The sequence below is a fragment of the Martes martes genome (assembly GCF_963455335.1).
Source record: "Martes martes genome assembly, chromosome: 5".
In the NCBI taxonomy this organism is placed as follows: domain Eukaryota; kingdom Metazoa; phylum Chordata; class Mammalia; order Carnivora; family Mustelidae; genus Martes; species Martes martes.
The window spans coordinates 70,158,158-70,302,336 of NC_137892.1; the positions used below are offsets into that span (position 1 = coordinate 70,158,158).

Below are 144,179 nucleotides of genomic sequence, written 5' to 3' on the forward strand. Positions count from 1 at the left end.
AATTGTGAACCATTGTGTTTTCAGTTTTATTTGTCTCCATGTATTTTTTGAGGTCTTCTATGATTTCTTGATTGACCAGTTTAGGGTTTGTGTAGCATGTTATTTAAACCTGTATGTATTTGCAATCTTTCCAGATTTCTTCTCATGGTTGACTTCTGATTTCATGGTGTTGTCAAAACAGATGCATGGTCTGACTTCATTTTTTTTTTTTTTAAGTTTCAGAGGTAGAATTTAGTGATATATCAGTAGCATATAACACCTAGCACTCATTACATCAGGTGCTGTCCTTAATACCCATCATCCAGTTATCCCTTTGCCTCACCCTCCTCCCCTCCAGCAACCCTCAGTTTGTTTCCTACATTTTAGAGTCTCTTATGGTTTGCCTCCTTCTCAACTTTCATTTTTTTCTTTCTTCCCTTCCCCTTTGTTCATCTGTTTTGTTTCTTTAATTCCACCTATGATTTTATCCTTTTGATTTTGTTGACATTTGAAATTTGTCATCTATTCTGGAGAATGTTTTGTGTGTACTTGAAAAGATTGTGTTTTCTGCCATTTTAGAATGGAATGTTCTGAATACCTGTTAGATCCACCTGGTCCAATGTGTCATTCAAAACCACTGTTTCCTTGTTGATTTTCTGATTGGACAGTCTATCCATTGATGTAAGTGAAGTGTTAATATCCCCTGCTATTACTATATCACTATCAATTACTTTCTTCGTGTGTATTTTTAGCTGCTTTATGTATTTGGATACTCCCATGTTGGTTGCATAAATATTTACAATTGTTAAATCTTTTTTCTCATCTATTTATTCCCTTTATGTTATATATTGTCGTCCTTTGTCTCTTCTGGCCCGCAGAGTTCCTGCTGAAAAATCCAATGACAGTGTTATGGAGTTTCCCTTCTATGTAATTGTTTTCTTTCCCCCGCTCTTTAAAAAATTCTCTTTTTGCCATATTAATTACTATGCGTTTTGGTGTGGACCTCCCTGGGTTCATTTTGTTATGTGTTTTCTGTGCTCCTAGATCTGTATTTCTGTTTCCTTCTCCAAATTTGGAAAGTTTTCAGCTATTATTTCTTCAAATAATTTTTCTGCTCCCCTTTGTTCCTCTTCTTCTTTTGGGATCCCTATAATGAGAATGGTATTACACTTGAGGGTGTTGTTGAGTTCCCTTAGTCTATTTTCATTTTTTATTATTTTTTTCTCTCCCCTGTTCAGGTTGATTGCTTTCCATTACTGTGCCCTCCAGGTGACTGATCCATTCTTGTGCTTTTGCTAGTTTACTACTTATTCTGCCTGGTGTATTTTTAATTTCACTTACTTCATTCTTCATCTCTGATTGGTTCTTTATGTTTTCTGTGTCTTTGTTGAGGTTCTCCACTCTATCTTCTCAAGTCAAGTGAGTATCTTTATGACCATTATTGTAAATTCTCAATCAGGCATACCACTTATCTGTTTCATTTAGCTCTTTTGCTGTGATTTTTGTCCTGTTTTATTTGGGAGATACTCCTTTGTTTCCTTTTTTTGTCTAAGCTGCTTTTTGAAAGTAATGGCCTTATTATAAGAAGAGTTCCTGTAGAGGCCTGCTGTGCAGTGTCCCTGTTCACCTGAAACTGGCACTTCAGGAATGTCTCCTGTGTGTGTTGCATGTGCCCCATTGTTGTGGCCGAGCTACCTTCTCCTTCAGTCCAGTCTTCTGCAATAGCTCACTCTGTCTGTTGTGGGCAGGGTTTAGTTCCTGTGTTGTTAGTGGGCTAGTCTGGGGCCACACTGGCCCTGAGTTGTCAGATCAGGCGTTCGGCCAGAGATGCGATAGCATGGACCTGCGGGGCATTTTCCCTGTGTTAGCTCTTGAGATGCTTTCACTACTAGGCAGGCCCTGTGGTTAGAGGAGATGCCTGCCACCAGCCCACTGTGGGGGCCACATTTGGATTGGTGTGCGTGCTTATCTTGCCTTCTCCCCAGGCTAGGAGTCAATTCCTAGTGGTGCTCGCCCCTGGTGGGGCTGCTTATGCTGCCAGGCTTATGACATTGGTTTAGATGGGCTCCCGCTAAGGGCACATTGGACCGGGCAAGTTTGCAGGAAAACTCAGGAGCAGGGTGGCAGTGTTACCAAGGTATTCACAGGTCTGCTGTGGGAGGGGACCTGGGGACCTGGACCAAAGGCCTGGCTACAGGGGTCATGTCGGCTGGAGAATGCAGGGGCAGGGCACTGTTAGCACAAGCTAAGGGGAGAGTGTTGGTGCTGCCTTGGTTCCTCTAGGTGTCCATGTATCTAAGCTGAGAAGCAGGGGAGGAAAACCTCTGTTGTTCTTGGAGAAGTGTCTGGACAATCCCTGCCCACCCCCCACCAGCACATGATCCTGAGAGCTAGGGCCTCTATGTCATATTTCAGCAGGCCTGTCTGCTGTGCTGTCTCTGGAAGAGCAGGGACTCAGACTCCGTTTCCGCTTACCCTTTGGGTCTCCAAGAGCCAAGACTGCAGATTTTTAAAGTTCCATTGTTAAGCTTGCTCACTGTAAAAACTCCAGAATTTTGGCCCCTCTAGTTTTCAAAGCTTCAAATATCACTGAGGCTTGTCTTCTCTGTGTAGGTTCCCCATGCCTAGAGGGCCTGGTGTGAGGGTCTGTTTCTTTCACCTTCCTGTGCCTGTGGTGTCCTTTCCTCCTGTGGACAATCCCATGGGCCTCTTTAGCTCCTGATGGTGTCTCTGCCCTTCCTATGCACTTTGATGTGGCCTTTTCTCTACATTTAGCTGTGGGGAATCTGTTCTGCCAGTTTTTGCTGTTTTTTTCTAGGTTATATACACTGATGTGGGTGTGGTCTAGTTGAATCCATGGGAAGAGGTGAGCATAGGATCTTCATACAATGCCATTTTCCCTGGGAGTTTCTTGTGAAATTACTTCAGATTTTTCCCAAGTTACCATGAGTTATTCATAAAACATCTCAAAAAACTACAGTGCCTTATTTTAAACCAATAACTTCAATAGAATTCCTAACCTTTACATTATTATTTCTCCTTTTCCTCAGGTTTTAGATTAGCAATGTTACAGTTTGTGTATCATTTTATTCTGTTTAATAACAGAAAGCTGTATTTGGATTATTGTATTTTTTTTACTTTTAAACTAGAATTGTAAGTGAATTACAACCATTGCCATATTATGGAATCCACTTTTGACTGTGGTTTTACCATTACTATTGAGTTTGACAGTGCCGCCTTAAGTTTTTATGATGTTAAATAGTGTCCTTTTAGTTTCGCTCAAAAAACTCCCTTCAGTGTTTCTTGTAAGGAAAGTCTAGTGGTGATGAATTACCTCAGCTTTTGTTTGTTTTGGAAAGTCTTATCCCTCCTCCATTTCTGAAGGACAGCTAGGCTAGGTATAGTGTTCTTTGTTAACAGGTTTTTTTTCCCAATATTTTGGATATATCATTATGTTATCTCCTGGCCTGGAAGTTTGTGTTTAGAAAACTGCTGATATAATTTATTGTAGTTGGGGCGCCTGGGTGGCTCAGTGGGTTCAAGCCTCTGCCTTTGGCTCGGGTCATGATCCCAGGGTCCTGGGATTGAGCCCCGCATTGGGCTCTTTGCTCTGCAGGGAGCCTGCTTCCTCTTCTCTCTCTGCCTGCCTCTCTGCCTACTTGTGATCTCTGTCAAATAAATAAATAAATAAACCTTTTAAAAAAATTATTGCAGTTAACTTTTCTCTTGCTGCTTTTAAAATTCTTTGTCTTTTGACAATTTAATTATAATGTATCTTAATGTAGCCCTATTTGGCTTCAGCCTTTTTATGGTCCTTTTGCCTCTTGGATCTTAATGTTTATTTCTCTTCCCATTTTGGGGGCGTTTTCAACCATTATTCCTTTAAATATCCCTTTTGTCATTCCCTTGTCTTGTCCCTCTGGGATTCCCATAATGATAATAATGTTTCTTTGTGTTTTATACATTCTGTAGGCTTTCTTCACTCTTCTTGGTTCTTCTTTCTCTTTGCTCCTCTGACTGAACAATTTGAAATATAAGACATTTGAAATTAACTATCTTTCTTCTGCATGGTTTAGTCTGCTTTTGAAGCTCCTTATTGAATACTTCACTTATATTTTTCTTTTTCTTTTTTTTTTTAGATTTTATTTTTTTTATTTGACAGAGAGAGAGATCACAAGTATGCAGAGAGAGAGGGAGAAGCAGGTTCCTCGCTGAGCAGAGAGCCCAATGCGGGGCTCGATCCCAGGACCCCGAGACCATGACCTGAGCTGAAGGCAGAGGCTTTAACCCACTGAGCCACCCAGGTGCCCCTTCACTTATATTTTTCCATTGTAGAATTTCTATTTTTTTTTAATGGTTTCTCTTTTGTTGTTGACTTTCATGTTGTCCATGCATTTCATTTAGTTGTGCATTCTTCTAATTCCTTAAAATTCTTTAAGAGGGTTATTTTGAATTTTTTGTCTGACACTACATAGATCTCCATTTCTTTAGGGTCAGTTATTAAGAGTTTTATTAGTTCCCTTTGGTGGGGTCGTATTTACCTGATGTTTCATGACTGTTGACTTCTTACACCAGTATCTGCACATTTGAGTGACTGGTTTCATTTTCCAGAATGTAATGGTTCGCTTTGGCAGAGACAGGTTTTCATGAGTCAGTTCAGCTCAGATTTTGGGACATGTCTGCCGGTAACGTTCTTGGGCAGATGGGGCCTGGTATTAGCGTCTATTTTGGGGTGAGGCAACTGTTCAAGCTCCGAGGTCATCAGGAGGAGTGGGAGGGATGGTATGACACTGACTGAGAACAGCTGGATAGGACTGCTGTTGTGTTCCCTGGCCAAGTCGGGCTGTAGGATGGGCTCCGCAGTTGCCTGGATTTTCTGGTCAGGCTTACTAGACGGTGGGATTGGGTCCCATACTCAGCAGTACGTGGGGCTGTGAATTAATTTCCCTGCCCTGGCAGGGCAGCCAGATGGGTCTCAGGGCCTGCTTGGCTCATTGTTTTGGGACCCAAATTAAGCAAGGGTGTATGCTGAATGTCTTGGTCAGGTGAGGCTGCTTGTTTTATTGTGCAGTCAGGGAAAGCCTTGACCTGTGCCCTCTATGCAAGTCCACCTGTAAGCAAGGCTATTGGATGGGCTCTGTAGCTTCCTGTGAGTTTTGGTAAAGTTCCCTTGTCAGGAGGGCTGAAGATTATATTCAGCAGTAAGACGGTACATGAATTAGTTTCTCTGCCTAGTGTACTGGGTGAAGTAGTTCCAAGGCCATTAATTTTTTTTGTGGTCTTGACTTAAGCAGACCTGTGCACCAGGTTCCCTGACCAAACAGGGCCACTGGCTCTGCTCTGAGGGAGATCAGCTTGGTCTGCAGTATTCTCAGCCCTTCCTGTCAGATGGGCCTGTGGACCATGCTCTGTAGTGGAAGGGACTGTGACTCAGTCTTTCTCTGCGGGTGGGGGCAGACCAGACTTTAGGGCTGGCAAAGCCTTTTGTTTGAAGTCACTAATAATCAGGTGTCTCTGCACCCTGCCAAGTACCCTGGTCAGACAGCACCCCTGACATGGTTCTGCAGATAAGCAGAACTCCTGGGTGGGAGCTACTGCTTGCACTCTACAGGTAGGAGTTTGGTCTGCCAACATCCAAGTGTTAGTTGAGGGAAACCCCTCCTCCTTTCTGTGTTACAGTTCGTTTGCCAGTGGCTGAGTCCTATAGAATCCCCTGTGATCTCTGTGAGACAAAACCAGAAAGAGGCTCTCCAGAAATGACCGACCCCCCAGTGCTGTGAGGGGTAAATGTCACCCATGGCCTCCTTTTCTGCGCTGGAGGAACTGTAGGGTCAGGGGAGATCTCTTGGTCTGGCGTCACACTGGCCTGCGTTGGTCCTCTCACCCATGCAGGGCAGTCTGCCTGGTTCTCTGTGGGGGCACTGAGTACTTCAGCCCAACTCCCAGGTTCTAGAATTCTTTCAGTGGTATGTTGTTCGTGAATGGTTGTTACGTCATTCCTTCCCCTCCCAAGAACAACCATGACCCTGTCTCGGTTATGTCACTTGCTATTAATAACCATTCTAACAGGTGTGAAGTGCTATCGCATTGTGGTTTTGACTTGTATTTCCCTAGTGGTTAGTGACATAGGCCACCTTCTCATGCATCTTCAGCTATTTGTTTTTTAAGGAAAAATTTCTGTTCAGGTCCTCTGCCTATATTTAACTTGGATTCTTTTTTTTTTTTTTTTTCAATTTATTTGACAGAGAGAGATCACAAGTAGGCAGAGAGGCAAGCAGTGTGAGAGGGGGGAAGCAGGCTCCCCGCTGAGCAGAGAGCCCAATGTGGGGCTCGATCCCAGGACCCTGGGATCATGACCCAAGCCGAAGGTAGAGGCTCTAACCCACTGAGCCACCCAGGCACCCCTTAACTTAGATTCTTTAGGTTCTTTTTGCCATTGAGTGAAATGAGTTCTTTATGTATTTTGGACATTAACCCCGTATCTGATCTATAGTTAGCAAACATTTTCTCCCATTCCATAGATTGCCTTTTCATTTTGTTGATAGTTTCCTTTGCTTTGAAGAAGCTCTTTAGTTGATAGAGTCCCACGTTTATTATTTACTTAGTTGCTTGTGCTTTAGGGGTCATAGCCAAAAAATGTTTGTCAAGACCTATGTCCAAGAGCTTTTTTCCTATGTTTTCTTCTAGAAGTTTCATGGTTTCTAGTCTTACATTTAAGTCTTTTCAAAATTCTTAATTTGTAGTCAGACTTTTTAAGGGGGAAGTTGAGAAGAAAAAGTTTTTAATGGGTTGATATGGTATCTGTTCTTAACATGCCACACTTGCTTGCCTCCTGCCATGCCCCACAGGATTCTGTGGGCTACGTCCTCTGACTCAGTGCCTCATGCTTTAGATAGATAGACAAATGTCATTTCCAAGTATACTCTTCTTCACATTATCAGGAATGTGACTTCCATTTTGACTCACCTGAAGTGTGGCTTTAAGACATCAGCTAGTGAAATGGGCCCTAATTCTGCTAATGCATTCTTGGCCATGGTCACTGATGACACAAGGGACCAGTTCTTAATTACAGTGCTCTGCAGTCACCAGTTATGTTGTGGGTTGTCACTGTGGAGAACCAGGGGATTGAGTAGTCTCACTCATTCCACTAAATCACATCACAGTGTCTGCCGCTATTTAGACTCACAATTTTATTTTTACAGATAGGGAGATAGAGGCCTAGATAGGTAAATTGAGTTGGCCAAGTTCTCAGGGCTGGTTAAAGACAGAGCTAAGACCAACCTAGGCCTAACTGAAAATCATTCTATTTTCTATATAGAGTCAATGCTGTGAATGTAAATTATATAATAAAATAAAATATATTTCTATCACTCATTAATGTGGTGACTTTTAATTAAAATACTGGCAGCACTATTTCAACAATTAGGTGATCTTAAGTAGTGATCATCAAACTCTGGTATACATTAAAATCAATCTGAGAGCTTGTTGGAAGAGATTGCTGGCTCCTGCTCTCAGAGCGAGTAGTTGAGGGCCAAGGATCTTGGATTTGCACTTCTGATAGGTTTTCAGGTAGTGCTGGTGCTAATGCTGTTTGTCAGGAACCCACTGGCCTAAAGCCAACCTCTGCCAATTCCTGCCATTTGTTCCTCGCCTCTTGTGCCCCATCTACCAATGGAGAACCATAGATCCCCATCAGGAAGAGTAACCAGTGAACTTTTCTCTGAACCTCCTAGTGTTTCCCACTGGAAGGCTAGTACAGTGTCGGGGTGGAGAGTCTTGGCTTGAGTCAGACCACTTAGGTGTGCTCTAATTGTTGCCTGATCTGAGTAAATCATCTAACATCGAATGGGAATATTTTCTTTAAACTCAAAGCTGTGAAAGGATTAAATGAGATAATGCACGGCAAGTGTTGAAGGGGTACTTACATGTGTTATTAATCAGATCAGCCAGGGAAAAAATTCTAGCTCTTATAGAAGGGATTGACTAACTCAAGAGAATTGGTTACTCATGTGATGAAAGGGCTCAGAGACCAAACAGGTGCTGGTGAGGGAATGCAAAGGATTTGCAACAGCAGATAGCTGCTACCACTCCTTGGGCTGGACTGAAAATGGGAGGAGACATGGATGGTATAGCTCTGAAGCCAGAGGCTTCTACTGTGAGGGAGAGCTTCCAGGGGCGGCTGAAACCTTGGCGAGAGGGTTTGTCTGGCAAGAGGTGGTACCACAGCAAGACTGGACCTAGACGAGGCCAGAGGGCCAGAGATCCTGGGGATTAGTACAGCTCTCTGCGATACAGAACTGGGGGACAAGGGGAGGGGGAGCAGGACGTGAGTTTGGTATTGCCACGCTCTGTATGTTAGTCATTGCTGCCCTGACTCTTTTTTGGTTCCCTGCTCATTTCCATTACTGGACCACGCCTCCCTGTTCGGGACCCTAGCTGTGCTGCCACGTTACATGAGCGCCATATCCTTGCAAAGTAGCCTCACTTTCAATTTCCTCAGCACTGAAAACAAAGAGGCAAGCTATTTCACATTAAGAATGATGTGTAATTATTAACTAGATGCTACTATGAGAAACCTCGATCTTAAGTGTATTTTAGCTCCCCCTCCAAGCCGCATGTCACACCCCAGGTCACACTTGGCCATGGTGAACACGGCCTCATGCTGTCCCTGTACCATGGGTGTTCAGTACATGCCGACCACAGAACAGGGACAGAAACAGCTCCCTTAACAAAACATAGTTTGTCGAGAACAATCCTGAATGTTTGGGGATGTATGGTGGACAAGGGAAAGGAACTGATGGACAGTGGCCATTATAGCAAAAACATGCTTTGAAATGACATCACCTAGAGGTATTTGTTTTTGTCATTAAGGATGTAGTGAAACTTTGCCAGCAACACTAACCCATCGTTCTTGTGACTACTTAGTGTCTTTCTCACTTTACAAAAATGAAATAATGTGATAATAGGATGAAAACAGGTAGGTGGGAGACCATGGGAACAGCAGCAACGTTTGTTAAGCAGAAGAGGAAGAGAGCAGGTTTAGAAATATTTCTTCTGTGATAATGGAAATTTCAAACCACAAGTTTCAAAACAACCTTTATTCTGTTTGAAGACCTAATACAATGCATCAGAGCAACTTAAAACAAGACATGGCTCCACTGAATCTATAGCTTGAACAAAATGTCAAGGAGGCATACTCCCCCCACCCCCCAACCCAGTTGCCTTGTAAAGGCAAAATTACAACTGACCATGACATCCTCCCTCCGTCAAAAGACCAACTTTATTTTAACAATGTCATATAAACAGATTTGTAAAAACATTGAACAAATCATAGCTTTAAAAAATACACACATATAAATGAGTTTTTTTGTTTTGCATTTTTTTTTTTTTTAAATAGCAGCATCCTGGGCAGCTAATGCTATCTCATGGTGACAAGTTTAATGTTAAGTTGGATAGTGTTTCCAATGAACCCAATTCTGTTCCTTTGCTACTCATAATGCTAGTATTTTATACAAGTGGATTTGTAAAAAATAAGAATTTGGCATTTTTGAACTTTGTCCCATGTGAGGCATTGTGCTTTCAACTGCCCCTTTCTTAAAAGACCCTGAACTCAGATTTCAGGGTCTGCTTTCCAACTATTTGGATACCATGCATAGCAAAAGCACAGGTGTTAAAACCAGAATTTTTCTCCCATTAAGGAACATCAGTAGGACTCCCAAACACGTTACTAGCTCATAACCAGCTACATGACAGAGCACTTGGTTCCCCACAGTGACAGCTCACAGAAACACGTTTGACTTGACACACTGAAAATGAGGATTTCCAAGTAAAGCAAGTCATCTAGACCAGCTCACCAAAAGGAGGAACTTTACAAAGCAGAGAAAAGCGAAAGAATTATGAACTTCTCACTTCACTTGCAAACAGTTTTCACCTTTAGAAGACAAAACAAAGCCACTTCAAAGGAAAAAAACAACCCATACACGTACACAAGAATTGTACTAGACATGTGCTTGTTATGTACTTGAACTCAACGACTGTGGATCTGTTTTGGCTGAAAGGTGTACTGGAAACAGTCCATGCACATATACATATATACATAGATCAAGGGCAGTGACCTTGTCAGATGTTGCAAACACATGCTTTTTGCCTTCTTACACGGTTAGGATTTTTCTCTTGTGGGTAGTGGGTAGCATTGGGTCCCCAAGCTCCCACTGTCCAGTCCCCTCATAGCCTTGCTGCAGCTAGCTTAGCTTCTGGCTTTTATCTCCTGAATGCTACAGTGCGTGGGGAAAGTCACTGCATGCATAAAAGCGTGTTATCAGGAGTGCCTCTGCTGTATCCATTCATACTCATGAGCCACTCAGTGTTATGAGGAGATGACCAGTCAAACCCCAAGAGCCCTTCTGGTCACCTGTAGGACAGATGTGGTGGGCCTGCACCAAAATCAAAAAGGCATTTGGCAGAGGCGTGACCTCATAGCTACAGTGTAACTCACTATCAACAGGGAATGATGAATCCTGCCTTCGCTGTTCGGAGAGAAACCTACAGCATCTGTGTCCGTGAGATACAGAAACAAGGCAGGTGCCTGAAGACCAAGCCGCCTTGGGAGAGTGGTGACCCCAAAAACATGAACAAAGCTATCTTTTAATGAAACATTTTCAATCTTAGATCTTGTATTTTCAATGTGAAATGAAAATTATATTTAACAGCATCCATGGGTGTGCTACCAAAAAGACCCCACTGAAACACTAGTGTATCAATCACTATGAAAGCAGCAGCGGGCTCGCGTGGGAAGTGCAAGGATAGTTTTCCAGGCAACACTTACAGGCTACAAGCAGGGCAGTCTTCGGTCATGTGCAGAGGAGAGGGGGACGGTCAGGTCTCAGGGCTGACAGTCTGGCCTTGAGACCAACTCCTTCTCTTGACAGGAATAGCCCCGTGTAAAGAAGAAATAATACATTCTACAGATGATGAAGTCAGCTGCTGGACTGGTTATTACAAAAGAATTTTGAAAACTAAACTGAAAAAACAAAAAGCCCTCCCTGCAGTATCTGAAATAAAGCCATGTTTCAATCAATCCTGGCAAAGGAAAACTGCCAATTGCGAGATGCCACTGGAACCCACCAGGGTTGGGACCGTCACACTGATCCTTTATCACTCCCGACACAGGGACAGTGGCCACCACGCAGAAGGGGATCGGCCTGAGTAAATCTGGGAGAGACTGTCCCTCTCGCCCCAAGTTGGATAGGATGCTCTAGGACCCTTGCCTTTCTCCCACGTTTAAGTAGAACACATGCAATGACTTGGATGAGCCAGAAGGACCATTGGGATCCCTGTGGTGGCCATGACTTTCACGAGCTCTCCACAGCCCAGCACAGGAGCAGTTTGGATCATGGGTCTTGGCCGTGTGGTCTCAACTGAATGGAAAGGTGGGAAAATAACAAATGCAGATAAAAATCTTTTTTCAGGTCCGGCTTTTTCTGAAATGAATGTTTATTGGTTGTAACAGGTAATCTCATGTTAAAAAGACAGATAATCTAAATGCAGCAATTATACCTTGTGATCAGCGTTCCAAACAAAGGTGAACACTGCCCCAGGAGGCCGACTTTCTTCCTACGAATTACATTCTCTGAACCGCCACCACACTGCTTAGAGTTCCAGTAGGTCCGTCCTTGTCACTCATGTCTAATAACAAGCAGACCAGAGTGGGAAAAGACTGAAGTCTAAGTTACTCACTTCTCCGTAATCATGAGAAAGTGCACACCATCTCGTCCCCCCTCCCTCTGCCCCACCTGTACAGCCCTTTGCTACATCCCCCTCCCTAGATTCAAGAAGTTCACAATTCTTTATGAAACATTACCAGGTACCGTATTTTAAGAGTCTGGAAACAACATTGTTGAACTCAGCGATACTTTGTCATATTTATATATCTTTCTCTTTTTTTTATTGAATAAAGCAGCTTTGAAGCTTATCAGGCACTGCCCAACAAAACATTTAGTCCAAAAAATCTGTTAGGAACTTTTTAACCTTGGGCTAATAGCCAAGTACTCTGTACAAGAAAAACTGTAAAATATTTCATAGTTTTAATTCTGAAGCCATTTTTTTTAACTGGCATCCTGTACATTTCTTTTTTAAAAAAGGAAAAGAATCACAAACGAATATTAACAATAACAACAAAAAATCAGGGACAGTATTTTCAGGCAACAGAAACTAGGGTGGGGAAGCTTATTCTGAAGGTACATTTAAAACGGAGATAACAATGACAATTAAAAATTGCATAGCACTGTGAATTTAGCCTTCAGCAAAACAAAACAGAAGCTATTTGGTATTGATACAAATCCATCTAGTTGATAGTTAGTCATCCACTGTTATGTACATATTTTATATAATGAATGTCATTTAAAGTCCTGTTCTCCAAGCTCCGTTTCTCCGTCATTGGTGGGGTCATTTTTTTGTTTTTTAAAGTCTAAACAAAACACTTCTGGCACTCTGCTATGACAGAATTTCTTTCCTCTGACTGTACGTGAGCGAACGTTCCCCTAAAATGTCTCTTGTGAGCCGAAGTGCCTTTCTGCTACATATCGTTCATTTCTTAGGAAATAATCCACAGTGCGACGTGTCTGGGTCCACTGTGCACAGCAAGGCCCAGGCCCAGCCAGCCTGGCGTGAACGTTTGCAGGCCGGGGCTCTAGAGCCCGGCCAACCTCTGGTCTCCAAGGTCCCCACTTTGAGCTGGTAAAGCTTCAGAAAGCATGAACAAGCACCATGGTTAAAGGCCTCTTTGTCCCTGCACGCAGAGATTTTTGCATTTCTTTTTCTCTTTGTGTTGTTGTTGCTTAAATTAAACCAAAAGAAAAAAAAAAAAACCTCCAAAAATGTAAGGAAGGACAAGCGCTCCAGATTAGGGTCACTACTCGGTGCTAGGCTGCGTGTCTTCCCCTGTACTCGTTTGTCGGAAGCTCGAGTCCCATCTGAGGGCAGATGGCTTCGTTTCCGCAGCTCAATGACAGGTCAGGCTGGAGAGGAGCCCTGTGCTTTCCAGAGGCCTCAGGGTGGTTGAACGTCAGGAGCAGGATCCGAGGACAAGTGCTTCATCGCCTCTGCTGTGCATATACCGGGTAGGCTAGTGTGACGTTGAGCGAGTCATTGTGCTGCACGAGGGATGTGTGTTGGTAATGTAGCACCAGTTCTTTCAGGGAGCTGTACAAGTTATAGGGTTCGGCGAAGCCATAGCCGGTGGCCGTTTTGTTGATGACACAATGCTTGACCTCGCCGTCCACCCTGCAGAGGAGAGAGAGAACACATGCCTTTTGAGCTGGTCCTAGACAATTCTTGACTCCACGAAGTGCTGCTCATAAAATCATCATCATGGAAAGTACACTCTGCAGGCCATCCTCCAGAACGGGAAGCCTCCCAGGCTAGCTGTCGACTCGTGGCTCTGTCACTTGGCGAGTGACATGGGCTGGTAATCCTGCCTCCCTGAGCCACTGTATTTGCATCTTTAAAATGGGATAGAGGTAACACGGAGGGTTTGTGTTACAGGGCTCTACTATTACCGGCATTTGTAGGATTCTCTCAGGCTAGGCTTTCGCTTTGCATTTCCCCTATATGCTCCTATTCTCTTGGCCTTAACTCCAAGTAAGAGCAACTTTGAGTTGCTCTTACTTCCTCCTTCCTGTATGACTACTTCTCTGCTGAAGTGGAGGGAGACCACGAATATGTTGTATTTTTGGAACCTTTCTTTCCTAGAGGACACTCTTCTGAAATGATAGGAGGGGGGAATAGTATGAAAAGTAAAAGGAAAAATAGGCCCTGTGACTGAAATGTCATCTCTTGGGTGCCCTGATCTCAAGGGCAGTGACATTTCTCTCGTTGTTCTGACCTGTTCCTGCTGTGGCCCTGACCTGGGGGTGGAGCTCTCACAGGAATTACCTCATATTCTACTGCTATTAGCCTTGGGAAGTTTAAAAAAAAAAAAAAAAAGCGTGGTGGGGGCGGGCAGCAAGTAGTGCTAGTTTCATTGCAAAGATGAAAAGATCTGGACTACTCCTGATTAACCAGCTCATGAATTAGGCCCCAAAGCCCAGTCTCTGAATTCCACAGCAGGTTTCTATACTTCTGCGTGGACTTGAAAAACAGCATGTTTTCTTTCCTGTCCTACCCTTACTGCACCGTGAGGTTCTTCCACATCCTTGCCCCAGCTCGGGTGGCCGCACGGACAAAAGTGAGCACCCCGTTCAGAGCGGCGTGCCCAGCGGTGGGAGCTACGTACACGACAGAGCAGGCATAGCAGCCCTGTTTGCTGCTCTCCCGGACCAGGAAGGTGCCGTCTCGTTTCCCTCGGAGTAGGTTCTCAGCTTTGTTCCTGTTGCTGCTGCCCACATTCCAGGTCTTCTCGTCATGGTGCGGCAAATCCTCATCATCTTCCACCAGCGAATATTGGCTAGAGAGCCAGGAGAGAGAGGGTCTCTGTGAAGCACCCACCGAGGAGGGCCTGCCCTGCCTCCCAAGCCCCATGGGCCAGCAGCTGCAGCTCTGACTCCAGCAGCTTCTCTGGCCTGCCTTTCCTCATCCAGCTTCAGCCTTCAAGGTGCCCCCCCCCCGGCCCCGACCGAGAGCACCGGTAAGTTAAACTCTGCAGTCAGGAGCTCCACTGAGGAACCCGGGCAGAAAGGAAAGGTGTCAACCAATCCTGTTCGTCCAGTTCAGATCAGGAAATGTAATGACTAGGAGGACTGCCAGTTTTCAAATAATTCAAACAAATCAAACAAAACATATACTTAAGCTTTGGGAGATCCACTGAATGGAACTGTGTTGTGTCCCCCCACCCCCAACCGTTTGAGAAACCCATAGGGATTTATCTAGGTCGGCATCCCTCTTCCCTGAACTTTCCTTTAACATTCAGGATAAAGAGACGTCATTTATAGAGGATGTTCCAAATTCAGTAAAATTGCTCGCTGTTCCGCAAACAAAGCAAGTCGTGCATTTTCCTAAAATGAAAAACCTCCTTTGCTGCCTCCCACCTGCAGTAAGTACTTACTCTTCCGTATTTTCATTGCCCAGCCACTCATTCAGCTTCTTCTGCCGAACACCTTTCTGAGTCAACCACCTGGAAAACAGAAAAGGAAAACGCATTAATAACGTAGCCTTAATTTTTGCAACTATCAGCTGGTGGCTTCCAGGGTTTGGCTTTGGGACTTACATCAAGTATTGGTCTCTTGTCTTTCTCAGCTGAATGAGGTCTGGTTTAATGCTGTTCATGCGTTTGTCAATCTCCCGGTACTCAGCTGCCTGCTTCTTCAGGTCTTCCTCCAGTCTCCTTCTACTGTCCACAATTTCACTGATTCGGGACTTTAACTTCTCATAATTATGCATAATCCTACAGGCAAGTGAAAGGCATGGGTCATTACCTGCTTCATCATGGCGGATTCCCAAAGCTTTCCTCAGGTTAAGAATGCTTTCTCGGGCTGTCTTTTTTTTTTTTTTTTCCCCCCCTTCAATTATTCAAAACACAGGAAGCAAGACCATCTTTCGACAGTTCTGGAGGATTCTGCTTATCTTTGTTGCACAAAGACAACCCTCCTGATTCACCAACCTTTGTATTTCTTTCTCATTGCCTTCACGTTTAAATTTTTCTATGTATTCTTTGCTGTACCGTTCCTGGCTTTGGCACTGTTCTTCAAATATTTTTATGGTTTCATTAAATGCTTCAATGGCTGTTCTTTTCATTTGGATTTCCTACAATACAATGTTGAATAAGACAATGTCATACCTTTCATAGAACAGATAACGTGTTACTATGAGACACTGTCAGGACATTTGATGCTATTACTATCTAGCATCTGAGTACTGTTACCAAGCAAGGCCCCTAATTCATAAAACCCATTAAAATAGTATCAGAAGCACCCATTTACTTTGGGAATTTTTCCAGTCTATGCCCGACAATTTCCTATAGTTTTCATCCTTTTAAAAGTCATTCCCCTTTATCAGCAATTTAAGGAATCCATGTTGCCTTCTACTCCCTCTGGTGGTCCTAGATACATCATAGCCTAGAGAAGATTAAGCCTCTAGGAAAATACTGCAGGGAACGGAACTACTTTTTTATGACAGGGTATATAATAGTTAAATCTCCATTTTGGACGTTAGACAAGTTTGTGTGTTGGGGGGGCAGGAGGAGTTCAATCAGGAATTACGTCAAATCCACTTAAAACTCACAGCAACCTCTTCAATTAGCATGAGTACTTATTGTGAAATCTTTAAGAGCTTCATGGGAAAGCTTATGGAGATATGCTATGGTTTAGAGAGCCTATGAATAATAAAGAGTGATTCACAAATATATGATCTTTTCCCCTCATCCGATTAGCAGAAACTGAAAGGACACGTCTTAGACTCTAGCTACTACAAGTTCTGAGCCTACAATGTGACTTTTGCAGAAAACTCACCTGGGAAGTACGGGTATAATCTTCATATAATCTATCATATTCCCGGCTTTTTTCTTGAAATTGAGTGTTATATTCATGTAATTTTTTCCCTACAGCTTCAATATTATCTTCTTTGACAACTTGATCCTGGAAAAATGAGAGAGAGAACTTCAGCTGATGAGGTATTTAGTCAATGTTTTGGCCGATATCAAACTGTAGTAAAAAGTTGTTAAAATCTCATTACATGCAATTCATCTGCTTCACAATGTTTTTGAAACATTGCGAAGTATCTTGTCTAAATACTGTAATGTGAGTATTCCAGTTTGGATTACCTGTTGGTATTTGGACACTGGATAAAGTAATTTCACGTCCAGTTTGGGATTATACTGAGCTAGAGACTCATTCCGGTAGTGGTTTATTAGTTCAACCACGGAGTTGAAGGTCAGTGGGTCAGAGAAGCCATATTTCCCATCTCGGTGAAATATTTTGATTAATTTGTTATTTCCTCCTTTCCTGTAGATACAACACAATGAATGGCATTACAGTCTTCTTTAAAAACATGTGTTTTGACGTCTGCTTGCACAGCTCCATCTTTGCTACGTTCCCTGACTCACCTTAGTGTAAGAGTATAATCCCCATGCATTTTAGTAGATGCGTCTCGTACCAAAAAGGTCCCATCAGCTGTATCTCGAAGTTTTTCATTCACTTCTTCCCTGAAAGGAAAATGATACAAGACAAAGCTCACTTTGAGGATTCAGTGACTGCTTTTGTTTTTGGAGTTTTAACTTCACAGCAAGACTAAGCACACAGTAGGTACAGCTCCCCTACCAGGCCCCTGCTGCCGACAGAGTGCATGTACTGTTTATACAGAAAAGTTATAAAGTTCATCTCCTTACAAACTGGGAGCAACAAGACAAAACAAAACAACATACCCACTTTCAGTACTGGTGTAGCTGTGGTACAAAGTTTTATTTTGTAACCACATACACTGAGCACAAAAAGACATGATCCCCAAAGGGACTCCTTAGACCCCCTTCAAAAAAAGCGACAAATAAAGACGCCTTTGTAAAGTATGTTTCAGATAATAACACAAACCCTGACAGTTTTCCCTAATAGAAAGTGACTTTGGACCCTGTCTTTAGGCAGTGACACTCCACCCGGGTTCTGTCCTGACATTTCTGTCCAGAATAAAACTTGTCGAGTATCTAATTTCCCGTGGCATCCGACACCCACGGTCCCCTAGCACTCAGGGACTTCTCTGGTCTTCTCTGGAAGACAACCAACTATGCTTCGTGCTTATGTTGGAGGACATCCTAAAAATGGAACTTAGCACGCTGGTGCGTTTCTCTCTCTAAAACGAGCTCACTCTCTCTAGTGAAAACTCAGAGCGCTTATATAGCCTTACCTTGAGATATCTCCCCAGTACCACTCAGCATCTTGTAAGGACATATTGTTATTCATACCGTTGTTGGCTACACTAGTGGGTTTTGGTGGTTTAGGAGGCAATGCTGCAGATGAAAGAGAAAGAAAAAGTTGTTTGCAATCTCAACTACAGTTGAACACTTAGGTCTAATTTATGTTGCTTTAGAATACTGTGAAATACAGCAGTAATTCATAATTCTATGAAACAGGATCATTATGTTAAAAAAAAAAAAAAGACATCTTTCAGAATATGGGTCAAAAAGAAAAAGTGGAAAAAGAGAGAACAGCTTAACAAATAAACCCGGCTGGCAATGTGAATGAATCCAGAGTCCCAGCATTTTCTACTTCTAGGCTCTAGTTATATTAAAGTTTCAGGCCTGATCAAATCCAGCTAAAATAGGAAACCGTGAACATATGAGCAGGAGGAATCACATGGGTTGGCTTTAATTTCCTCCTCTTATTTAATTATAAAAGACAAATTTGGTTTCTGTCCTCCACAAATGCTGTTGCTGTAATAAAACTCATCTACAGCAATATGTTTTAAGAGAAGGCACTGGTTTTCTCTAATCTTAGTATTTCAGGCACTATTCTGCCAAAAGCCACTTTAAGAAACTCATCTGTGACCTAAATCTCTTTAGTATTCATGTTAATATTCTTTTGGACAAATTGTGCTCTATATGCCAAGACTGAGGAAAAACCATATCCCTCTTCCTCAATGTCAAATCAGTATTCATACAGCAATTGGTGACAAATAAAAGACTGCAGTGTTTCTGAATTTCTTAATTGGGAGCAGGGCTAATATTGGAATACAGTTTAGGAAGCAAAATAAGGCTAACATTTTAACTGAATTCTAAGTCACAAGTTTTAAAGGACAAGTAGTACTTCATGCAAAAATTTCAGGAGTCTATCAAGAATATTTTGTAAAGCCTAGGACTAAATAAATAATGGGAAGCCAACTCCTTTTCTCATTACAGTATCTTAATATAAGAGCAAGTAAAGTCTCAGCGTTTGATTTAGAATAGTTTCCAGTCGCCTAAGACTGAGTTGCAATCACTGCTAGGTTTTACATGCTTTCTAAAAGTACCAAGTGTTATCACTGCAAAGTACCACACTGTCCTCATCCACTGTCAAAAGAGAAAAGGAGCACAAAGGACGCATCCTTTTAATTAAAGGAACAGTATGAACGATACACGACACTATAACCCAAACAGCAAAGGACCCCGGTTAACAAAAGACACCAGTGAAAAACTGGAATTCGATTCCTATCTGTTCAAGTAAGAAAAAGCATTCACCACATACAGGCTGATCTGCTTGCTTCCACAGGCAAACAATTTCATGTCCAAGCTATGATCAAGCTAATTTTTATTAAATTACAACAAGTTAATAAATAGAAATCTACAGAGGATCAGTTATAGTAGTTGTCAAAAAAAAAAAACCCCAAAAACCCACAAAATAAACTAGCTTTCTAAAAGCATACTGCAGTATTACCTGGTGGATCCATTTCTATATAAAACATCAAGTCTGTGCCACAATTTCTATCTGTCTTAGCATATTCTAAATCCAGGTCTTCCATATTCCAAACAGTGTTGTACATTTGTGCGAAGAGTTTCCTTGGCTGAGCTCAGTTATAAGAAAAGAGTCCGGCTTTCTTTGTAATGGTGTCTTGGAATTCATTTTAAAACCTATAAGGGGCTGCACTGTAACCTATTACATCACACACCCGAGCCAATCAAGTCAGAAAAATGTCACCAGACCACTCCTGCTTCATCATTTCTCTTCAACATCCAGCCCTAACACAATCCCAACCTTGCCGAGAACCTACATTTACTAGACCAGCAATGTATGTACATGCTCATCGTTTCAAAAAGGTGTTTAATTTGACTCTTCTCCACCAACAGTGAGTTTTCTAATTCCTTTTTTATTACTCTTTGCAGCATGGTACGCTCCGCTGTTGGCAGGTTGACAAAAGCTGATATGCTGCAGCACGTAGCTCCCCCCCCACCTCCCCCCGCCGCCAGTGCATCTGGGTTAATAGAGAGCCTGATCATGCCTTGGTTTAAAAATCTTACAAATGCATCAAAATGGTATATTTAAGGTATATTTTACAGTCCTTAAATACCTCCTGTATATATTAAAAGCAGAAGGGATCAACAACTCTGGATATTTCATTTCATTCCTACCGAATTCACTGACAACTCAGAACGTAAACAGTTACAAATGTACACCACATGAGAAAGCACAATTAAAAGAAAAATCTCCTACCAAACATAGTAAAGTTAAAACTAGACCTTAGGGATAACAATGAAAAATCTTAATAGGAATGAAGACATGTATATTCTTAGCAGACATTAAAATGTCACTAACAAGACTAGTCAAGGTAAGTTACATCTCCCAAAAAGAAGCCATATATCTGAATACAGAGGTAGCATGATGTTTGCAAACTATTTCTCACCAGCAGCACCAGAAGTCTGAAGATGGGCTTAATAGTGTTTGAGGGGGGAGAGTGATGTAATCACTTTTGAGATTTTTTTTTTTTCCCCTCCATCTCAAATTCCTCCCTCTGGGGACCCTTAATCCTGGTTAGCAATATGTAATGTAGAGAAGTCAATTCCCCTATAAATCTATTAATTTTAGTTCTCTAGAGCCATTCTACATATAATCCTACTACCCTTTCTAGAGCCTAATGCACATTCCCATTGTAAACCATCTCTTTACGTTTACAATATAAATCAGAGAAAACAGTGGAGCAAAGGCAAGGCATTCTCTGAGCACCATTCACTTGGACCCCATCTAGGTGAATTCATTTGCCCATTAATGAGGAAGGCAGACTCAACCCATACCCTGCAGCCCACTCCCGGGGACACTTTTCTATGCCTAAACTCAAAATCACACACACACATGGTCAAAGTGGGGGTGTGGGATATGTCCTTCAGATAAGGTTCAGAAGAAAATTTTTTAAATACAAATGCATTTCCTCCCCCAAAAGGAGTCCTGCCAGCAGCTGTGGACAGGCTAACAGCCCCAAGGGCCACCCCATGCCTTCGTAGTCGGGAGCACTTGGTGTGAACCAGTCCTGCTGCTGGATCCCCTGTGGCAAACCAACCCAGGGAGGAGGGGAGGGAGACAGGTGATTTTCCACGTCTCTCCCAGGCCTGGCCCGGTCCCAACTTCCAGCCAAGCACGTTGTAATTACCTCCTTCCCCACTTCTAACCAAAACCCCATCTTTTCCTCCCACCGTGCCCCTCCAGGAAAGGGGGGAGTGTCTCCGCTCATCTCTTATCTGCCCTCCCCAGACAGCACTTAATCAGCCTCATTCACACACCCGCAAAGACAAACTACAGAAGTGAACCTTTCACAGAAGTACACAAAGCAAAGCAGGGCAGCGGCGAGCGGGGCACGAGGGAGAGGCAACTTACTTTGCAGGTTATGCATGTCTGCAGCCTCCCGCGGCCAGGCCGGTATCCGACAGTGAGAACAATGCCCCCGGCTAGTCCCGCCGCGCCTGCTCCCAGGCACTGCTCGCACCGGCAGGGCGCAGCGGCGGCGGCGGCGCGGGACCCTCGGGCTCGCGCGGCGCGACGCGGACGCCGGGACCGGACCGCCGCAGCAGCGCCGCTCCCCGCCCGCTCCCCGCCGAGAGAGCCACTGGATGCTGGAGCTGCGGCCGGGAGGGAAAAAGCCTCGGCGCTCGCACGTCTCGCAGATAAAGATCACGGCTTCATGATTAACTTGGGCAGGTTCAAATATTTGCTGAGCTAGGGATTTCGGGTGGGGGAGGGGAGCCCGAGTCAAAGTCAAAGTTGTCATCGGCTAACAAGTGGCCACCGCCAGCCCCGCGCGCTCATGTTCGCTGAGGAAATGAGAAGGCCATTGTGGAGGGACCTAAAATAGTCTCTCTGACTGGCTGCGGCAGCGCGCGGGGCTCAAGTGGCCACAGTGAAGCGAGGCACTATGCGCGGCCAAACACAGGAAGTGGCTGAGCTAGTTCAGCAAAAATAGAATCAAAGCCTTGCTTGTAAAGGCCTGAACCGCTCCGCGCCGCCCAGAACACCGTGCCTCGCTCGGGGGCGCCTCCTCCCACACAGCAGCACGGACAGCCCCGCAGGTGCACCGTGAGACCCCACGGGGGAGCTCGCCAGGGCACAGGTTTGGAAAAGGCCTGCCTGTGGGAGGAGAGGATCCTCCGCTGGGTACTCTACTCCACCACCACGTGAGCAGTGGCCGAAAAACCCCACTGTGCAGCTGCTTCTACGGAGCCGCCTTCAACCCACGCTTCACCAGCCACAGGAGTGTCTGACAATGAAAAGGTGTGTCTGCATGAAGTTCACGTGACCGCTAAACGGCTCAAAGGATAGGGCCAGGAGGACGGTACACCTTCCCAGAGGATCTCTGTCCTCTGAGATAGTGGCAATGAATCACACTAAAACTTGACCTAAGAAAATTTTCACTGGCCTCAGGGTAAGATGGAGGGGTTTCCTGATATCCCCAGAACCCGTAACAATGTAAAGTCACAGAATCACTAACTCTAAAACCAGACAGTAATTCTAAAGAGCACTTCAAGCAAGTCCCTCAAGCTACACTCTGGTAACCCTGGTGCAGAGGGCAGAGGGGTGAAGTGGTTTGCCCGGATCAAGGCGGGAGCACCACAACCTAGCCTGCAGACTTCTGGTCCTAAACTCCTTTTTCCCCACCCACTGGCCCTGGTCTTCACTTCCTTCTTCCAGAGAAAGTTAAAAGTAACACATGAAACGGAGGTTAAATTCTTTTAGGCCACATGTGAAAAATTTCACACCTACAACAAAATTGACTTTTTGTTTTCTATTTTTAGCTTGTTTACAGTTTTAAAAAACTACCTTCTAATTCTCCGTGAAGAAACACGGGTCTAGCCATAGTATTTACCCCCAGACACATGACTGCGTGGTCCCATACGGAGCTAAAGGAAGATCTAGGTGCTGACATCACATGCACGCAGGCAGGCCCCAGCTGCAGGATCATCCGCAGTATCTGAGAAGTGCGCTAACCTCATGATGCAAGTGACTTTATAAACTTTCTGGTGCAACTGATAGAGCATGAAAAACCTACTTTCCAATGGAAAGAAAAAAGTCTTTGAAGTGGATCTTCCAGCTCCTGCCTGCTGATCACTGAGACATATGGTTAGTTCTGAGAACACCCTTGCACCCTGAGCTGCAGAATCTTGCCCTACTTTTAAAAATAGTCTTTCTAAAGCTAGAAAGCCTGGAAACATCAGTCTCTTCAGCATACCTGATTCTACATGATGTTTCATGCCAAAACCTTCCAAGATGATAGTGTCTTCTAGTCCAAAAGTGTATTTTCCATCTCAGAAAACTGTCCCCTGGAAAGCAGTACACTCTTAACACAGAGAAAGCAAGTCTTAGATTTGAGAACTTTGCATCGTTTCTCACAATATGTACAATCCCCTACCATAGAGCTTCTATTCTATTACTGAAAGTGTGAGCTGAGTCTTTTCCCATTCAGTTTCAGTCTTTGAAAAGTGATGGGCAAGACACTCTCTGGTCTTCATTAGCTTAAAAAGGGAGCCCTCTGCTGGTAGAACAGAATCAGTAACTTCCCTGGGAGAAAACGCTCAACCTTCTGTGTATTTCCCAGTATGTCCAAAATTTCACACAAATTGAACGGAAGATTCATTTGCAAATAACCAACAAGTCAAATGTACAGACATCATATCAACTTAGGAAGCGTTTTTCATCATGTGGCTGCTAAGTTCTTTAAAAAACAAAACAAAACAAAACTTGTATTTTAATTTTGGCATGGATCTGAGACCCAAAAAGACTCAGCCACACTAGAGAACTCACACATATATTTGAAAACTGACTTTACCTTCTGGATTCCTCGAAACAGTACACTTTACTACTTTTCCTTTCCTCAAAGTTTTTAAAAACTCATCTTAGAGGCAAAAAACAGACAGCACTTCGTTTCTCAGCAGTTGTTATCTAGTCAGGAAAATACTGTTAAATGTGAAAACATGCTTGAAAGGTACGGACTGCCTGAACACTGTCTCACACGTGCAAATCCCCATCAGAGAGTGAGTGTTCCCTACCCAGCTTCTTTACAAAAAGAAATGCTGTGAGAAGAAAAAAATAAAGGAACCAAAATCTTCAAGGGTTAAATGAATGCCTCCCTTCATTTTAACTTAAGACAAATTAGGACAGAAGGGCCTTTCAGTATGATGCAAATTCTTTACTCCATATCCAGTGCTCTTACGCCGCACTAAGGAAAATGTCCATTTGAATTTATAAATAAACCCAGATTGACACAGGACACATTCTACAAAATGCACGAAAAGGTGTGACAGTTGCTTAGCAGAAGGCAGCACTGCTTCCCTCTCAAACACTGTCCCTGGAGAGAAGGAGTCTGCACAGTGACTACCCCACCAATTTATGCACCCTGAAATATGCTGCTTTTTCAGAGCACAAATAAAACTTCCTATTTTTCGTTATAACCTAGTATGGCTTGCCTCTCTGTTTATTCCGACCCATCTAAATATATACATTTTTTTCAAGGTTTCATTTCTCACCTTTGAAACAACCCTCTAATGTCAGACCACATTTTAAACCCAATAAAAAATAAATCAGAGAAAAGTAAAACTCTTTGAAAGTCATTTCCCTCTACCTTAGTGCTTGCTTTCGTCTTGGTTGAAAACCAAGCCCAGAGCATTTAAAACAAGATTTATGAATCAGGCTCTTCAGGAGGAATGTTTTGCAATGCGCCAGTGGTTAAACATTAACTCTGACAGGTGTAGAAGGGCAGGAGGGAGAAAGAGTCATTTATTTTCCACTCTGGGCTTGAGGGTGCAATATTAGACTTCAATTATGCTGCATTAATATTTCTGGATATACCCATGAAATCTGAAATATGTAAATACACTTATAATGGGTTTCATTCAGAGCTACCCTGTGTTAAATGGTCCTGTTTGTCCCTTAGTGGCCCTATAGAAATCTGCTTTAGCTACCTAAGTATCAATAGGGTAAACATAGCACATAATGAGTCACGAAAATCTGCTGTTCAGCTTTAGGTATTTGTAAGACTTTTAGCAACAAAGGGGACAGTAGACTATCCAAGTGCTGAGAACTCAATGACTCCATATTTAACCTTTCAAACCTTAGTTTCCCTCCAAATGCACGAGATGCCTGCTTCACAAGTTTGCTGCATGCACTAAATGAGTGGGCATGCCAAAGTTCTTTGAAAGTTGCTTAGTCTGTCAAGGAACTTTTGAAAATTCGTGTGGATGATTATTACCCTTTGCTTAGCTCTATGCTAGGAGGAGATCCACAGGAGAAGCAGCCTTTGTCCTTGAGGAATGGAGCTGAGCAGAGGAAAAGAACAGGCAGAACTACAGAACAGTTAAGTTGAAGAGGACAAGGTCTTGAGGGCATAAGCTTATGGAATGGGTTGATCACTGCACATCCAGCATTTCCTGTGAAATGAAGTAGATGGCACTGTTTGGGGCTGCTCTGTACAGTTGTGTGTTTTGTGCACTGCAGAGAGGCACATGGCAGGAGAAGGTGCTACTGAAAACCAGGCCCTCCACTCACCAAGCCACACACACGGGAAGGGGCATGAGACTAAGTAAGGAACGTTCCTCCCTCCAAGCAATGCACCCACCGGGCAGCAACTACCCAGTGAGTGTGTGTTTTGCAGATTAGCCGTGAAGCCCATGCAGGCACCTAAAGGCCTGGCTCCGCAGGCTGGCAGCGTGGGCTCGGTGGAGGGAAGAGCCTGACAGGACTGAGGAGTTGGAGCTGCAGAAGGGGGCCCCCTCTGGTAGGTACTTAAAAAACCAGAGTTGAGCAATGGGTCATGAGTTTCAGTACTTATCACCTCATTGAAATCTCAACCACCCCAGGAGAGAGGCATTGTTCCATTTCACAGACAAGCAAACAGTTTAGAAAGGTTGAGTTATTTGATACGACCTTGGCAAATAAGCAGCCAAGAGCTGATTCAAATCCAGATCCATTTGAGACTCTCTCTTCCTACCAGCACACGATGGATGGAGTGACTCTGAGTTTTATCCACCACAGCTATGGAAATCGCACTGGGGCTCTTTACTGCAAACTTCAGAGGACTTCAGACTGGACACTAAAAGCAGCCCCATTCCTCATGAAGGTTCCCCAAACCCAGGAAGCAGGTGCAGCGCTGAGACCCCAGCAGGAGTCTGGGACTGGGTCCCTTCCGCAGGGGGCCTGCCTGGGGTGACCTGGTTCTGGCACACACTGGTTAGCACCACATGACCGTGCAACCTCTGGGGGCGCTTCTGTCTCCTTATGAGCAAAGTTAGAGCTGGGCAATGCTTTCAACTCTAAAATGATGCTTTTTACAATACTTAAAACATTTACTACTTTTTGTATCAAGCCATTCTTTTTGTATTTTGCAATTTATTGTGAATAAACCTTTGAAACTCCTTGAATTGAAATACCGTTTCCTCTTCCCCTTTTCAAACTACCAATTCTTCAAAGCCCATTCAAGTACCATTTTTTTCTCTAAGCCTTTTCTGTCTACTTAATTGCCCTACAAAGTCACCCATCACATCTAAAATTCTTTTCATATTTAGAGTAAGCACCCTCCCCCAGTACTTAATTAGATACTGTGTGCTAATGGTCTTCTATGAATTGACACATTGCCTCCCAACATCAGTTTTGTCTAGCAGTTCAAGTTCTACCAGGTAAAAACTATAAAAGAGGTCTATCTATCCCATAATAGCCTTGCTTCCCTGTCTCCCCAGCGCCCCCGCCCCCATCATTCAAGTACTCCTTCTATTCACAAGAATAAAGTTATTGCAAATGAATGATTTACGACTGTTCACTGGAGATACCCCAGTGCTGTGCTTCCAGAGCCCTCTGGTAACAGCACGTGCTGGGGCAATGATGAAGGAGTCGAGGAAAATGTCAGATTCCTACCAGGCCTAAGGAATCATTTCTCTAAACAAGAGTGCCCCCGCCAGTCATTGGCACGAAGCCATTCCTGAATACGAAGGGGTTCGGCATGAGGACGTTCTTCCTGAGGTGGTCAGTACGTTTCCACAAGGCAGACACACTGAAGCATTTATTTTATTCCCAAGGGCCTGAACATTCTCCAGAATAGCTAAGAGATACCAAACAAAGGGAAGAATGGCTCAAACTAGCATTTAGGGATGACTCAGATACAATTTTCTTGAAGGGGCTGCATGAATCTTGGGCAGGTCTAGGGAACATTCAATGCATTGCTCACCATTCAGCATGGCTGGCAGGACTAACCCGCCTCTGACACCAGTTTCTTAGTAGAGGAAAGCAGTGGGGTCCATGCCTAGCAGGCAGTCTTAGGTGCACTCAGTGAAAATGGATGAACATGAATTCTTTTTTTTTTTTTTGGATGGAATTAGGCTCAAACTTGTAAGGACATTTAACTGGTTTATACCAGTCAGACTAATTAAACTCCAACTGATTCTCCTTGGTGTGTAGCAGAAATTCTCAAAGATTCCATGATAAATTCGTTGGCGGGTTATCTATCAAACCCTGTCTGGCTTTTAAGCTTCCATGTCAACCTGTCTCCAGAGGGGTGGGCGCTGAGAAGACCGGGACCACCCTCAGCCCTTTACTGCATGCGGAGCTCAGCTGTCCCTAGTCCGAGACAGACCTCCACACCGGCCACCAGAAAGTGGGAGGCAGGGCTCCGCCCTTTGGCCCGGGGACCCGTTTTGTTGTTACTACTCTTCTTTTGTACTCAAAAGAAGTAGTACAGTAGTACTACTAGTACTAGTTGAACTGCTAGTACTAGTACTAGTAGTACTCAAAAACGTAGTACCACTACTACTCTTTTGTTGTTACTACTCTTCTTTCTCTACTCTTGTATTTAGTCTGGGGTGGGGTGTGGGGGGGGCAGTCAATAAAGGACTCAAGTGTCATGTTTCACACCTGCCCCCTGTCCCCTTATCACAGGGTACTTTTATTTTTTTTTTATTTTTAAAGATTTTATTTATTTATTTAAAAGACAGAGATCACAAGTAGACAGAGAGACAGAGAGAGGAGGAAGCAGGCTCCCCACCGAGCAGAGAGCCCGATGCGGGGCTCGATCCCAGGACCCTGGGATAATGACCCGAGCCGAAGGCAGAGGCTTTAACCCACTGAGCCACCCAGGCGCCCCCACAGGGTACTTTTAATCTACCATTGAATCTTTTCTGTTGAGCCCAAAGGCAGCCTGTGCATACCAACACAGAGTTCCCAAATCCATTAACAAATGCGCCAAGCAGTCACAGGACATGAAACTTTTGGGCCGCCCCCTGGACTAAAGTCCTCGGCCACTGTTGACAGACTTCTCTGATGCCATTCACCCACAATTTGGAGTATCCCTGCTGAACATCCTGCTTGCTGTGATCTGCAACATTTGGAACATAACCACTCGTGCCTTATGTACTGCTTCTGCTGCCCCTCCTACCTGTGGATGCTGTATCCCGGTCCTGTCCACAGGAGCCCTTCCAAATATGCACACCGTGAGTGGTTACCTGTCCGGTCGCGCAATCCACACCCCACCGAGCCTCGCTGGGTAACACCTATGAAACCCAACCTAATTCCCCACTGCTCAACACAGGGGGACCCCATGCCTGTTTGTACAGAGATAAACTGGGCAGTCTGCATGAGTTACCGATAATAAAGAATTATTATCTTAACATCTTATTCATGATGTTTTATTTTAATTTTAGGCATAAATTAAGACTATAAGCAACATCTCCACCGGTCCTGAAACTTGACTTCACTGACTGGACCCTACTATTCCCAATGACCAGCTTCTGTTAGCTAACTTTTAACAAGCATACAGGCAAAGTGTTTAGACTTTCCACAGTAGAAGAAAAATACATCAGTTTAAATTAAATCCACTGCTAACGTGGTCTACATTTCCTGCTTTGTTAAATGGCTAACCGAATGCCAGCCTGCTTTCAAAGAAGTGTCTGGCCTGCTCTAACTTGCTCCGGTGAACACCCTGGTTTCACACTGCTTGCATTCTTGAAAATGTTTATTTGGACAGACATTTCTCAGCAGACCTCCTTCCAAAACACACATTCCAAAATATTTCAAATTATATAGTAATTATAAATCCCCTACTTTATAAGTATTAGAAAGAAAAACAAGAATGTCAACAACTAAAATGAGCTCCGTAATTTATGCAACAACTGGAGGCATCAAAGTTGAGGGGACGGGAGAGAGCTCCCCACAGCCAGCGTCTAAAACCAAGACCATCCACAGATACTGAAATCCACAGATACTGAAAAATTCAGATACTGAAATCCAGATAAAATTTCCACACACAATACCACTCAGCCATTCTTTCTGTAAATCGCAAGGTGACATGTTATGGATCGCAATTCTACCAGAGACTTATGTTCCTTCAGAGAGGGTGTAAAGCCACCATTCTAAAAAACAAACCAGGACAGAATTTTAAAAGTTCAAAAAGCCTTACCTGGTGCAGGCTGTCGTTCATTCCACTCAGTTGAGATTAAAATTTCTATAACTTTAATGAGGTGTTCAGTATTCTCAGAGCTACAAAAAAAGAGAGTTTTATTAGAAACTTGTTTTCAAAACAGCAAACTCCTGTTCATTTATACACATTCAAGTCACTGTGTCTGGTAGGAAGGCGCGCGGGCATCTGCGAGCGAGCATCTTCAGAATAAGTTGAATGATCCATCAGCTCAGGACCTCCCCCACCACCCAAAAATACACACTTCTCCTCCTTTCATCATACCTGGCTGCTGGGAATCTGAAAAGCAGAGGGCTGAAAAGTTCAGAGAGTACTCTCGCACTCAGGAGATTCTTGCTGGAGGTCTGACAGAGCTTGAAGAAATGTTTTAGCAAATACTGAAGCGTCAGCCAATACTGATGAGGTATGTTAGGTGCCCTAATGAGCTTCTTCAACAGCTGGATGTAGTCCTCAGAGCTTTGTACTTCTACAGAGTTTAAAAAAAAACAAAACAAAACATTGTTTCTAGTTATCAGTGACTAAACACCTAGAACGTTTCTGTTCTAGCTACAGAAGAACGAGTCCCTTTAAATGAAGTCATTAGAAACAGGACACTTGTTCTTCTCATCAGAAAAGGCATTGTGAGAAAGTAGAGATCTCAAGTCAAATGGAAATGCAAGAAACTCTTGGTGTAAAAAGCCACAAGAGGATCAGGGTGTGCTGGCAGAGATCCGCCCTCTACTGAGCAGCTTCCAGTGTGATTGGCTGACTTAGAGGAGCATCAGATAAGTATCACACGTTTTGACTTTGAAGGTTACCAACCACAGTTTCCTGTCCCCAAAGCACTTGAACTGAGCATTAGCTCCTCAGCATGAGAATCCTCGTCCCTCAGCACATTCTGTAATGGCCCCTCGAGGAAAATGATAAGAATATCCCCAGTCAGTGGGTTCCGGTCCCAGGTTCCCTGAATCCAAAGATGGCACTTGGAGCGCCGTGGCCTTCCCTGACGTAGTGAACTTTGTTAATGCTGATAAAACGTTAACAATTAGCCATTTCAACATGTGGAGAATCTTCCTAAGCAAAAGAGAATCTGGGTCTTCTATTGGATGCCCTGGTAAGGGAGGGAATTGGTGCTAATGGGGAGGGAGGGTGTTGGGGAGAGATGTTTTCTAAAACATCGCTCTTTCTATCTGTGACAGAAACATTTTAAAAAGGATTTCAGACATTGTGTATATTGGTGGGGCCCATTTTTCTGAATATGTGACCTATTTATTATTTATATGCTGATTTAATAGAGTTTACATACATCTGCACATCTCAATACATGCTCATTGAGGTTTTCAGAACAGAAAACAAACCTTGGGCTAAATAAATCATTTCATTGTAAACGGCTACTGGAATGACAGGATTCGGTAAGTCCAAAAGATAGCGTTTGAAAGCGTCTCCCAAAACTTGCACATCAATCATTTCCAAGTCCATGGAGGCGGCATCTGTGACAGAAACATTTTAAAAAGGATTTCAGACACTGTATATATTGGTTGGGCCCATTTTTCTGAATGTTTGATATAAACATGACACAAGAAAGGAAGCAACAGGAGGACAGTTATAAAATTCTTGAGTATTTATGAGCAGTGTTTCTCACAGAGGTTGTTCCTGGCATTGCAAATAGACCACTTTTTCTTTGTGGAAGTCTGTCCCCTAAGTGGTAAGCATTTCACATGATGTCTTCTGCCCGTGCCACGGGCATGTTCCCAGACGGTGGGGCAACAATAAAAAAATCACATCCCCATTTTGAGCTGAATCAGGTCCCCCACAAGTCACAGGTTGAAGCCCTAACTCCCACTGTCTCCGAAGGTGAACATACTTGGAGACAGGGCCTTTTAAGAAGGTGGTTTAGCTAAAATGAGGCCATTAAGGGCCAGGCCTTGGTCCAAGTTGGCTGGTATCCTTTTAAGAAGAGGAAATGTGGACACACAAAGAGACACCAGGAGCAGAAGCACGGAGGGAATGCTTCGTGAGGACACAGTGAGAAGATGGCCATCAGTAAGCCAAGGAGAGAGGCCTCACAGGAAACCAAACCTGCCTGGACCTGGGACTTCTACTCTCAAGAACAGGGAGAAAATAGTTTTGTGTGTGAAGCCAACCAGTCTGTGGAATTTTGTTTATGTCAGCCCTAGCACACTAAAGGAGCCCCCCGAATATTTCCAAATACCTTCTGGAGGGTGTTTCTGCTCTGAGAAGGGCTCTGTCTAGGGATGGCTAATCATTTAGTAAATGCTTCCTAAAACCTCAACAGGAAAACATGAAATGCAAATCCAGAGATTGCCTAAATTTTGAGTTGCTAAATACTGCATCTCAGAAGCCATACAAATTTAGCTCAAGAGAGTGACTGAACAAACAGTAAGATACACAGAATTTTAACAATCTCAAAAATAGCCATAAAAATATTTTTAACATTTTCTCCCTAATTCTGACAGGGTACTCGAATTAGGATATAACTAATCTAACCTGTGGGCACTGAACTAGCTCCTAAGAAAGATGAACACATCTGTCCAGTAAATCCTTCACCCAGAAAAGAGGTCAGGCAATTCAATAATGGGGTGATGCTAACGAACTCAGGGTACAAAAAGGCACAGTGTCCGGCAGAGAGAGGGGATGCCTGGGCAGGAAGGGCCATGGGCATCTCTGCATGAGGAGAAGCATCTCGCTGCTGCTGAAGGACGCACTCCAGTGATGTGAAGGCCAACCTGAAGATTATCTGCAGACTTGTGTACTCGGTGGAGAAGTGAGCTGACGAACGAAACGCTACATTTTCCAACAGCTTTATTCTTTTTAGTGTTAAAAATCAGTTGGAACAGAAAGTTGCTGGAATAAAGCTCAGGGAAGTGCAGCTGGTAGAGAATGCGCATAGGTGAGCTGAAAGAGGAGAATTCTTAAACTCAGAGAGTGGAGGGCACAGAGTTGTACCCCACAGAGCGAATGGCACACATGGCATCCCCAACAAGGCTGGGGGAGGCAGTACTGGGTCTGGGCATAAAGGGCCCACGTGAGAAGTAATGCAACCACCAGTGTGCCTGTCAGCCAAAACTGTGTGCACCGCTCGAGCACTCCACAGCCACTGACCGCCTGACAAGCTGCTGGGCCCGGCCCTTTGCGCCCTGTATGCTTCATTTACGAGATCTCTTCGCCTGGGGGGATTACCATTACCTAATTTGTGTATCGTCAAGAATGGGACAAACTGTTCAGTGATGGTAAAAAACAACAACAACAAACACACATTAAGATGCTCACTACTTCACAGGCCCCTCCCTCAGGCAGGGTTTCTACTGCCTTCTCAGCAGTGCTGACGATCCCCGTCTCTATCATGACATTTCCCAGACAGGACACGGGCTGTGGCTGTTCCCTGTTCTTCCTGCTCCTCTCCGTGCCCAGCACGTAGGATGTGCTTGCTAAACGTTTGTGGACTGAGCCACAGCAGGTCCTCAGGGTAATGTTAATTCACCCAAGCCCTTCTCTAACACAAAAGGTATGTTCCCAAGAGCCTTAAGCCTTTGAACAAAATCATCTCATTTCGAGTCTCGGGATTAGCCTTTGGGTAAGCTCACTTTGTCAAATCCACTAGTGCTGATGACATAGTATATTATTTTTTTAATGTAGCTTCTAAAGCTCCTTAGAGTTCCTGAATTTTGTTCTGTAAGTCTCCTTTTCTTCATTCAAACTATCCTAAAGAGCTCTTCTAAGAGCTGGGGAAATCTGTCATGTGATAACTTCTGAGGTTAGCTAGGCGAGAACGACACAAACTTTAGGTCTAGAATGGAGGAGTTTATACCCTCTAAACCCCAACTTTGCATGGAGTCTGCTCAAGACAGGTCAACTAGTAAGCTCGCCAGCATGCCACCCCTCCTCCCAAAGGAATGGAGTCCCCTCCCCGGTTCACCTCTACCTAAGCCAGCAGTTCTCAGTTAGGGTTTTCCATTTTATTGCCCCACCCTGACCCCAACCCCCACTCCCAGGAGACATGTGGCAATGTCTGGACATTTTTGATTGTTAAAATTCAGGGACCATGCTATTGGCATCTAGTGAGTAAAGGGCAGGTGTGCTGAGGCTGCTAAAAGCCTCATTTTTTAAGGTGAGGTATAACTCACATATAACTCTATCATTATAGCAACAGGATTTGATATTTATATATGTTACAGATGATCACCACAGTCAGTCCAGTTAACATCTATCACCATAGTTACAGAATTTCTCTTCCCTGTAATGAGAACTTTTAAAGAAAAGGCCTGCTTCGGGTCAGAAGAAACCATAAAGAATCAGGAGAAAAATCAAATGAGAACAACAAAGATATAATTTGCTCTAAGTCAATACAGCAGAAAAAAGAGTTAAGGGCTTTTGGAGTGAGACTAATTTGGGTGCAAATCCCAGCTTTGCCATCAGCGGTAAGGAATACTGCTATCACACGGGCAAATATGGAGATGAACAAAATAACTTAGGAGGGTGCTAATAAAAGTGGGATGGTGTCCTCCACATCCACCCTGTTCAGACACTGGTAATTCACAAGCTTGGTTAAAAGCCATGAATTCTCTTCTCTCTCTCTTTTTTTTAAAAGTGTAAGTGGCTTATCCCTGAGCTTCCTCCAAGGTATTACAGTATTTTTATGGACTGAAAAATCCTCAAGCTATTAGAGTCCTGGAGGACCCACTCCTAAATCTATATAATGTTTACTCTTGTTCTGCTCACAAAATTCACTTTTATGACACAGAATCCACAAGAAACCAGTTTTTTACGTATATGTTTTGATCTCAAGTGGTGAAGAAAAGCTATCTATCAAAATACATTGCTGACGTGATTTTTGGTTACTTATTCCATCTCAAAGGTGATGTGAAGGTTTTTTTCTAAAGCTAAAGTGCATCATTTGTATTCAGTCACATTTAAAAGCTTAACCGCTATTTCTCAAATAACTCCCATCTCATCAGTCTCTGATGTCTAAACATTTCCTGTGACTGTTGTTCAGTCTGACCAATTTTCTGACCAAAACATGTATCTCAAGTTCAACTGGCTAAGGACAAAATTCAGTCTCCTTACCACTCTGGTCAGGCTGTGAGAAAGAAAAGACATGTGTTTCACCTTGAGTTTTCTGCCAGTCAGCTCCTCCTGACCTGCTCTAGGGGGAAGGCAGGAGACCAGCCGCCAAGGCCCATGGCCTGCACATGTGAGAGGCTGGCTTCCATGCACAAAATAAAAATGAAAGTTTGAAAAAAATTTTTTTTCAAACTTCAAACATTTGGGTGGTGCATTTCAGGTGAAACTATTTACTGATAGAGATAGAATCTTTTTTTTCCCAGAAACATCTTTTCTAGAAATTGTCATGAGCTGCCTCGACTTCACATTTTCACTTACTGCATTCTTTGCACAAGTACCTTGTCTAAGAGCTTCTTCCCGAACGAGGTTTCATTCTTTTGGTTTCAGAAGTCCAAATTCAATTATAAGAATGTGAGGCAGAGAATTATTTTTCTAAAAGAAAAATTCTGAGAGGCAATGAAGAATCTGAGAGATTCTACAAGTTGCTACAGAAGATGACTGGCTGGAATGATGGCCAGTAAATTTATTCACGTTTGTAGTTTTATTCCATTTGGCAAAGAAGAGAGGAACCAATAATGAAGGCGCCACCAAGTTGAATTAACTGATGTCATTTAACCAGTGGTGCGCTGTAGCTGGCCTGCTCTAAGGGCCACCTGTGCTCAATTCTTTCCAAGTTGGGAGTTTGGTGATAACATGCTGGCAGCCTGAAACTGACCACGGCCGGCGTAGTTACACTGTGGAAATGGGCAAATGCTACGAACCAGGCTTCCCCTACCTCCCTGAGAGTTCAGCACACCACTGAATAGAACAGCATCATGGCGTTACTTAATATAAACATGGCATGAGAAAAGCAAAGAAGCGTGAAAGGAAGGAAGACTGAGACAGTAAAAAAAGGAGAGGAAAATGGAAAGGGTCAGAAGAGACCTCTGTTAAATGACATAGACTTATAAATATTTTTTAAGCTGATCCAGATGAATCAGCTGTAGCCAACTGCACAGTCAGAGAAAGACGGTCGACATGCAGAGCCAGAGAAATCCCAAGGGGGTGTTCCTCTCCTCAGCAACTCCTGCAGGACCCAGAGGCTCTTCGCCACGGGGTCAGACCACACGCCTGCAGGCAGGCAGGCACACACACCCCAACTCAGGAGACAAACATCAAAGGTCCGGGCTGGTTTGCACTGTTACCTTAATAGGGCAGAGGGAACTGGGTGTGATTACTGAGCTTCCTTCAAACTTAGAACACTACATGGTTACGTTCCAGTTTTTGGTGCTTTACCTGAGACTGAAAGGTAAGAGCATGCTTCCCATCTGTCTTTCCAGTTCCATGACACTCACCACAATCAAGAAGCTGTCGCAATTCGGCCGGGTTGCTGGAGCTCTGTGTTCTGTATAGAGTTGAACATTCCAGACCTAAGACACAAAACAGACTGAGCATGCAAAACACAGCTCTCTGGAGAACCTGTGAGCCTGCTGCCAGAAAGACATTCCAGCTTCCATCCTGTATCTATTCTAGATGTGTACCAAATATTCTTGGAAGTGAACTCCTACTATTAATCTTAGCTGGCATGTCAATAACTTTGGCAAAGTCATCTGGCCACTAAAGAGCAAGTTAATTATATTTATTAAATTATGGAGAATTTAATAGTTTCCATACAGTAAGTACATGGTAACATGGGGTTAGGAATCAGACCAAGATTATTTCCCCACTGCACGGCAACAAAGAGCTCATGTGTCTAGCACAAGGAGCGAGAAATGTATTTAATAAACGCCCAACAGACAAATGTAAATCACAACACCCATGAAATAAGAATATAACAAGGTAAGAGAGCCCCTCTACCAGCTGATTACCTTTCTTTTCAATGGCTTCCAGGAGCTTCACGAGAAGAGGCGGAGCAATGTCGGGAGGGGCAAACTGCTCAGCGAGATCTGGAAGAGCCAAAGCTGCAAATAAACAAAATCCTACGATTATACTTAATTGGGGTAATCAAATGCATGAGACAGCAAGGAAGAGAATTTAAATACAAAACAATGTAGTTCTGACACTGGCAAACTCAGGCCTGAGCAAGACGGAGCCGGTGCTGGGCCCTGCACTTAAGAAGGCTTCTCTCTCGAGCCCTCTTCCAGCTGGGCCTCTTTCTGTACCTTAAGGTTTGGGGGCCCAGCAGACAGGCCTGCTTCTTCCCTAGGACACACTCGGAGTACCTAGCTAGAACCCAGGAATTCCCTGCCCAACTGGCCTCTCAGGGCCTCTACCCCAGGTCCATCCTCCCCAGGGCAGAAACTCCCTTGGGGGTTGCCCCTGGGCCTGAGGCACCTGGCTTGGGCCGGTGGGGGGGGGGGAGGGTTTCCACTCCCCGCCCCCCCCCACACTCTGGGGCAGAACCTGGAACCCAAGAAACCTAAATTCGACTCATTATGAAGGAATAACTGTGCAGGTAGGAGGATGGGACAGATTTGACTCAATAGTTCTGAACATGATTTATAACTTTAAAATATTTAGACACAGGGCACTTGCAAATGACCACCGGCCCCCTGATGTTCACGTTAAGCCCCTGTGTACCTGCCACCCAACCCTTTGTTTGCTGACACGTATTTTGGTCAATTAATACCTTAAGAAATGTGACGCTTTCACAACGGTTTTTCCATGCTTTCTCTCCGAGTTTTACCAACTGCAGTGATACAAGAAGAAACTAATTGGATGACACAAATAATGGCCTTCAACTTCACATTTATAACTGTAGTCTCACTCCAAAAATCCATAAAGCCATTGTAAGTAAAAATATTCATCTCGTAATACACCAGAAGAGGGAGCTAAATATATTCACCTTACTTTTCTCACAAGCTGCAAAATACACCTAAAGAAGTGTCTCTCTAAAAATATCTGCAGGTGCAAACTTCTCATTAGCCATCAATACAGAGCGTTTTCGACACTTCAGGTTCATTCCTGTGCAAGCCTATCTAGGAATTAGCAGTTTATATAATTTAAGAAAGATGAAATATTTTAAATTTTGTTTCAGTGAGATCTAAAATTTTTTTTGAATCGTAATTCAAGGCATTTATGATGTCATTAAGATTTCGAATGAAGCCCATCTTCCTAATACTTAGAGTCATCACAGAAGAAGAGTCATGATACAAAAGTCAACCTCAGAGAATGAAGCATGATTTATGTCACTTTACAAACCCTAAACCCTGTGGTTTAAGAGCCCTCTGCACAGCAGTATGCCCTGGGAGAGACAGACGCATGTGATCTTGCCACCTATGTCAACAGGATAAAAGGAGAAGATCTAGAGGAGGGAAGAAAACCCCACAGCAGTACTGTGCACTAGAGCTCTCTGTGAGGACGGAAATGCCGTATTAGCTGTGCTCTCCCAAAAAAGCAGTGACTAGTCAACTAGCCACATGTGGCTACGGAGCACAAGAAATGTAGCCACCGCAGCTTAGCAAAGGAATTCTCTCTTACCACTTTAAACCAAAAAAGCTGTGTGCGCTAGTGGCCGCAGCATCAGAGCGCACAGTCCTGCAGCCTGAGCGAGGCTAGACTCTGTCAAGAACAAACAAGAGAGTCCTGAGCTGGCCCCGGGCTACTAAGACCCCACCATAAAGCCATCCAGGGGGACAGGGCTTTTGGGTGTTGAGCTCATCGACACCTGAGCTCAGGGCACGAAAAGTCTGTCATAGCTTCCCGGTGACTTTGTTCAACTGCAACGTCACCAGAACACGTGATGGACTTCGTAAAAAGGAGGGACAGAAATGCCAGACTTTCCAGACAGCCATGATGCAGAGAGCTGAGTGGAAGCTCCATTTCCCCTGGGCTCCCCGTACCTGCCCGAGCCTATGGAGCACCTGGACAGCTTTCTAGGAAGACAGCCCCAGGTACGACCACCAACCCCTGGAATCAGAAAATCCAGGAATGGAGCCAGTCATTGATTTTGGGTTGGCACTACATTTTAGGACATGCTATTGTGATAAGCAAATTCGGGTGGGTGACCCCCTAAAAAAAGAACCAGTAACGTCATCCCCCAAATCTCTAAATGTCATAATGTGAAGTATATCTGAAAAGCACTGAAAATAAAAATATCTTCCAAGTTTCATGTAGTCTTTTTCATTAAAAGCATTGTAATATAAGAAAGGATCAACTGCAAAATGAAAGAGCATATCATTTCATTTCCCCTGATAAACTGATAAACCTTCTGCCTTAGAGGATTATCAGCTCACAAAAATTGTCCACCCCCATAAATGCCTTCTACACTGAACAAACTGGCATGTATCGTCCCATCAGCAGATGTAACAGAGGAAAATGAGGGTCGAGAAATGGTGTGGAGAAATATTAGTCAGAATTCACAGTAGTGTCTCTTCTCAGCCTTCTCAAACTTAACGGGTCTTAACTTAGCACACGCCAAGACACAAAAAGCTAAAGATTAACCAGTAAATACACACTCCCACAGAGCCACTCAATGCTCGACCAACTAACGTGCCCCGTTTCTCTGTTCCTGCCCTCAGAAACTACGCAGGCCTTTATTTTATTTTATTTTTTTTTAGTTTAAAAAAAAAAAAATCTTTAAAGTTGGCAACTGAAAATGGAATTACTTAATAAAGGTTTATCTCCTTCCAGAATCTTATCAACACCATCATTTCTGCAGGCAAATTTGAAAGTTAAATTAACTGATAATTAAAGATTTCACCTAACTGCGATTGAAATATGCACCCAGCAGTTGTTTTATGACTAGGCTGGCAAATACTACATAGAAAAGGGGTTTCCACCTCTCTATTTGTTCCCTTTGGCTTGAAGAAGAAAAAAGGAAAACCTTCTTTCCCAGTCCTCTCAAATGTTTTTGTAGCAAAAAATGGTAGTTTACCTTCAGTATCCCAAGCTACAAAATATCATGTATTTCACTCAAGAACTCAAGGGGCACCTGGGTGGCTCAGTTGGTTAAGTGATCTCAGGGTTATGAGATCGAGCCCCACACCTCAGGCTCTGCACTAGGCGTGGAGCGTACTTGAGATTCATTCTCTGCCCCCCCTCCCCTCCCCGGGCAGCCCCCCCACCCTGCTCTCTCTAAAAAAAAAAAGAAAAAAGAAAAAGAAAAAATAAACTTACATGTAGTGTTGGAAAAGCACTATGCTAGCCATCAGGTACCTACAACAACACTGGGACTTTTCCCAGAGCACACCAGAATACAAAGAAGCAAGCTAGAGGTACACAGAGAGGGTACAGGTACGCTTCTTGGGATAGGTCTGTGAATTTCCCACTGAGTTTTTAATACAGATAAAAGCTGTATTACTCAAATGTCTGAATCATTATAGCTGATTAAGGTTTTGCAACGGGAGTTTTTTCAAGGAGAAATTTTAAAAGGAAAGACCTTGTTTTTTAAATAACAATTCAGGGATTTCCTATTCTCCAGTACAAAATCTGTGATTCAATCCATTTCCCCTTTCAAATATTTAAACATAGGGACCATGAAGTCCTACCCAAGATGTCTTTAAAGTTCACATTTTCTACTTTAGGCAACAGGATCCACTGAAACTGAAATCTAAAAACTATTCTAAAGCAAAATATTAATTATTTCAACAATCCTAAAATCAACTATTCCTCTAATTTTATTAAGTACAGAAGGCTAATATTTCCTTTTCCATTACATCTCATTTTAAGAAATTCCAACAGGAAATTACAATTGCTAGGCACTACCAAATTTGGCAAGTTGTTCTTTGAAAGGTCCATGATAAAGCACCCACATCATACATGTCAATAAACTAAGACAGTGGAATAAAAAAAAAATACAGAATATACAGATCATATATGGTGGCTATCATACAAAACACAAAATGACACACCATGTTCATCATGAAGTTTATATATACATTCTTACTGGGTTTCGTCTTCCAGACAAATTTTTATACCTGAATGAGGAGAGCTTTTTGGCTTTGAAGCCTGCTGTAGCCAGTGTGTACATCTGGAGAGCCAAGTCCGCTCTTAAGAATCTGGATGAATACACAGATTTGCCTACCATAGTCCAACACCAGTTTCTGTCATTTTTTTTAAAAAAGATTTATTTATTTTAGAGAGAGAGAAGGAGGAGAGAGGAGGGACCCAAGGAGAGGGAGGAGAGAAGCAGACTCCCCACTGAGTGCGGGGTCCAACACGGGGCTCCACCCAAGGCCTGGTCCCACCACCCTGAGATCATGACCTGAGCTGAAATCAAGAGTTGGATGCTTACCCGAATGAGCCACCCAGGCGCCCCTGTCCAAGACCAGTGTTTTTCTTAGTGGGATCAGGTTTCACCAATAGAAATTAGTATTACTTAAGGAGAAAGAAGACAAGAAGAAAAGCAGAAGGGTCTAGAAGTGGGGAAGCCAAGACACGTATTGTTTCAAAAGAGGAACCAGTCTTCAACACTGATAGGAACACCAATGAATTAGGTGTCCCTAGTTGCAGAAAAAATTTCTGATGACACATCAGATGCTGTGTTTTCCATTAGTTCTATTTCTCAACCCTAACCCTGGTGACGACCAACCACATGGAAGAGGAGAGAGCCTTCTCTCCAAACTCAGACCCTTCCCAAACCACGAACACGGACAGGCCCGAACAGTCCTCGGGCCCCGGTGGTGTGTGGGAGACGGTGGCATTCCTCACATGTAACACTGCCAACACCGCTACAGAGTGCAAGACGAAACCAGCACACAGCTGCACCTTTTGGAGGCAGTCTCCATAAAACAAGATATTTCAGAGTCAGTGCCTGGCAGGGACGAATGGAAAGTTTAAGCTGAAATTCTGGGACTCCACAGACGGCCCAAGCCAAGTATTTCATTACCGATGGAAGTAGCTTGGAAGTACATGAAAAACTGCCACTTACCTTTTAAAATGTCCTACAAATACACAGAAAAGAAAGTGTATATGCAAGGCGTGGGTCAATATTAAATCAAGATGTTTGTCGATTAGCTGTTGCTGAATCAGAACTTTATTTCTGTCTGAAACAACCACTCTCATTATTTCAAATGAAAAAAAAAAAAGGTAAAATCTGGTGGGCAAAACCCTAACAAATCCCAGTCCTTGTCTGAGATAAACTGTGTAAGCACATTCATACCTATGTCCATAATGGTTAATATCCTGACATTTAAATGTCTTAAGTTCTCCTGACAAAACCCCAACAAATGCTGGCTAAGATGATATAGCTAAAAAAACTAAAAGCCAAAAACCAGGCTGGGTTCCTTCACTCTGGAACACACCTGCTCAATCAACAGTAGTTGATTATTAAAATTATTAAAAGCAATTATTAAAAGCACACATTTAAAGCCAAAGAGACCTCGGGTTTAACCTTGGCTTTGCTACTTACTGAGTGTATTCCTGGACACGTTAATTAGCTTAATCTTCAGTTTCTTCATCTGTAAAATGGGAATAATTTAGAATGCAATAAGGACTAAATGAGTAATACAGATAAACATGGTAGGCATAGTGTCCAGTATGTAGAATGCACCAACTAATGGGTAGCTGTTATGAATTTATAATTATTTATGTAATCTTTTTCACTATTACAGAATTTTAATTGTAATGGGAAATATTAAGACCAGAAAGTATTATAATGGAGACAGAAAGAATTTTCAGTACATTTTTAAAAGACATTATTTGTTTATTTATTTGAGAGAGAACACAAGCCAGTGGGGAGGGGGACAGGGAGGAACAGAGAGGGAGAGGGAGAAGCAGACTCCGCCACTGAGCAGGGAACCCAGTGCAGGGCTGTATTCTGGATCATGACCTGAGCAGAAGGCAGATGTTTAAGGGACTGAGCCTCCCAGGCACCCCTCAATACAAGCATTCTGAGAGGGTACACATTTCCATCTTGCCTTTCAATGTAACATATAAACACAATTATCTTTTCAGAAGTCATGCCTAAAATATCACATTATTTTCAATATATTGCACTTTTCCCTATAAAAACTAATCTCTTTGAGTTATGATACTTCAGTTTTCTGAATATGAAAGAAAAACGAGGTTGGAATGATACTGAATTTGGTGGAAACAAGGACTTTTGCGGGGGAAAGGAGGAGAAAAAAGTATGGGCAAAAAAGAAAATTGTGGAGTCCATGTGGAAATAAATCTTCAGCCGTAACTACATTATTTTCAGAGATAACTACAGACATAACTAGTCAGCGGGAATTAAAAGACCTGTCAACAGATTTAAATAGGAAGTTTGCAAATCTTTTCAGACACCCTAAACTAATTAGTCTTTAATATCTTTATCTTCTCCCACTTACCCCTTCTGCTCCACAGCTCAAAAACAAAAGAAAGGGATCTGAGATCTCTGCCCATTTAGTTTTATTTCTAGACCACAGCCTAGTACAGGAAACAAACAGCAGGCAAAGATCTTACTAAACATAAGCAGTCATTACAGCTCTGCTTTGGATGGCCTTAGCCAGAACCTCGGAGTTGGAAGATCACCCACGTGCGAGATTGTACTTAATCTTTGACAGGCTAGCCTAATTAATTGTGGTTGTTACCGCCCAAACTGAAGTCTGATTTGAAGATTACAATTTACAGCATACAGCACAAAATTAAAACGCTGGGTAGGAGGTAAGTGAGGAAGAAAGAGACTCCCCCTTCTGCACCCCAGGAAATAATGTAGAGGTGAGTCCCTGGGACTTTGGGGGCTAACGATTTATAAGGGAAGTGGTCTTTTGGTCTGTTGGCTTAGAAAGATTTGCTACGAAGTGTGACGGAAAAGCCCCAAAAGGGAAGGAAAGAAGAGAAAAATCACAGGACACACCACAGTGGGTGTCTGACCATTTGTGGAATGAATATTGCTGAACATCCCTTAGGAGCCACACCCCACAGGAAGACATGCTTTCCATTTTATTATTCCTAGCAGCCCAAGACTTACCGTCCTTATCAACCAGACCCCAGAACTGAGGAAGTTGAGCCTTACAGAAATTAAGTCATTTGGTCACGGTCACAATCCTGAGGTTGGGCTTGTACCTGTTTCCCCCTACCCCAGGAGCTGACAAGTAAGTCCCAGTAAGGAAAGAAACCTGTGAGAAGTTTGCCAGAATTTGCTGCCAAGGCTCCCTAATTTAAAGGGGACCGATGACAATGGTGTTGCATAACACAGAGATATCTGATGCTTGATCCCACCAGTGAGCAGCCACAGTGCTTCTGCCGTATGCAAGTAAAGCTACCCTGATAACACTCATTTTTGCCCTGGCCCCAAATATGCAAGGCAGCACCTAGTCCCTCACTATCAAATCTTCCTCATGCAGACCATTAATGCCGTAAAGAGAAAGCAAGGAGAGCCCCTGCAGTAACCAGAGGGAGGCAGGGGCTCCAGGAGAACCTGTGGGGGCACTGGCTTCTCTCCCACTGCCCTCTGGTAATAGATTTCAGTCAAACATACGAAAATATCACGTTAAAAATGTTTCAAAATAAAATAAAGTAGGGTCTTCCCTTGTAACCTGAGAAGCCCCTGTCTCTCAAGAATTAAAGATCCGCTGATCAGGAGGGCACAAAAGCCGGAGAGAAACTGGGAAGACACTCTTGGTGCAACGAGAAACCCGGAAGAAACATCTTGATCTCGGCTAGACCCTCACTACCTGTGCGACAGCAGGACGCTGGGGGTCCCAGGAGCGAGTGCCAGAAGAGGGAGGAACTGCCTAAGAGGCAGATTCACCCATGGGGGAGGGGGGCAGCTTCTTCACAAAGCCTGGATGGAAATCAGAGAAAAGAACCACCAGATTCCATTCTAATAACTACAGCGAGAGCTGGGTGGTTTCGCTGACATTTTAAAACATACCCGCACACTGAAAGAACTGTACAGTGAATGCCCATACATTCTCATCCTCGAGTCCACAAGCAATGTTTATCTGTTTCATTACCTATCGACCCATCAATCCATCTTTCTTTCGTGATGTGCTTTCAAGGAGGCTGCAGAAATCGGTTGCTGTGAATGGAACTGCTTTGCACACCCTCTCCCCCCCAACCCTACAATGAAACCTTAACTACTGTCAAGACAGTATTTGGAGATGGGATTTTTGAGAGGTAATTAGGCTGAACTGAGGTCATGAGGGTGGGGCCATCACAATGGGATGAGTGTCCTTCTCAGACTCTAGAAACCTTCCCCTTTCTCACTCTGCCATAGGAGCACAGGAAGAGAGGCAACTGGGTGTAAGCCAGGAAAAGGCTGGGACCCAACTGTGCCGGCTCCCGGACCTTGGACGTCCAGCCACCTGAACGAGGGTGAACAAATAAAGTCTGCTGTTTAAGCCACTCAGCCTATGGTATTTTGTCACAGTTGCCCAAGGTGACCGAAACATCAATGCACTCCACCCAAAGAAAGCAAAGGAACTGCAAGTCTAGGGAAAAAAATCAATGTCAAATAGAATTCTACAGGGATTTAGTAAACACCTCCTGTGGGTCAGAATATTCGCAAGGGCAGTGCTTTTTAAACTTTACTGTGCATATCAATAACCTGATTGGGATCCAGGTGGGGCTACAGGATTCTGCAGATCCAACAAGCTCCCAGGTGAGGCCCACGCTGCTGGTCCCTGGAACACACTTCGAGGAGCAAGGGCTGAGGGTGAGCCCACCAATCCCAGGGAGAAAATCCGGATCACTCTGGGAGAGAGAATCCCAACGGTTAACTGGCATACTTCCCACTTGTTGCTGAAATGCCCTGGGCTTCAAGGGCTGGTCTTACACCAGATCCCAGGAGCCTAGCATCTAAACATGTGTTGTGCAGACGACAGGATTGACTCAGAAAGGGTCTAGTTATCAATTCTCATCAGCTCCGGTATCATACCTGATTAGAAATCAAAGGAGTGAGATCAGTGAGATCTGTTCACCTGTGTACTGCTGTGTGTGGGGAGAGGGGTCCCCTGGGTCACAACTCGTAAAGGTCCCAAAGTTAAGTTCAGGATGACGACTAGCACCCAGTTCCCCTGACATCCACAGCAAAGCTTTTCCTGAAGGGCCACACTCAAGAGGACACAGTTACATTGTGTTCGGAGGTTACACTGTGCTCAGAGGAGAGGAACAGAAAATATGACTACCCCGATGGCAAGGACCACCACTACTACCACCGGCACGGCGATGCTACTGCTTCTACTACTGCTAGTTCTCGCGTATTTAACACTTAGTACTGGAAACGGTGCTCAGTGCTTCGTGTGTCTGATCTCATTTAATCTGGGCAACCTTGTAAAATACTCTAATTGTCCCATTTTACAGGTAAGGAAACTGAGGCTAAAAAGAGTTAAGCACATTAGCCGAAGTCGTGCCAGCAGTAAATGGGAAAGGAATGATTTCATAGAACAGACATACTTCAAAGCCAGCAGTAACACTCCATGAATCTTGGGTGCCTCCTCAGGGGGAGGCACCACAGGACTCCACTCTGGGGGGGTGGGGAGTGACCAAGCCATGACAAGAGAATAAAGATCAAAAAGCATATGGCAAGAAGGGGATCCCCAACCCACCTTCCCCACCCCCGGCCAGTGACAACCCTTAGTGACAAGAGATGTATTTGTTTAACATAAGCTCCCGCCCGGAGGCCAGCTTCTCACCATCACCTTATCAGGACTGAACCCCTTGCCAGTCAACTCGGCCAGGCTAAATATTTTAAGGACAGCATTTATTAAATATTTTCTCATAAGGCTAAACTAAGCACATTCTTCCCCAAAGATGTAATGGGTTTTATTCAGCTAAATATAGTTAGCTAGCTTATCACTTTCAGCAAGGTACAGATGGACTATTCTAGTTAATCATCAGGAGAAAAGACCCCAGCAAATGATTGACAAATGCATAGGTGTTTTAACTTGTATTACAAAGGATTCCAAAATGAAATCCTCATAGGATACACTTAAGAGTCATATGAAAGGAGCCGAAGTGCTCATGATCACAAAGGGAGAGAAAAGGAAAAGGATGACCTGTCTGTGGGGCTGAAAGAAAAAGAAAATAAGGACAAAAAAAGACAAGGGGCCAGAAAATAATGAACAGAGAATTCCCCATCAGCTACTGCAGAAAAATTATATAAGAAAGGGGCGCCTGGGTGGCTCAGTAGGTTAAGCCTCTGCTTTTGGCTCAGGTCATGATCTCAGGGTCCTGGGATCGAGTCTTGCAACAGGCTCTCTGCTAGGCAGGGAGCCTGCTTCCCCCTCTCTCCCTGCCTGCCTCTCTGCCTACTTGTGATCTCTCTCTCTGTCAAATAAATTAAAAAATCTTTAAAAAAAATTATATAAGAAAATGTGTATTCAGATTTTTTCAACGGAAAACGTTAAAAAAATCACTGATATATGAAATTAAACTATCCATTTATAATAAAGCAATTATTAGCAACTGCTAGCAATTTTAAGATAAAAGTACACACAACCCTTAATAATTATGTGAGCAATCAGAATACAAAATAAAAATGAAACAATATGCTTTCACCAGCTCAGACAAATGTGATTAATTCTGGGGAGCTATTAAGTCTCCCGACCTCAGAATATATACTATGATCACTGGTGAAGTGAGCAAGAGATTATTCACCTCTCAGCTACAGAAATCCAGGGACTTACACTGGCTGCAATTTTCCATCTGAGGATACCAGTTTTAGAAGGGTCAATTTGGGCAGCAGTTGGACCCTATCATTACACTCTCAAAAAAGCCAGGGTAATACATAGTACTTTGTCACACACACGTATTTTTGTCATATCCATCTACCTTGTTTTAAATATACAGGAGGCCCCACAGATAGAACAAAAGCAAAACATAAAATACGTATCAATTACAGAAAGAAGTCTGACCATGTTCCCACGAAGATTCTCAGAAATAAGCTAAAAAAACCCAACCCATATAGATGGGTGATATCTGAGGAGTGGGTGCATTTGATAATTGCTTCAAAGTCAGCAGGGGAAAAGTGGCTACGTCACATAAGCCAGAGCGAATCGATCAAAGACGAGGAGTAAAGTAAAACATTAAGGGGGACCCAGAAACGGAACTGTTTGGTCAGTGATTGTAACCAACAGGTGGGACTCTTGATGGACAATACTCTGTACCAGTTCGCAGATTTCACACTAAAACTGCCCCGGTCTGAATGGGGAGGGTCAGGACAATGTGAGTCACCTATTATGGATATGACTGTGATGCTGTTCATGAAAAAGTGCCCTGGGGGACACCCCAGAGGGGGAAGCTGCCGACGACCACTGCTGTGCCTATGCCTCTCCATGTTCTGGTCTCAGAGCCACCGCGGTCCTAGCAACTGTGACAGGCTGCGCCCTGCCTCTCCCTCCTGCACCACTTCTGCCTTCGCTTCAAAGGGAAGTGATAGGGCCTGAACCACAGGAGGGAGTTTTGTACATTTTGTTCTATCAGATTAGGCCTCAGTAACTTTATGAATTATGAGCTGTCAACTTCTTTTTCATCTGCTATAGAATATGCTTCTTAGAAATTGGGGCTATAAATAAAACAACAGATGTTTTTTGCTGGCTTCCACAGGAGCCTGGGTCATTTTTTTAAAAAAGGGGCTATAAATTAAGTGAATTAATCCAAAAGGATGTACTAGGTTTCCCCCTGTTGGTCACTTTTTGCATTATTCCAAAAGATTCACAGATTGATTTTACTTCATAAAATACTTTTTGGGGCGATTGTATGTAATCTGCTGAAAAAGCTAGAAAGGGCTTTATAACACACTGCATCCTTTCTGTGACTTCTATTTAAAAAAAAAATACTACTAAATGTCTTACCTATGCTTATCACTGGATGACACCAAAAACAAATGAAAAGCCACTGTTCAGTGGCAGACAAGAGGTGAGGACATGAGTTCTAGATGCTTCTGTCAGTGACAGGTTGGGAACTTTCAGGAAAACATTCCATACCTCTCAGCCTTCACCTAACAGTGATGTGATAAGGTTTAGCTAAATAATTTTAAAATAACTTCTAGTTCTTAAATCTGTAATTGGAAGATAAAAGTCAAGGAAATCACAGGGCCAACATAAAACCACCGAATTACATTTCAACATGAATTACTTTATAAATAATCTTATTCTCTTCAGCCATTATGTTGTTGCATCGCATAGCTGACAAAAATCACAGGCGGGCACCCAGGAGAGGGCTGGAGTTGGTAGCAGGCAAAAAACAGTTACTTCAAATAAGGGTGGGGTGGGTCGGGGGAAAAAAATCAATTAAATGCATTAAAAGAAAGCAAAAATGGCAACATTTAATTATATGTCATTGGGCTACCTTAACCTGTAATTTCTGACAAGGGGTGGGGAAACTTTTCTGAGGTCCGCTTTTTAGGTGAGATACAAACTTTCACTTTGTCAGCATGAACACTTTCACAAGAAGTAAAACATTTCTCCAATTTGTATCCAGATCTAACAGAAGACAACTTACTGTGTGTTCTTAAATGTATTCAAAAGTCATGACTGCTACAAATCAAAGAATGCAATTTCTACTCAGTTTCTATAGGTCACGAGTTGGAGGAATGGGTGTGGAGACCAAGAAATTGAGAGCAACATATGAGTCAGGCCAAGGGAAGGAGGGAGGGCAGTCAGTGGCCTAGATACTGCCCGAGTCACTTGGCTCACTTCCACGAGTCACGCTGACAGCCTTGGAAAGGACATCAGTCTTATTTTGCGTGTGGGAAGGACTGAGAGGTTAGGTGACTACAATAAGATCACTTGCTCAGTGCCTGGCAGAGCAGACACCGACAACCCACGTCCGTCTGAATCTAAGGGCCCTGCTCTTTCCACTTCCCCTCTGATCTCTCCTACAGGTAGTTTTTTCTCCTCTTCTCCTCAGTTTCCGATTTAAGTTGCTTGTAAATGCAGCCCCTTTTAACATTTTGGAATTTTTGACCAACACATGCTGGGTTCGAGGAGATAGGAGGGAGGGTCTGTGCAAAAGGGGCTCTCCATCTACACGGTCAGGGAATACAAATGTCTGTGATTAAACACGTGAAGGGGTTAATGAGAAGTAATGATACTCAGAGGAAAGTGCTCTGTTCCCCAAAACCTAGATCTTTTTAAGTTTATTCATTTCCTTTTGAGGGGACTAGTCTTCAGTCCTTTGGAAGGTGATACATTCTCAAACATGTGGTAGTAAGAGGCGATCCCAAATCAAACACGATTAGAAGAAAGACACCAAAGGCTGCCCTTCACACCCGAGGCTCTCCTTACCAAGATGTTAATAATGGCTAGCGCTTACCACGATGCACTTAGCATATGCCAGGTACTGTACTAAGTTGTTTTAATGAAATTATCCCATTATGGGGCAGGTTCTATCCACAGACTTCATCTCCAATTTACAGAGGGTAACTGAAGCTCAGAGATGCTAAGTGATTTGTCTAGGCTCACACAGCGGTACCCATCAGAGCCAGGACTTAAGTGACAGAGGTGACAGAGGTTTAGACATAAAGGCTGCTCCCCTCTAAGGGATCCTTATTTATTAATGGAGTGTTATCTCACTGGGTTCCTTTAGGGGGCCTAGTTTCCTTAAAGACGTCATCTTTTTTTTTTTTTTGGTACAGCACAGTCCACTACCCTGGCAGGTGGGACCGCCTAGAGCCAGACAACAAAAGTTAGAAAAAGAAGAGTTCTCTAGCTCAAGAACAGATGTGAAAAGTTGAGAGCTCAAGAACAGCACCACTCTGCTCCTTGACTGGCCCATTTGTCTAGTTACTGTCTTTTTCCAATTCTGTGACATTCTACAAGATGTTGAACATACCTGCTAAGGGAGGGCAGAATGTGCCAGTCATGGTGACAACCCACCTCTCAAATCCTTGAAAAACAGTGTGATACCAACCATTTCCATGGTCCTATGTTCTACCAGATGATCATTCATTTTGGAAGAAATGACAGAGAGACACATGAATAAGAAACCCACCAGAACTGAAAGAAATGGTCACCAAGCAGAATGTATACCAGAATTTCAGGGCCAAAGAGTGACTTTAGTACTCTGTAATGATGCGATCCAAATCTAAGCCATACATGTTAATTTAAAATTTTCTAGTAGCCACATAAGGGGTAAAAATAAACAGGAGAAAATTTAATCTTTTATTTAAGCCTATTTATCCAAAATATGATCATTTCTACATATAAGCAATATAGAAGTTATCAATGAGACAGTTTACATTCCCTATTTCCTCTTTAATGCTCCCGGCACATCTCCATTTGGATGAGCCACATTTCAACAGCGTAGTGTGACCGTGACATGTGACTGGGGGGATCTGTACTGGGCAGCGCAGCTCCAGGAGACACAGCCTTCAGCTCTCCCCAGCGTGCGCAGTCTGCTGACCTCAGCTGACAGAAGTGCCATTATCAGGGAAAGGCTGCCACGGTCCAGCTAGTGAGTGAGGCAATCTACGGTCCACTTAGGTTCACATCTTGATGGTATGAACCTCAATAATGTCATTTATAAGACTAGTGATCATTAACATGTTCAACACTGGCTACGAGACAAATGACCATAAAAGGCGCAGAGGGACAGTGATGTCTACAGAGTCTCCTATGGGCAGAAAAAGCAGCCTGAGGCCGCTTTCCTTCTGGTAAGATGGCCCAAGGCTGTGTATTTTTTTAAAGCCCTGTACCTTCAAATTCAAAGTCTTGAATACACCCCTCTTTCCAAAACGTGCCCTTTAACCAATCCATTCTTATGAAAACTTGGAAACTCTTTTTGCTCAACTGTGTTGGTAACAATACTAAGTACATTTTGGGCTTCAAAGCCCCACTACAAAGGAAGCATGACAAAGGGCTGTAGACAAGGCTAGAGCAACGGCAGTGACGTCTTGTTCATTCAATAGCATCTCTCTCCCAACACCGGCCCGTGCTCTTGCTCCCAGGCCTAAAACCTTGACTCTTTCCAAGTACGTGAAATGTGAAGCTTAAACCCAGCTCCCAATTGGTGCTTCTGCGAAAAAAAAAAAAAAATGCATTTCACAGCTCAAATTTCTGCTTCTGCTTTGGACCCAGAACAAAAACTCTTTAATAAGTCAAAGCTGATTATCGTTTCCCCCAAATGTAATGTAATTTTTACAAGTGGTAGAAACTAGAAGTGGGAAGCAGTTCCCAGCTCAGATTATAGGATAACATTATATAAAGCTAAAAGGTACTGAATCAATTATTATTATTTAGGTAAGGCAACAAGAATGTGGATTTATAGCAAGCTCCTCAGACCTCTGGACACTTTCTGGGAGAAGGCCTGAGTCTGAAGGCAGTGGCCGTCACTGTGCCTGAATTTCAAAGGAGACGATTAAAAGAGCCTGCCCTTATCAAACACCTAGCATCTTGAGAGAGTTTATCAAGTTGACGTGGCTTTCAACATGTCAAGTTCAATGGTTTTAGCACTCGGCTATGCAGGTCGAACCTCGGTTTAAGGTGCTACTTGATGACGAGACCCAGGAAACTGGCTCTCAGGAGGAAGTGCATGGTCGGTAAAGTGTGGCCGCCCTGCTTGCACCGAACAGCTAAAGACAGACTAATTTTGGATGTAAACCAGCGTTTCAAGAAAGGGGCTCAAGATGGCCAAGAGAACATAAGCTTTGTAAGTCACTCACAGAATGTGTCCCAAACCCATGTCACCAGGACACAGAGGATGTGATCAATGAATGTTGCTGACTGAATGCCCTGAGGAATGAGTCCATTTCTCCCAAACTGTTCAAGAATTCTTGGGCTAGGAGAACCACCGGAAGATGAGATTTATGACAGACTATGACCCATGTGAGATTCTTAATGAAGAGATCTTAATTAAGTTTAACATAAATGAAAGTACAAATCACTTTATAAGTACTGTGCCCTGAGTTCAAATGATACATCCATTTCTTTTCCCCGCCACAGGGCGGTGTTTCCCGAGCAGGCACCTAGAGCACGGGTATTCGTCCCCGCACCTTGTGCTCTGTGCACTGACACAGGGAAGCTTTTCCATGAACAGGGGCTGGGACTTCTCTAACTTGAGTCTTTCTGGACCTTCTTTTTCTTGGACATATAAACTACATGGACTGGGTTATCATTTCTAAGATCTCAAATGCTCTACGAATATTGTGAATTGAACTTGCTGTCTGAAAATAACTGAGTAAAAGGGACGCCTGGGTAGCTCTATCGGTTAAGCACTGGACTCCTGACTTGGCTCAGGTCATGGTCTCAGGGGTGTGAGATCGAGCCCCAAGTCAGGCTCCGCATCGGAGCCTTCGTAAGATTCTCTTTCTCTCCCTCTACCCCTTCCCTCTCACCTGCACATACTCTCTCTCTCTGAAAATAAATAAATAAATAACTGAGCAATTATATTATATATTTCGGCCAACAATGCTGAATATAAGCCCTGAGGAAATGTATCATTGAGATTTTAACACCCAAAAGGAATAGCCCTTTCCTCGCCTGGTATGTGAATATAATATATGAATACTTCAGAAATTACTGATGAACAAAAAATATTAGGGCATTGGAAATATCAAAACCCGAACAAACAAAAACCCAAACAACAGGACATATACAGTGAGTGTTTGGAAAGGTTAATTAATCTGTTCCACAAAGAACAGAACTCTTTTGCAGGACACAGGAAAAAGCATTAGCAGAACAGAGTATTACAAATGTAGTAGTAGGCACCTTTCCCCGCTCCTTACTGACTGTCATGATAGTATTACTCCTTCTGAAAACGTTCATCAGACAGTAAGCCACAAGCAGAAAGGGACCACTGTAGAATCACTGAAGGTTTTAGCCCTGTGTTAATGAGGGTTACTCTCTCATGGTTCTATCTGCCTTTCACCAGGCTCTTCGATAGACAGGAAGAGGTGAAATCTGAGGGTAGAGGGAAATTTGTGGCTCCTCTCAATGAGGAGTCAGCCTCTATCACCCATTCTGTCTCTATTTCACTGCATTAGGAATCCCTTTACTTCTTCGTTTAATTCAAAATGCTGAAGGGTAAAGAACAGGAAGTGGAGGTGAGCCAGGCCTACCCGGCCATGTGGCTCTCACCTCTTCTGGTTTTCCCACCTCAGACTGTGGCCCACGCAGCACCCTACATCCGCGGTGGTACATCTCACGTTAGTGGCCGAAAAGCCCCCCCACCCCCCCATCAAGCACGCTGCCACTCCCTCCTGTGCCCAGGCCCTGAGGAGAAGGCTCTCAACCACAGCACATGTCGGGGGCGGGGGCACCGCGACCCTGGCTTGGCAGGTCACCTACCTACAGCTGGCTGGGTGAATGCAACGACCTTCGAAAGAGCCAGGCCTAGGCTGCAGTGAGAAACAGAACACTTCTCTCATTTCCATCTTCCTTTCCCAAACCCTTCCCCCAATTTGGCAATATTCTTCTTCCTCTATCTCACTTTCTTGCTAATCCTCCTCCCTGATCCATGAGATTGTTCAGTGCCTGGTGGTCTCTCTGGTCTCCCGCAGGGTCAAACATCAGCCAGTCACAGAAGGGCCTGACCAATGATCACAGTGAAATGGGAATGACCAGGGAAGTTTCACGTATTATCATACAGAAGCACAGGGTTGATCTTGTTTGTTAATTTTACTGTTGTGGTATGACGTTGGTTATTGTTGAAGAGAGAGAGAAGAAGGGAAGCAGGCTCCCTGCTGAGCAGAGAGCCCGACAAGGGGCTCGATCCCAGGACTCTGGGATCATGACCTCGAGTCGAAGGCAGGGGCTTTAACCCACTGAGCCACCCAGGTGCCCCTACAATAGTACAACTTCTCTCTCTCTGCCTGCCTCTCTGACTACTTGTGATCTCTGTCTGTCAAATAAATAATAAATAAAATCTTAAAAAAATAATAAAATAAAAGGATCTCTAGCTACATCTGTCTAATTATAGAATTCCAGGCATAATCTTCTCTGAAGACACACACCCACATATATATGGCTCTTTAGTACTTTGCTGTGAATTAGTCATTAGAATGTGTCTCATTAAGGTCATAAAAAACTCTGGTCAACAGTTGATTTTGCAAAGCTGAGTGAGACCAGATGATCACTGAGGACACCAATCACGCTCACTGTTCGTACTTCAACCACCACCAACGTCATACCACAACAGTAAAATTAACAAACATTACAATAATACCTTATATTTCTGCATTTAGATGACAAAATGCTTTTATACCTTTCCTTTTTTTGATCCTCAAACTAGAGAGAGAGAGAAAAAAAAAAACTAGTTAAAGAGAAAAGCAAGAAAAGGGGGTGGTCAAGGCAGAGAAAGACATGGGTTAATGAATAAATTCTGGCTGTTCACATTAAAGAACAGGAAAACATGTAGTTGGGGTCATCAACATTGCTTTGAAGGATGAGCTATTTTGAATAAACAGATACTTGGTTTTAAAAATTTCTGTGAATACGCCCTTATGAATTCTGTGTCCCTCCCACTTGCAAGCAGGTGCTTCAGCGAAAAGAGAATAAAACCACACCAGAAAGGCACTTGGTTATCAAGCCTGCAAGAAGCCCATGTCTTTGTGGTTTTTAAAGATGCTATCAGCATTTTAACGTGAAATGTCTTGCAGACTAAGGTTCCAAACAATCGCCGCTTTTTGGGAATTGTGCAAAGCGTAAACAATGCTCCCCATGACAAAGGAGCATTCATGATCGTGCATATTATGATCTATTACAAGAACAACTAATGAAAAGAGATACCAATTCTAGACAGAGTCGCTGTTTCACACTCACACTGACAGCCAGTGGGTTGACATCGGCCCTCTGATTCCCTCCCAAGACGAGTAGTGAGAGCTGGGATCTTAAAACAATACTATGAAAGCAGTGAAGCCGCCATTCAAAATAAAGATGCAGTTCACTCTAAGCAAGCTTAGGCGTTTTCCCCAACCGCCCCCTGTCCCCTGTTCTTCATAAAATTACTAACCCATTTCCCCCAAGGACTATTTCACAGAGCATGGCTTTAAATGAATGCTTGGTGCATGAGGCTCCTGAAGAAGTGGCTAACAAGTGACAATTGTTTACCACCCCCCTGCTGAAGTAGATGATGTGGCTGAACCAGAGGCTGAGCAGATAAAGATGCTATTCGCATATAGCTTGGTCAAGAATGAATACAGTTGAAGACCCTGGAGAAGCCCTGAATTCTCCATTTGTTCCCGTACAACACTAACTTTCCTTTATCAGTAAGAGTGGGTTATTTCTTCCACATCTGTCGCATGGTAAATCTTTATCGGACAAAAATTCCACAAGGACTAAAGAGTGAGTACTTTGTAAATTAGGGGATGAAACGATTCTCCTTAGGTAGTTTTAGAAAATTAGATGCTCCTAAATTTTATCACTCACTTAAAAATCTCAGAAGTTAAGTGTTAAGAAGCTTCTGGGGCAACCCAGTGACTAATGTTGCAGGCCATTCCGGAGTCATTTCCCTTGAAGGATTTCTCTCCCCACCAAGTTAGCCACAGAGCAGCATCAGGTCTGTTTGTGGCATGAACCGTGGCCTGATCCGTGTCAACTAGGGACAAAGGCAAGAGAAGGATTTCCAGGTTACCCAGTGGAAAATTTAGGAATAAGATTCCAGAACCTCAGGAAACCCTGATTTAATTCAAGATACTACTTTGCCTTGTTGAAATAAAATACAAAAAAAGCAAGACTTTGTTCATGCAACCCATTCCCCTGATTATATAAAGTTTTAAGACCTAAAATAAACATAATTACGGATACAAACCATACCCTAGCACTTCCAAGGGTGGCTTCTCTTAAATCACATTAAAATTGCAAAACGTAAGTTACAAATGGCAACTAACGAAAACGCTTAATGACCCACTCGGGCCAGCTCCAAGAGAAGGGACTTGACTGTTTAATCCAATGAAACATCTACACATTGACTTTTAGATGTAGGACTCTTGTCAGCAACAAATCTCTCCTGGTCTAGCTTTCAATTAGCTGACAGTGCCACAAGAATGGAAGTTCACAGAGCTATCTTCAGAAGTTTGCTCAAAGACTGGTCGACTGATTCGTATAATGATACTCAAGCATGCAGGCTCACATTTATTTCCCACATTTATGACCAAAATGGCAAACATAAATCACTCAAGACTCTGGAAAGATCGTAAAAATACAAAAACCAAAAAAAAGGGGGGGCGGGGGGTTTCATGGGAAGATACAATGTAGATATTTAATAGCTCCTGGAATGGATATAGATGGGTTTACAGTTCATTGTTTTCAGTAATCCCTCTGACTAAATCAACTTTCCACCTGCTTAGTCCAGTGCTGAGAGAACAGGACAACACTGAAGTATGTACGAAGCATGCATTTCATTTACCATAAAGAGCTCTATTAAGGCAAATGTGTGCAGCTGGAACTAACTTGTACCACATTTCACCAATCTCCCATCTCATGGTAGATATTTGCAAACACCTCTCTAAGTCCCAGCTGTTTTCAGTTAATAGCTAATGTGGAGAGAATCTTGCCTAACTTTCTGGACTATCATTTTATTAAAAAGAGGATTCTGAACCTTTTTTTTTTTTTAAATAAGGACTAGATCCATTTATTTTCAAGTCAAATATATGACCCAAAGATAAATTTAAGGTTAGCTCTTTTAAAAACAGTAATATTTCACATTGAATGTGCTCCTGAGGCCAGAGGAAATGTTCTTTCCTTTCCTAAAATTTCTAGCCAAGTCCTAACAAACCCAGTTTCTTCCCAAGAATATTTGTTTTCTATTTCTCCGAGTCTAGTTTAAAAGGGCTGGAACCTTTCACAAGACAGAATTATTCCATTTGCTGGCTGGCTCTTTCTCTGAGTCCAGCTCCGATCCTACGGGACACATAAATCCTCATCTGAGATGTAGGGTAAGTGTCAAGAAACATAGTTGGAAACTGGGAAACCACAGTTCAAAGCACAAACACAAAGAGAGAAGTGAAGACCCATTTTAAATGAAAGCTCTAACAAGCAGAAATACCGCTGACCATTAATTCTTTAGTCAAAAAAATAAAAAACATTCAAGGAAAAACCATACATATTATTACTAATTTAGGGGGAAAGACAGTAATGCGGATGATAGTTCATACCGCCAGGAAGCAGGGACAAGGTCAGTAAACTCACATTTACCCTGAATGACTTAAGCTAGACATACAGTTCATTTCCCTCATCAAATACTGTGTCAAATGGCATCTGGAAAAAAAAAAAAAAAGACTAGGAGCAGCACAAAGGTAGGAGCTCAGCTGCAAAAAGGTGGACAGCAGGACACGGCCAGTTTCAGCGGCACAGTGCTGCACGGACAGCGGCCACTGGATGGCAGTGGGGTGTCACCCAGGTAAGGTGCTGGGCACAGGGCAGTCCTGCCCCAGGACTCCGTGCTCAGGAGAAATAAAAAGTAGTCCCTCTCTCGAAAAAAAGGCCGGGGACCACTGGCTTAGGGATGTGCAAACCGTCATTCTGATCATCACCCAGTGCCTTTGTCAGAGTATGGACACGGGGACTGAAACAAATTAAAACTTCTAAATGACTTCTAGGATTTTGAAATTCAGGGCGCGCGCGCGCGCACACACACACACACACACACACACACACTCCCTCCCTCCCGTTTACTATTGAAACATTATCATCCCAAGCCCAGTACAGCAAATTGAAACCACATTTTATTCTACTTTTTCTTGTTAACTTGATGGCTTCACCACACTTTTAAATGCTACACTCTCTCCTCCCTCTCCCTTGGCATTTGATGCTTTTTTTTTTTTTTTTTTTGTGAAATCAGTAATCTCACTAGTGACAAGCTTAGCTTTCAGTAAGTGTCTCTGCCAACTCAAACAGCGTCTCCTCAGGCAACAGAATAATGAAAGACACATGTAGGTACTTGCCCATCATTAGATACAAACTCCTCAAGTCAGCCCGAAATTGGGCCTGTAATTCTGGTGATCCCTGGGTTTGGGACAACTGTCCAGAGTGGTCTAGGATTGTCTAGGTCTTAGTCTCAGCACATCAGTCTCGACTCTCAGACAAGAGACACGAGTGGCCGACCTTTCTCATCTGCACTGGGCTCACCCTGCGACGAGTCCAAACTCTTCAGTTCAATGGGGGAGATGTGAAGGATTGCTCAACACTTGGCAAACGGTAAGGTCTCAAGACATCAAATCGTGAATTCTGCCTCATTCCTGCTAGTGAACTTGAGGGAGGGCTTTCCAAGCCTAACCTCATGATCCAACCAGAACATCTCCACGGTCAGCCATTCCTTCTGTACACAGCCAAGGCTCCATCAACTCCCAACCGAGCTGGAGCCTACAGAACTGATCTGAGTCCTTCCATGGATGACACACGATGCACTCCTTTCTCCCTCTCTCTCCACACTGTCAACTGGGTACTCTCCTGTGAACACGAATTCTAAAACCTATGAAGTCTGAAGAATGGACTAATAATAGAAAGTCTCGATGACCTGAAAGACCAGGACAGGAGCTGTAGTTCCAGCTCACAAGCAGTTTCCTCCTTTTTGCAGCTGGGTCTACCCACAGAAATCAGTGGCTGATTAATCTGGCCCTACAGGAACTCCCCTGTTCTGCACAACCCAACCCCGACCTGGAGACTGACTTCAGCACGTTTTTATGCATTTCCCATGAGTGTGAGTCAATGGCTCACAAAGGTCCAGCCCCCTTACTTCTGCCTAACAAGTAAAAACCTGGAGGACTATTAGGCCTCATAAAGACGGCTCATTAGTAAAATTATTATTTTTTTTAATATAACAAAGTACCTTGAAAAACCAACTCAGAAACAGCTGACACCTTTCATCTTCTGAACCAAGAATCTGAGTCATCTGACTGAAGCACAGCACGGAATCAGGGATGTGTTGCAAAGGCTTTATCAAGAATACATTTCCACTCTACTTTATTAGATAGCTATTTTAAAATCAAATCTAAAATCCAGGAATTTTAACTTTCTTAATGACAAACGCAATGTTAGCCAACAGAACCACGGTTATCACCTACAACCCAGCAGCCCCCCACCAAATCCTAAATCCTAGCATAATCGGAATCCTTATCTGAAAGCAATAGAAGTAACCCATTGTGTGCTGATAGGTTTTGAAGATAAATCTTTAATAGCTAAGAGTTGATTACTGTGTCAGGAAATGAATCATTTCCCCACACTTCCCTTCTCCCTTGGAGAATCACAAGGCAACAAGTTGTTGGGGCACCAGATTAATTTAAGTAATATGCATATAAGGCAAACACACACTCATGACTTAAAAAGACCTTTTAGGATATGAATTAGGTTCCCTTTAGCTCAGTGGCTCTGGTAAGCAGGTTTGGAAAATGAATGATTAACTTCAAGAACTCCAGGAGAGTCCATTCAAAATCCCCAAGCAGCACAGAAGTCTGGGGACACCTAAAGAGCTAACAAACCTTTCCTAGCATGGCTACGTATCAGCGCAAGAAGCCAACTTACATGGGGATGATGTTTCCAAAGCTCATTTCTAAGTTGGTTGTGCAAAACTCGGAACGGATTTGCCCCCAGAGATGTTATAAAGGGTGGTCAGGTCCCCAGATTTGACCACCAAAGTCTCTTCCACCCAGGTTACTTTGAATAACTACATGGGTGATGACCACACATGGGCATATCTCAGTGACATTATGGGTAATAAAAATTTTAGTATATAAATATGGAAACCTAACGCACTTGATGATAATTTTTATTATCTAAGTATGTATCTAAGTATGTCAAGATCCAATCCACGACCCTTTGCAAATAACGTCAGAGGTGAGGGTGTGGAGAGAGCAATGGGAATTACAAGGGGCGGGAGGAAGGAGACAGAAGAGGTCTGGTGACGCAGAGAGCAACACTGTGGTGGGTGGGGGTGGGGTCTCGCAGCCTTGGTATCCTGCGCTGGGGCCTGTCAATGAGATCCCAGACCCTGATCCTGCTCTGACAATCTGGGGAGGGGCCAAAGCAGCCCCAGCCTCCCGAGAAAGGGCAGTGACACAACAGTGGATGAAGAGAGTGAAGGAAGTTTCCTTCCCATGTTTCCAGGCACAGTACTGCTCACAGAGCGGGAGAGGCACTCTGCTCATACACCCTGCTTCCCTCCACCAGGTTTTGAGCTTCACAGGAAGCAGTGAAGATACTGTATTTATGATGGTGACCCCAGCATCCTGCCTAGTGCTTGGCATACAGTAAGTGCATAATAAATGACCGTGAACGGGATGCCCAACAAATCGCCTCCAGATCCCCAGGGAAACAACTTAAGGTCAATGGCATATGGACATTCACCCATTGATTCATTTACTCACCAGATAGTCTGTCATCTGCCTTCTGCGTGGAATGTTCAAATAGCCGCCCAACTGAGAAAGTATCTGTGTTAACTTTTTCTCCCAGCAGTTTCCATTTGGAGAGTACTTGAAACGCCTGGTAAGTGCTGCCTATAAACACCTAGTGAAATGCAGCTTTATGGGAGGTTCAGTCGTGACCGAGGAGCACAGCCCCAGGAGCTATACAGGCTAGCAGTACCCTACAGTGGTCTGTTGAGCCAACCAGTGTCAACTGGAGAAAGAAATGATTTCATTACAAAGTCCAACTGCCCAATACAATATTCTAGAACATAACCTTTGAATTTAAAACATTTGATCATATGTGTTTAAGCACAGGATTTTGTGAAAAGAGCACTTAAGTGCTAGAGTAGATAATCTGGACAGCACTGAAAAGGCCCAGTGTATCTGCTTTTATGCAAACAAACTAAAAAAAGACCAAGGAGAGATACCACTACACTCATGTGAAGGTGGAAAGAGGAGAACTTAAAAGGGGATACAAGATGGATAGTTGAAAAAAGCAAAACTGAAGAGAGATCAAAGTTTCACATGTACCTAATTCTACTCTTCTTTAATGTTAAGAATAAAACCAACCAGAACAGGAAAATGACTCTGAATTTTAAATAGTGAGTAAGCACATATTCCTCTTCCTAAAGGAAGGGACAAAAATAGAAGAGAAAGAAGGTATCATTACTGGTAAATGGGCAAGACTTTACAAAAGGAAATTACACAGACTGAGTATAACAATGCACTCTGACTTTCCTTTCCTACATAAAATGCTCATGTCTTAAATTCCCTGACTGTGTTCACAAAGCTATCTTTCCCCCTCTCCCTCAAGTTTTCAGAGTACACCGCAACACTAGGTATGAGCTTACTGCTGACATCCACAGGAAACTGCTGGAAATATATTTTACTTTCTTCAGGAAACATTTCTTGATTTATTATGGACTCACTCCAACGACTCTTCAGTTTGGTTTTTGCTTTTAGCGAGCCTACTAATTTAAATTCACCAATATGTTGCTTTATGACAGTTTATATACATATTTTCACACATATATAGGTGTACTACATAAAAATTAATGCAAATAACATATGGTTCTCCCAGTTTCCCAGTACTAAATTCCCAACGCGAAGTGCAGTAAGGGCTGGTGGTAAATAAACTTTGCCAAAACAATTAACTGAATACGTAATGCCACCAAAGGGTATCAAATTATTATTTGGGAGCATCAAATGGCTTAAAATTACAAATAAGAACAGACATTTGAGCAAAAAAATAAGGACATACTATAGGAAGAGTGGTGGCTTTATTCCTAAGTTTCTCACACACTATCGCAGATGAAACAGTAATTTATGTAGGTTCTAATGTTCTCAAGATCTGAAAAGTATTTAGATATTGGGAACATGGAGGAGAGGTGGATTTAAGATGATCAGCATTAACAGTAAGAAATTTGCTATATCACTGTTTTATATTTAAATCCGAGTATTCTTAATAATTGAATTTATGTAACCATCCTAACATGGAAAGAATTATTACGAGGAACATCTTCCATGTCTGTAGCCACTTGAGACTTTTCAACAAAAACAATGCACCTTTTTTGGCGGGGGGGATTATCAATGTACCTTGATGTTCAATGATTATGGGGAGATGACATCCCTCAGGACAGGGTTCTTTGTATAGTGCTCATGATCTGGAAAAACAGATTCTGGAACCAAGAGGCACAGAAGGCCAATGTCACCAAGCCTGTCCCATTTTGGCTAGACTGGAAATGCTGGACTTTAAAGCTTTGTATAAAGGAAAGCCCAAACTAACAATAAAGTTAGAAAACTGTTTTCAAAATCAAGCCTCCAACATTTGCCTAAGTAAAAATCCATTTATCCACTTAATATTCCATTAAGACAGAATTCTGATGGTCTCAAAGATATGCTTTTAAGAGGAACCATGAGAGCAGTACACCTCCTCTCCTTCAATATCTACTATGATTTAATTAGACGGGCTGTGAAAAAGTGGAAGCACAAAATAAGGGTTCCCCATCAAATCCCACATTTTCAAACACTGCAGCCAAGAGCACCACCAAAATAATTCTGTTCTGATCACAACCACTACCTGTTTGTTTGGCAAACATCTTTCAGTTTTATTTCTTTTTTTAACCAATAGGTGGCAGTCTTTATTGCTAAGATTGTTTAAGCCAAACAGTTGAGAAAGATTGTTTTTCCTTCCTCCTGTCAAGATTCAGAATCTCTTTTACTAATGAGCTATTGGATAAATGATTACTAATCATAAAATCGAAATAGCTGTGATTTATGACGCTACTGTAATTTCGGCTAAGGAAAAAAAAAAAAAAAGACCTGACAATCTCCTCAATAAGAAACACACCAACAGACAAAGCAAAGTGAGTCTTTTTTCCTCAGCAAGACTTTGATGGTGTTATTACTACAAAAGAAGGCAGAGAGTAAGTATAGGATAAGTCTATTCTATTTTCTGCATATGGCATATTAAAGACTGTGGAATGGCTCCCCACCAAATGGTTGAGGGAATGAAGACATACAATGTAAAAAGAATACAGGAGCTGACCAGACTGCATCTTCCAGGGAACAGGACTTATTAAGTGAAGATAAAGACACTGTCTTAAGCATGATACCAGTAGTCTTTTGTTGGAGGGCAACACGCACACAGGTGTTTGGTGAATTCACTGCCCCTTTCACTGAAAATAAAGAAAAGATTCGCTGGAAATAAAGACAAGATTCAAGAATGTGTCTCAGAAAATAGGTCAACGTCACCACAGTGCTAACTTCAGTAATTTAATTAACCTCATTTCTTCTTGGGAGAGCCGCAAAGAAAGTATCAAAGAATTCATTACTATTCTCCATAAAACACTGTCACACACAATTTTCAGATGTTTAAATTGGCTCTAGGTCTTTATTTCCTGTGGCTAAACAATTTCAACCCCTTTCATTTCTTTCAGATCTAAACATATCAATTAAGTTCAAGAACTTCTTTGGTGTGTATGCCAAATGTGTTTTTTAAATTTCTGAATGGTATCAATGAGTTGTTGGTTTTCACCAGACACTTGCTTTTTAATACTCTTAAGTATCTTTTTAGGGGCTTGGTTGTGACCATGATGCCTCACCGAAATCCTTGGCTTGGTAGAGTGTCATTAAATTCTAATTTACAGATAAGAAAACAAAAGTGAAGCATGTTACTGTCTTTAGGACACACAGCAAATTAGTCACAGTAATTAGGACTAACGGTTGGACAAGGGCATTGTTCAAAGCCCAGCCTATTCAGAAGTGTTCTGACATAAGCGAGAACAATGAAAAAGGACGTTGAACAAAAGTGATCCTACATAAGTAAGAAACCCCATCTCCTATATAGCTTCCAAATGCCCTCAAACATCCAAACTTAGCATACTCAAAACTCAGCTAACTTGAAATCAATGAAGAAAGCAAGCACATTTATCAGAATTCCTCAACTTTCCAACAGGTGCAACGACTGTTAAGTATATCCATTTACAGTGCAATAAATAATTATGAAATATAGTAAGAATTTGCTCATGTCTAAAAGTATTTCAAAATCTTCCTCAAACCACAAGGCTTTTTTGAAGAAGGAAAAAAAGAGTAAGACCCATCATAAATTGTGCGCTATGTTCTTTCAGGATGCTAAAATGTCTTTCTCTTCCTTTTGAAGACAGCAGCTGAGTCTCAGAGAACCAACCCCAAGCAGAGTGACTTGGATGTCTGATTTAATCCGGCAATTAACTGTGAGTCACTTCACCCCTGGTTTGTCCCTTCAATGACAAAAATAATTCCTTGGGCCAAAGGCACGCAGGGAAGTTGATCAGACTGTACACTCCTTTGGACTTCTATAGAAATGATCTATAAAACCCATGGGATGTGTTACTCAATAAAATATTACAGAAGTTTAGGTGATGTTCAGTTGAAGCTATTATTTCTTATCTCTAGTCCCACTGACTGCCACATGAGATCTGAGTTCAAAGACGTGCATTTTTTGAAAACCTGCACCTTCTTACAATGATTGTTAGAAAACAAAGGGAGAAAACTAAAAATTACCATGGATCTGACCAGTCAACTATTCAGTGAACGGTGGCATTAATACATTCAGCATGAGCTACAATTACAGTTACAGCAAAAACTCTTCATCGTACCAAGAAATTTAACTTCTTGATATAAAATACACAGTTAGAAGACAAGTTTTCACAAGGACCACTGAGTGAGCTTAATAATCTAATTAAAAGCAATATATCCTAAAGTCTTTAATTAAGACCCATTTAAGTAAGAAACTTTCAACACATGCTGCTAAGTCCCACTGAGTGAGAGAACAAATTTTCCACCACTCACTCCCGCACCCATGCAAATACACTTCTCACAACTGTGTTTTGCGTTCAGATTCTTTTGTTTTTCTTGTACCTAACTAGAAGAAAAAAAAAAAAAATCAAGTCTAATTATTTCAATTTGAAAGGGTTTTTAATGTGTAAGTAAAAGATCACCAAGGATCAGTGATTCACAGAACACTGGTTTGCTCCTGATAAGCTATACTGTGGCTTATATGCCTCTGTCAAATCCACGGGCATGTCATCTTAGTCAAGATATAATTAATGTGGCCATAGAACACTCCAAATTAATGCTTTAATTTAAACTACAGCTGTTTAATCTTCTCATTGTAAGAGACCAGAATACCTAATGCCTCATTCTAGAAGAGTAGGAAGTAAACAAGAAGAAGAGAGGAAACCGAAGTTACTCAATTGTCTATGAAGCTTAAGGAACCATTTCATGTGGTCTCAATTAAGATAGTCACTCATCACTCTGGTCCATGTGATTGTTTAATGGAAGATTATTCAGACTCTGAATCCCAAAGCTAACTCCCATTTCTGCCCAGAGCCACCAAAGTTAACTGAGCACTTGCTTTATGCCTCAAGCGCTGGGCTGGGAGCCAGTCCCCATGCAGCTAGCTTCTTTCTGTCTGATAAACCAAACCATCTCTACAGCCAGAGAAAGACTGCCACTGGATGTGTGTGTCTGCCACGGTTGGTTTATACGGATTCTCTTCAGTGAACATTCTGAGAAGGAAAGAAAAATAGGGCTTTTTTTTTTTTTTTTTAAAGATTTTACTTATTTATTTGACAGACAGATCACAAGTAGGCAGAGAGGCAGGCAGAGAGAGAGGGGAAGGGAAGCATGCTCCCTGCTGAGCAGAGAGCCCGATGTGGGGCTCGATCCCAGGACCCTGGGATCATGACCTGAGCCGAAGGCAGAGGCTTAACCCACTGAGCCACCCAGGCGCACGGACTGTTGATACAAACTCCCAGTGGGGTCCAGGCTACCTCTCTCCTCCGCTGTGAAGGGAAATGAGTGAGGTCTGTGAGCAACAATGGGACCGCCCAGGGTCCAGGCTGAAAAGGGTTTTTTCAGCTATCGCTGTGGTAGAGCAGAACTTCGGGTTTCCTAATTCTGCCCTCTTTTAATTCACTGAAACTTCCCTTCAAAAATCTTCTAGGTTATGACCTTCACAGATGGTTCTTCCCAGAGATGAATTTTCTATGAGGAAAATCCTCTCATCTAGTCAGAGTTTGTAAGACAGGACACTTTTTTTAAAACAGGAAACACAACATCAAAACCTTTCAAAGTTTTATGTGTCTCATCATAGTAGCAAACAAATCTTTTCTTAAAGTTACACTTTAAGAGTTAGAGAGCCCAGGTTTTACATGCCTATGAGAGGTTCAAAAATAACCATTCTCCTGATAGCCAAGAGCAGAAACACAAGCACGTTTCACATAACACAGAGTTTGCAAAGGCCTCAAAATGGGCCTTCCTCTTTCATCATGTCCTTTTTAAAAATTGCGACAGTGGGCCAGTGGGAATTCTGGCAGGAAAAAGTCCCATCAGAGACTGGCTTTTCGTTTAAAAAAAAAAAGAAAGAAAGAAAGAAAAAGGCATGCTTATGCAGAAAATTCTTGCTTTTTCCATTATGTGGTGTCTGGGGGAGGGTGGGAAGAGGAAGGTTTTTTTCTGTATCTATAGAGCACTGTAATTTAAAATGAGTCATGTAAAACATAAATGAAAACGTTAACCTCTGAGACAGGGGTCAGAAAATTTTATTAGTGCTTAAATCCATTTTTCTCTGGCAAGCTTGACTAATCCCAAACCAGGGGCTTTCCCTATAGACACACTCCAACTTACCCAGAAACTGAGGGTTAAGTCTGCAAATGGCCAGCTTGAGGAGGAGGCCTTGAGGATTGAGAAATTCTTGACCACAGCTTAGCCTCGGGCTAAGCCGAGGCTAGCCCATCAGTCCAGCAGACCTCCCATTTCACAGCAGTGAATTTTCCCAAACACAGCTACAGAGGATACCCCAACTCCAATGAGGGGTGGAATTATTTTTCTTAGTGTCAACTACAGCAATATGGTTTACCTCTATCTCCTGTGTCCGGCCTGGGAAAGCTTGTCTGCTTGCTTGTCTACCCACGGAAGAACTCTCTTTCTGGGTACCCCGCTGCCTTAAATCCATCTTGCTGGTTTAAAGGAATCTCCTAGTATCAAGGACTTTTATTCTGCCTTCATCCCTCAGGAGTGTGACAGGAACTGAAGGGTGACTGCTGTGCTCTCTGAACAAGCTCAAAGTGGGGATCACATGGAGACGTCCAGATGTCTCATCTGTAGCCAGCCTCACATGCTCTCCATCAGGGCTGATCTCTTCTCTAAGATTAACCTTTTACTAAACCAAGCAATTAAAACACAGGCATTCTTCTAGATTTTAACTGCTATAAATGGGCCCAATTCCAGGTTCAAACACTGGTAATGTTCTAATAACACAATACTTTCACTTGGACGGAGTAAGGTCACTGCTTTAACTTACGGTATTTCATACAGTCTTCCCTCTTTACTGCTAAGAAAACTTCTAAAGATGGTGATGATTTGGTACAAACTGTCTCATCTAAGTCTCTGGTTCCATGTATGGCTCAAGTACAAACATGATCTTGACAGAAACAAGATACGGGCCAACTGAAGAGACTGTTAATACCTAGATCTTGAAGATTTTTAATATTAGTATGAGAGTAACTGAATATGGCCCAAGATTATAGAGATGTGAGACTCTACTTAAAAGTCTATGACATACAGGCCACCTCTTCCTAATAGTTACTTAATACTTGCCTCCGGCCTTGGTGATTGGTCTAACGTGACATGACCTCTGGGGAAGTTCATACGGCCAGAGGTTCCCTTTCTTCCCGTTTCAGTTTGAGGGTGCGACACAGTGTGATGCGGGAAAGCACACACCCTGAAGTCAGAGCCCGCATGCAAACCCCAGCTCTCTACCCTTTACTAGTATTTGCTTCTGGGCTTCTAGCTCTAAGCCTCAACCTGAAAACAGCAACAAGTGGGATGACCCAGGCAGTGTATGCAGCCAGTGCCCGGCACAAAACAAATGCTCAATGTGTACCAAGCAAACCTTAAGAATCATGAGGAAAACATTTCAAACTCTTCATCCCAGATGTAAAACACCTCATGCTACAACACGTGTTTAAGAAAAAGGTAGCAACCAGATGCAATGCACTAAAAAAGGTAATATAAAAAAAAAAAAATGCCAAGACACCCTTTTTAGCAAATAAAAAATTCAGGTACTCATTCAGTGACATGCCTCTAAGTGAAAGGTCCAGAATAAGGTGGCAAAATGAATGAGAACCTACACTGCCTTTGCCTAAAACATCAAATATCAACTCTGTGAGATGGATTTCGGGGAAAAGGCTAACCCTATCAGTCTTCTTTTCAACTCCTATAAGCAAAACATTTGTGCCTTCATTTTAAGCTTCAATTACTGGAACTGTTAACTCCCAGCCTTCTTCATTTCCTTCTCTTAGCAAATTATACATTAAATGTGAGATAACATAATTTGGAGATTACTAACCACACTTGCTAGGATAGAGAATTTTTTTTAAAAGATTTTATTTATTTATTTGACAGAGAAAAATCACAAGTAGGCAGAAAGGCAGGCAGAGAGAGAGAGGAGGAAGCAGGCTCTCTGCCAAGCAGAGAGCCCGATGCGGAACTCGATCCCAGAACCCTGAGATCGTGACCTGAGCCGAAGGCAGAGGCTCAACCCACTGAGCCACCCAGGCACCCCAGGATAGAGAATTTTAAACATTACAGAATGTGAACTCCACACAGCATGTGATGCTGGCAAAAGATGGTCCCTTAGCGATTCACTGAATCAAGAGATTCTTAAGCAAAAGCCTAGTTGTATTTCAAACACGTTTTATTTAGAAAACGGATTGTGTGGGGGTTGCCTGAGAGGTGGCAGGGACCATGGTTTTGTATTCTAGGAAAAAAGATCATTGTACAACTGTCTCCATCTTTCTCTTTCAGAGTATACGAAAGGCAACTAGTCTCATAGACAGATAACACTACCCTCCCCCATGAAAAAAATATTTTTTTTCACTGATGGCTAAAGAATACGCCAAATACTAAATACTAAAAGGATGTTAACAGCTAGACTGGAATTCATCAACAGCAGTTAAGGGAATAAAATAGTTACGTGATTAGACAAATTCCCTTATTTGACCACAGTGCCATCAGATAGGCGGAGGGCTCAGGGTCCGCTGCACAGACTCCGGAAGCCGGCGAAGACAAGAGTAAAATAAACACTGGGTGCATCTTGTGAAACTTGTCCTGAGTGCGGGCCACAGTTAGCTGACTCCAATCACGTAAGAGCTGGATAGATGTGGTCCGACAGGAAATGGAGTTTCAACCTAAACAACTGTGAATTTTATGCTCCAATGTTTAAACTTCCTCTAAATGTTGAAGCTGACGGGGTTTCTCAAGTTTCCCTTATGGGGAAGATTAGACCACAAATGACAGTTACAATATAACCGTACAAGTAACTACAAGCATCTGATGGCTAGTGGAGTGGCAAGTTACAACTAGCTTTCAATCCTTTAAAGCTGATTTTAGTGAAATTAGCAAACTCAATTACAAAGGTGCATTCCTATCACCAAAGCAACAATGACTTGTCTATATTGCTTTACATACTGTGCTATCAGACATGTTTGTATACGATGTTATGTATGAATTCTATTCTATATATTCAGATGTTATGCCATCTTATAAAGATATAACGTCACATCTACACGTATATACCATTTTAAGAAGCGCTAGCGAGTCCAGTGAGTGCTAACTTGAAGGTTAATATTGTAATCACTTATGCCCCAGAGATTCCAACATGACTTTAAATCACCTCTTCCCGGCCTACTGTTCTGATAAGGTCCTTCTGCTGAAAAGGAGAGTAACTCACACAACTGCCTCATTCTCTGTCATTTTTCTTGGGTCTATTTCCTGAAAGTGGAAAAATCTTAGTATCAGGCCATGTCACAGGCCATGTCACTGCCTAGTATCAGGCCATGTCACAGGTCACTGGCAAGCCAGGGGATCATCTGCCTTTGGCTCAAGGGTGCCCTCCTGGCCAAGGGGCTGTGTCCGGGAATATCGTGTCATCACAGAGCGTGGACACTCCCACCCAAGGCCCATTTGCTGGGCAGTACAGATGCTTAACCGTGCTGGGGTGGCAGACGGTCTGGGGTCAGATCCCAACTTATCCACTAGCTCTGTGAGCCTGGGCTATCATTTAACTAAACTTCAACTTCTTACCCTTTATAACACTTATAAGGCCAATGTCATAGAATTCTTACAAAAAGTAACAAGTTAATGGAGCACAATGTTAGCACAGCCCCTGACCAAGAACTAGCATTTGCTGAAAACACAAATACAGGCAGGTATAAATCCACACCTCTCAACTTGTATACCTATACACACGTACACGTGCATGTTTACATAGGTATTTCTGTAAAATTTTCATACAAGCTAAGGATTTTCCCCATGTCCATAATACTGTCACACTTTCTCTGCAATCTGTGTTTTCAAAGACACATTTTATTTTTAGGTGTTTGGAAAATATACACCTTAGAGTTTTATTCTTTGGGTAATTATTCTTCAAGGTAATCAACTTCTGCCTTTCTCATTACAAAGTTTAAATGAAAAACAATGTTTAAGTTTTCCCATGGGACACAGGCAAGTTAATGTATCTTTCTGAGCTTTTGCTGATATTATCAGAGTGTGTCTCCTAACTGCCTTTCCATGTCAAATATAAAGAAGCCAGACCCTCATTTCTCAAGTCACCATCTTTTCTCCTCAAAACTCTGCTATTGTCTTTTGGCATTTACAGCTATAAAGGAGAAGAAAGCCTCAATTTTATTCCTTGGTACTTAAGTGGGTATTGTGACTAGATGCTTTAATGATGTTTTTATACTTGAAACTTTTTTTTTTTTTTTTTGCCAACACGCATCTAGAGGCGGCTTTCCATTGATTTCCTATAAACAAGGTGGAGGACATGTTCAAATGTGCACACATGCATGCAAGGTTATTTTTATTATGTTGCTCTCTTTGACTTGATACAATTTCCTGTTTATCAGCACTTAGAAGTCTCACGTTAGATCTTCAGGTCCACGTATCTATCATCTTTACCCCTCACTTTTCTTTTTCTTTGCATTCTGGAAGAGCTTTGTCTGTCTACATTTCTTGTTCACAACACTGATTTTATTTTCAGCTGCATTATTGTCTCTCATATGGATTTTAAAGGTGTTACTGAAATTTTAATTTCTTTACATTCACTCTATTTTTATGGTTCACTCCCATTTCATCCCATCCTATCATTTTTTCCCCCCCAACTCTAACATTTAACTGCTTTCTGCCCCTCTTTCATTAGGGCCATGTCATTTTGAAGTAATAAATCATTGGTGTTGATCTGTTTTTTCTTAAAAATCGCCTATCTGATCTCCCCTTTCCCTTTCTGGGGCAACGCTGTTCAGCAGGCTCAGCTATGCCTTTCCTGATCAGTGATCACTAAGCAAGGAGAAATCTACCCAGACCTGGCATTTTCTCTGAGTTACCCCTGATCCATCAGGTACTGGCTTCAGACCCAGAGTTGGCTGGCCAGTTAGAATGAAGAGTTCCCAGCCCAATTCCCAATGCGGTCTTCATTCCAGTGTAGTTTCACTGGCCTGAAAGAAAACCTCCTGCCTTTACTGGCTGGCCTTCTGAGGTCTGAATGGTGGAGAACTCAACTAGTACTCACACCCCAAGTCAACAGAGGTCTTTCTAATCCTTCCGCACCTCCAACACTTTACCTTTGTGGAGGAAGATTCTCAGGATATAACAGTAATAGCCCCAGTCCCACCACCCTGGCTGGTTATTTTCTGAGCTATGATCTTCCACTGAATAAAAAAGCAACACTGGGAGAGATTAGAAAGAGGAAGAGAAGGGCATCCTGAGGACAGCTGCCTAGGCTCTTTCTGAATTACGGGCAGAGAGTCGGGGAGGACACGGCTCTGCCTCCCTGTTTATAGGTGGTCAGAACTTACTCTGCCTATGTTCTTAAACCTGGCTCTGTTTAGTTTACGGTAGACATTCGCCCTGCTACTTCTCGCTTTTATAACTCTTGAGAATGCAAGTGTTTTTCTCTACCTTCTTAGGGACTCTAGTGAGAAGACTCACGAGGCTGTGTCAGGCCCACCAGGCAGAGACCTTTTTCAATGAGGAAACTTTCAAATGTTTCAAGGGGAAAAAAAAAATAAGCAAAAATAAAGGCATCCAAGGGGTTCTGCTGGCAATCATCGCCTCTGAGAGACTATCTCTGGGCAATGTCACATTGTCCTTTTAAACACCCAGAAATAAAATTCACCTGTGCCTTTCACGTGCCCTCATCGACCCTCCTGTCCTTGGAATTCTGGAAACAGAAACACAATGTTTATGTTATAAACTTGGCAGTGACTGACTTTCCTGAGAAATAAAGTTTGACATTCAAAGGAATTTAGCCATTTAGCCAGTCTTTAAAATGGCGTTTACTGCTAACTCTGACAGAACTCAGGCTTAGGTTTAAGACTTCAAATTCATTTTAGTCAGCTTGGGATTTCTTGTATTTATGGAGTTCAAGCAGCCACTATCTACATGCCAAAACACATAATTCTTATGCTGGACATACTCAGCTTTCTGGCTTTTAAACAGGTAATAACCAGCCTGCGCTCCATTTCAATCAAAATGATATAATTATAAGACAAAAAGAAGAAAGTTAAAAATTCAGGGAAACATTTGAAATAGACAGTAACTTCTTCCAAAATAACAGACACGGAGTGAAAATCATTTATCAATGGTACGTAACTTCTGAGGATCTGATCAAGGTTTATTTCTTCTCAAGAAAAACCACATATACACACACACACGTACCCAAAACTTTTAGTTTCATGGCCTCGTCAGTCATGTAACTCAAACCTTTAATATATTTAACAGACATGAGAAAATGCAATGAGTCGTGTGTAAAACAAAGGTAATTTGTTGTGTGGTTGTATGAACGTAACAGCCAATGAAACCTGAAAGATCTTACAAACATAATTAAAGACCACCCAAAAAGCTGAAACTATCTGGTTTCTTCAGTTACTGATAACTTCACAAAGGACTGCTTAAAACAAGATCCACACAGCTATGTGTTGGAGGGCTCTGAACCGTCTGAATGTCCCTTCTATGAAGCTCCTTTCTTCTTAAATATTTACAAAATCATTTGAGCTTTAGCTTCTTAATCTGGAAAATGATTTTAACAATGCAATCTTTGCAGGATGGACAGAAAAATCAAATGGAAAATGGCTATGAAATGCCTAGCAGAATGCCTGGCGAACTAAGCCTGCAGATTTTATGGTCCCCCCTCTTTTTTTTTTTTTTTTAATTTTAAAGCCTTGGTGACCTTTATTTTGTTAGTTTAAGGTACATTTTGAAAAAGGCATTTTCAGCATTTAAATACATCCATGTATTTAAGTGTGATATAATGACTACACTATATATTTCTGATATATTCTAGCCAGATTCATTAAATCTCATTCCTTGGTACTCAGTAGATGATCAGTGTTATTTAGCAACAAAGTCATCTTGCTCTAACTTTTTTGAATCAATCTTTCTCCTTCAATATTGGGAAATTTACTTTTTGGCTACCTAAAAAAGCAAGTTAGCCATGTTGTCTAATACTTTCAAATTACAAAGTAATGATACAAACATTCAACTTATGTTTCTATAATTAGGACACAGGGACAGAAAGATATATTTCAAAAGAACCATTCACTGATAAAGAAGCAACATTCTTAAACATTTAAAATTATTTTTAAAAACATGATAAAAATAGACCCAGTGGTATTTAATGTCGATTCACAGTAGATTATCTTCTTTGCAACCTGAAGTAACTTTGAAAACTGAATTTTCCAAGACCCAGCAACAAGCTGGAGCTGACTTTTTCTCAGTGTCAATGGTACCACGTGCCAAATCAAGGGCCCTATGGCAGGTCCCTTCCTGGGGGTAAGCTTGGAGGATGAGGATGACTGACCCCAGGCCCACTATCTGGCTGACTTTACTACAAAGCAGCCCTGCCCAATGCCTATGCTAATGTGTTACCTCTTGGGCACACACTCCAATACCTCTATCACATAAATCTGAAGAGCTCTGAATAAACAAATCTTTATAACCCCAACAGACAAACGTTATAACCACCACCCTGTCTACCTGCCTTGAAGAATTTAACAAAAAATCCACAACACAAATCCTTAGGAAATCTGAGCTCCTATCACGTCAAAAAATTTAGTTACACCACAGAGACATCGTACAAGGCAGGGATTCCATGAGTATCTCCTCATTCATTCATGAGCTGCAATGTGTCAACCCGGAAGTCACAAACTCACTTAGACGTCAGCCATTCCTGAGAGTCCACCAACAGAGGGAAAGCATAAATTCTCATACTGGTGATATGCACCTTAAGATCATTTTGTAGGCAGTTTTGCAAAATCTTGCTACCAATCTGGCACCTTCATCAGCAATAATCCCATCTGATCTCACAGTCCAACCCCCACATCAGGTCTTGCCACAAGGTCACGTGAGCACATCTGCCCAACTATCTTAGCTTTTTTTTTTTTTTTTTTTTTTTTAACCTAAGTCCCTTCTTCTGCCTTCTGGGCAGATGTACTGGGGAAACACTACTGGGGACAACTTAAGTTTCCTGGATTATGTATCTCAACAATTCTTTAAGTAGGAATAAAGAAATTTTTACTGACCAAGTGGCAGCAAGGCTAAAACTAAAATACAGTCAAAAATCAGAAGAGACAGTACCTACCTCTATTTTATAACTAGAGAACACTGGATTAGAAGAGTTAAGGAATTAAAAAAAAAAAGGGGTTAAGGAATTTATAGGAAACAAAGCAGAGTGGGATTTCTGACTCAAATACTGTATCACAGAGATTTCTATTTCACTTATACCAACATCTCTACTATCTTGGATACCAAATTTGGTCACCAAATTACAAAGAGTCTCCTACAATGCAGTGTAATAAATTTACAGTCAGAACTTCAATATGCATCAAACTGTGACAGGATAGAAGAATCTATAGGCACCACATGGTAAGTGTGACCAAATGGAAAGAGATGAGCAGATGAATGCCAACACCTCCAAGCAAGACAGTGTCCAGAAAGGTATTCCTGAAAACGAAAGCCATACGTCAGATGGCATAAAGCTACTGGGACAAAGTTCCGCATGCATAATTAAACAGAAAGATCTGCTGCTTGTTTTTATTTTTACTTGCAAAGTTTTACTTTATCAGATGATTTAACAATGTATAGTGCATAGGATTATCATAGTAAAAACAAAATACTGTGGTCATTTATAGAAATGAATAAGAAAGAATAATACACTTACAAAGTATTTTGACAGTATTTTGTTACACTTGACATTTTAGGGAAATTATACCCCAGGAATTAAAATATAGCCAACTTCTAGTACACTCTGACCTCCTCTATTTAGATTAGTTTCAATGAAAACCTAAGAACTGTTTTGCTACCGAATGCTATAAAATCAACCAAGACCTCAAAACATTAGATATAATCCATCATGCAATTATGTTTCTCATTTCTAGCTATCACACCAAGTTATTTTATCCCATTTCAGCCTTCAAACCAATTTGATGTCATTCCTCATGGAAATTTGTTCGCAACAAAGACACACATATATGCAACAGCCAGTTCTACTGCTAACATCTGTTTTCTTTTACTAAGAAAAACATGGATATGTAAATGGCATCATGTATTTGGTATTCTTTTTTGCCAGAGGTACAAAGTTCTCCCCTTTTTGGACGCTACTTAGCAGATGTAAGACACCCTTTGTTGTTGAATTTAAGAATTTGAATTGTTTATTTTCTCAAACTCTGACTTACTGGAGAGGTGCTCATTAATCAGAATTTCTCCTGTTTTAGACAAAGATGCATTTACCTAGAAACCAGAGAAGAAGGACGTCAAAGTTATCAAAGAATCTACTGACAACTAAACTAAAAAAGAAACATTTTCAAAATATAGAGTTCTACTTTTATGACAAGGAAAATTTCATTAAAACATCATCATTAGCTTGGTTGCTAGGAAACAAAATAGGCTCACTCCACTTAACAGAGATCCTGCTCCAATCAGAGGTGTGAGGCTTTACTTAGGTAGTACAGATATGGACTTTGGACACTTTACCCATTTTGGGAGGAAAAAAAAAGGCACAGAGTGAAATGTCTCAAGCCAGAAGCCTTAATGCAATCATCTGAGCATATATCTCACTTAAGAAAATGCAACCTGCATACCATAGCTCTGTGATTCTAAATGACACATGTCATGGTAACATGGCAGAAATCTTTTCCTCAAGCAATGTCTTATCTGTAACCTTGAACTTAACTGTCACCACAGCTCCAGGAAAGAGAAATATCAAGTTCTTCTGGTCAAATAACAGACTGGAGGAAGGAGGGAGGAATGTCTCCCCCTCTGGCAGTACCAAGAGGAACTCCCTACTCATCCCCCCCTTAGGGTTTGCTTTTAGTTATTTATTTTTTATTTTATTTTATTATTTACATTTTTATTCCCCTATCCCTATTTATTTGACAGAGAGATAGAGAGAGAGCACAAGTAGGCAGAGCAGCAGGCCAAGGGAGAGGGAGAAGCTGAGCAGGAAGCCTAACTCGGGGCTCGATCCCAGGACCCTGGGATCATAATCTGAGCCGAAGGCAGATGCTTAACCGACTGAGCCACCCAGGCGTCCCTAGGGTTTTGCTTTTAATTCCTAACATGGTCATCCAGGTTGAGCAGGGCAGAACTTTTCCACTAATAAGTAGGAAAGATGTGAAAATCTTTTCTCTGTCAGTTTCCTTCTCAACTACCCATGGATATGCAAATTACTAACTAGGGTTACTTTTCTTTCTCTTCAAATTTCTAGGGAGACAAAATAATTAAACTTAAAATTCATGGGGCGCCTGCGTGGCTCAGTCGGTTAAGCAGCTGCCTTCAGCTCAGGTCATGATCCCAGGGTCCTGGGATAGAGTCCCACATCGGCTCCCTGCTCAGCAGAGGGCCTGCTTCTCCCTCTCCCTGCTGCTCTGCCTACTTGTGCTATCTCTGTCAAATAAGTAAATGAAATCTTTAAAATAAACAAACAAACAAAAAAACCCCTTTAAAAACCACAGGAAAAATACCTTAAAAATCAAGCATTTAGTAAAAAGATTTGAAACAGGAAAAAAAAAGAAAAGAAATGCCGGCACTCAGGCAGGAGAACTCTATCACAACATGTAACTTAATATGTGAGTAATTCCTTCTGGGATCTTAAGAGAAGTGGTTAAGCTCATCTGATTTTATCAAAAATAATTATCACATTTGTTTTCTCCAGACCTACTCTTAATCAGTTATATTTATGATATCTTTTGGAAATGAATTTCATTTCGTATTAAAACACAGAGGTCAGACACTTAAGTTTTTATACCTGGGTAAAAGCCCTAGTGTTCTGATTAATTTTTCCAGCGGGTAGTTAGAGGCAGGGCTCTAAGGCTTTATCTTCAAATACCCTCTAACCAGCCCTGCTTTCTCACAAAAGCGGCATGGTCAATGCAGACCGCAAGTCCGAGGTCTCAACCCACTGTTCAGGGGAGCTCAAACGGACAATCCTCAAATTCACAGCAAAGTCTCACTTAAGTCGGAGAACAGGTGAAGAAAGTTATGACAAGGCATAATCCCAACCAAAACAGAACTCATGAAGGCAGGAATTTGTGACGCAAAGAAAACTACTTTCACAGGTGCTGTCTGGGTAAGCATCAGCACTATGTTATGACCATGAGGCTCAGCAAAGGTGTATAATTTGGGTCGCTGTCTTCTGTGACCTCTGTACAGTGTAGTCAATTTCTGTGATTTACTACAGCCTCGCTTTTTAGACGATGAATGACAACCATGGAGGAGCACTTAAATGCTGACTATGAGAAATGTAGAAATAACGTGGCCAGGGAAACCTTGAAAGCAAGGTACATGCTTTTTTTCTTTTCTGCTTATAAAGAATTCTAATCAAAATTTAAAATAGGCCTCACCCAATGTGTGCTTTTGTGTTTTATATGTGGAACCAGCTGGGACCTGGGACTCACTGTCAGGGTCCAAAGTGGGAGCCGGTAAGGGGTGTGGATGGGGGATGGAGGTGGGTATGAACTCAAATTCCTAAGTGCTCTCTCCAGTTAGCAGATTCCAATGTTCCCGTTACAAAGTAACATGGTCACTAGTCTATACAATAAACGAGATTCTAGTTACTAGAATCTCACTAGTCTAAATAGTGTGCATTGGTATGACTTTAATTAATGAATCGCAGAATACTGTCTCAAGAAATAGCCCCGCTGGACAGCTTACTTATAAAAGGAAGGAAAACATTTTCATTCCCCTATCCCTACATCTCCACCTCCATTATTCTTTGTGTACAGAGGAAACCGGGACCGTGGTCGAATGGGGCTGTATGTTTGGGAATGGAATGCCGGTGTCTGAAGAGCCTAATGCAGAAAGAGCTGGAGTACTGTCTTTCAACAGCATGGCTCCCCTAATGACCATGTGACACCCATTTTGCACACCCTTCACCTGCATTCAACACTGAGCAGGTTCTCTCCAAAGTAGGTCACACAGGGCTTCACCCCATTGAGGGAAAGTGTAACGTGACACTCCTCTTGGCAATTTTAGCCCCCATGCAAAGGGAAGGAGAAGAAAGGAGGGGAGAGGGAATAAAAGCTGTGCCTGAGGACACTTGCTGATCCTGACACATGTTCTAATCACTTTGCTGAAGTGGATGACAGAACCCACTATCTTAACACACTTTCCCGCTAGCAGAACAACCTATCCTAAGCACTGGAGTAGGAAATGAGTTTTGGAGACGTAGAATGCAACAGTCAAGGCCGAGGCTGCAAGACTCCTCAGATGTGAATGATGTGAAAACAAATAAACTGCGATTTCTAATAACAGAATAGGATGTTACAGCCTCGTGTGCCTGCCCATGACAGACAGAGTGCATGGCTCTCCTTTAAAATCACCTGGATGGGGGTGCCTGGGTGTCTCAGTGGGTCAAGCCTCTGCCTCCGGCTCAGGTCATGGTCTCAGGGTCCTGGGATCGAGCCCCGCATCGGGCTCTCTGCTCAGCGGGGAGCCTGCTTCCTCCTCTCTCTCTGCCTGCCTCTATGCCTACTTGTGATCTCTGTCAAATAAATAAGCAAAATCTTTAAAAATAAATAAAATAAAATAAAATCACCTGGGTAGGAAACATTTTGATGAAGAACCTCAAAAGCAAGCCTTTATCCACTGACAACCTATTGTACTGTTCTAGATACTCGGGATAATGGAAGAACCACCAAGATTCCCACTGTCATGGAGCCTACACTCTAGCAGAGGGAAGATACAACCCATATCAACATGGGAAGTAAATTCTATAGCCAGTTAGATAATAAATGGTTTGCAAAAGCAGAGGGGCAGGTCACCCCGTGAAATAGGGTGAGCAGAGCCAGCCTCCATGAGAAGATGGGAGCAGAGAGCAGAGCAGGTTGCCCAAAGGATGTGTGAGGAAGAGCTGGCCAAGGGGAGGGAAGGAAGCACAGCCCTGAGGCGGGAGGGGAAAGGACACAGTATCAGAAGGCACGCTACCTCTCTCGAATTTTGACTTCATTTGTCATCACTACTTGCCAGCACAAAACAGCGACGCAGCTCACGTTTACTGAATGACTTTGAAGGCGGTAAATACAACAATGTCCAATGAACAAACGCAATTCAATCGACAGGCTGGGCTTCCTAAGAGGCTACACGCAAAATGTACCGGTGGAAGGTTTAGCAGATTTTCAAATGAGTTTCAAAAGCTCAACTTCACAGCTTTATTTCCAGGAACACTCAAGGAGAAGTGGAAAAGTGGCTTCTACTATGTAAGGAGCAATCCCTCACACAATCTACTTGTGGCCAGAGTCCCATCACAACTTTCTTTGAAGGAGAGAGAAGGCTCCAAGAGGAGGAGACAAGAACCACACAATTAGCAGGCAGGCAGGCAGGCAGGCGTGAACACCCTCTGTCTATCCCCTGCCCATGACGGGGGGGGGGGGGGGGGGCAACTCTCCCCATGAAACTGTCTCAACAGGAGACCTGCATGGACCTCAGGCCTCAGAGGTAACCTTCTAAGTAAAACAAAGAAGGTCAAACACAAAAAACAGGATACATCAAGTATGCAAAGTAAAAAGAAAAAAAGTGCTAAACAATTCAACTCCAGTAAGAAAAGAACCATCCTCTCACTGCTCCAGTGTGTCACTGTAAAGGCTTCCAAATAAACAACCACGTGGGCAAAAGAAGCCAGAATCCCATAGTTCCAACATATATGTTTGTCTTTACAACTAACTTCCTTAACAATGTGACAGGCAACTAGTAGGAGCTACTGAGTCCTCATTTCAGACAAATCCTATTTTTTATTTATTTATATTAGAAGATTTTATTTATTTATTTGGCAGAGAGACAGAGAGCACAAGCAGACAGAGCAGCAGGCAGAAGCAGGCTCTCCGCAGAGCAGGAAGCCCAATGTGGGGCTCGGTTCCAGGATCTTGGGATCATGACCTGAGCAGAAGGCAGACCTTTAACCCACTGAGCCACCCAGGCGCCCCTCCTATTTAAATGAGAACAGAAGACTAACATTTCTGGAAAACCTAATGTTTATTACTACACTCCCCTCACAACCTCCCCTTACTCCCTTCTCAACCTTTTAGTTACTTCTAATTTCTCATTTATATTTAGGCTCACTCTTTCTAATACCTGAATGCACATTATCATGGGTTTCTTTCCTAAATTCTGCTAAAAATCTTCAATTACTCTACCTTTTCATGTGTTACAAAGAAAAAAGAAAAGGCTGTGAAAAATCTCCATTGTCACTGCATCACATGAGAAAGAAAGCATTATAAAATAGTTTAGGACCTAAAAAGAGAAAATCATTTTACTTATAATGAAAGTTATACCTAATAGCAGTTATCAAATGCAATTTTGCCTAGAAATTATTTTTACAAAATCTGTATGTCACTAATCTTGACAAGATGCCCCTTCTTTTCACCTTTTAAATAATCTTCTCTAATCCAACACAGATACTTGTAGGATTCTGTCATCTTTTGTATTCTGGGAAAATTAAATAATTTTTCCTTTAAAATCAGCCTACTTTAAGTGTTTGGTTTTTTTTTAACTTAAAAAATAAACAGTCAAGTTAAAATACAGAGTTTGGTGGGGAAAAAAAAAACAAACTAGTAACGTATACACCTTCAATCTGCTCAATGAAATGCAATGGTTGAAAAAAACCGTATCTTACATATGCAGTCAAGGTTTTCTGACTTACCTGTGAAGAAAAATTTACTTTTGCTTTTCAACTGTAGGGTAAAAGACATTTGGACATTATTTATAAAGTTCGGTATCACTTTTATCCAACAAGTATCCCTTTTGGGTCGGGGAGGGGGAGGAAAGGGCACGTGCCCCTTTAGGTATCTCTAGGCAGGGATGCTTGACTTTTATAAAAGATTCCCTGTCATATTATGACCCAGTGCTAAAAGGCAGGCCTTTACCTTGCATTTTGCTCCTTTAACCCCATGCTACCTCATTTGTAAGTGCTGCAAGGAGCCAGCTTAAAGAAGGCAGAAGAGTATCAGAATCCCTCCCAGAAACACACTGTAATACCATGGGCAGTTCTACTTCACATGCAACCGCTGCGGGGTTTTAAACCTACCTTTCCAAACCCCTCTCAGTCTGAGAAGAAAAAAAAAATTATGAGGGAAAAAAAGCTTGAAATTTACTAACACGGAAATGAGTATTTAACAAAGGTCGAAACAGCAAAGCTGAGCAAAGGGCCTGTCTCTGCTTGACACTGCACAGCAGAAAAACCTTCAGTGACCAGCTGTGCACAAAGCTCGAGCGTGGCCCATCTCCAATAATAAACAAGGAGCGGGTACTGAATCAAGGTGGTTTCCATTTAAGAAAAGCATTCAGTAATTTTTTTTCCCCTCATGATGGCCAAGCACACTAGAGGCAATAGTGTTAGGAAACAGCCTTGCCGTGAAGGGAGAGAACTCCCTCTCTGCCTATACTGAGTACGGGATTAGGCGTCAGCTAAAGCCACAGTGTTTCTGGAGAGGAAACCAAGAGGGAGACACCAGGTTATAAAAACAATGCTTTCTTCCCTGCTGAGTTCTGTGGTCACTTTACTGCTCCCGACATTTTTCCATACACGTTAAATTAACGTTAAATATACTGACTTACCCTCTACTTTCCCCTGATGATTATTTAAATATATTAATACCAATTACAAGAGGAAGAACGCAGTAGTGTTTAATTCCATGGCAACTATAATAACAGGGTTTAAAAATGTTTATGAAACAGGTTCTCATATACCATCTCCCTCTTTTTACAACACTCTACCCCACAAACACAAATTTCTAGTCTTGTAATGATTGACCAAGCTTTTATATACCATGCGTAAATTCAGATAAAATTGCCAAAATGAGCCCTTCCCTGAGGACAACAGCCCGACACAAATCTCTGGCTTTTCCTTAAAAAAAAAAAAAAAAAAAAAAAAAGACATAAAAAGCAATCACTCGGGAATACTAACCTTGCTGTTGTTCACTATCTGCTTCAGCTTTCGAAGAACCTGGTGCAACAGGAAGGGGTCGAGGTGGTCGGGGCTTTGGTGTGGGAGGTGAGATTCTTTTCCTTCCAATATATTCAACATAAGTTCCCGGAAAGTCTCCTCTTTCCCCTGTGGTTTCATTATAACCATTTAACCAGCCGATTTCTTCAGGCCTGGCTTCCTGTCCGTCACTGAATCCAAGAGCTACTAAGGACCCTTTATTCACAGTCAAGACATCACCCAAGTGCAAGTCAATATCTTCGTCTCGTTCCTTTTTGTAATCATACAGTGCTCGGTACTGGTAGCCCTCGGCACTCATGGTGGCGAGTCTGCGACCATGCAACAGAGCAGTCCGGTTTCCCGCTGCAGTCTGGTCTTATGTTTCTGTGGAAAGCGAATTCAGAGTGTATGTTAAGATTCCTAATATGTGTCCAGCAGAGGACAAAGGACAACTCTCCAAAGGTTTAAGAGGAGAGGTGACTGGCTGTCCGGCTGTCCATCTGTCCTCCATCAATGGTGTGACTGAAGACAGGGTGCCACTTCCTCTGCGGCCCACAGTCCTCCCACTGGCTTCCTTTTCAGCAGCTCGTCAACACTTGGCCTCCAGGCTGATTCTCGCAGCGTGGCCCAATCCTTTCTGACACTCTTGTCTCACTGTCCATCTGGCGTCTGATTTGACTGTGTCACTCCACACGCGAGCTTCACCTAGCAGAGGAAAAACAAGACTTATGAATGAACATCACACTTTGCCATCTGTGTGAATTTGAATTTCTATTTCCATTCAACAAGTATTTAATCAATTTGGCATACACACTCGGGCCAGCGTGCTATTGCTCAACATGATATATACAACAAAGATTAGTGAGACAGTCCCTGCCTTCCAAGAACATTAGGCAGGGGTGGGAGGTGTACTGGCATGTGGCAATGTCTCTCAGATAAGAACGGGACACAAGGAACCGTAAGACTAGGGAAAGTGCAGAAGACAGGCAGAGACGAAACGCTGTTGGGTTCCGGCGAGGGAGAAACCGCGTCTAACTGCAGGGATCTAAAGACACAATGGAATGTGTGGCATGAACTTAGGTACAGATGTGACTAAGCAAATGTCCTATTCTGGGAAGAGCTAGAACAGGCAGTCCAAAGCGTCTGAGGCCAAAGAGGGAACACTAGAATTGGATTAGAAAGACAGGGAGGGGTTATATGACATGACACATGCCTGCACTGAGCTTGGGGCGGGGGGTACTCGGGAGCCACTGAAGACGCTTAGAGAAAGGGGAGCAACACCATGAGAGAGGGGCACTTGAAGAATCTCAGTCTAATTACGGGGAATGGGACGGATGGGCAAAAGGGATGCAGCAGGGAGGATGAAAGTTGAACTACAGTGGTGTAGGCAAAAGGCCCCGAGCGTGTGAACCAAGGTGGCAGAAGGTAGGGAAGGGGAGGGATGAAGCAAGAGACACTGCAGAGAAAGCACGAGTGCAGTGGTGATGCTTGAATCAGAGTCAAGACGGAACAGGAGCAGAAGGCCAAACCAGAGTTAACGCCAGTGGGCTTTAGGGAATGCTGGGCATACAACTGCTAGTGTGGTGGGGCTCAGGGGCAAACCCAGCCTGTGATTCAAGAGAGGGAACCCGCTACAGATCTGATCAGCTGCAAATAAGGTGAGACTGAACTCACTGGAAGGGAGGAGCTCCCAAGAAAAAAAAATATCGGAGATTAAAAAATGATCCGAGGCTCAAACACACTGGGGTTCACTGAAAGCAGCCTTAAAAGCAAAGTCAAGGTTTGGAGACAGGCTCTGTCGGTCTTACCTGGGGAACAACGGACAAGAGGATTTGGGTGGGAAAAGGTGATCCCTAAGACCAAATCCTGCAGGGGCCTCCAGCAGGAGGAAAGTGAGGCAAGGCTAGGTAACCCAGGGCTCTGCATCACCCTATCATCACTGACTTCTGAGAAACCAGCCGCCAGTCTAGAGACATCGAGGACAGTCCCAGAATTGAAGGAGTTAAGAACCTGAAGAGGAAGTAGAAATGGTTGCCCGAGATTACCCTGGAAAGATAGCCTGGTGCAGGGGGAAACCAGCAGTGCAAGTTTTTGCTTTTTTTTCTTGCAACATTGTGGAAGCAGAGGAATTAAAGACTCTCTAGAGAGAAAGTCAGCACGTGGCTTGCCAACAGCACAGGGCGTTCATGTACACACTTTGCACTCCGGTCACTTCTCAGCACTATCTTCATTATAAAAAGTAAAAGCAACTGAAAGGTTAAAGTTAAGCTGGCTGAGTAACAAAGCAATAAACGAGAGCCACATAACATCAGTGTGCTATATCAAAGAGAGCTCCCGTGAGTTTTAATAAGGGGGCCACTTGAGAAGTTCAGTATTACAGGAACTCGCCAGTGTGTGTATCTTAATATGCAAAATATAATCACAGCTCACGATGCTGGTATTCAGAAGTGTCAAGTATTCAACTTTATGTGGTTAGAGACTCTTTGTGGTAGTACAGTAACACACTTAGGAGAGTTAATATTAAAAGAAGCAAAAACAAACACTGGAAACCTTTGAGTAATAAGAATACTAATTTGAGATAGTAGTCTTAACTTTGCATTTCAGTCATCAGATTAAAAAAAAAAAACTAAAGCAACTAGCATGGTGTATTAGAAAAATAAACTGTATTATGTTTGAAGACAACCTCTCCGTTTGATGGATCCAGAATCAAATTAAATATTCACAGCAGAAATTCACACAAAAATGTAGGACTAGCAAATCTCATTTTAGTACTAATGTACTCTGTACAAATGAGACACAGAACTCTAAGGAACATGAAAATTTACATATCCCTAAATGCCTGGAAACCAGGCAACATGCCTAAGAATAATTTAATTCCTCCAAATCTGCCTTGAAATTTTTGTTAGCTTTTCCTGGCAATGTAGGTCTTTTTTGGGGGGAAAAAAAATCCTCAACTAGTACGTTGGATAGATCTTTCCACCAGCTGCTGCCTATGGCTTGTTCTATTTCAACAACCCAGTGGGCCAGTTTGGTGAGATTCTTAACAGAATGGGGAATATTATATCCACCCCCTTGTTTTCCCTTTCTCTCTCGCTCCCTGTCTGTCTCTCTTCATTACTCCCTTCCCTACACAGTCCTCAGCAACCACCGGGGCCCCTGGTCACAGCACGCCTATGCAGATATGCAATGGTCCTGAAGAGGAGACACCATACCAAGAGGCCCCATGATGGGTCAAGGTTTTACCAACCTGAAAACTATGCTTATGTTAGCCTGAGGCTAAATCTGTGCAAAGAGAAAAAGAACCCCAAGGAACCTGATGACTGACAATAGCAATCCCCAACCCAGATGCCAAAACGTAGATGTCTCTACTAATTCCCAACCCTCACTGTTTTTAAAAGGAGAAACTTAACTTTCTGTGTGAGGAGAGCTGTGCGGAATTTTGGGTCTTTGTCTGATTCAAAAACAAAACACAAAATAGGGTGCCTGGGGGCTCAGTAAGTTAAGCCTCTGCCTTTGGCTCAGGTCATGATCTCAGGGTCCTAGGATGGAGCTCTGCACGGGGCTCTCTGCTCAGTAGGGAGCCTGCTTCCCCCCTGTTTCCGCCTGCCTCTCTCCTACTTGCGATCTTCCTCTGTCGAATAAATAAAATCTTTAATAAATAAAATAAAAACAAAACAAAACAAAAAAACCCAAAATCAACAAAACCCTCATCTTCTGTGATGCTAGGATTCTAAGAACACACCATTCCTGTCTTCTGGGACTCCACAACATCAAGGCCAGGAAGACCAATCCATACAATTCAAGGTTGGCCAAAAGTCGGCGCGAGCTAAGCATCTGGAGAGCAACGTTTGTAAGAGAAGAGCGAGCACTGACTAGTCATCTGGGCAGCAATTGGACAGTGTCCTGTGGCCAAGTGCACGGCGGCCTTGGCCAGGGAGAAGGGGTGGGAACGTCGACCCGATGCGGGCCTCATACTTTCTCCTGACAGCCACACCCATTTCGAGGACTGTCACTGTCTTCATGGTCATCACAGGCATCCTCTAACACTTATTGGGAGCTGGATGTGTATTAACTCACTCAACCATTGCCATCTAATGTTCATTAGGAACTATGCGTGCATCAACATGGTCGCTCTTCTCCATAACCCAAGGCAGCACTATCAATAGTCTCACTTTGCAGAGGAGGAAACTGAGGCACAGAGAATTGAGTACCTTGGCCAATGTAACACTCAGCAACTGGGAGCTGGAATCCCAGTTCACATTCCAGCAGTCTGGCTCCAGGGCCATGACTTTTGACAAATTCAACATGCTTTGCTGACCGAAGACAGACCAGGTATGTCCACAGGGAAAACGATGCAGATTCTTTGCCAGCATATTCTGACCCCCTCAGATTAATCCCGAAAGTCTGTTTTTTATTTACTCTCTGTGACAGTGGCCTCACTGATAGTGTTGGTGGCTCTTTTACAAACATACCTGACCAAAAAAGCCACTACAACTTGGCAAGAGTTCCATCAAGTTCAGGACCCAGTATCTTGGACAATGCAAATTTTCTTGTAAAGAGACTTCAGTAAAATGCATCCTTGCCAAAGAAGTCTATAAACTAGTGAATGAGCGAATACTGGACACAAACTTCTGGAAGGCTGCCCACTTCTGCTGTATGAGCTGAAGCTTCTGCCACCTGTATCCCTCTTGGCATCTATGCCCTCTATGGATATCCCAGGCCCCTGACTACACAATTTCTAACAACTCAGCTCCTCCCTAGGGGAATTCATGGAACATTAATCCACAGTCACGCAACTATCTTATCTAGACAATGACAAGTTCTTTTTTCTCTTACCCTCACATTCTCCCCAGGACTGCAGAAGACTCAGCAGCCTGAGACACTGGCAGCACCTGTGTAATGTAACCCTCCTAGGATCAGTTTGAAGCTGGAACTACCCACACATCAACAGGATATATGCTGCCCAGATTCACAAGACTATGCCTCCAATGTCTTTGGCTACATTCACCAGTCCAGTGAACTATTTCCACCTAGCTCCAACACAACTGTTAACACAGTAAAGGTTTTTATAGGTGGGTAATACCCACCCACCCATAATTTAATGTTTTCAAATAAGCAACGCAATTTTATGATCTAGGTGCCAAGGCAGCACATAAGTAAGTTACAGTAACAAAAGATATAAAGGAATTTAATAAATAACTAACATTCTTACATAATATTGCATGCAGCAGTTCGAAATTTCTTTGATGGTAATTACCGTGTTCCAGTCTTTTAATCCTTTTAAAGACTGCCCACCTGCAACACCACTAATCAATGTATATTTTCTCTCTTTGCTAGGATACTGCGCAATTCCCATTTTGTTCCCCAAAATAGAATTGTGTCTGATGCCTGACAATCAGGAACCCATGACTTCTTAATGTAGAAAGGCCTGAATGTAAACTTTCAATTTAACCCTATAACCTGCAGGCATTCTGGCAAAGAACCAAACAAAATTCTTTGAAAAGTCCTCTGACTGTGCTGACTTACTCATTCCCTTTTTACAAAGGACAAGGATTTAGCAAACTTGGTGAGGAGACAGGAATATAGGGTATTTTTAAATCACTTGAAGTAAATCAGGATATGCCTGTGAGTCAATGGGCAGTTTGCTATTGGGTCCCAGCACACAGTGGGTCTTCACCTTGGCTGCAAAGGCAACAGAGGGTTCCTGGGCCCACAGCCCATACTTCCCTGCATTCCATCTCTCCATCCTCCCCAGGCTAGCTCTGAGTCTAGGGCAAGCTCCCAACCTAAATTCACTGTCTTTTAAAGACAAATCATCATTTAGAAATTTCTTCACCTGTCCAATACAATGTCCTGGAAGTCATAAAAATCAAAGTTAGAGCAAACTTAGATTAAGCCTAAAGTAACAGTCGTCAGATATCCTCAATCATTTTCAAACCAACCACAATGTCTTACTGGCTGTGAAGCTCAGGGCTGAGTGAGTCCATACTGTGGGCAACCAGGCTGCCTAGGGCAAGACTCCTGGCTGCAGCCCTTCTGGGGCTGGAGGAGCAGTGGGGGTGGGCAGGACACAGGAAAAGCCCAGGTGAAACAACATGGAGGCAGGACTTTCCAGAAGGCAAAGTGATGACACAGAACTGGAACACTTCAGGAGGGGCAGAGAAGAGAGGCCCAGGTCCAGCTGGAGTCCTCACTGGAGGCCAGCAGAAAGATGCTGTGCTCCTGCTACAGGTCCTGAGGGGCCTGAGAAACATACCCCACCATCCAGGCAAGGCTGTGGGGCTAACCGTTCCAGTTTCCTGCACCATCACAGGGAAAAGGCCCATGGAAACGGCCGTGTAACTGAATGAGATGATCTGAACCTCCTCCTCTTGTGAAAATACAATGCGATTTTGCGAAAGTCTTAACGAGATTAGTATAAGCACTGAGCTTCGGACAAAGGCAGCTGTCCCCATCACTGTCTGGATTTTTAACCTTGGGGAAGTTACTCAGATCTCTCTGTGGCACAATTTTATCATCTGTGAGACAGCTACAATGAGTAAACTTACACCTCCCGGGGTTACCATGAGAATTAAATGAAATTACATATATAAAGTGCTTACCTCCATGCTTGATAATTAGAACTTAATATAATTAACACCACCATAGTGTTTACTACGGGCCAGGCACAGCTCTTAAGAGTTTTGCATAGAACTCGATGAACCCTCACAACCATCCTAGATACAATTACTAACCCCATTTTACAGATGAGAAAACAAGCACAGAAAAGTTAAAGGATTTGCTTGATGTTACAAAGCTAGTAAACTGCAGCTATGTTACTACTGGTATCATTACTCCTATTTATTTATACTATTTATACTATTATTACTACCATTTATATGATCTTTACTTGAAACAGGAATATTTGCTAGGAGTTTTTGTTTGCACTGCTTCTAAAGGCTTGTGAACTCTTGTAAAGGAATCCTCAAGTTAGCCTAAAATAAAACTCTCTGCTGTCCCTTTAACTCCTTTTCAGAGTAAGCAGACACAAAAAGGCTGCTTGTGGACTTTGCCCACCTACTTCTCTCCCTGCCTGAGGGAAAGGGGTGGCTTTGGAGGTCTCAGCAGAGGAGACATAGGAGGGGCCAAAACTCCTCTACAGCAAGGTCTGGTGGAGGCTCTGCCCTCAAACAGTAAAGAGTCCTTCAAGGACTAAAACGGTAGCTGAGTTCTGAGGCTTCGGCCCTAGGTCCTCTGGGGTCTGAGTTCAGGGTCTGAACCTCCGGGGTCCAGCCAGGAAGGAGGGGGCAGCATGCCTGCCCAGGCACCTGGCTCTATTAACTCACTCTTGCACACCGGGAGAGTCTTCTCCCACTTTGGGACTCTCTGGGGCGATCCTGAACCTGAAAACTATTTTGACTACAGGTGCCTGTGGGTATGTATTTGATTTACTTTAAGGAAAACAATGCTGGAAAGATAAAATCTCCAAAGATGTTTTCATAGCAGGATTTTTTTTCCCCCAGCAAAAAACTACGCTATGCTCATTATACACTTGGGGGGGTGGGGACCAACCAACATGAGCCAAACAGACAAATTTATGAGTAATTATGTAGTCTATTTTTCAGCTCATTTGGCATAAAGCACATGAAATGGCCTTTAATCGCCATTTTTTAAGGCAAGTAATTCCAATAAGAGAGTTGGCAGAAGCATAGCAAGAAATCACATTAGGATGGAGATGGAGGAGTCAGAGAAAAAAGCAATACCATGAATATTTTAAAAATTACTTACAACCTAAGTTCTCTATTAAAAACAGTCACAGAATTTATATTGTGCCTTCTAAGGTATAAAAACTAAACTGATAAGACGTTCCTCCACTGGTAAGTAACCTCATTTTCTAAGAGCTTCCCTGAGAGGCTCCATTCTCTTGAGTTCACTGACAAATTCCTGTGGCCTCCAAAACAGATCTGTGGGGAGCACGTCGAAATATGTTGCATACAGAAAGAAGCACTTCCCATTTTCTTCTGCACGTTGTATGCCCCACAGGTGAGAGAATTAAAAGCAAAACCCCACATAAGCAGCCATTATCTCAGCTCTTTATCATCTACCTGACCATAAAATCATTTTCTTTAAATCTGCTCATTCACCATCTCTTTATTCAATAAAACGCATTTCGGGAATCACAAAATGCAAACACAACAGAAGATGAACTGAAACTGTCCCTGTTTTAATAAGTGGACAATCTTTCAGAGTGGATGCCTTTTTAGAATCCGACCCATGAACTACCGGAAGAAAAAAAGGAAATTCTGGCCAACACATTACCTTAAAAATTACATGGCAATTATGGAAAAATGTAATTAACACGTATGGTCACTTTTAACAACACAAGATTCGGGCAGGCGGTGTATGTTTGCATTTAAGATACAAAATCCTTCAAAAATCGGCTGAGGTGCAAGTGGCATTTCCAGAAGATAAACACACACTACCAGCACCACCACCAACAACCAAACATCTATTAACTATAATTTACTGTACCACTTCTGTTTCCCAAAACTAACTTTATACGCTGTGGGGATTTCCTGATCTTAATAAATACAAATTTCAAAAAATAGCTAAGAAAAGACAATATAATTAATTGAAGGGAAGGGAAGTGCTTTTTCATCCTATCAGCATCACAGGTGAAAGGACACAGCGATAACATCATTTTACAAAAGCAGATAAAACAGCAGATAAACACGTGTACACTAGAGTTCTGTTATGCAACTGACAAGAACAGGTCCCAAATCAGGATGGAAGTTAAAAAGCAAAAGCACCTCACACTTTGAAAGCCAATATGAGATAGACAGTTCTTCCTACCAATCACAAAAACCTATACACTGTTAGGAATAAAGTAGGACTATCTACTACCTACCTGTGACAGGAATGTAAAAGCTGAAGAGGCCAGCAATGACATAACCCAACAATTCCACAAGGCAGGTAGTCGCCTCCACTGACCTTTCCAGTTTAAAGTTTGATTCTGAACCAAACACATCTTCTCAAACTTTAGAGGGATACTGCCCACCCCCCCCCAACAATTTTTAGGGTATTTTCTTTGTAGCAACCGAAACGCTTGCTTCCCAAAATTTGAGCAACTTCTGTTTCTAAGAAACTACCCTCTATTGATTTGAACTGTTTATTTCGAGGACGGTGTGAGCTATCAAAAACCTGTATTGGGGGGGGTTCTCTTTTAAAGATAAAAGCTGTTTGTGGTCTTCTCCACAGAACTCACCAAAATTTCCAATGATTTGCACCTTGAAGATCCTTTACTCTTAACAGCGTGCCTCAGAAATGAACCTGTCTTCTCTGATCTTTTCTAATACCTACCCATCTTTAGAGTTGCAAAACGAAACCCGCGCTAATGAAACATTAAAATACAATTCAACACAAATGCCTGGGTCAATAAGCTCTGTGAATGTCCCGCCTAACAACTAAAACCTGAACCTCATTACACTGAAATGACAATCTTACGCTGCACTCAAAACCCGGAACTGCTTTACCCAGTCGTACTTCACACTGAATGACAAAGAAAAAAAGAACAGAACAGAAAAAGAAAAAAGGAAAAAAAAAGTGTTGCTTCCACACTCATAAAAGCCCCAAATAAAAAGTAAACTCATACTGGGCTACCAACCGTGCTGCAGCTCCACCACGGATTAACGGTGGAAGTGAGACCTTTTCGATATTAATAGCTCTCTGAGACGCCTAAGAAATTCCCCAAATCCAGTTCACACGCGTTCTGCATTCAACATGTAACAGCCATTGCACTCACACCCTTCCAGTTCATGCTCAAATTCTGGTTACCGAAATTATGTATCTGTACAGGAGTGGCTAGCCTGAGCTTTTCAGTTCTCTTTGTCTTGTGATCTGCGGGGCAGTTTCTGCTCTTGGGAAGTGTTAGAGCTGTGGTTGCCAGACAATTCCCCACGATATTTTAGCTCGGGCTTGCCACACTCTTTGCTCTCCCTAGCCGCTGGCTCCATATTGCTGGGCAGGTCCCACCAGTCTCGACCCGCGCTACAAAAGCTGGGTTTTCCGGGCTTTTCGAGGACCCCATCAAATATGCCTCTAACAACCTGTCCAGGCCCAGCCGGCACTAGACGCCTTCAGGGCCCCAGCGACCAGCCTCCCCGAGGAGCACTTCCCCCACCCCGGAAGAGGAGGAAGGCAAACTTCGGAGGGCGGGGGCTCCCGGCGAGCTCCGGGGACCACCGCCGCCCCACCCGCTCGGAGGAACGGCCGGAGCAGCGACCCTGGTTGCAGCTGCAGGACGCGGGGGGAGACTCCGCTCCTTCCCGCTAACTCAAAAGCAACGGTCTGGGCGCTCTCCTCCGGTGAAGGACCCCGGAAAACTGCAGCAAGGCGACAGTAAGGACCCTCAGAAGTGTGCGGTAACGAAAGGGTGGAGACAAGCCCGAGATCGCCCGCAACTCGGGGGACAAACGAGTCCGGCGGCGTGCAGAGCCAGCTCGTTAGGGGACCGGGGAAACGGGAGCTCAGAAGCCGCCGGAGCACGCAGAACGCTGGCCGAGAAACGGCGCGATGCCGGCAGCTGGCCCTCTTTTCCCCGGCTCGGCTCTGCAGAAGCGGCTGCTGGTGACAGGAAGAGAACGGCGGCAGCCGCGCGCGCACGCACCGCCTCCCCCTCCCGGGCACACACACCCGGACCCGCTGCCGCCGCCTACCTCCCCCGCCGGCCGGCTTCCTTCCTCTGCGGGGCCCAGGCTGCAGCGGCGGCTTCCGACGCGCCTCTGACCCAGCCCCGACCCGCCCGTCGTTCCCGATCCGAGCTCGGCGGCTCAAACCCGCTAGCCCGCCGCCCTCGTCGCGGCCGCCGCTTCCTCCAACTCCGCTCCAGCTGCTCGCGACTCCTCTCCGTCAGCCCGCAGCTCCAGCGCCCGGCCCCGGCCCCGGCCCCGCCTCCGGCCCGGCCCAACGCGCCCCGCCCCCGAGCCCGAGCCAACCAGCGCGCACGTCTCCGCCCCTCTCCGCTGGCGCCGCGCCCTCCGCCGCTGCCACTCACTGTGCCGGCCAGCCAGCCGGGAGGCCGGAGGGGTGGAGCTCCGGCTCTGCCGACCCTTCCTGCGGCCGGGCTAGCCTTCCGCCCCTGGGGATGCCCGGGGCGGCGAGACCGCGCGCTACCTCCGCGGTTGAGCGCTCTGGGTCTGTGCCTGCCCGCGGCATCGCCAGCTGCCGGTGTCTCCAAGACCAGAGACTGTGGGGCTGGGAGAGAGATGGAGGGCGAGTTCAGACTTAGAGGCTGCGTTTCTAATCAGAGTATCTGGAGACGAACTGCATCCAGCCTCTTTAGAGCCCACAGCGCCCTAAGCCGAGTGCCAGGAGCGGGGAGGACTCAGATTCCAGGGCTCGTCAAGGCGGGAAGGCCATGCAATTCCCAGCCTCTCCAGCACGGCCTCGGGAGTGGGCGGAAAAACCACGCCACCCGCGTGGCGCCCGGTGGTGAACGAAGGGTGAAAGGGTGAGCCGGAGGGGCTGGTGCCCGCAGGCTGCCGCGAGCTCCAGCAGCCTGGCACCGCTGCCATCAGGAGCCAGGCGGGCCCACGAAAAGGGAAGAGAGTTTAATGAGGAGGGCGCACGCTGACTGATCCGATCTTCCAGCCTCTGCATCACCGAGCAAATGTAGGTCGCGCAAGCGGACCACGGCCCTCTCCTTGCTCAGGGTGTCGGCAGTGGAAGCTCTCGTAAATTATACTGTCCCATAAATTCGCTTCCAAATGCAGATTAGCCCACTAACAATCATTACTAAGTTGCTCAGAAAAATCTGATGTTGGTTCAGACCTTCCAATGACGGGTAAGATGCAATGCTAGCAACTTGGGTTCTGTCTGCCCTTTACTATTAAGCCCCGTTAAGAGTCCGCTGTTTAGACCTCTCTTTCCAGATTCCTCTTTCAGCAGTTTCGAGATCCGCACCCACCCAGTCTGCTTGCCCTAGAGCACTTTCTTCAGCTCTCTCCCCATTTCCTTGCAAGGATATTCCTTTTTTTTTTTTTAAACAAGCATTTAAACTTTTGTCAAACTCTGAATTTGAGGCTTTATTCCCATGGGTGTTGGAAGTAAAGAACACCCTGAAATGTCTGTCTTGAGTATCCTCAGACAATAAAATCATTTTTAAAGGTGACTCACACTCTAACGGAAGAGTTAGTTCCACTTCAGGTATCGGGTATGGCCTTTCTATTATTCCAACATGTCACTTGAAATGAAGGCAGAGAGAGAGCTACCCACATGTTTAAGAATCCACTTAATCTGAAAGTTTACCCAAGCGACGTCCTTTCCACCTACTCTATGAAATGAAGGGCCTCATTTATTGTTTGCCTGAGCTTTGTAACTGAAATGAGGAGTCTCATCCTGTGACAGAATTACTTTGACCCAATCCGATAAGCTGAGCTGTAAGTGGTGTGATGTTTACAGTATTTCCTTTAGGCTTGTGTCTGTAGAAACCCTACCAGCCATCTCCTCCTTTTGTACGTGAGGAAATCCTGGAAAGGGACTTAGTATCGTTAGGATGGGGTTCTATTCCCCCCAAACCTAAAACCGCATGAAATCTTTAATTAAGCTTCCTTTTTTTAGATGGTCTTCAGCAATTTCTGTTATATCTTCTTTCATCTTTTCCATCATACTGGACCACAGAGCTTAAGTCCAAAGAGTATTCCATGGGAGGACAATAGGGCTCTTTTTTGATAAACTAAGTTCAGTCTTTGTTTCATCTGTATTGATACCTGCCCCCCCAATCACTAACAGTAGCTTTTTTGTTTCCATTTGCCACTGATTTCTATGAATAAAAAGCAACAGAAGAGCAGTACCCAGACTTTAAAATAAAGCTTTTTCCTAAATAAAATCTTATAAGCTATGTGGTGAGGCCAAGGGGAACCTCTAGGTCTTTGGGCAAGTGTTATTCTCTCCTGGGGAAGTGATGGAAATGCAAATTCTCTGTCCTTACTGAATCAGAAATGCTGGGGCTGGAGCCTCGCAATGTTTAAGTAAGCCTTGCAAGTTGCCTCACGCAAGAGGAGGTTTGAGAGCCTCTGCTCTAGGCCTAGGGCATCTGGGAACACAGACTGAAAACCACCGCAAGGAAATGCTCGAATGGGCACAGGTGTTCACCACCGTCCCATTCAGTAGCAGCCAAACTACTGGCTGCCACGTGGTGCTACCACCAAGGAGCTCAAAGTGTCAGAGAATGTACATTTCTTAAAGGGATGTCATATACAGTTGGTGACAATGAAGGTGGTTTGAAGTCAGACCTAACAAATACAAGGACCCCCAAGCAACCTGAAAGGCTTCCAGCAGTCACAGCAAGCTAGGGGTCCTCACCAAAGATGACTGGCAGGATACTCTCTCATTTGCCACCATCACTCCAGCTACTGTAATAATGTGAGGGCTAGAATACAATTCCTTTAGACTCAAAACCCAAGTATGTAGTTTAGGGTTCAAAAGCCAAAATATAGCAAATACAACAAATGCCTTTGAGCCTTATTTCTCAAAGAGAGGTCCATACACCAGCAACATTGGCACCATCTAGGAGGTTCTTAGAGATGAAGCATGCCAGGCACTATCCCAGACCTACTGAATCACAATCTGCATTTTAACAAAACCCCCAGGTGACTGATGTGCAATATACAGGTTGCAAAGCTCTGTCGCAGCAGGGGTCCTCAATTCTGTCTACAGCCCTTGTAATTGCCTGGGAAACGTATACAAATCCTGATGCCTGGTCTGCACCCCAGAGAGATTATATCAAAACCTCTGTGGGCACAACACGGGCATCCCTCCAGTGTGAAGCTGGGATGAAGAATCACTGTCCTGGAGGACCCAGGTAGGAAAGATGCCATCAGGAAAGCCAGCTGGGAGAGATGGAGCCCAAATGGCTGATCTTACAAGAAGCAGCTGGTACTAGCGTTCAGTGGTTGTTACCACACAGGAGCGTGAGCCCAGATTTGCCAGACCTTCCAATTTTCACAGAGAAGCTGGAAACCCAGATTTGTATGGGCAATTTCTCAACTCCTAAATCCTGGCAATTAATTCAACATCTTTTGAAACCTAGGTTAGCCCACACAATGACCACCAGTTTATGGTTTTACGATGCCTTACATCATAAAATCAGGTGGACCTCAACCAAAAAAGGACACCCAACAGGACAACTAATTTGTTGAAATGTCAAACTTCTGGTCTACAGACCCATGCATTTTCAGTCTTCTGTTCTCTATGGCACCAAACATTGCAGGCACTCAACAGCTGAGAGAGGGTAGCAGTGAGATCCACCCACCCCCCCTCCCCGCCCTGAGCCATGCTGGGGCCCAACACTAAGGAATGTGGCCTAATATTTCTATTTTCCCTTTCTCCTGCCTTGATAGCTGAAATGCTTTTTGGGTGGAGGGGTGGAGGTGGGGGCAGTCAATCCTAGTGTTACTTAGCTTAAGATCTTAACTATTGTGAGTTAACTAGGTTAAACACATACTAGGAGAAACATGAACAAGCTGTTAACCATGGTGAAGTACTAGAAAGAGTGGCAACTTCTGACTGTACCCCAAAGAACATGTCAGGTCATAATGACCTGGACCTTAAGTTCTCTGATCACCATCTGTTCTCTGGGCATTCCTGTCTAATATTTTAGTGTCCAAATCCCCAAACTGTTGGGAAGAAGATCCAACAAATGAACCAGTATGAGATGCAAGTGAATGAGCAAACTTTGGGGTAGTTTCAGTTACATTTTACTCCATAACTGTTCTCAAAATCCCTTGAAATAAGAAGTTGGCCTTAAAAAAAAAAAAAAAAGTTACAATACAGCAATCTCAGTAGAGCTGATAAAATGTGAAACATAGAAACAAATTTCTGCGTAGTTATTTTCCTGAATGCAAGGGCCACTTTTTACTTTTGTGTAACTCTGGCAGCTAACAGACTATTGGTACATAGCAGGCACTCAGCAAGGGAGAAAGGCCTGGAAAGCTCAAGGAAATGCAATGCAAATTCCTGTATTTGTGACTGTTATAACACTAGTATGCAAGTGTGAATCAGAAAGAACCTCTGAGAGTCCCACGAAGCCAGAGCCAGGCTGGGGACAGAGCAGGTCCCCCCACATACACGGAAAAATGAACTTCAGTGCTGATGTCCCACCAAATTAAGACTGGAAATGAGCCATAGACCTAAAAATTTCAAAGACTACAAAACTCCTAAAAGAAAGTATACACTTAGAAAAGATTTCTTAGAAATTAGGACACAAAAGTGTGAACTATAAAAGAAAAAAAATCAATAAACTGAACTTCATTGAAACTGAAACATTTTTGGGGCACCTGAGTTGCTCAATCACTTGGGCGTCCAACTCTTCATTTCAGCTCACATCATGATCTCAGGGTCATGAGAGCGAGCCCACGTTGGGCTCAACACTCGGTATGGAGTCTGAGATTCTTTCTCTTACTCTGCCCTCCCCGACTCATTTTCTCTCTCTCTCTCTCAAATAAATAAAATCTTAAATCAAAATGTTGTTCTCTTCAAATGACACTGTTATGAAAATAAAAAGTCACATCTGGGGAGAAAATATTTGCAAAATGTGTACCCAACAAAGGACTTGTATTAAGAGTACATTAAGAATGGGGCGTCTGGGTGGCTCAGTGGGTTAAAGCCTCTGCCTTCGGCTCCAGTCATGATCCCAGGGTCCTGGGATTGAGCCCCGCATCAGGCTCTCTGCTCAGCGGGGAGCCTGCCTCCTCCTCTCTCTCTGCCTGCCTCTCTGCTTACTTGTGATCTCTATCTGTCAAATAAATAAATAAATAAATCTTAAAAAAAAAAAAAGAGTACATTAAGAAGTCTCACAGCACAATAATGAAAAAGCAAATACTTTTTTCAAAATCAATGAAGTTTTAAACACTTTACCAAAGATGATATATGGATGGCAAATAAACTCATATATATATAGAAGTTACACATCTTTAGTTATTAGAGAAATGCAAATTAAAACCATAAGGAGAAGACTCAAATAGAAATTTGTATGCCAATGTCTGTAGCATTATTCACAATTGCCAAAGGTTGGAAACAACCCAAGTGTTCATCAACTGATTAATGCATGAGCAAATGTGGTATATCCATACAATAAAATAGTATTTGGCCATAAAAAAGGAATGGAGCTCTGATCCACACCATAATGTAGAGGAGCCTTGGAAGCATTCAGTATAAACTGAGGGATATTTCCTCCTGGCTCTGGAAAGCCTTCTTGAAATGTCCCAGGCACGCAGTGGAGTACACCTCCCTCGTAAACAGCATGTTTGTATCTCCCACCTCAGGAACTTTCTCCTTGGTGCTGTCTCCCTCTTACTTTCTGACATTCCTTTGCATGGACTCTGTGAAGCTACCTCACTTTGATTAGAAATCTTTTACAAAGCTTATAGGACACTTAGCTTTCAGCTTTCTGAACTAACATCACACTCCAGGCTTGCCTCTTTGAAACTAAAACAGACTTAGTGGATATAAGATTTTCTTCATCACTATTTACAGGCTCTCTCACTGTCACACACCCAACACACACACACACACACACACACACACACACACACACACAATGCTACATCATGTGTTGTTAACACAGATTTCTTTCTCAGACTGCCACTTTTTCCCAACCTTCTGGAGCCACCTTACTCCAACACAAGCAACCCACTTAGATCCATAAGCATGTGTCAGCTGAGCTAAGAAAGCAATTCTAAAACATTCTTTTTTTTTAATTTGAAAACGAGCTTGCATTTGAAAAGTGACAAGTGTAAATACAATGAGAGGCAAGCAAATAAATTGTATTTTTTTATGATTCAAGTGAGTGGAAATTTAACCCATAGTTGATTATATTCCACACCCAAGCTCTGAGTGCTGGCATGAATTGTCAGGGTGCTGTTACAGCTGTCTGGGTAAAAGGATTTGCTTAAATATGCTCGTGTTGGCCCTGCCAGCATGAAAATTAAGGGCAAAGTCATACCGATAGATAATGAACCCTTTATCAAGGAAACTGTGTTGGACAATCTCAGTGCTCAGAAAGAATTTTTCAAAAGAAACTCTAGCCTTTGTTCCCTCCACTGGAGGAGATCCAGAACTGTCAGAGCTTCTGACAGAACCTAGCCTAAGTATTCAGACAGCCTCGCAGAATAAAGGAAACACATTACCATCAGCCTCCCCAATCCAGCTCCAAGCACACAGCCTTTTCTCTGGGTCTTGCCAAGCTGTGTGGGCAAAGAAAACACTTTAGATCAGGTAAGGCTGTATTCTTACAGGACCAATTTTTCTAAAATTGGTTAGAGTCTTTTACTTTAATACTCAAAATCCTTGCTGGGTGGATATATCATGTTTACAAGGATTTCCTTTCTTCAGTTATGAATAAGATGCATCTTGAAGGAATAGCCGACCACTCAGAATTTAGGATGTTTTGTAGATTATCGGTATCTTTAGCCACTTAGGTCCTCTGTTTTCTGTTTTAAGAAGGGTGTTGTGGTTATAATGGCTTTTGTACTGGATTTCAGTGTTTAAAGAGGACTTTCACGTGAACTGTTTTATTTGATGCGCCCCGGCCCTGGGTTGCAGGCAGAGCACGTGTCGTGATTTCCATTTTACAGATGAAGAAACAGACTCAGAGAGGCTGTGTGATTTGGCCCAGGTCCCACTGATGGTAAGCAGCAGAAGCGAATCTCCACTTGGGCCTTCTGCCTCAGGGGCTGTAGTCCCTGCTGCCTCACTGTTCAGTGATACCTTCCCCCTTCCCGTTAATGTGCCTCTTATCCTGAATTTGTGACAGGCCAGTTCAAGGCAACTTTCTCCTAACCACTGCAATTATCAACTCATTTATCACCACCACCAATCGAGGAGCAACTCTAAAAGGGCTCCCAGGGGCACCTGGGTGGCTCAGTGGGTTAGGCCTCTGCCTTCAGCTCAGGTTATGATCTTGGGGTCCTGGGATCGAGCCCTGTATCAGGCTCTCTCGGTGGGGAGCCTGCTTCCCCCCTCTCCCTGACTGCCTCTCTGCCTACTTGTGATCTCTCTCTCTTTGAAATAAATAAATAAAATCTTTAAAAATAAATAAATAAATAAAAGGGCTCCCAAAGGATCTGGGTTCATCAACATAGAATTTCAGAACTCTGGGACTGCCTGGTCTCTCTCTCCTTGGGTAATCCTGAATTTCAGAGCTGCCAAGTGCCTTCGGCCTCTACCTTACCTTGCTCTTCTTCAGATAAGAAAACTGAGTCCCAGAGAAATTAGGTAACCACCTCTGTGCTATAAAATTAGCTGATGCTCCAAGCCACCAGCTCCTGAGTGCCAGCATCATGACAAGTACCTGAACCTCCCTGACTCAGGCATTCACCTCCCTCGTGCAGCTTGTGGCCTCACTGGTACCACTGGGGTTTAGCTAGTGTCTGGTAAATACTGGCCAAAGAGAAAAGGCACTGTTGAGTTATTAAAGAAAAGATTTATGATTCTTATGCATGCTTGAAGGCCTGTCAACAATGCTTTTATAAAGATTACTAATCTTGTGCATAACTTAGGCACTGTGCCACTCGAAAAACAGGAGAAACTATGCAGGCTGATGATGCAATCTGCGGCAGAGCTTCTTTAAACCTGAAATGCCATAAAATACTTGACCACACAGTTCTGTGGCAAAGGAGCCGGCAATTCCTGCTATTTTTTTAAATCACTGAATTCGAAGAGGAAAAAAAGAATACACGTCTGTCCCCAAGCCATTTACCTGACCATGAATGATGGCTCACACACCCTCATGCCCACCAGTACCTCCCTGCCACAGGCCATGGTGGAGCCCATTAAAACTGTATCCTAAGATTCCCCTCATTCAGGGAATGTTCCCTCACCAACCCCTGCGCGGGACTAAAACCCCAGTGTTACTAAGTCTGAAAAGCTCGCTCTTCTCCCTAACAGAGATGGTTTGGCCACCCTTTTCCTTCTTTGTTCTTTTTTGGAAGGGTGCTCCGAAGCTGGCTTACCAAGAGGCCACCACACAGACGGCTGCAAGACCATTCTTCTAGAGTCAAAACAGCATCACGCGAATGAGCACGAGAACCGCTAGTGGGAGGTGGGCCGAGCTGATGGCGCTTTGCTCTGGTAAGAAGCTTTGACTCTACCTATGACTTTCCACTGGTAGAAAGCTCACAAATAGAGAAGTTTCCTTGTAAGGACAGGTCTTTCTTCACCTGGCAGGTGAGTGGCTCTTGCCCTCTTTCTACCTCCCTGCAGAAGAGGTTGTTGGGCCAGGCTCAGCAACAGTAAAACACTCTACAAAAGCACACAATGAAGCTGAAAAGAGGAAGCAGAACAAGGGTTAATGGCACGTCTTATAAATTGAGCACAGGTCCAAGCACTTTTCACAGATGAATTCAGGGACTCCCCACAGCCACCCTAGGAGGGACGGCTATACCACTTCTCTCACTATTTACGGATGAGGCAACTGGGCATGGAGAGGTTAGGTAGCTGGGAGAGCTGAGCGGTGAATGCAAGCAACTTGGTTCCAGACACCAAATTCTAAACTAGGGATCTGAAAACTATGCCTCGCAGGCCAAGTCCAGCCACATCTATTTGTGTAAACAAAGTGTGCTGTCCACAGCTGCTTTCACATCACCAAGGCAGAGTTAGTACTTGCAACAGGGACCACACGGCCCACAAAGCCTAAAATATTTACTCTCTGGCTCTTTACAGAAAAGTGTGCTGACCCTGCCTCTGAATATCACCGGAGCAAAGGAGGAGGACTGTCCATCTCGTACCTTTTAAAGATACAAATACATCTGAAAGCTGTTGTTATACAGGTTAACAATTTAATATCTGGAAGACAGCTTAGCATCAATCTAATTTTCTCCTGTCTGATTTAATGACGACAAAGTGGAGGTCTGCGACAGAAAGAAATTAGCCCTAGATGACACTGAGTGATACCAGCCGAGCCGGGTCCAAAATCTGAATCCCCACCCCTCAGTTCTGCTGTGTCTGAGATAACACCTCAATTATCAATTAACATCTTAGTGGAGATTAGTTGAAAATGAGTTGAGAACAAGACTGGAGGAAATTATAGGCACCATCCAGTAGATGGAAGTTAAAGGGAAGTATGGAGAGTCCAAAAGGGAGCCTGGTCAACGGCCAGTCCTGGCAGGGCCACTCAAGCCTGCCTATGCTCCCAGCCTCTGGCTTCTCGCTCAAATAACAGAGATGGTCTGTGGGACACTCAAGAATAGAAGAGTTTATAAATGTTGTTGACCATATCATTTGTTCAGTCCTAACTATACATTTCTTGAGGGAAATTTCAAAGGTCATGAACACATGATGTGTAGAGTCTGCAAAGAGGGCCATACCCTGGGAAGTCCGAATGGAAATACTGGCCTTGTTTTTTCCTAGTTGTCTGCCCTACCCATTCATAAGAAAGCTCATGGAAAATCTTTATTTATGATCATTTTCATCACCAGTAATTAGCATAGCCCTCATTTCATCTTGGAGCTTCAAAAAAATACACTGTCAAAACCAGCTTCTTCATGACTTTTCATCTAGCATGTTCTGCTTTATTTCTTAGGGAACAAAAACCATACTTTTCCCCACTGCAACTGAAATCTCCATTCTCGCTACTTCTGTTTGGGCTTTGGGGAGTCTCAGTGTTAAGAAGATACTAATGAGAATCAAAAGAGCGAGGATTTGTTACAAAATTTCCCATCTACAGAAATGCAAATGATAGTTTAAAATCAGTATAATTTCAGAGCTAGTGCACTGCTTTGTTGAATCAGCTCAAAACTTCATAATCCAAATACTATACCAATGCAAGTCTCCTGACATTTGTCACTAACATAAAGTTTTAGAAAGCTTGGAAACTTCAGATGCCATAATAACAGCAGTCTAGAGAGATGGAATATTTTGTAAAATTATTAACCTGCTTGGAATTGTTTTCACTTAGACCTTGTGGTTTGCTTCTGTTAATTTCCTCAATTGAGATATGATGGCAAACCTGCACTATTCACCGACCCCCTCCTTTTCCAGGACTTGCCACTCCAGTCCTACCACAGTTCCCAAGGACCATCACAGGAGCATCCATTTCAGCCACAGTCCAATGGGGTCAATGAATCAAAGTGGGCTGATCCCAACCTTTCCCTCAGGATACTTCCCAGACATAGGAGATTGGTCCAGAGGAGGATACCTGGCCCAGCTGAGCCAGTGAGCTCCTTCCTCAGGACTCTGGAGTTTGTAATCAAAGTCAGGTCCACTTCCCTGAAGTCTGAGCTCTAAAACTGAAGCCCCAGACGCTATCAGTTGCCAGTTCTAGTACGTTTGACCAAAAAAAGTGATGGAATCTGGTTTGTGAGGAGAGAGAAAGATGGACAAAGCAGATGTGCAGGTCTGAAGAACTGAGGGGAGATACCATTAAGTCATGAGTTTGTAACTAGCTTTTCTTGGAACCTAGCTGCAAATTCATCTTCCTAGTCTGTGGGAGACTTGTACAGCCTTATAATAAAGCATTTCTTTTATTTAAGCTTATTACAGTGAGGTTTCTATCATTTGGCACTAAACATGTGAAGGACTACACAACATGAAAACCGTTAAGGAGAAGACGAAACTGCAACAACTTTACTAGGAAAAGATGTGTGTTTCCTAGGAAGGCTCATTTACTTGTCAGCAAGCTGCTTCAAATTACAACCCAGGGCAGATCAATCAAGCCAATGACTTGAATTCGGTATTTAGTAGTTTTCTGGTATTGTTGCTATTATTTGTTTTAATGCATAATAAATAGCAAGGATTGGTGCGTGCCACGTTAAAGGCTTAGAGAAAAGAGAAGTAAGGCACAAGACGAAATGAAAGCAGACTCCCCCTGCCAAAACTGAAGCCCCGCCATCCCTCTGACCACATCAGGTTCTAGTTCTTGCTGCTATCCCAACAAATAGCCCAGTTATCCAGCCCACCATGTACGCAGCACCCAGCTAACCCTCTTCTCTCTTGTCCCCTACACTGACTCCATAACATCATCATTCCACTGGACCCAGAGGTGTGAGCAAACAGAAATCTCTATTTACCCATCTCTTTTCATCTCCACTGCTGCTACCCCAACCCAAAGTTGCACCATTCAGCAGTCGCTGAACCGGTCTCCTTTCTGAGGGCAGACCTAGCTTTCCTAACTCCAGGATCCTAGCCACGGGATGTTTTCTGAAATGTAGATCTGATGGTGATGACATCCATCTCCCCCTCAGCACACATGATACACATACTCCCTTTTAAACATCTTGTGGTTACCCCTGGCTGGAGGGTCATGATTACCAGTAAAATCACCTGGAAGCTTTAAAAATAAAAAAAATAAAAAAAAACTGTGCTGGGGTCTCAAATCCAGGATTTAATTTTCTGGAATGAGATTCTCCTATCAGTATTTCTAAAATGCTCCCCGGGTGATTGTGAAGAGGATCTGGAGTTGCAAAAATTGTTCTATGTGTATAGGCCCAAATCCTTAACATGGACTGTGCCTTCTTATCCCTGCCTGCTTCTCTTTGCTCTTCCTCTACCACATCCCCATCCTTTGTTCTCCAGCCACGCCGGCCTTCTTTCAGTTCCTCAAAATCACCACACTCCTTCCGGCCTATGCGTAGGGCCTCTGAGCAGGTTCACCCTGTGACACGGTCTCCTTTTTCCCCAGATCTGCACTTGGTACCACCACCTTAGGGAAGGCTTCCTTGGCCTCCTTGATTAGGTCAACTCCCAGCCGTGGGCTCAGCACACTCTTCCTTTATAGCACTAGTCACACGGCAGCTTTCTAGGATGTGTGAATGATTTGTGAATAATGTTTGTCTTCCCGAGTAGACTATAAATTCTGTGTGGGCAGGGACCGTGTCTGCTTTGCTCAGCAGCCCATCACCAGTCCCCAGGCTACCTGTAAGAGAAGGCCCTCTTGATATGCAGGTGAGGACCAAGTAAGAGAAGGGTGATGTTTACCAAGGACAAGCCAGCTGGCTATGGAAATTAAAATTCTACACAAAGATTTTTTTTTGTGACCAAAGCAGCAAAAACTTCAAACAGTAACCCAAGTCTGGAGTGGAGAGTGCAGTACAATACTCCAAGGGGCACGTGGTTGATGGTGGGTTGTATGACGGAGGGAGTGGGGTATAAAAAAACCTCAGGACAGGTGAAAGGTCTGGAGGAGAAGCTTCTGACCCTTCCAAGTCTGCTCTCTCATTTTATTCCCTGAGACCTGTGCCTCTGACTTAAGCAGCATGGCCAGAAAACAGAAAGGAAGAGCACTTGCCTAGCAGCCCTGTGGGGACCGTGGGTTTGTCTGGGTGGCAGAGGGAGAAATCACCTAGCTGGACACCCAGTTTGGTAGTTAGACTTGAAGCCAGACTCCCTAGTTTCAAATGCCTATAGGGATCTAGCTCTGCTCCTTACGTGCTATGTGACCTTAGAACAAGTTACTTATGTTCTCCAGGCTTCTGTTTCCAGGCTATAGCCTTGGGACAATAACAAAAACTACGTCACAGCAGGCAGGTAAGATTATATCGTTTCTCTTCATCATGGTAATGACAGATATATGCATTCTGGCTAATACAAGCACAAATTCTAGCGAGCCCAAGCCTTCTTCAGCCATTGTTTTTATAATTTTATGCCTGCTCTAAGAAGTTGACAAGGCTCCCCATTCATTGTTGCTTCTGTGTTGGTAGGTCTGCAGTTGGAGCCCTGGGAATTCTAGGTTTTTAACCACGGCAGCACACAGCCCCCACACAGCCTAACTGTCTACCATCAAATGAGAAAAAGCTACTGGTTTCTGAATAAAATCAAAGTGCGGCACACTGACAATTTCTGAATTTTAGATAAATCACGACTGTGCAGATGATCTGCTTCCCAGCTGTGTGCACTGAAATGTCACCGTTGAGAACACCCCTGAAGCTTGCTCTCATCTCCAAGACTTGTAATACCCCTAAAGGCACGTCTGTCACCTTCTGGAATGAAGGCAGAAAGCTTTCACCAACATCCCTCGGAGTGTCACAGACACAACCATGCAGCACAGAACACCCTCCTCCTTCTGACCCCCCATTATCACTGCAAATGCGTTCCCAGGGACATGGATAAGGGGGCAACCCATTTATTCACATGCTCTGGAATAGTAAGTTCTGAGCACACAGTAACATCTGAAGGCTCAGAGAACTGGAGAGATTACACGTTCTGGTAACACATCCTTTTTAACCAGAAAAGCATTTTTGTTATGATGAAAATTTCACCTACAATTTCAATTTGACAAGCACTTGTTGGAGGAGTGATGGTTCATTTTAGGTGTCAAGTAGACTGGGACATGGGGGTACCCAGATATTTAGTCAAACAGCATTCTGGCTGTGTCTGTGAGGCTGTTCTGGATTGCTAGTCTGAGTAAAGCAGATTGTCTCTCTCTACTGTGTGTGGGTCCCGTCCGATCAGTTGAGGAACTGGTGCAACAAAAGGCTGACTCTCCCACCAGGAAGAGGGAATTTCCTTCTGCCTGACCACCCTGAGCTAGAATGCTATTTTTTTCCCTAGGATTCAAATTGAAACGCTGGTCCTTCCTGAGCCTTAAACCCGTGGGCTTTTGGACTGGAACTATACTCCTGTTCTCAGGCTTTTGGACTCAAACTGGGAACTAAATCACTGGCTCTCCGGGGGTCTCCAGCTTGTTGATGGCAGATCTTGGGACCTCCACAATCACATGAGCCAATTCTTTATAATAAATGTCTTTCCATATGTGTGTGTGTGTGTGTGTGTGTGTGTGTGTGTACAAACCTATTGGGTGTACATTTTTTGCATATATATATTCTATTTGTTCTCCAAAGATCCCTGACCAAGACAAGGAGCTTAGAAGAAAGCCTTAGTAAAGCTTTTTCTGGCTTTAGTAAATTTGGAAGGCCAACTGTATGACTTTTTTTTTTCCTCATTAACCAAGATTCAGAGGATTTTAGAGAAATACTCCACATTGTGAACATGAGTCACTCACTATACAATGCTGTGGGGAACAAAAGGGGAATTAACATGTATGGAATACTCACCCTAAGCCAGTCATTTCCAGAAACGGTGTTTTTTTTTTTTTTTTCTCTCTCACAAACAGCGATTTAATGAATTAAAGCGGTATCTACTAACCTTAGAATTTAGCCTAAGAACAAGTCCCAGCACTAGTTCTACCATTCATCTTTCGCAGTAAATACGGAGTTTATTAAATTGGAAAAGCCTCGAATAAGGCCCTGACACAGGCTAAGGCAACAGCCTTCTCTTGCTTAGGGGAGTTAGAGAAACTTCAAAGGAGAAGGTGTGATTTCTTTCATTGTTAAGATACTGAATGGTGATGTCAGTTAAAAATGTTGTTCTTCCTGACAAAACTGGGGTCTTTGTGATGCACGAGACATGGCTTGATATTCTGCTTTCCTGACCCACAACAGCCCCAGATGATGTCTTACCATATCACAGGACCACATGGGGTCACCCCCCGGAAAGACAACAGGTCCCTGTCACAGATTTTGGCAGGCTCTGGGACATCTCTGTTTCCTCACAGGCACTTTGTAAATCACAGGAAGCCTTCCAGGCTCAGCAATGCCCCAGTGCAGAGACTGCAAGATTTTACTGGAACACACGAGGAAAGCGTCATAAAGTGGGTTTCTCTGACCTGTATCTGAAGAGAGTGACTTGGAGTATTAGGGTCTTTCTGAGACTTTTCTCTGGCTGCCCAATGGAATGGATAAAAAGGCTGAGGAGGAAAAGGTCTCTCATTCACCTCTCTGAGCCTCACATGTTAAAAGATCTGAACCTCAGTGTGACCCTGCCGAAGTCATAAGCCTGAACAATGACTGACAAAATGTTTTGTAATGGAAAAGATGCAATGGCTAGGATTTATAGATAGAGACTCTACCTCTGTCATTTAGTTGAGCCACTTACTCTGGACCTCAGCTGAACAACTGGGGTGGGGTGAAGACGGCTAGGAGGGGGGAAAGTGGCTGGAGTAAGGTGGGCTGAGAAGGGGGAAGAGGGTGGGATGAGGTGGACTGAGAAGGGGAAGGAGGGTAAGGGGAGGAGGATTGTGATGGGGGAGGAGGGTGGGGTCATAGGATTTCAGAGTGAGACTCCTTGCCTTTTAAAAACCAGGCTTTTCTGTTACCTCTATATTAAGAGTGGTTTCATCAGCATGATATAAACCTTTCAACTTATCAAAGGTAAGAAATTGGTGGCCACAAGTTGGTTCTCCGTGTGGATGGCAGGGTTCTGAGCTTCTCTGCCATCTGCTTAGTTTAACGAGTATTTTGGAGCATTTGCTAGAACACAGATCCACGCTAGCTTCTGGACATACAGAATGAACTCAGAAACTCGTGGGGTCTTGAGGAGCACCCAGGTTACTAGTTTAAGATAATATACACTACACTGTTATTCTTAGAGAAAAACACAAAAATACACATGTAGCGCTGTTTAAAAATGGCTTTGATATTCCTTGCAACAAGAGGGGGCCAATCTTAGCAATTTGTTTGGAACCAAATGAATCTTGGAGCAGTGTTAGGCTGGAGGCTAGGTTGGAAAAGGCTTCTGCCTGGTTCTTCTGGGACAATTGCTGTGGCGGAAGCCGCCCACCACACAGGAAGTCTGACTACCCTGAGGCGGCCATGCTGATGGAAGTGCTCTGTTAACTACCCCTGCGGAGCTCCCGGCAGACTCAACTGTGGGCCTGTGAGAGCGCACAGGGCAGCCTTTGATGAGAGCCGCCTTGCCTGTATCCCACTGCGAGAGCACTGCCACCTGCCAGCGCTGTCTGAGCTCTTTCTGAATTCCCAGCCCACAAGACTGGGAGCAGAATTAAGTGGTGGCTGTGGCTATTGGTTTGGGGGTTATGCAGCAATAATACCCAGAACAATATCCTCACCAAAATTACTCTTGAGATAATTAATCCAGAATCACAGTTACCACAGAAACATTTTTATTACCGTAAACTCTTTCAGTGGGTATACAGCCCATGCTTAAAGGAGAGAAAGAACAAGGTATGAGTGACCTAAAACCTTCATGAATGGACTCATGCAATACTCTAAAATACCTTTTCTCCCACCTTTTAAAAGTATAACCTTGAAAAGTAGTCTTTGCTCAAACTAGAAACATATCCATGGAACATCAAATTTTAAAAAACAAAAATTTAAGAGAATTGAACCCAAGATGACCCTTTAAATAACAACTATAGTGGGACTATTTCACATTATCAGTGCTCCCCAGGACAACTGAATTTTTCATTTTTGTTTGGGGGGGGGGGACTCATCCTGAGTCTTTATTTACTCTGACCACAGTGAAACACATTCTGGCCTGGTGATCAGAGGAAAAATACAGGAAGGTAAGAATAGACTCCCTGCCTCCCACCCTTTCAGCTAGATCTCATGACCATGATCCTCCCATCATACATGCATGGATATTTTCAACACCAAGACTCAAGTACTTCAAAATGAAGTGGTGAGTGGAACATGAGCCATCTCCTAAAAATGACAGTTTAATGACTTGATGAACCTAAAGCTTACTGAGGATGAAGCTTCCAGTCACTGCAAAAAACAGCTCCATTTCAACAGGTGACAATTTGAGAGTTCACCTGGCAGAGCTGCTACCAGCTGACCTCACCTCTTCATTTTGGATTCTCTATTTGCAAAGTTGTAATTACACTCCTGACCTACCCTAACAGTCACTATGTCAGTTGGGGGAGGCTGCAAACAAGTTGGAAAAAAAAAAAAAATGTGGGCATTAAGAACACTGAATCAACTTTGCAAATATGATAGTTTTCAAAACACACTAAACTTTATTTTTAAGTTCCTGTTTAAAATATTGTATTCACCCTGGTCATGTTTGCTGGTGCTACTGCCTCCCTTTTGTCAGCTGGATTTTAATATTTCCCATAAGAGTACAGTAACTGCATGTTTGTGAATGGGGAGGAAGATGTCAGCAAATAAACACAAACCTCAAGGTCCTTTTGTGCTTCGAAATAATGAATGGAACAAGTGGGGAGACATCTGTTTATGTAGTTGCACTAACCACAGATGGTATATAAAGTCCTACATGAAAAAGAAAAAAAAAAAAAACAGAAAATAAGGGGTTATCTAAACAAATTCACAGTAGGGCTCCTTTAAATAGCAAGTGCTGTTGTTTATTTGAAATATACTTAGAAATATCAAAGTCTGTCCTGTGTAAAACTTTTCAGGAATACCTCTTCAAAAAAAAAAAAGAAAAGAAAAAGAAAAAGAAAGAAAGAAAGAAAAGAAAAAGCCTGTATCAGATAATTTTGGAAAAGACATTTTAAAATACAGTTGCTTTCCTCAGCTAACCCAACTGTGCAAAGCTCCCCAATTATTTCTCCTTTTCTCCTCTATTTGTGAGGCCTCATTCTTCTGAACTTGGCTCCAGACTTGCTTTCTCTCTGAGACCTTCTGATCTTCTGTGAAACCTCTTCTCTCTTTTGCTGGGCTCCTACTGGACTTCACTGGTTTCTCTCGATATGCAATTCCAATGCTGAGCTAAAATGGCTTGCGAATAGCCTGTGTCCTCCCTTAGACTGTGGCTGATGCATCCGCCTTCATATCCAGTGCATGGCTGGGTGTGCTGCAGGTGCTCAGCTGATGCTGAAGGACTTGTCCTTGCATCTGTGTGCCATCGCTTTGTTTCCTCTGCATTTCTAGTACCTAATAGTCCTTTTCCTCTTAATATTTGTGATTTTCACTGAATTCTTTTGAGTTTTGATCTTACAGTTCCTAATTAAAAGACAAGATCACATCTGCTGGTGCAAGGCCTGCAGAACTTGGGTGTGTTTGAGAGCTGAGTCACTACCTCCCATTTCTGCCTTTGCTCTTCACATCCACGCCCCACCCTGTGCTCTATTTTCACTCCTCCTTCTCATTTCCCTTTCGGAGGCACATCTGAAGGTGAGAAAATGGCATCTTACTATTCTATTTGTACTTGCCAAATACTATGCTGAATCTGGCCGCAATTATTCAATTATTCTAAAGAAGGGGGCTTATCTACTGCAAAATAAGTTTCCTTATAATCTCTGGTTATAACAATCCTATTCTATTTTGTTCAAGTATGGCAGGGTATATGTAAAGTTCTGTTCTGTACTTTTTCTGGCACCAAGAAACATAGGGTGAAAATATTCCAAAGTCATCACACATAATTTTTTGAAGAATATCCAATGGCATGGGGAATGGTCACCTTAGGTAGAAAAAAAAAGCACCATATAAAGGAGAATTGGATTCCACTTAAGTATATTGAAAATTTCTCCTTATCTGTGTATGTCTGCAAATACAAAGATAAGAAAGGAAATCCATAAAAAAATCAACGGTAATTCAAGGACATGGGACTTACACTTTCTTGATTATACTTCTTTTCTGCATTTCTCAATTTACCACAATTATATTTTCTATTACCAGAAAAAAAACCCTAAATTATGACATGTTACAGAAAGACAACTGAAAAAGTTAGAAACAGAATAGGGTAGACATTTAAAAGAAAACCCATGTTTTGCATTTGCCTAAGAGAAGGGGAGACTAAAGGGCCTTTTTATTGTAGTATTTTTTTTAAAGATTTTATTTATTTATGTGAGGAAGAGAATGAGAGAGAGAGAGAGAACATGAGAGGGGAGAAGGTTAGAGGGAGAAGCAGACTCCCTGCTGAGCAGAGTCTGATGTGGGACTCGATCCTGGGACTCGAGGGTCATGACCTGAGCCGAAGGCAGTTGCTTAACCAAATGAGCCACCCAGGCGCCCTGTAGAACTTTTTTTTTTTTTTTTTTTTTTTTTTTTTTAATGTACTTGGTTTCTAAATTCTCGAGAGTGGACAACAGCAGACACAGTAAGGTCCTGGGTACCCATCACTCACTTGGCTTAACCCACTAACCACACTGCCATGGTTCCTCCCTCTACTTTGCCATTCCCCACTTTTTCTTCAAAGCAGTTTTTGTAGGATTCCAGTTGTCTTTTCATTTGTTTGGATCTGTTTTATTTTGTATAGCTTGGATTTTCTCTTTTGGGATAGCTTACAAAACCACAAAATTCTGGACACCCATTCAGGGGGACAGCATCTCGATTCTCCAAGTTTGTGCCCTTCAACTCCACCCTGAGATGAATTCTACTGCAGGTCCTGCAAGCAAACAATCTAGCAAAAGCAAAGCGATATGGTATTTACTCAACTTTACTTCTGTCCCGTAGGTCAGAGTACAGACTCCAAGGTCCAGGATAAAGCCAGGCCTTGCTGGGCCCTGGCAGCTCAAGCCGCTCCATTGTGATTCCAGATTCTGGGTGTAAACACATGCAGTGTTTAACCATCACCAGTTTGCTTTGAATGTTTGATAGCCGTGACTGGGGCTCAGGAAGAACACAGTAGTGACTTCTTCGCTGGAACTGAAGCTGAGGCTTTATTTAGTATTTGGGCAAGCGGCACTGGCAGCTGCAAACCCTCAAAGGGCGCTTTCTAGTCTCAAAGTGGGCAGTGTTGCCGGGAGCTGAGGGTCCAGGGCCCCCAGAGAGCCCGAGGCGGGCAGGGGGAGGGGGAAGCAGGATGGCTCAGCCTGGGCCATCCCCCAGACAGAGACTGGGCGACAGGTGCTGAGGAATGAGGAGCAGGAGGAGGAGCCCCTCCCCACTCTCTCCCAAGCCGGGGCCTGGTGTCTAACACTAACTGCCAGTTTTATTGCGTTTTTGTTTCAGGAACACAGGACTTTGGCAGGCAGAGGCGTACCCTGTGGTTTGGGCTTTCTCTGTGTGGCCAGTGGGGATGAAAACGATAACAAAGACCCTGACTTTGCTTAATGACCAAGACTCACTCAGATAACAAACCAACACAGGGGCTGCCAGAGAGCCTTGCAGACCCTTGACTAGAGTGGGCAGGGGGGCTTCGTGGAAAGACCTTTAAGTTGTATTTCTGTGCAACCAAAGGAGATTATCTTTTCCTTATTTGGACCAATGACCACATGTATTAGTAACTATCATTTACTGAGAACTTTTATGTGCCAGGTACTGAATTAGGTATTTTATGTTCATTGTCTTGCTCACTACAACCCTGCAAGGGTTTGTTGTTGTTTTCCTTTTTTTTTTTTTTTTAAACAAAAGAGAAAACTGTGTGCCAGAAAGGTTAAGTAATTCATTCAATATTATTAGACAGTTTATAAATGGTACAGCCACAAATCCAATCTTGGTATGACTATAAAATACTCTTTCCTCTTTCTTGGGGAAACACATAACTTATGCCTTGTAAATTTTCAATTCAAAGTCCCAGGTGACTATGGCCTAGAACAGATGAGCGGGCCATGGGAATACAGAGTTAAGTACACATATACGCAACAGTATATACACTTCATTACAGAGAATAAGAGAAAAATTCAGATGAGATAGAATTGTTTTCCAAAAAAAAACCCAAACAAACAAACAACCCCCGCCCCCAAAAATCCCAGAAAGGGCTACTGACTCTGTGATGGTGATAAAAACGGGGACAAAGATGATGAAGGAGGAAAGAAGTTTGATATGGAATATCATTTCTTCATTGCCCTTACATTTCTACACTGTAAATATACAACATTTCCTTGGATGCCTACAGTACTTATAAAATAAAAATAAATAAAATAACCTCAGGTGTAAGCACAACTATTATCTAACAAAACACTTTAAATTTTAATCACCTCTGTCTCTGGACTAATGAGGACACTTCTTTAGTTACTCCTATCTTGTTTAAGTACTTTATAGTATATTTTTATAAGTTAAAAACATTGCAACAATTTTGCTACTATGTTAGAAATGTCATTAAAAACAGTCAGATAGTCAACTTACTTTAGCAGGGGTCAAAAAATGAACAAAGTCAGCAGTGTGCCTTTGACCTTGAACTGTTATTTAACTAGCAATCGGAGGATCAAGCTTTTTAACATCTTATCAAGGTCCTAGATTACTTAGATGTATCTTCCCTGTAGGTCACATTTGCCTTTTTTTTTTTTTTTTTTTTAAGGGGGAAGATTCAGAAAGCAGAGCTCAATTTGATCCAAAACAATATGCCTCCAAATCTATGTAAGGAGAAAGACGGATTAGGTAAGAGGGGTAAGATGAATTCACCCCAGGGAAAAACAGAAAAGATTTTCCTCAATGGAAATATACAGAGATTTTTTTTAAAAGATTTTATTTATTTATTTATTTGACAGAGAGAGATCACAAGTAGGCAGAGAGGCAGGCAGAGAGAGAGGGGGAAGCAGGCTCCCTGCTGAGCAGAGAGCCCGATGTGGGGCCTGATCCCAGGACCCTGAGACTATGACCTGAGCTGAAGGCAGAGGCTTAACCCACTGACCCACCCAGGCACCCTACAGAGAGATTTTTTTTTTTTTTTAAAGATTTTATTTATTTATTTGACAGACAGAGATCACAAGTAGGCAGAGAGGCAGGCAGAGAGAGAGAGGAAGAGAAGCAGGCCTCCTGCTGAGCAGGGAGCCCGATGCGGGGCTCGATCCCAGGACACTGGGATCATGACTTGAGCCGAAAGCAGAGGCTTTAACCCACTGAGCCACCCAGGCGCCCCTACAGAGAGATATTTTAAAGGAAGTTTTTAACCAACATATTTATCTCATCCAGTGCTCCAAACAGGACACCAAATAGATACTCTCTGGTGGTGGAGGTGGTAGGCAAAGGAATTGCATTCATAAACCTATGTACGCCTGAAGTCCATGGCAATGGTCATAAAAAAGCAACGATTTTTTTTTCAAAGAACAAGAACCTCTTTTGGAAGTCAAAAAATTTTCGTGGCTCCCCATATGATAGTAGCTGTATTCATTGACAAAATAAATAACATTAAATTAGGGATGATATTAATCACATAACCACATTGTAACTTCCACATACATTTGGGAAAAGCAGTGGCATATATGTGTGAAAACATGTATCTATTAAGTCTGTAGGTAGTGCATAAAACCTTATGGCAACTTCAGAGCCCCTCAATAGGAAGACATGTACTTCTGTTCCCTCACCCTCCCCTCCTTCCATGCCATTGCTAGGTTCCTGACCTAGGTCTTCTCTTCTAGCAGATGAGCTATTACACCCCGACTTCCAGTTTCTATGGATCCACTTCCTCCTCCTATCTCCAGAGAACTGTGTGAGAAGGAAGTCCAGAGGGAACCCCCTGTGGGCTGCTGTGTTGACCTGGCTGTAGTTCTGGTGCTGTTCCAGCGTTCAACCAACTCTTGGTCACACTGGCCAACATATCTCCCAACTCCCACCCCAAGCTCTCTGGACGGTGTACCAACTCCAAAATGACCAGGAGTGTGGGATAAAGAGGGTTTGTATCTTGGTGTCTTGACTTTGTCGGTGCCCCATAGCACAGACTAGGCTCAAGTAAAAGAAGGGTGTGAGCTCCGGGTTCAGGCTCTCTCCTAAGGTCACTCATGGGTCACTCTGTCCTACTATGGCACCTCAGATCTGATGCATGCCTTTTGTTCTCAGTAAAGTCTTTGCTTCTTGGTAGAGCTGCCTTCGACCTCAACCACTTGGTTCCCCCGAAGTCAATTCTGATTTTCCACCCCAGCTGGGCTACCTCAGGAAGTCTTAGGGAAAATCCAACCCTTCTTTCCCACCTGCTCACCTAGTTAGCTCCCTCTCAGCCTGGGGTGGGGAACCTGGATTCTTCAGAAAGACAAGGGCTTCCACCCTCTCCCTTATCTCACACTAGCAAAATAAAACGAAAATGCAAACCTGTCCCATTCTTGACTGATACTAAAACCGTCACATTACAGATCCTTTGGTTTAGGCTTTAACTTTTGGTAAAATACAAAATGCAACTAAGAGCAGAGGTCACTGGTTAAGCCTTATCAGCAGGTTGCCACTGAATGAGCTTATCAGATTCTTTCCTGGTGGCAAATCTCAGTGTGAGAGGATAGAAAAAGGACAGAACTGAACCTTGCTCCTTCAACATCTACCAACAATCAGGAAAAGGAAAAAAGGGAAAACTAAAGGTTATATAGATTAAGAGTAAAATTAAGGTCTCTCTTGTGTAATACCAGTCAGACTGTGATTTATTTCACCGGGGATGTAACCAGAGTATAAGACTCCTGAGAGGTGCTCGAGATTGGCCAGGATGGGAAAAGAATCAATGCCACTGAAGCAGTGAGCTGTGAGCTGGTCATGGTAGGAAGGACCTAGCACTCAGGACATTTCTGATGCTGCTGTACGTGACTTATATCCAAGAGACAGATGCTATTATTATGCCCCCATTTAACAGATGGGGAAGTCAAGGTCCAGAAAGATTAACTTGCCCTACCCACTTAGCAAGGGGCAGGTAAGTACTGAATCCAGGCAATGTGGTTCCCAAATCAGAACTCTCCAGCAACACGATGTTATAGAGTAGAAGTGGAAGCAAAAGCACACTCTGGTTCTAGTTTAAGCACTGCCTCTAGCTATATGACTTTAGGGAAAGTCATTTCAGTTCCCTAGCCTCAGTCCTATCAACAATTAAAAAAAAAAAAAAAAAGTAGATGACACAAGGTCTCCCACTGCTCCAATGTTCAGTGATTCTCCATGAAGCACATACGGCCAGAAGACCGGATTAGCCTATGCAACTAGTATATGTATGCTGAGGATACGTATTATGCTCCAACTCCCATCCCCAGAGATTTATGCGCCCAGAGGTGCTTTTATGCCTTCCTTTCCTTACCCTCACTGATAATGGTGGGTGATGGCAATGACAACGGAACTGTTATGAGAGGTGCTTCTGGAGCTGGTCAAAGGAGAAGAGGAGGGGAAAAGCATTGGTGACAGATGGAAAACCTGCTTCGTGCTTACTAACATGATCTTGCCTAAGTTAATTATCTTCTCTGAGACTCAGCTTCTACATTTGCTGTGGTAAAAGTAGCTACACAAAGGGTTTTTTGGGGGATTCAGTAAAATATGTAAAGAACCAAGGTCAGCACCTAGCACATAGTTAAGTTTTAGTTCCAGTTCCTTTTTCTGTCGTTCTGCCTTCCCCCAACAAGTAGCACGTGGAATCCAGAGTTGTAGTGGCCACAAGGATGCCATGTAACTTCATGTCCACTTCTATCACCCCAGACTTTTATGTTGCAAGATAGCTCTGGATCTAGGTGAAAGGCAGTTACATCACTTTTTGTGGACATCTTGGGCTATCTGCCTAGCTCAGGGGGGGGACCTGGTGAAGGTGCTTAATAGGTACAAACTTCCAGTTATAGGATAAATTAATGTTAGGAATATAACATATAGTAGACTGAGTATATTTAACAATATTGGATTGTGTATTTGGAAGTTGCTGAGATAACAGACCTTTAAAGATCTCATGGCAAGGAAAAAAGTTGTAACTATCTGAAGTGATGGACTTTAATCGTATTGTGATAATCATTTTGCAATATATACATATATTAAATTGTATTTTATAAAGCTTAAACTTCTATAATGTTATATATGTCAACTATATCTCAATAAATAGAACAATAAATAATGGCAAAAAAGGGTCAGCCCAGATTCAATGTGGGCCTGTGTAAGGTCACAAATACTAGGAGATACGGTTCACTGTGGGCCATCTATGGACACTAGTTACTGAAACTTGACAATGAGTATTCTTCTAGTAATTTCTATTTGCATTCCTTCTAATAAAACAGAGTCAGATTCTGCTGCTTATAACAAAGAATCTCAATTAATATATCCCTAATCAACCTTAAATATAAAAGGGTAGAATCAGCAGAAAAGTATGAGAGAGGTTAACAGAAGTCAGTTATAAAAAAATCAGCTGTCTGTTTCTGTGTGTGCATGCATGCACACAAGTGCACAGGCTCATCTTCAAAGACCTCAACATCTTGGACAAAATCAATTTTTATTATTTTAATTTTTTTAAGACCTATCCTTTCATTTACCAACATGTCTATATGTATTGCTAGGATATAATCTTTTTAAAAAATCCATGATATCACTATCACACTTAAAAATTAGTAATTCCTTAATATCAGGTCAACATTCAGGTTTCCCTGATTATCTAATAAACAAACTGAGGGTTGCTGCAGGGGAGTGGGGTGGGAGGGATGGGGTGGCTGGGTGATGGACATTGGGGAAGGTATGTGCTATGGTGAGTGCTGTGAATTGTATAAGCCTGATGAATCACAGACCTGGATCCCCGAAACAAATAATACATTATATGTTAATAGAAAAAAAATTTTTTAAAGGACTTTAATTTTACATTTTAAAACCTTTGATAGCTAAGAATAAGGTGGGTGAGAGGTTCCAGATCACATAATACACTCATAAATTAGATAGGAAATCAAAATATTTTTTAGGGGAGTGGGTCCCTAAAGGGGGCACAGTCCGTGAACTCAAGGAAAAAATAAAAGAGATGCATGTAAGCCTAAGAACCTGCCTTTCTCTACCTGTTGCACTCCTACTCATTCTTTCTGGTCAGCTCAAACTTGACCTCTTCTCTTACCCTAACTCCATCCCTTCCACTAGGCAGACTTACTTGCCTCTGGCTTCTCATAGCTAATTGCTTCAATTTTCCAGATATCATTTACTCTTGTAGATGGGAGCTTTTTGTTGCATGGGGCAAACAGAATTTTACGAAGTCCCCTAATGAGCTCCTTACATGATTCCCTCTCATTTTGTGTGAGCAGGACCTGTGACTGTGAGGAGATATTACCCTCGTGACTATGTAACACTATCTGGCAAAAAGGATTTTACAGATGTCCAAATGGGTTAACCTTAAAATGTATGATTACCCTTTCTTTGGTTGGACTGACCTACCTGATAGGTCAACTTTGCAAAGAGAGAAGGCTCTTCAAAAGACACAAAGTGTGAGAGGGACTTGAGGCAAGGGAGATTGCTAGTCTGGCGATGGAGGGGACCACATGGCAAGGAATGCAAGCAGGTTTCAGGATCTGAGACCAATTCCTGACTGGAGGAACTTTAGTCCTATAACCTCAGGGAAATGAATTCTGTCATAAGCACAGAAGCTTGGAGTAAAATCCCAGCTCCAGGTGAGAATGAAGCCCACCTGAACCCATGAAATTAGCCCAGAGAACCCATCTGTGCTATACCAAGACTTCTGACCTGCAGCACTGTAAGCTAACAAGAGGGTACTGTTCTAAGCTGCTAAATTTGTGATTTGTTATATAGCAATTGATACTGATATGTTATACATCTCTCTTCTCCACTGAATTGTGATCTCTTGGAAGGCAGGATCCATGTCTTCATCATTAACATCGGCCCCTCTGAGAAAAGTGTCTGACTTGGAGCAGTGGTCTAATAAATGTTTACTGAACAAAATTATAAATTAATCAGAAGTGTGGCATTCTGCAGCACTGTATAGGCAATTAGAAACGAGGATGCACTGTACTGAATTTACTTCATTAGGTGTCCTGCAAATGCCCACTAGGTGCTTAGCACCATGCCAAAGTCAAGTTCCTCTCAGGTAACATCACTGATTCTCATGGTCTTCCAGGGAGCCTTGTTATGTAATACTGAGTTTTGAAACAATATGGATGCAGACATAATTAATCATGGTTATCATAATGATAGAGGTAAGAACTGATGGGGAAGTGAAAATAAGAGGTAGGAAAAGTTTCAAACTTATTTTGAGGAATAGCTTTATTACACTGCCCCGAAAGAACTTCTGATTGATGCCCCTCTTGATTACAACTCAGGGCAATGCATTTATCTCTGAGTTTCAGTTTCTTAATAAAGAAGTAGGATTATATCATGTCCGTGCCCAGCCATGAGATTCTATGTAGTCTATGAATTTTGTGTGTTCTTTCCATCCCTGCTCACTGTGTAAGGAGACATCCACACTCAAGAAAGGGCCAGGCCACAACCATCTACAGATTAACTGCATTATTTTTTGCCCATGGGTCAAAAGTGCATCTCAGAAGCCTCAAGAAACAAGAAGAAAACCAGCTCATCTTTTTAAAAATCTCCCAACATCTTAGCACAAGTGTTTAAAAAAAAACAAAACAGCAGATATATGTATTTACTCTGAAAAAGTTGAGGCATTATAGTGTAACTGGAAGAATTCCAGTCTGAAAGTCCTGACATTTGACTATCTGGGCAGCAACAGAGCATGCAGTCAAAATGAGAAGACAATGACATGATGCTTCAACTATGCTTTAAAGTCCCCCGCGCCACCCACGGTGGCGGGGTGTGGACAGGGGAGCTCACATGATGTAAGAAAGAGTCTCTCAAGTGTGGATGAAGACCCTAAAAGTGAGCAATATCCAGAAGCTTCCAATTGGTCAGTCGGTTTTAATCCAAAAAAATAAAATGCATTTGTAATTTTGGTCCCCTCTACAAATGGAAAAATCCTCAGAGAAAAGGACTTTTCATTCATTTAGCGCACCCACTATATGCTGGGTACTGGTCTATGGGATAAGGATACAGCCGTGAACCCACCTGTGGAGTCCACAATTTTAAGTATATTAAGTGGTGGTCCTTGTGGCTGGGGAATTCAGTTTTACCAGTGTCCACTATGTGCCAAGCATGGGGTGTAGAGGTAGCTTCCCTTTTTTTTTTTTTTGAAGATCTATATACACATGAGAGAAAGAGAAAGAGCATGCGCGTGCACACACACTCAAGTGGGGGGAGGGGCAGAGAGGGAGACTCTACAGCAGACCCCTCTCTGAGCATAAGTGAGCCCAATGCAGGACTTGATTCCATGACCCTGAGATCATGACCTGAGATGAAAGCAAGGGACACCAAACCAGATGAACTACCCAGCAGCCCCTAGGGGTGAATTCTTAGTAAAAGTGATGAACTCTTGAGTTTCATAGTGGCTTACTTTCATGGGCCCCTTCTGAAGTATAGGTCTCTTCCTCAGAAACCTGGGGCTCATCTGGGCGTTTGGCATGCTGGGGCATCAAGGAGAAGGTTCTGATTAAGACCGCTCTCCACTCTCTGTGTAGCGCTCTCCAGACTAAGGCAGCACCAGGAGCACCTTGTGTTCTGCAATCTCCCTTACCCTGCCCAGTACCACTAACAGGATGGTGGACCTGGCTGAGCTGGACTAGCTCCTGGGGCAATGGTCCAGCGACATCAAAGATCTGAAGACTCTAAGGGTTTTTCCTAGGACAGCAGGCACCTCCAGAGCAAGAAATTGTTGCAGCTGTGGCATGACCAACAAATTTCCATGCTGAAAGAACCTCTTCTAAACCATCAATAATGAAAAAACATATTTCTATCTACTATGCAAGAAGACTAAATCTATCTTTCTCTCTACATGAAATTGCATTATAAAATTTTTACCATGTAAAGAAGGATCAAAGAGTATAAAGCCAAAAAAGTAGGGAAAAGACTTATTATATAGGTGGGTCAAGCAGTGAAGGTGTAATAGTAACAATCATCATTAATTAACACTAATAATAATAATACTATTTTTCTGGAGGCCTGAGAAAATTTGTAATACGTTATGGTTTCTTTTTTTCGTTTGAAATAGATACGTATTTTTTAAAAAAGATTTTATTTACTTATTTGACAGAGGGAGAGACAGAGAGGGAACACAGTCAGGGGCAGAAGGAAAGGGAGAATCAGGCTCTCCGCAGAGCAAGGAGCCCCATGTGAGGCTCGATCCCAGGACCCCGGGATCATGACTTGATCCAAAGGCAGATATTCAACAACTGAGCCATCCAGGTGCCTCTGAAATACATACGTATTTTTGAACCTAATTTCATAGTCCCTTTCATAAAAAGGGCTCCATGTTTGATAAGCTTCAGGACTCATAAGAATCTGGATCTAGCCTGACAGCTCCTTTTCCTAAAGAAGTGAATAGGAGGAAGGGCATAAAAAAAATATCACTAATATCATGAGAAATGTGGGAATTGTCCCACTGCTTTTCTTTATTCCATTAAATCCTTGCCTCTCATACTTGGGTCTTGAATCTATTCAAAAAGCTTAGAAGATGCAAACATCAGTAAGGATCGTTTAAAGCATCTAAATACAAAAGACCTGCCTGAACTGACCTCAGTGCAAAAGCACGGCTCCAACTCTTTCTACTCTGGAAAAAGGTACATTTGGGTAGATGGGTTTTTGGAAGGTAACTGCTTTAGAAATGCAGAGTTCCAGAAAGTGAAAAGTGTGTACCACTTCTTGAGTACATTTCTTTTACAATTAGTTATTAATACAGAGGCTCTTACTCTAGGTGTCTTTGTAAGGACACATCCACGGCTATCCCATCAGTTGAGGAGGGAATGGCAAGGCTGGCTGAGAGCCAAGGAAAGGAAAAGAAATATTTGCCCATTTTGCAGCAACAAAACCAAAGGTCTCTTGATTTATCAGTACATTTGGCACACTCTTTTTTGGGGGGGGTGGAGGGGTGATCGGGAGTTGGAAATAGAGCGTTGTAAATTTTCTAAAATTCTAAACGCAAGCACTTAAAGTAGGCCAATTGGTCAGCTGCGAGCTTGGCAGGCATGAGGAAGCATGTGTGCTGGGGCAGCTTCAGAACACAATGTTCTGGTTCACTCTGAGAGCAAAGGAAAGTGGAAGAAGGGCTCAGCCCAGGACAGACAGGCCGCAGCACAGACGTGCAAGAGGCCAAGAGACAAAGCCAACACTACGGAATAAACGCAACTTGCTGACCCTGCTGGCCAAAGAATTCAGAGAGAGAGAGAGAGAGAGAGAGAGAGAAAAGGAAAGATAGAGAAGGAAAGAAAAAACTATTAAAGCCCCCAAGAGAGGTGCTGTGGTTCTGATGTTTACTTGAACTCAATTCTGGAAAATCTGGAGCTGTTGTGTGATTAATGATAAAGAGTAATCACTGAATGTTTTATATAACGGTCATGATGAAATTCTGCAAGAGTGCTTGGAAATCATGCTGAGCATATAAACTTTGAGACATAAAGATGTGTGGCATGAAGAGAAAAAGGATATTAAAAAAAAAAGACCTTCTAGGGGCTTTTTCTGAACCTGTATTTACATTTCGTACGGTTTCAATGATTACTTAGCTGACAATGAATAAAAGAGTCATCTATCATATATATAAAAATAACTTAAAATATTTGCCATCTTTGAGTATTCAGGCTTCTCAGGTATTTTCAAATGATTTAAGAAAGTAAACTTAATACTTAAAATTCAAGTAAGATGAAATAATATTAAAAGCTCAAGAAAAACAAGGAACCAATAATAAATTATATTTTAATTCATGAAGCATTTTGCAGATGGGTACTGATTGCCCATAGTCTTGAGAGTTTTCTTTTTATTCAAACACTTTTGAATTGTGCTAAGGTTTTATTCCATTAGATGGGATCATTTACAACTGGTAACATTAAATGAGTAAGTTCGCATATGTTTTACTTCAAATATCTGGTACTGTCAGAAGTTTGAAAGGACAGAGATTAAGCTTAGTAATAACTGCTTAATTCCAAATGTATACTATCATTTAAAAATTTTAAGTTGAAAATAATTTCTTACGGAATGTCTCTATACTTGACTTATTGCACCAAAGAATTCAAGTATATATGAAAAAATGGTTCTTACTACTCCTCCACATAGCTAGCGCGCGCGCACGCCTTATTCATAAGTGTAAAAAACCAGAGACCATAGTGGCCAGAAGACTCAGCTGGTCTTTGTAAAGGAGTTTATAGCTTTCAGCTGAAAACTGTAAGTGAGAATTCTCATTCTCAGCTGCTGGCTCCCTGTGAGCCACCCGTGGCCTCTGGCCCCATTTCCATGGAGACCAAGGTGGGAAGGGTAAAAATAAGTTAAGGGGGAAACTTTTAAGGAAGTATTTCCAAATGCCTACTCCTCCAATACTTAATGAGTGTCCAAGTTAAAACTGACCACAAGTTAGTTACTGAAATTCACATTTACTTCTTCTAGGTTAAGTGACTGAAAGTTACATACATGATTTTAAAGGTATGTTTGCATGAAAAAAAGCAAACACCTGCCCTATATGGTACTATGTAAGCACAAAACTAAAGCTTGGAAAGAAGGTTAAATGCCTGCTGCCATCCAACAGTAGATAGAATCCTACATGTTTCAGGGTCTAACTACCATACTAAAAAATTCTGCCAGCTTTTTATTGGCTGAGTGCTATGAATGTTATGTGTCAGGATGCTGCAAACCTCTGTCGTAGGAGTGGGAGTGTGGGTGGGTGTTAACCCAAATAGCAAAACGTTGGGATCTTCACCAGGGGAAGTAAAAAAAAACACACAAAAAACAAAAAACCCAAGCCCCAAAAAACAAAACGTGTTGGTCTTCCTCACATGTATCAATTACTTCGTTGCCTTGCTGTAGGCTTTTGTTTCTAACTGTAGTACTGAGGTTAATAAAAATAAATAGGATGCTCAAACACAGCTATCGAAAGAACCATTGGTTTACAGCTACTAGTGGCCATTTATTGAGTCATTACTGCATACCTGCTACTATCTGATGTATTTGCTTAGTTAATGATCATCTCTTAGGAAAAACTTTTCATTAGGGAAAACTTTAAACATACACAAAAGAGAACAGTCTGATGAGCCCAGGCTTTTATCACTCATCTATAGCAGTGATCGACTTAAGGCCACTCTTGTTTTATCCACACTGCCACACATTCCTCTGCTACTTTGAAGCAAATCTCAGGCATTTTTATTTTTGACTATTTTAGTACGTATTTATAAAATATAAGGACTCTTTAAAAATAAACAATACCACTATCTCACCCAACACTAACAATATCACACCTAAAAAACGAATAACTCCCTAATAACAAATATTAACTCAGAGAACTTGAGTTGATTATTACTGTCATACTATTATTAATTATTCATATTTTACAATTACAGAAAGTGAGGGTGAGAGTAGTTTAAAATCCTGCACAGTACCACACAGAAAGTAAGTAGGAGAACTTAGAGGTTCAGGAAAAGGACCACCACAGAGCCCAGGTTGAAGGTTACAAGGCTTACAGTAAATACAGTAAGGATACTAACAGTTTTTGTGTTAGTTAAAGCCAAATTTTGTTCTGCCTGCTTATCTAAACTTACTTATCCTTCCCCATAACCCAGCAAAGTAGGTGCCATTCCCTACATTTTACAAACAAAGCCACAGGACTAGTCCAGGGTGCATCCAGTCAGAAGACATTCATTGCCTTCTTCATTTCCTGTCTTTTAGCTTTTTAAAACATTTTATTCATTTGTTTTTAATTCCAATATAGTGTATATTATATTCAGGAATACAATATACTGATTCAACAATTCTATACACTATTCAGTGCTCATCAGGATAAGTGCACTGTTAATCTCCTTCACCTATCTCACCCTGCCCCCCTCAAACTCACCTCTTCTCTGGTAACCGTCAGTTTGTTGTCTAGAGTTAGGAGTCTGTTTCTTGATTTATCTCCTTTTTTTTTTTTGCTCATTTGTTTCTCAGTTCCACACAGGAGTGAAGTTGTATGGTATCTGTCTTTCTCTGACTTATTTCATAGGACATTATACTCTAGATATATCCATGTTGCTGCAAATGGCAAGGTTTCATTGTTTTTTATGGATGAGCACAATCCCATTGTGTGTGTGTGTGTGTGTGTGTGTGTGTGTGTGTGTATACAGCTATATGTAATTGTGTGTGTGTGTGTGTATTTATTTTATTTATTTTCCACTACATATTCACTCAACAATCAATGGACACTTGGGCTGCCTCCATATCTTGCCTATTGCGAATAATGCTGCTGTAAACAGAAGGGAGCATTATCTTTTCATATTAGTGTTTTCATATTCTTTGGGTAAATACCTGATAGCAGAATTACTGGATTATAGGGTGCTTCTATTTTTAGTTTCCTGAGGAACCTCCATACTCTTTTCCACAGTGGCTCCAACACTTTGCATTCCTACCAACAGAGTATGAGGACTGGGTTTTCTCCACATCCTTGCCTACACTTGCTGTTTCCTGTGTTTTTTATTTTAGCCATTCTGACAAGTAGGGGTCATATCTTATTATGGTTTTGATTTGGATTTTCCTGATGATGAATGATACTGAGCATCTTTTCATGTGTTCATTGGCCATCTGTCTATCTTCCTCGGAGAAATGCCTGTTCATGTGTGCTGTCCATTCTTAGATTATTTGCTTTTTTGGTAATGAGTTGTGTAAGTTCTTTATATATATTGGATACTAACCCTTTGTCAGATAACATTATTTACAAATACCTTCTCCCATTCAGTAGGTAGTCTCCTGGTTTTGTTGACAGTTTCCTTTGCTGTGCAATAGCTTTTTATTTTGACCTAGTACCAATAGTTTATTTTTGCTTTTGTTTCTCTTGCCTCAGGAGACATATCTAGAAAAGTGTAGCTATGGTCAATGACAGAGAAATTACTGCCTGTGTTCTCTTCTAGAATTTTTATAGTCTTAGTTGTCACATTTAGCTCTTTCATCCATTTTGGATTTTTGTGTATGTTATATCAGAAAGTGGTCTAGTTTCATTCTTTTGCATGTTGCTGTCCGGTTTCCCCCACACCATTTGTTAAAGAGACTATTTTTTTCCAATTGCATAGTCTTGCCTCCTTTGTCAAAGACTAATTTCCCATCCCATCACAGATTTATTTCTGGGCTCTCTATTCTGTTCCATTGATCTATGGGTCTCTTTTTTTGCCAGTACCATACTGCTTTGATTACTATAGTTTTGTAGGATATCTTGACATCTCAGATTATGGTATCTCCAGTTTGTTTATTTTTCAAGATTCCTTTGGCTATTTAGGGCCTTTTGTGGTTCCATACAAATGTTAGGATTATTTTATTTCTGTGAAAAATCCTGTGGTATTTTGATAGATTGCATTTTATCTGCAGATGGCTTTGGGTAGTATGGACGTTTTGACGGTATTTGTTCTTCCAATCCATGAGCATGAAGTCTTTTCAATTTTAAGTGTCATCTTCAATTTCTTTTATGAATGTTTTATAGTTTTCATGGTACAGGTCTTTCACCTCCTTGGTTAAGTTTATTCCAAGTATTTTACTGTTTTTGGTGCTATAAATGGAACTTTCTTAATTTCTCTTTTTTGCTACTTCATTATTACTGTATATAAACAGTAGATTTCTATATATTGATTTTATATTCTGTGGTCTCACTAAATTCATTTATCAATTCTAGTAGTTTTTTGGTAGAGTTTTTAGGGATTTCTATATACAGTATCCTATCATCTGCAAACTTTTACTTCTTCTTGCTTTTTATGTCTTGTTGGATTGCTATGGCTAGGACTTCTAGTTGTATGTTGAATAAAAGTGGTGAGAATAGAAATTTGTGTCTTATCCCTGATCTTAGGGGGAAAGCTTATAGTTTCTCAACATTAAGTATAATATTATCTATGGATTTTCCTACATGGCTTTTCTTACAGCTGAGGTATGTTCCCTCTAAACCTACTTTGTTGAGGGTCTTTTTTTTTTTTTAATCATGAATGGATGTTATACCTTGTCGATGCTTTTTCTGCAACTATTGAAATGATCACAGGTTTTTTTTTTTAATCATTTTTCTTGTTGTATATCACTTTGTCTTTTTAACCTATCTTTAGATCAATCTTTAGATTGAATAAATGTGAATCTATTTATTCACCTAAATAGATTCACAGCTCAAAACTCAAAAGATTCAAAATGACATGCATGGAAAAATCTCTTTATCACCTCTGTCCAACTCCCATCCAGAGACAACTGATATTTTTGGTTTCCTGACTGTCCTTCCATAGAGATCTTATACACAAACAAGCAAATGCATATCCTTTCTCTATTTTTACATGAAGGGCAGCATACCATATACACTGTCTCCACTTACAGGTTTTCAGGTAGTATGTTTTGGAGCTTTATTATTGTCTTTTATACAGAGCTCTCACTATGCCATCCCACCCATTCACATTGAGAAATAAATCCAGGTCTGAGTTTCTAACTCTCAAAATCTTAACGTCCATGTGAATCTTTAATATTGACTCAGAACTTTTATGTTTCACTCCTTCATATTTTGAGGCTGTTTAAGCATTCTTTAAAATTAATTCATTCTGGGGACACCTGGGTGGCTTAGTCAGGTAAGCATCTGCCTTTGGCTCAGGTCATGATCCTAGGGTCCTGGGATCAAGTCCCACATCAAACACCTTGCTCAGTGGAGAGACTGGTTCTCCCTCTGCTTGCTGCTCCCCTTACTTGTGTGCATTCTCTTTTTCTCTGACAAATAAATAAACAAAAATTTTTAAAAAATTAATTCATTCTGTTACCTTTAGGCAAGGCCCTGAAACTTACTTTAAGCAAAGAACTTTGGGTTGTGTTGCCTGAGATACTGGCAGTTTCACTTAAAAATAACCCAATGCTATAATTAACTAGCTTTTAAACGTTCTTCATTTCTTGCATTTTGTTGTCTATTTAAAAATGTTCTCAAAGAAGATGGAAAATGGCTTGCAGTAATGGCACTATAAAATAATATAATGAAATAAAAAAATAAAGATGGGAAAAATAATTTAAAACGTCTTCTTGGAGAATTTCTAACCATAGGTTTGAGGCCATAAATACCCATGGTCTATAAAATGTTTACAAAGATCCCAAATTGATACCGTCCCCAGATGCATGGCAGAAGTAAACACAGATCTTCTTTAAACACAGCCTTCAAAGGAATTCCTATATGACAAGTTCCAAGGAACCTCAACCATCATCATCCCCTGATCCCCTATCACACAGTGAAACAGACATGGGCAAACAAGACACCATGAGTAACAGTCAGCAAAACAACACAACACACAAACAGTCCCGCAAAGACAGGAGATTTAGGCATTATCAGATACAAATAAAGTTAAAGCAAAAAAGACTTGAAAATATAAAAGAGGAGTCTAGAAATAATGAGCATGGGGTGAGATGATCCAATGCAATCAGACTGACAGAAAATAGAAAACCTTATCACATTTTAAATTGCATGAAAACTGGAGAATTGAATTCATTTCTCCATGAAAAGACCAATTCTTAGATTCAGGCATCTGAACAAATCCCAGTCAAATTAAATGGAAATCGACATTTAAACACATTGTAGAGAAACGGTGAAAGTTATAAAAATAAATAAATAAGCTTGAGCGAAGACAGGTCTAGAATAAAAGAGCAATTAGCTGACCTCTCAACAGCTACATGGAAATGAGAAACACTGGAATATTAGTTGCATATATCCCAACAATGTAGCTTCAAAATGCATCACATAAATATAGATAGAACTACAAAGAGAAGCGGGCAAATCTATTGTCACACTAGATCTGTGGTCCCTGACCTTGAGTATGCCTCAGAATCACTTGGTGGGCATGTTAAAAAGCAGATTTCTCGGCCCACCCTTTCAGTTTCTGATTAAGTAGGTCTGGGGTGGGGCCAAGAATTTTTATTTCTAGTCAGTTTCCAAGTGCTGCTGATGCTACCAGTTCAGGGACTCCAGTACACTACTGCCCTAGAGAAGTCTTACATATAAACACCAAGGGATAGGGATAGGACAGGTATGTAGAAGTTGATAGCAGCATTGGCTATTTCTGAAAATTACTGACAACCTGCTTTCTTAATCAGCAACAGAAACTATAAATAACTCATAGTACGTTGAGACAACTGAATACTGTTCAGTGATGACAAAGAATGAAGTATGGTTACATGTAAAACATAGCTAATTCTCAGAAACAATGAGCAAAGGAAGAATATGTAAGAAAAATACATAAAGTAGGATCTCATTTACATAAAGCTCAAGTCAAAAAAAATCAAAACATTGTGCAGGAATATATCTAGTTATAATAAAACCATAATGCAAGAAAATGAATAACCCAATAACAGACTTGGCAATTTCCCCCGTGGTGTGGGGGCAGGGGGATGAAATCATGGAGAGTAATGTTCTATTTCTTAAACTGCAAGTTGAGTTGTTGTATGCTTATTTTATTCTAAGTGGTATAGCTACCTGATGCATACTTTCTGTATCTAAGGTACATTTTGTAATAAAAAAATAAAAAGTAATGAAACCAGATAGTATATAAGAAGGATCAAATCATTATCAACTAAAGTGATCAGGAGCAGATTCTACAAAGAGTGAAGATCTGAATGATTACTGGAAGCATGAAAGACAAAGACTTGGAGGAGTGGGGGTATTTTAACTTCAGTAGGATTATATTATCCAGTGATCAGAAGTAGATCAGTCTGGCCAGACAGAATGGTCATGTGGGGTATAGCCGGCAGATCAAGTTGGAAAAGGAAGTTAGGTCAAATTCTTAGTCCAATTAAGTACATAAATTCAGAATTTTAAGAAAACAGGACAAACCGTAGATAGATTTTGATGGGAGGAAATCAAGGAAAATATGGGCTGTGATACTCTTAGGCACAAGTCTTGCTATAGATCAGAACTACCTGCCTACATACATACATATTGATTATCAATATAATTTGAGATATATATATAATTTTGATAACTCTGTAAGGTTTAAAATGAAAAATAACAATTACTTTCTCTTAACTCTGTCCATTCCTGAATTCTACTACTTTCAACAGTTTTTAGGCTTTTCTGGTTTTAACTTCCGTTTTTTGGAGTAACATACTTATAAAGCTCAATCTTGATTTAGACATGATTTTCTCTACTGTAATTTGGCTCTTTTATAACTACCACCTGCAGACTCAAGCACACACAAGCACTTTCCTGCTCATTTCCCCCCAACATAAATCTTCAACAATTTTTGGCTTATTCAATGGACAGTGTTTAATTATTATGGCCATGTGAACAGTGTTCTTCCCTAAGTCCCGTGACAGGGTGTAAACACATTTCTTTTCTTGCATAGCTTTTAAATTTTCTAGGTAAGAACTGCCTTTTTAACATTTGAATAGTTTCGACTTACCTATCAACAATTTATACCCAAATTCTCCATTTAGGTCTCTAGAATACCCCTCAATACGGTGAAATTCGATGGGTAATTTGTATGTTCCATTCCTCCCCTTTGGAGGCATCTCTCTTGGACTACTCCATATTCTTGCTTCTAACTAGCCTACTAAAGAGCTGTTATCTGAGAATTCACTTAGTAACATTCTAGAAATTCCTACCAATTTCTTCTCTTGTGGGATACCATTTTCCTTTCCTCCTGAGTACATTGGGCGGAGCTTGTCAAATGGCAGACCATGTGGTTTTGGGGGGAAACACAAGGGTAGTTATGTGTAAGTCCTACTGGTTTTCTCAGACAGATTCATTCAGGTGTCTGATCGTAGGAGACTGGGGATAAGACTGGAGGCCAGAGAGTTTTGACTATAATGGCTGTGCCAGGGACAAGCTTCAGGGAAGGGAGCAGGTTTGGTTTTCAGTATGAAGAAACTACCTTAATCACTCTGTTTTCAATAGAGAACCTTGCTTTTGTCTTCAAATATTCCAGTGGTCTTAAAAAACAGCTCTCTCCTGTCTAAATGGATGAAGGTTGAAAGTCATCACCAGACCATAAAACTCTCATGACTATACAGGATAGATCAATTAAATTTTATAGCTGACAAATATTTGACTGCCTAATCTGAGCAAAGCTTTGTTGGAAACTGAAAGCATGCTGCTTTTCCAAATTCCTTGGAACAGGAAGCTATCCTTTAAGGGAAAAAAAAAAAACAACAACCACCAGAATCAGAAGTAGTGCTGACACATAAGGTCTTGAAATCCATTACTTTGAGAGGATCTAGGCTAAATGTGAAAGTAATTTCAAAAGAGATATAGGAAAGTTCACAAATGTCAGCTCTATCAAGTGAAACTAAAATGTTTAGAAACACTTCTAACTTCTGAGATTGTTGTAAGCAGAACTATAGTTTTCCACAGTTTTGCCAGCTGAGAAAAAAATATTCCTGGAATGCCATGTGCAGTTCTTGAGATCTACTCAGTTTTAGTTTGAAGAAGTTTATCTGCTATTATGTTTGTCTATCAGAAAAAGTTTTTTATAGCATTCAAGGAATAGTATAGGAATGATCCTCAAAGACCAGCACTTTTTAAAGTTAGTCTCTGAGTCTCTGGGGATCTCTAAGTTCAAAAAATGTTTTTAATAATTCTAAGACCTTATTGGTCTTTTTCATTGTGTTGATATTTATACCAATGTTATAATTCATGCCGGTGCTTTAGGAAGAACCAAGAAGAGTGGCCCCAAATGACATTAGCAGACATTTTCTTTTTTATCACCAGGTACTGACAGTGGGGGGAAAAAGGTTTACTTATAAGAATGTCTTTGATGAAACAACTAACAAAATGATTACTCTTATTAAATCTCAACCATTAAGTAAACTTTAAAATATATCCTGTGTGACAAAAGAGGAAGTGAACATAAAACTCTCTTGTGGCATCCTGAAGTAGGATGGTTGTTTTGAGGAAAAGTGCCCAATTGTATGGGTTGCCAACCAAATAGCCATTTTTCACAGAACACTTTTTCATTTAAAGGAACAGCTGACAAATTATTGTTTTCATACTTGAGTATTTGTCAGACATTTTCCCAAAAATTAATGAAGTGAGTCTGTCAACTTCAAGGGACACAACTGGCAGTATTTGTTGCCAATAACAAAATTCAAACTTTCAAGTAGAAATCAGAACTGTAGAAAACACTGTTAGCTTGACAACATCCTAATACTTAAAGATACTGCCTTTGAGAGTGGTGGCTATTTAATTATTGACTTTTTATATCAAAACAATAAAACTGATAATAAAATGTGTCAAATTTGTAGTAGAACCGCATAACTCAGGCAATCAGTATTTTCCATGGATAAAAGACCCATACAAAATGGAAGGCAGACAAAAATAATTTAAACATTACAAAGTTACCTTTAAGAAACTACTCCTTGGTGAGTTTGGGGACATATGAAAGAAAAATATCCAGAAAGACTTGAAAAGACTATTAAAATACTCCTACATTTTCCCATCATATCTGTGTGGAATTCTCCTTATATAGTTCAACCAAGACAACACACATCAATAGGACAAAGAAATAGAACAATGTAACAATGCTACTTTAATTTCTTTGGGAAAAACACAGCTAATATCCATAAAATATACTATTTATATAAACATGTAATGAGTTTAATACTGTTTTTCAATGAATACATGTTTTTTTCCTCATGCAGTAAATATTGATAAATTATACTCAACATAAACAAAAGCTCAAGGAGTTCCTCAATAATTTTCAAGAAAGACCCTGAGACTCAAAAGTATGGGAATTAAACAAACCTTAACTGATCTTTCTGTTCAGCTCAATCTTAAATTGAGATGGAGGAAACAGATTTGGAAGTGATGACTCAGCATTTTAAAAAAATTGGCAAAACAATGGTTCCCAATGGGGTGTAATATTGACTACCTTCTCTCCAGGGACACTTGAAATGTCTGTACACATTTTTGCCTGTCACACTGGGAGAGTGCAAGTGTGGGAAGAGTGGGTAGGTGGGGGGAGTTGTTACTGGCATCTAGTGTATAGAGCCCAGGGATGTTGCTAAACATATTACAATGCACAATACAGCTCCCACGATAAATAATTATCAAGCACAAAACGGCAGTAGCACTGAGGCTGAGAAACCTTAGAGCAAAGTGCAGTAGATAAATATAAAACTGCCTGTCAAAACAAGAGTGATGCTAAATCACTTAAGTGTGTGCATCCAAAACAACACATTTACCCATCAAGCTACATACAGATTAGCATAGGATAGCAGGTCCAAGCCATGAAACTGTCTTCTGATTTACCAGGGAGATCAGTCTTTTATTTTCTAAAGGCAAATAAAGGGCTAATGGTTGCACTTTGGTGTATCATTAAAACTCTAATAAATTCTTAAAAGTTCAGTCTACCCCCCTTCAACATATAACTCAAATCTGGCAATGTATATCTGTATTTCTGAATACATAGCAAAAGTGAGGTCCTTAAGCTTTAATGTTAATTAAAAAGACAGTAATTAACAACTTGTTCTCTGACTCAAGGCAACATTCTACGGTTCCCCAACTGTTCATAAATACAAGACTTAAAGAATCAGCAAGACAGCTATTAAAAAACAAAAACAAAAACAAGAGAGTAATACTATACTGTTTAGTACTAAGGGAGCTAGTTAGTAATTGTTGGGCCAAACAATGCCATCATTTGGGTAGGTAGGAATTATCAACTCCTAGAATCTCATAGTAGATAGGATCCTCCTATCAGCCCACACTAGTCATACCTAGCATTGTGGGTTGAACTGTGGGCTCTCCCCAAACCCCTAACCCTTGGTTGAAGTCCTAAACCTCTGTACCTGTGAATGTGACCTCATATGGAAATTGGGTCTTTGTAGATGTAACCAAAGGGGTCATACTGGATTAGGGTGGGCCCTAAATTCAATGACTGATATCCTTGTAAGGAGAGGATGATTTACAGTACCATGCAGAAGGAAGAAGTCCACATGAAGACAGAAGCAGAGATTAGGGTGACACAGCTACAAGGCAAGGATTAGGATTTGTGACAAGCACCATAAACCATGAAGAGGCAAGATAGGATTCTTCCCTGGAGCCTTCAGAGAGAGCATGGCCCTGCTGCCATCTTGATTTCTGACTTGTGGAACTGTGAGAAAATAAAATTCTCTTATTTTAATCCACTCAGTCTGTGGTACTTTGTTACAGCAACTTAAGGAAACTAAAATATCTACCAGTCTATACCAGAGTCTCTTCTTCTTACCTTGCTAATTGTTTTCTGGGATTGGCTGGAATAAACCCAGTGATGGGACACTCAATAAAGAACAGAATAGGCAGGTTCATTGCTGGATGGTTCTAAAAGCTATGACGTTTTTCTTTACATAAAGAGAAGACAAACTATTCCACTTGGTTGCTTAAATTGCTTTCTTTTGGTCAACCACCCATCTAGAATTCTGTCATCTCTAATGCTTATCATGATATACTTTGGCCAATGGGTCACTGAAAGTTCATCCCCTCCAAAGGTAGAAACCAAGATTACCAAAGGCTAAGTCAAGGCCATATTTAACTCATTATCTTCAGAACAGATAGTAACACAAATGTGTGAGCTTGCCCACCAAGCTCAGAGGAATCATTACCTCAAGTGAGAATGACTGGCATCACCTCCGGTCATTCAAATTCAGTTGTAAAAATGTTTGCAGGGGGAATTTGGCCCAATGGAGGGGGGCCCAGTTTACACGACATGGATAAGTGACCTTTTAACCTTCACAAAATTAGTAAAGGAATGAGAGCAGAATCCAGTTTGTCAGGTACCAAACTTCTACTGGTTTTTCTGTCTTTCGTGCACAGAGCCTTTCCTGAGCACACTGCTGGACTACTCATCATTTACTCCATTGTACACTGTCCCTTGTAAGGGGAGATCTTAATAAGGTGTTTAATAAACGCTCACAAATTAGTTTACTTCCATGCCATTGAGTGTCCTTCTTTCACAGCAATTGAAATTCTATTTATAATAAATTCACTCCGTATTCACGTGGGCGATGCATACATTTCAAAATGTTCAGCTGCAATTTGGATCTAATTAGTTGACACTTTGAGTACTGCCAAAAGTTTTTTCATTCAGGAGTGGATTGGCTGTTTCAACAACAAATCCTCAAAAACATCTGTAGAATAAAGCCAACTGACAAAAATATTTATGTTACAGTTTTCAGCTGTGACATAAGGGGACATTCCGTCTTATGTGCTTTGCATTTATTACAAGAGCTTTGGCCACAAAGATGCTCTGTGGGAAGGGCTTTCCTCATTATCATCTTGTCTTGTCCATCCTTTCTGTTGGTTCAAATTTACAGGGAGCTATAGATAGAAAATTCAATAGACTAACTGCATACTTTGTTTTGTGTCTCAACAGCTCATTGTCCGTAGTGAAAAATTAAAAGCAAGGATGACAGCTACATTGAAAATCACTTTTAATGCTGAAGAATGATGACAACAGAGCAGGTGGTCGCTAATTATGATGAAGATGCTGAAGAAGAAGGTGATGAAAATTCTAGCATCTAACAATTATGGAGCGCTTACAGTCGCACGGTTGCTGTACCAGACATGGCATCTCATGTGGTTCTCTCAACAACTCTGGGAAGGAAGTATGCATTATCCCCATTTTGAAGATGAGAAAACTGAGACTCACAGAGATAAGGTTACTTTCCCAAGGTCTCAGAACTCCTAAGTTGTGAGGGAATAGCATTTGAAACCAGTTTGACCTGCAAAGTCACAACTTTCCATGGACTTAGTGGTGTTTCTGGAGAAGAATGGGGGAAGAACAATGACGCAAAATGAAAATCCGGCTTTCTACAGAAGGAGGAAGGGAGTATCCAAAGGACTGTGCCCTTCTAGGCAGGTGTTCTATTGCAACACATAAGAAAACCCCAAGTGATTCTCTTGGCAACTTAGCAACCCCCTCATTTCTGTTTAATTCTCTAATAGTGTGCAGGGCTGATGCTGCCCAAGTAATTGTTACAGTTGTTTATTCTGATAATTGCTAGCAAAGGGATGTACACCTACTTCTCCAGTCTGATACCATGGGCCCTTGACCCTAGCGGGCCTCCTCAAAGGTATCTGGGCTAGAGAGGCTAGACTCTAATGCACAGTGTGCTATGTAAGAGCTCTAGAACCAGACTGTCTGGGTTCAACAACCAGCACAGTGAGTCACTACCTGTGTGATCTTGGAAAAGTTTTAAAATTTCTTCAGGATTCAGTTTCATTCCCTTAAAATAGGGAATACATCTGGGGCACCTGGTTGGCTAAGTCAGTGGAACATGCGACTCTTGATCTCAGGTCTGTGAGTTCAGGCCCCACACTGGGTGAAAGATTACCGTAAAAAAAAACAAAAACAACAACAAAAAAAACCTTTAAGGACACCTGGATGGCTCAGTTAGTTAAGCTGCTGCCTTCGGCTCAGGTCATGATCCCAGGTTCCTGGGATTAAGTCCCACATCCGGTTCCTTGCTCAGTAGGGAGCCTGCTTCTCTCTCCACCTCTGCTGCCACTCTGCCTGTTTGCGCTCTCTCTCTCTCTCTCTCTCTCTATCTCACAAATAAATAAATAAATAAAATCTTTAAAAAAAAAATTAAAAAAAAACTTAAAAAAATAGGGAATACATCTAATACTTCACAACTCTGTGATTAAAACAATCCACACATGTAAAGCACTCGGAATAGTACCTGACACACAGTAAGGGCCTGGTAAGTACTGGCCTTTGTCATCATTGTCACTGTCATCTCTTGGCCTCCTGTGAAAATCAGAGTTTGCATCTGCTATAGATTCTTTTTTACTACGGAAAACCAGTCCAAAGGTCTTCATTTATATCTCCGAACTTCCTTAGGGAAATGTTTTGTGTGTTTGTTAGAGAGGGAGTGGGGGAGGGGCAGAGGGAGAGAGAGAATCTTAATGCCCAGTGTGAAGCCCAGTGCAGTGTGTGATCTCATGACCCTGAGATCACGAGCTGAGCCAAAATCAAGAGTTGAGCCACCCTGGCGCCCCTTAGGGAAATTTTAATAGGTATTAGAGCCTTTATTAATTGCTATTTATGTTTGTAGAGAAGAGCAACGATTGTCAGGATAGTGTGATGAGCTGGAGGAGTTTTAAAAGTTTTCATTTTTATGAAGTTAACTTTTTGAGAATAATTCATAAAGCAGCTTATTTTAAGAGAAGCTACCCCTAGCTAGAGGTAACAACATATATAGCATGGTGCCTAGCAGAGGGCAGGCACTCGGTGACTGTCGCTGAAACTCCTACTACTAACAGTATCTTCCTATCCGTTCTGTGGTCCTGAGAAGTATACTTTATCACCCAGTGTGCTGTTCTGTTGTGGATTACAGTATTTGTTAAAACTTCTGACCACTGAAAAGGTTGACTTTTTGAAGTAGAGCCACCATAATTTCCTCTATCTCTGAACCCTCTGGCTAAAAGTACCTGCCTTGCCCCTTTGTCTACAGCTGGAACCAGAAAAATTTAACCTGGGTGTGAAAAAGAAAATTAGAACATGCACCTTCTTCATGACAGCAGTCGGTCGGGTACTGATCATACCAAGGCTTCCCATTTCATGTTCGTCCACAGAATTGGTCTCAAATGTCACGGTGGAGAGTGTTCTGTTAACATCAGCTCAAAGTAAATAAGCACACCAAAGCATTCAATTTTCAGCCCTTATCATGATGAGGATCAACGGCAACTCTGAGTAGGACCCCTGGGATGAACTACCTGCTCTAAAGCATTTCCTTTGCATCAAAAGACATATTTGGTCTACGCTTTCCTGGAAAATGGTGTTTCAACAGGGACTCTTATCACCGTCCCAACATATTACACATTATTTTAAATGTAAGCTAAGATAATGGTTATTATTAATGCACGCTAATTTCCAGAACAAGGATCAGGAAATAAGAAAAAGAGTACACGTATAATCACCTGTGCAAGCCTACCATCAAACCCAACCACTGCTGACATTCTGCTACCTAGCCTTGTAGCTTCTTTCTCTCGTTATGTATAACTTCTGTTATTTATATTTGGGCAAATTTTGAAAGTTTTTTTTTTACGTTAGTTAATTATCAAACCTCTCCTTTTCCGCTTGTATCTTACTTGATGTCCTTTCCCACGTCAAGATTAGAACACTGTTCAGTTGTATTTGCTTCTGTTACTATCATGATGTCATTTCTTTCATTCAAGATTTTAATCTATTTGAAACGGATTTGGATTTAGGGACGAGTGAGAGACCAAACTTTGTTTCTCCAAATCCATTCCTTTCTGTTGAGTTGAAGTTCACCCTCTTGATATAATAAGTTCATGTAGAGCACAAGGCTTGTTTCAGTACTTTCCATTCTTTATGGAGTCCTCCAATCCTGCACAGAGCCACTTCCATTCATTGTTACTGATTTTGCATTAGTTCAAAATTTGTCAATTTTAGTTATGAGCCCTGCGTCTAAGTAATGTACGCAGAGTATATACATTTAAATGGAACAAATGGTAGGGACATGCAAACGGTGGAAAGTCTCCCTTTTTCTTCTCTACCAGCTACTTCCTCACCCTACAGCCAATGACTATCTCTTACATATCCTTCCAGGGCTATTCCATGCACATGAGAGCAGAGAACTAGGATGTTAAAATGGTACTTTCGGCCAAGACCCTGAGATGATAGTTATTAGAATGCCCGATACAAAACTGAGTGCCATACCAAAATATAAATCTTCAAAGGAAATACTGAGAATCCAGTTTCATGACCCTTAAATTTCATATCCACACTGAGGATATAAAATAGTGTGTTGCTGGTAAAAAGGAAAGTGAGCTTCATCTGTCACTATGAAGAGAATGTCTTCAGAGAAAGCAGTACAGGGTATCCCATGTCCTATCCACCTCAGACCTTGAGAGAACCTTCCATGAACTACTCTGACAGACAATGAAAATAGTAACAGTGTCTCAGTCTCAGATAAGAACCATCAAGGACAGATGGGCCCGCTACTCAAGGTGGAGCCCTATGAATGTGGGTCACATGGGTTGAGTCCATACATTCAGAATTTGTCAAGAGAAATAATGTGTGAGTAATCCTCATGCATCAGATGTGGGCCACACAGGGGACACAGACAGAGACAGGGAGGGGTAGAGGGGATGGAGAGAGCGACTGTGTGTTAATTCAAGCACAATAATCAGTCTATGTGACAAGAGACCTTGGCAGGTAAAAGCCAGAGGTAGGCAGCAAGTTTTCCAGGAGGAAGAGCAGGCAATCCTCTAAGGAGACTGTATCTCACACATCAAAGGAAAGCAGGTGAGATATCTCCACTGCCAAGAGGGATGCCACTAAAAGACCACAACAGTGACCCCTGAGTAGGGTGACCATTTATCCCAATTGACCTGGATTGAGGAAATTTCAGAGACATGGACTTTCATGTTAAAACTGGGAAGGCTTTGGTAACTTGGACAAGTTGGTCACACTATCCCTGAATAAAAATGTCAGTTTCAAACAGCTATCAGACCTAGGGAATGTAAGGCCATCTTAAGACAATAGAGCCCAGTTCTTACGCTCATGTTCCCGTACCTCTCTCACCTCACCCTGGAATTGCTAGAAACAACAGGAATAAGGAGAAGCACAACTGACCCGGAGAATTTTTATCCAGACGCGGGAGACCTTCCCTACTGAATATATTTTAATGGGTCATTAAGACACAAAATCAAGTTGCTTTGTGATTTTGCTCCATGAGCCATGCTCCATTGTTTTGGCGTGCTACTTTTTTATTTGTGGGCTTAAAAAAATCCTACAAAAGCGTGGTATGTTATATGTCCTCTTCTACTCTGTTTTCTGTATAATAATATATTTCAGAACTTATCCATTATACTTTGGACAGAAAGAGCTGCTTCATTCTTTTTTAATGTTATATGGAATTCCATAGCTGGATAATCAGTGTTCTGTCCAACTACTTCCCAAATGATGGCTATCTAGGTTGTTCTCAAAATATTCCATTCCTATTACAATCAACCGTTAATACCAATTTTACACAAGTTTGAATATAATCTAGAATGGATTGCTGGGTTAAAAGATCATTTAAATTTTTGCTGGTTACTAATGAATTGTAACCCAAAGAGGTTGCACTCATTTACATTCCACTTAGAAATAAATAGCCCAAAGCATATCTCCCCAAACACTTACTAACATATGTGTTACCAAGCTGATCTGATAGGCAGAACCAGCACATGCTAACTTAAATTTGCATGTTGCCTATGAGACTGAGAGTCACTTCATGTGTTGAAGAGCTGTTTGGAGCCTCTCGTTTAGGGCTGCATTAGCATACTTTTCTAATGTGCATTTTAATTTTAAAAAACTCGATTCTTAGGACTTAAGTATTAAGGAAATTAATCATTTATCTTTTATGTGTCCTATAAATATTTTTGCACACTTAACTTTTCTATTCATCTTGTTTATGGTATATTTTTATATGGAAGCTTTGACTTTCATATATTCTAATTTTTTAATTTTTAAAAATAGTTTCAGGGGTTTCATGTCCTACATAGGGAAATATTTCGTACTTTTCAGAGTACAGAATCATTCTTTCATATTTTAATATTTTAATAATTTGTTTACTTTTAAATCTTTGATCTCTCATATATTTTGATGTAACAAGGCATGGATTTTTTTTTCCCAAGTTGTCCTGAGGCCATTACTCAAATAGTCTCCATTTCTCCCCCCCTTTTTTATAATGGCATTTTATCACAGAATTCTTCCCTAAAAGTCATCAGGCTCACATGAGGTTTCCTAGTTGAATTTTATCCAACCACTGTGGAACAGATAACTTGAATGTTATTTAAACTCAACTGAACAGAAAAAAAAATTGTTTCACACAAGTCAACAGATTTTAGGAAATGGCTTTTTGACAGGTTTCTCCTTTAGTCTTTGGAAATTCATATGTATGGTTTTTTCCCCTCTTTCTTATGGAGTCAGTTCTGGAAAATCACACATTTCATCCAGATTTTTTATTTTACTTGTCTAGAGCTCAGTTTATCATTGTTTATATTTCTTTTGCCATTATGATTATTTTCCCATTCTTTTTTCCATTGAGTGTATTTTTGCTGTATTTTGTTCTTCATAAGATTAGCTAATGGTCCATTTCACTGAGTCCCTATTCTTGGATTGATATATTGGTTTTAGCCTACTTTTGGTTTTGTAATTTTTTTTTTACTCTTTTTGGGTTTCCTTTTTAGTTCATTTTCTAATTTTTTGAATCAAGCACTTATTCCTTGCTATTAACATAGAAACAAAATTTCCTTTCACACTGCTTTACCTTTACTCCACCGATTCTGCTATGTAGTGTTTTATTATCAGCATTTCTTAAGCATTCTCCAGTTTTTTATTTGATTTCTTTTTTATTCCAGGAGTTGTCTAGAAAGGAGTTTTCCATTTTGGCACAAAATTTTTTGTTTTGTTTTGTTCCCTAGTTTTTAACTTTAAAAGTCAGTTAAAAGTTAGTTTTATTTATTTGTGCTCAGCTAACTTTCAAAGAAATGTTACGGTGGAGAAATTCTTTAAATTTCTCTGAAGACTAGATATTTCTGGAAATAAAGAAAGGTGTGTGTGTGTGTGTGTGTGTGTGTGTGTGTGTACATGCGTCTAGGAGCAATGTCAGGTGGAGAAAGGGAGTCTGTATAAATTCCTCATCCAAAATCATTTCCTTAAACCCCTTCCCTAGCCCCTAAGGAAAACATGAAGAGGGAAGGCAAATAGAAAGGGGATGATGTGTGGAAGGTTTTGTTGCAGCAACTGTAGATTCTACCAGCTAACACTTCTGTGTGACAGGAACTAAGCTTCCAAAGGGACAGGCTTAGCACCACTTCACTTGTTACTAGGCCTTCATGTTGCCATGCTGGGTAGGAGCGCAGAGAGTTAGAGCTGAACTGCTCTAGTGGAAGAGATTTATAGAGATGAGGTGAAGAATGAGAAAGAAAGCAGAATCAGCAGCTAGAGGCAAGAGAAAGCCTTCAAGGAAGAACCAAGATGTTTACTGATAGCTGTGATGAGTTCTCAAAGCCTTCAGCAAAAAATCTATTTTTCACCATTGTGGTGTGAGGCTGCATCTTCTGGGGAGCCTTACTGAATGGACTGATGTGATTTCAAGTTGTGCAAGGGATGAAAGCAGAGGTAGTCAGTAGAAAGTTACTATACCTGAGTTACACTTTTAAGGTCTTGATATAAAAATTTATATCAAGGACACTGAGAGGAGGACTGTGAGACCCTGAATCTAGTTTTGGCTTTCTCACTTTCTGTGGGATCTGGAGGAGATCACTGACACCATTAGGTCTTAATCCTTCCGGAAAAAGATTGTGTAATAGCAGCTCACCCTTCATTTCTTTCTAGAATATTCCAAGAGTTAAGAGCTCTGACTAGGGTGAATGTACCTGGCTTTGCCCCTAACTTTGTCATTTGGTTTGATCTTGGGCAGGTCACCTGATCCCTTTAAGAAATGAATTCCTCTAGTGTAAAATTATAATAAAATGTTGCCTGCTTCAAAGAGTTGTAGTAATGATTAAATGAGGTAATTTTTTAAAAAGCTGTTTATCATAGTTCCTGATTCAGGGTAAGGACTGAACGACTGATATCTTAAACAAATTAACAGGCAAATGGAGGAATAAATGCATAAGACTAGAAGGAGTTCTAGACCAGGATGAATAGGCTTAATTAGCTTTATAGTGTGGGCAGTTCATCTAACTGCTTTTGTCTTTGACTTCCTCACTCTACTGAACTCTTAATTATTCAGAACGTATTTTGATACACATTACAAGTCACAACCCATGTGGCCACCAATTTCCTTACTGGCATAATAGGATCAGCTAGTTGGTTTTTAACATCCCTTTCATCTCTAACTTTTCATGAGACCATTATAGTTGTTACCCTCAGTATCTGTGATCCTGTCCTCATTCACATATATCCTGATCCTTATTGTCTATGCTCTAGCCATCAGTACCAGTGATCTTCCACTCTTGGATACAGCATACTAGCCACATGGCTCAGACAGTCAAACACACTCATACACATTTCACTCTTTCGTACTTACTCCAGGTTTTCCTTCTGACTTGATACCACTGAGACCACTGGCCAGGAGCCCTTAACAGGCTCATGGATGACCCCCGAAAATCCACAGTCACTGAAAAAACGCTAACACACTTGAAAATAACTTAGGATGGATTGTATTTAAAGGCACTCTATGTCCTCTCTTGCATTAGGAGGTAAAGATTTGGTAGAAACAGAACTCTGATGTCAGATCAATGTGAATTTGA

At 42.2% G+C, this 144,179-nt stretch overlaps 1 protein-coding gene across 3 annotated transcripts; it reads right to left on the reverse strand.

The window, feature by feature from the left end:
- Positions 1 to 9,240: 9,240 nt before the first annotated feature.
- PIK3R1 (phosphoinositide-3-kinase regulatory subunit 1) lies at positions 9,241 to 93,480 on the reverse strand (the record flags this gene model as incomplete). Of its 3 annotated transcripts, XM_080805048.1 has the most annotated exons (16): positions 9,241 to 13,260; positions 14,252 to 14,422; positions 15,020 to 15,088; positions 15,182 to 15,358; positions 15,575 to 15,717; positions 16,422 to 16,547; positions 16,733 to 16,913; positions 17,015 to 17,113; positions 17,806 to 17,908; positions 29,293 to 29,372; positions 29,575 to 29,776; positions 30,648 to 30,779; positions 35,706 to 35,780; positions 36,219 to 36,311; positions 82,554 to 83,276; positions 93,266 to 93,480. In XM_080805048.1, the coding sequence occupies 15 exons, from the start codon at positions 82,888 to 82,890 to the stop codon at positions 13,071 to 13,073; spliced, it is 2,178 nt and encodes a 725-aa protein (XP_080661174.1). In that variant the 3' UTR covers positions 9,241 to 13,070. The 3 variants fall into 3 exon arrangements, with proteins under 3 accessions (XP_080661174.1, XP_080661175.1, XP_080661176.1); XM_080805049.1 differs by lacking the exon at positions 93,266 to 93,480 and having other exon boundaries at positions 17,015 to 17,108; positions 82,554 to 82,662; XM_080805050.1 differs by lacking the exons at positions 29,293 to 29,372; positions 29,575 to 29,776; positions 30,648 to 30,779; ... (2 more) ...; positions 82,554 to 83,276; positions 93,266 to 93,480 and adding an exon at positions 19,311 to 19,416.
- Between the last annotated feature and the right edge of the window lie 50,699 nt (positions 93,481 to 144,179).